This window comes from Vicia villosa, linkage group LG4 (assembly GCF_029867415.1).
Source record: "Vicia villosa cultivar HV-30 ecotype Madison, WI linkage group LG4, Vvil1.0, whole genome shotgun sequence".
NCBI classification, from domain to species: domain Eukaryota; kingdom Viridiplantae; phylum Streptophyta; class Magnoliopsida; order Fabales; family Fabaceae; genus Vicia; species Vicia villosa.
This window is the reverse complement of record NC_081183.1, coordinates 155,767,665-155,911,843: the sequence shown is the minus strand read 5'-3', so window position 1 is coordinate 155,911,843 and position 144,179 is coordinate 155,767,665. Positions and strand designations below refer to the sequence as shown.

The following is a 144,179-nucleotide window of genomic DNA, read 5'->3' as shown; positions in this document are numbered from 1 at the left end:
TTAATGTAATCAATTCTAAGAGTTTACAAATGCTTCTTAAAAGCGATAATCACAACTGTGATATTTCTCTTAATCGTTTAAGCTTAATCTCACTAATATATTACAGCAACAATGTAGTGAGCTTTGATGAAGATGAAGATTCTGAGTTTTGATTGAACAGCGTTTCAGCAAGTTAATTTGAATTGTATTTGTTCAGGATCGTTAACCTTGCTTCTCATCAGAACTTCATATTTATAGGCGTTGGAGAAGATGACCGTTGGATGCATTTAATGCTTTGCGTGTTCCGTACAGCATCGCATTTAATGTTATACGCTTTTGTCAACTACCTCGAGCCTTGTTCACGCTGTGTCTACTGACGTAGCCTTTAGTAGCTTTTAACGTTCCTTTTGTCAGTCAGCGTAGCTTGCCACTTGTACTTTCTTCTGATCTGATGTTTGTGATTACAACGTTTGAATATCATCAGAGTCAAACAGCTTGGTGCATAGCATCTTCTGATCTTCTGACCTTGAAGTGCTTCTGAGCGTGATACCATCTTCTGAGCTTCAGTGCTTCTGATCTCATGTTCTTCTGATGCTTCCATAGACTCATGTTCTGATTCTGCTTCGACCATCTTCTGATGTCTTGCCAGACCATGTTCTGATGTTGCATGCTGAACTCTTTGAGACAAAGCTTCTGAGCGCTGAATTATGCGTACTCTTTATATATTTCCTGAAAAGGAAATTGCATTGGATTAGAGTACCATATAATCTTAAGCAAAATTCATATTATTGTTATCATCAAAACTAAGATAATTGATCAGAACAAATCTTGTTCTAACAATCTCCCCCTTTTTGATGATGACAAAAACATATATAAATGATATGAATTTGCGATCAGAAAGAGTAGTAGGCAAAAGACAAATTACACAGCTATAGCATAAGCATATGAATATGTCTCCCCCTGAGATTAACAATCTCCCCCTGAGATAAATAATCTCCCCCTGAAATAAATACTCGAAGAACTTTAATAAAAGACTTCCCTGATTATTTCGGTAGAGACGATCATATAAGCTTTTGTCTTCAGAGAATTCATAGCTTCTGACTTCTGCTTCCATAGGACAGCTTCAGAACTAGAATTTCTACCAACATCACTTCATGCTAGATTTGTATCAGAACATTGTTGAATGTACCAGAGCATCATCTGAGCATCTCTACATCCTGAAATGTTACAGAACAAAAACTAAACGACAAAAGTCAGCATGAACGAGTTAGAACATAAAATGTATGTTTGAACACATTATATGAATCAGAGCCATATAGGCTGAAATAATGTATCAGAGCAAATAATGTATCAGAGCCATAACATTATATGTATCAGAGCAAATAGAATTTTGTCAGAGCAAATAGACAAATATAGATCAAATTCTATTATCAGTGCTTCTGATTCATTCTTCTTTCTTGCTTCGGATCTCTGAAGCTTGACAGCACTCAGCTTGCTTCAGTTTCCATGGTTTTGCTTCTTGTGTTTGCTTTGAAGATTTTCTTCACTTCTTTATACCTGCAAAACACTTAAACCATATAGAACTTGCAGTTCTTGTTAGTGAATGTGTGGGAGCTTTACCCAGCAACTGATAGATTTAATCAAATCATTTATCATTTATCTTCTCCCCCTTTTTGTCATAACATCAAAAAGAATATTTCAAAAGATTCATATGCATACGACAAATAGAAATACTGGAATGTAAAACAAAGAAAGTTCTCATTGATAATCAAAAAGGATTACAAGAAAGGAATGCAGGAAAACAGATGCAACAAGGAAAGAAAACTACAAAGACCAAAAGACTAAGATCCTAGTCTACGCAAAATCCGCGCCAGAACATCATGAATCCCGTCAGTGCTTGTAGCTTGCCTTGTCATGAAGGAGCGAAACTCAGCATTGGCTGCTTCTTGCGCGTCCAAGCGAGAAGCCAGCAAAGCTTGATTCTGATGAAGAGTTTCCAAGGTCTCCATCAGAGCTGAGGTTTCACCAGAAGAAGAAGCACCAGTATTTTTGCCCAGAGGGACAGCAATCTCAGCAGGGTGATCTTCTGGAAGATCTTCAGCTTGTGCATCTTCCATTTCCTCATCTGAATCTGACTCAGAAGTAGCCTTAGCATATTCTGGTTCAGGCAGCTCAGAAGTTCCATCTTCCAACGCTTGAAGAATAGCTGCTAGGTTTGTTGGAGGAGTAGGACCAGCAACTTCAGCACGATAAACCACTACTGGAAAGACCATGTGAGGTGCTTTTTCAGAAGGGTTCATTCTGAACCAGTTGAACAGCCACTGAAAATCTCCAGTCAGCACAGGAAACCATGGTCTCCACACCACGATGTCTCTGCAGAGATTTTCTTCTTCCAACTCATCTGCTGGTATCTTCCTTTCAAGAACATTTCTGTTCCTGATGAGATGGTGATGGCTGCTCTCACCAACTTCCAACCGGAGACCACGAACACCAGGAGCTTCAGACATAATCCTTCTCTGAGTGTCTATAGCCTTATCCAGAAAATCCTGACGAAAGGTATTCCAAAGGTTGTTTGTAGCATACTCATCCAGATGATTAAGGTGAGCAGCACCTAGAATCTCCAACCAGCCATTTACATCAGCATGTAAAAGCTCCAGATATGTTTGAGTGGTAGGGGTTGGAGGGTTGACAGTGAACCTTGAGTCGGGAAGAACAACACTATAGGGATTAGGTGTTCTGGTGGGAAAAGGGTATGAGAGAGATGAAGAAATATCTGATGGAAGGGTTGAAGGAGAGGAGATATCAGATGGTGAAGAAGGTGGTTCCGAGAGGATGAATGAGGAGGAAGAGGTTGTGGAGGTCTTTGAAGAGGGAGGTGATTGAGGGGAACCGTCAAGGGGTTGATACACTTTGAGAGGGTCATAGGAGATCCTAACTCTTTTAGGTTTGGTTTCTGGTTCAGCAGATGCCTTTCTCTTTTGTTTCCTATCATTGTCTTGATCCCCAGAGCTTGACGACGGATTCATGATGAATTTTCAGATATTGGAAACTGCTAGGGTTTATGATATGAAAAGAGAGAGAGACGAAAAAGAAACCGAATGCAGAAAGAGAGAAATATGAGAGGGAAAAGAAACGTTTGAAGAGTATAAAAAGAAAACTGAAAGAGAGTAAATGATGAAAAGCATTTAATGTTACGTGACATGAGGAGAGATAATAATGACAAAAGACGTGATTTGCACAGTTACCTAAGTAGACGTCCCCTCAACTGCACGCACGCTTGTCCAGGAATAGTGAACACGTGTTTACCATCTGGATAGCCAGTTACAGCTGTTTTGCTTTTATAGAGATTCTGAATCAACTTAGACACTGAAACGTTAGTAATAACTGAATCACAATTTCTAGTTGATTTCTATCAGAACTTCTTAAAAAAATATTTCATATCAAAGGTTACTTATACGTAAGAATTTCTCATCTTCTCATTCTGAGCTTGTTTCTGAAGACCCATTTTGTACCGATTATATTGAATCCATCTGGTCTAGGAACAAGATCCCAAACATCATTCCTTGTAAACTGATTTAGTTCTTCTTGCATAGCAATTATCCAGTCTGGATCTTCTAGAGCATGATCAACAGAAGTTGGCTCGATCAAAGATACAAGACCTAATTGACAGTCTGCATTGTTCTTAAGGAATGCTCTTGTTCTGATTGGATCATCCTTCTTTCCAAGAATGACATCTTTTGAGTGACCAGAGATGAGTCTGGATGATCTTCTGACAGATGGTTCTTCAGAAATGCTTAGATCCTCCAGAGAAGCTGATACTTGATCTTCAGATTCTTTGCTTCTGAGAAGCTCTGCTTCTGATGCGTTGCTTCTTGGCTCAACAACTTCTGATATGTCAATATCACAATCTGCAAAATTATCAAACTGCTTTGGTTTTTCAGAACCAAGCTTATCATCAAACCTGATATTGATTGATTCTTCTACAACCAATGTTTCAGTATTGTATACTCTGTAGCCTTTTGAGCGTTCAGAATAACCAATAAGGAAACACTTTTGAGCTTTGGAATCAAACTTGCCAAGATGATCTTTAGTGTTCAGAATAAAGCATACACATCCAAAAGGATGGAAATATGAAATGTTGGGCTTTCTATTCTTCCACAATTCATAAGGAGTCTTATTTAGAATAGGTCTGATAGAGATTCTATTCTGAATATAGCATGCAGTGTTTATTGCTTATGCCCAGAAATGCTTAGCCATATTGGTTTCATTGATCATGGTTCTGGCCATTTCTTGCAGAGTCCTATTCTTTCGTTCTACAACCCCATTTTGCTGTGGAGTTCTAGGACAAGAGAAATCATGGGCAATACCATTTTCTTTGAAGAATTCTTCAAAGGATCTGTTCTCAAATTCACCACCATGATCACTTCTAACCTTTATGATTTTACACTCTTTTTCAGATTGAATCTGAATGCAGAAATCAAAGAACACTGAATGAGTCTCATCCTTGTGTTTTAAGAATTTTACCCATGTCCAGCGGCTATAATCATCTACGATGACTAATCCATATTTCTTCCCTCTGACAGATGCTGTTTTGACTGGGCCAAATAGATCAATGTGCAAGAGTTCTAATGGCCTTGAGGTAGAAACAACATTCTTGGACTTGAATGCAGGTTTGGAGAACTTGCCCTTTTGACATGCTTCACAAAGAGCATCTGATTTGAATTTCAGATTAGGGAGTCCTCTGACCAGATTCAGTTTGTTAATCTGAGAAATCTTTCTCAAACTAGCATGACCTAATCTTCTGTGCCAGACCCACTGCTCTTCAGAAACAGACATAAGACAAGTCACCTTCTGACTCATAAGATCTTGCAGATCTGTCTTATAAATGTTGTTCTTCCTCTTGCCTGTAAATAGGATTGAGCCATCCTTCTGATTTACAGCCTTGCAAGACTCTTGATTAAAGATTATATCATAACCATTGTCACTCAATTGACTGATAGATAAGAGGTTATGTGTTAATCCTTCTACAAGAAGTACATTAGAGATGGAAGGAGAGTTACCAGACTTTATAGTTCCAGAGCCAATTATCTTGCCCTTCTGATCTCCTCCGAACTTGACTTCTCCTCCAGACTTAAGCACCAGGTCTTGGAACATAGACCTTCTTCCTGTCATGTGTCGCGAGCATCCAGAGTCCAGGTACCATGACATGTTGTGCCTTGTCCTTTTTGCAGTCAAGGATATCTGCAATAGGAATAATCTTATCCTTAGGTACCCACATCTTTTTGGGTCCTTTCTTGTTAGATTTTCTCAAGTTCTGATTGAACTTGGGTTTAACATTATAAGCAATAGGAGGAACAGCATGATAATTTTTAATGTGAGTTTCATGATATTTCCTAGGTTGTGTCACATGCTTTTTGGTGTGTGTTATGTGAAAACTTTGAGCATGTGAAGTGTGCCTAATATCATGGGAGTGGCCATACTTGAACTGATCATACAATGGCTTGTATGTAATTTTCATTTCATCAACAGGTTCAAGTTTGTATGGGGTTTCACCCTCAAAACCAATGCCAACTCTTTTGTTTCCAGACACAGCATATATCATAGAAGCTAGCTGACTTCTGCCAATACTTCTAGATAGGAACTTCCTGAAACTTAAATCATATTCTTTCAGAATATGGTTTAGACTAGGAGTGGATTTTTCTGAATCAGAAGGAGATCCAACATTATTGGATAATTTTAAAAGTTTTTCTTTTAATTCAGAATTCTCCAACTCAAGCTTCTTTGTTTCAAATTCAAATTGCTTTTTCAGCTTTTTGTATTTGTGACTAATCTGAGACTTGAGTTCCAGAAGTTCAGTTAGACCGGAAACTAACTCATCTCTAGTAAGTTCAGAAAATACCTCTTCAGAATCTGATTCTGATGCAGATTCTGATCCGTCATCTTCTGTCGCCATCAGCGCACAGTTGGCCTGCTCATCTTCTGAATCATCTTCTGACTCATCCCAGGTTGCCATAAGACCTTTCTTCTTATGAAACTTTTTCTTGGGACTTTCCTTTTGAAGATTTGGACATTCATTCTTGTAGTGTCCAGGCTCATTGCATTCATAGCACATGACCTTCTTCTTGTCAAATCTTCTTTCATCAGAAGATTCTCCACGTTCAAATTTCCTTGAACTTCTGAAACCTCTGAACTTCCTTTGCTTGGTCTTCCAGAGTTGATTTAGCCTTCTGGAGATCAGGGACAGTTCATCTTCTTCTTCAGATTCTGATTCTTCAGGATCTTCTTCTCTAGCCTGAAAAGCGTTAGTGCATTTCTTGATATTAGATTTTAATGCAATAGACTTACCTTTCTTTTGAGGCTCATTTGCGTCCAGCTCTATTTCATGACTTCTCAAGGCGTTGATAAGCTCTTCCAGAGAAACTTCATTCAGATTCTTTGCAATCTTGAATGCAGTCACCATAGGACCCCATCTTCTGGGTAAGCTTCTGATGATCTTCTTTACGTGATCAGCCTTGGTGTATCCCTTGTCAAGAACTCTCAATCCAGCAGTAAGAGTTTGAAATCTTGAAAACATCTTTTCAATGTCTTCATCATCCTCCATCTTGAAGGCTTCATACTTCTGGATTAAAGCTAGAGCTTTAGTCTCCTTGACTTGAGCATTTCCTTCATGAGTCATTTTCAAGGACTCATATATGTCATAGGCCGTTTCCCTGTTAGATATCTTCTCATACTCAGCATGAGAGATAGCATTCAGCAAAACAGTTCTGCATTTATGATGATTCCTGAAAAGCTTCTTTTGATCATCATTCATTTCTTGCCTTGACAGCTTTGCGCCACTGGCATTTACTGGATGTTTGTAACCATCCATCAGAAGATCCCATAGGTCACCATCTAGACCCAGAAAGTAACTTTCCAGTTTATCTTTCCAGTATTCAAAGTTTTCACCATCAAATACCGGCGGTCTAGTATAACCATTGTTACCGTTGTATTGCTCAGCAGAGCCAGATGTAGATGCAGGTGTAGGTGTAGACTTTTCACTTTCATCAACCATCTTTTAATGAAGCGTTTTTCTCTTCCTGAATCTTTTCTAAACACGGTTAAGTGCTTGCACCTTAGAACCGGCGCTCTGATACCAATTGAAGGATAGAAAAACACTTAGAAAGGGGGGGTTTGAATAAGTGTAGCTTTAAAAACTTGACAGATAAAAATAAATGCACAGTTATTTTTATCCTGGTTCGTTGTTAACTAAACTACTCCAGTCCACCCCCGCAGAGATGATTTACCTCAACTGAGGATTTAATCCACTAATCGCACAGATTACAATGGTTTTCCACTTAGTCCGCAACTAAGTCTTCCAGAGTCTTCTGATCACACACTGATCACTCCAGGAACAACTGCTTAGATACCCTCTAAGACTTTTCTAGAGTCTACTGATCAACACGATCACTCTAGGCTTAGTTCACTCCTAAGACTTCCCTAGAGTATTCTGATCAACACGATCACTCTAGTTCCTTACAACTTAATGTAATCAATTCTAAGAGTTTACAAATGCTTCTTAAAAGCGATAATCACAACTGTGATATTTCTCTTAATCGTTTAAGCTTAATCTCACTAATATATTACAGCAGCAATGTAGTGAGCTTTGATGAAGATGAAGATTCTGAGTTTTGATTGAACAGCGTTTCAGCAAGTTAATTTGAATTGTATTTGTTCAGGATCGTTAACCTTGCTTCTCATCAGAACTTCATATTTATAGGCGTTGGAGAAGATGACCGTTGGATGCATTTAATGCTTTGCGTGTTCCGTACAGCATCGCATTTAATGTTATACGCTTTTGTCAACTACCTCGAGCCTTGTTCACGCTGTGTCTACTGACGTAGCCTTTAGTAGCTTTTAACGTTCCTTTTGTCAGTCAGCGTAGCTTGCCACTTGTACTTTCTTCTGATCTGATGTTTGTGATTACAACGTTTGAATATCATCAGAGTCAAACAGCTTGGTGCATAGCATCTTCTGATCTTCTGACCTTGAAGTGCTTCTGAGCGTGATACCATCTTCTGAGCTTCAGTGCTTCTGATCTCATGTTCTTCTGATGCTTCCATAGACTCATGTTCTGATTCTGCTTCGACCATCTTCTGATGTCTTGCCAGACCATGTTCTGATGTTGCATGTTGAACTCTTTGAGACAAAGCTTCTGAGCACTGAATTATGCGTACTCTTTATATATTTCCTGAAAAGAAAATTGCATTGGATTAGAGTACCATATAATCTTAAGCAAAATTCATATTATTGTTATCATCAAAACTAAGATAATTGATCAGAACAAATCTTGTTCTAACACTCATCCCCACCAATCAGAACCCGCACCATGGGACCGCTTGAAGTCATACGCCACTTTAAGAGAAAGGTCTCCCGAAGTAGAAAAATTCCAAACACGCTTATCCGGTCAAAGGTCGAACGGGATATGATAATTGGAAACTCTATTCTAAATGTTAAGAGGGATGTTAAAGTTCTGAAAATTCTAACAACCATTATGAATAACAGAACTCACCATTAAATCTTCAGGAAGCACGCTATTGCCCATATCTAAAAACAACGGCGAACCACACCAAGAATCGAACCAAAACCGAATGGAGTCGCCGTTACCAATCAACCAAGAAGAATTATCACAAATAACGGGAATCTCCGCTTTAAGACTAGTCCAAATCGAGGAAAAAATATGATGAGAAATGCTCTTGCCATTCCTCATAGCACGGCTTCTAGCAAGAACAGCCTAGGGTTCTTCAGAATTCAAAAACTCCCATGCCAGCTTCAGATTAGTAGCCGCATTCAGCTCAATTAACGATCAAAGCCCTAAGCCACCTTCGCAAAATGGCTTGCATATTTTTTTCCAAGCCACGGTAATAGTTTTGCCTTTAGAAACATTGCCACTCCAAATGAAGTTACGAGCAGCTTTTTCGATATACCGTAACAGCGACACCGGCCAATCATAAACCGACATAGAATGCACTATCATACTTTGAATCGAGGATTTAACCAATTCCACCCTACCTGCGAAAGAGAGGAGCGATCCTTTCCAAGACGCTAGCTTGAGAACAATTTTATTCGCGATTGGAAGAAGATACGAAGCACGAGGTTTACCTTTAAAAATGGGGACACCAAGATAAACAAAAGAGGAAAGCCCCACCTTGAAACCAGAACGAGAAGCTAAAAGATTCAGCCGAGAAGGAGACATGGCTCCACCATAGATATAAGACTTGCCACAATTCACAATTTTCCCGGAGACATCCGCATAAGCATGAAAGATCGAGACCAGCATGTTAAGATTTGCAATGCTACCTTTACAGAAGATGAGCACATCATCCGCATATAATATATGGGAAGGAACCAGAATATTTTTCGGCCCCTTGATTAGAGAAAGAGAACCAGAATCCACCGCATTCAGAATTTTCCTACTAAGAACCTCCTCCGCAAGACAGAAAAGAAGAGGCGAGAGGGGATCTCCTTGACGCACTCCCCTCGAACAGTTGAAGAATCCATGAATCGCTCCATTAATCGACACCGACATCTAGGCTGAAGTCAGAATATTATTAATCCACTGACAGAAATGATCATTAAAACCAAACTGCTTCAAAACATTGAGAAGAAATTGCCAATTAATAGTGTCAAAAGCCTTCGTTATATCTACTTTGAGTGCCACATTACCGCACCAAGATTTGGAATCCATGAGATTATACGCTTCCGAAGCCAAAGCAATACAATCTTTAATTTTCCTTCCTTGAATGAAACCACGTTGCTCATTCGATACAATATGAGGCATAACCGAAGCAAGTCTTGTGGCAATAATTTTTGTTATAATCTTTGAGCGCCATACTATTTTTACTTTTGAAAATGTTCAATTGTAAATAAAAAACATATTTTTTATTAAAATTTAAAATAAAATAAATTTGAATTTTATTAGAAATTAAATATATAATTTTCAAAACACTGTATATTAAATTAAACAAAATAGGATTATTAGTGTGAGGTAGTGCAAATATACACCATGTAATGTGTAAAAATATAAGAATTTTCTCATAGTATCGAACCATAGAAATATCGCCCCATAAAAAATTACAATACCACTTCGCCAACTTGTATCTTAATACTTCTACAAGGATTATTTACAACTTATTTAAAAAAAAGGCCTATTTTTTTTAGCATGTGAGGCCTAAATAAAAGCCCAAAATTATGAGGCCTAAGGCGATTGCCTTACTCGCCTAGGCCTTGGGCCGAGCCTGCTCGAAGGTGATTAACATAAGACAACAATGAGAAAAATTTACGTCCTACCCCTACAATTGTCCTTCTACCCCTACAATCAAATTTTTTTGACGAAATTACCCTCGTATAAATAGGTAAATTTTTTTTCATTTTCAACTTTTTACTGATTTTGAACAAACACTCTCTCTTCTCTCCACGAAATACACTCCGGAACCCTTCTGAAGACTCTTTCGGTTCACAAAATCACCAAACCGGAACACATCTGGTAAGTGATTCGGTTTGCAAAATTCTTCCCGGAACGCTTTTGGAATCTGTTCCGGTGCATTCGATTTCAAACCGGAACCCATTTTGAGACTCTTCTGGTTTGTTGCCTTCCATACCGGAATGCTTTTGAAAGCTGTTCCGGTTCGTTTTCATCCACACCGGAAGCCTTTTGAGAACTGTTCCGGTTTAGCTCAGTTACAAACCGGAACCCTTTTTGGAACTGTTCCGGTTTGTTTTTTTTTTTGTTTTTTTTTTAATATTTTTTTCAGGAAAATGCGTACATTAGGACCTGACGGGAGGCCACGTACCCGCCGCCGCCGCGACGAAGCTGGTCCCTCAAACCCACCTCAAGAGCCAGCACAGCCACCACCGGAGCCACCGCAGCCAGTTGGATATCCTGGTGGACCATCAGATCTATCTTTACTTGTTCGTTACCAAGACCATGTTGCTCGCCGTTTATGGTACGTACAGGTAAGTAAAATTAATTAATTAAGTAAAATTAATTAATTAAGTAAAATTAATTAATTTATTTTAAAAATAATTTTTTATTATATAATCTAATGTGATTTCTTTATTAATTTTCAGGAAAGAGGTCCTAAAAAGGAGCTTAAAGTCGCAGGACATGGGACGAAGCTCCAGGAAAGAGTGCCTATGAACCTCCCACCAGAGATGTAGGCTATTGTGAGTGAGTCGGGTCTGGCTTCTCTTCAGAGAACTAGCCTGACCAAGATAGATGTTAACCTCGTCTCAGCATTTGTGGAGAGGTGGCATGTTGAGACATCGTCATTTCACATGCCATTTGGTGAGATGACGATTACTTTGGATGATGTTTCCTGCCTGCTGTATTTGCCTATTGGGGGTATGTTCTGGTATCCTAATGAGCACGTCACAGAGGAGGTGGCGGTTGATCTTGGCTGCGAGTTATTGGGAGTGGGTAGACGTGCCATGGCTGAGCATGTGCGTTCATGCAGGGGAGCTTATTACTCACTGCAGTGGTTGTACGACAGATTTGTGGAGTACCGTGCTGCTGGTAGTTGGGCCTTCGCGACCAGGGCATATTTGATGATGTTGGTAGGTTCTACCATTTTTGCAAATAAGACATTTACTTTGGTTGAGGCCCGGTATTTGCCACTATTTAGAGACCTACGTGGGCTCAGTCACTACAGTTGGGCATCTGCTGCCCTGGTCACTCTTTATCGCCACCTTGGTGATGCATCTATGTTTAGTTGCAAGCAGCTCGGTGGATATCCTACTCTGATTCAGGTATTTAAGTTATTTTTAATTAATTATTTGTTAATTCATATATTATTATTTATATTATTTAATATATATATATATATATATATATTATTTATATTATTTATATTGTTAACAGTGTTGGATACATGAGTACTTTCCTACACTGGGAAGGAAAGGAGAAAATTGGCGGCCATCTGAGAACCTTGGGCTTCCGCGGGCAATGAGATGGTCCTACAGGCAAGGAGCCATCAAGGTGGATGCGTATAGACCGATATTGGACGAGCTGACACCTATAGATGTCATATGGCGCCCATTTGAGGATCATAGACCTCATCGAGCTTTTAATGAGCTATCTCTGTACAGAGGTTTTCTCGTTTGGGGTGAGTTACATGTGCTATACTTACCTGACAGGTGTCTTCGGCAGTTTGGTTATTGTCAGTATATTCCGCCTGCACCTCCTGCTGATACGCTCAACAATGATGAGATTGCTGTGGAGTGGATTGCTTATGTCCAGAGCGTGACAGATGTGATTAGAGATACACAGCCAGTGGGATACCCTCATGAGACGGTTGATGGATATTTAGAGTGGTATTACCGCGTTTTGCATCCTCAGGTGGTGCCTCCCCCACCTAGTGCGCGTAGAGAGGTTGCAAATCCTGTCTTTGAGGCAGGACCAGCTGATCCGGATTGGGCTCGTGCCTCCACATTGGTGCACCGTTATCTCCGGCAGGTAGAGGCAGAGGAGGATGATGTCACATATGCTGATTTATTTGAGGTGTTACGCATCGCCCGTGAGCATTGACTCTATTATGATTGTACTCTTTTTTATATTCTATTTTATATTTTATGATTGTATGGTATATTCTATGGTATATTCTACTTTATATTTTATGGTATATTTATTTTTATATTATTTGGATAAGATTTTATTTGGATAAGATTGCAGAGAGTTAGTGGATTGTGTTGTGTGGATAAGATTGCATTGATGGCCTATAAATAGGTTCTCCTGGTGTTGAGAAAAAATATCATATTTTTCAGAATGTCTCTTTATAATTTTATGGTTGACACAATTGTTTACTATACGGGAACTAAGGATCCCATGAAGCTTCCAATACCTGAGGATTGCGAGAGACTTGAGGCACTGAAAAGTTGGGTGAATGAAGCATTGCCAGAAACTGATAACCGACTTGTGAGTAAAATCTCGTACCGTGAAAACTGGAGCATGGACATTGATGGAAGGATAAGTTATAATGTTGTGGAGTTGAAGTGCGATAACGATATGAAAGACATGTGGAAATCACACCGCCGTAAGATAACTAAGGGACCGATCGAGTTTGAGGTGAACCTAACAAGGTCTACTGAGGATGTTCTGAAGATGCTGGTTCGTCCAGAATCGTCTGCAAGAGTCTAATGCTTTATGTTCTATGTTGTATTATCTAATGTTATTGTTGTCATGTTTTAATGTTCTATGTTCTATGTTATCATGTTTTAATGTTAATGTTCTATATAAATAAAAGATGTTCTATATTCTAATGTTAATGTTCTATATAAATAAAATATTACATATAAATAAAAGTCACTTAATCTAAATTAACACTTGATGGTAACATAGGCGTAAGATGGTGCCAATGTTGAAGACGTCCAGCAAAACCTAACATCCAAGATGTCGCCACTTAAAGACGAAACTTCACCCAATCTAACGTGACGGGTGGCAGTGGGAAGCCTTCTTTCATATTAACCTGATTTCATAACAAAAAAATAATTAAATAAATAATTAAATAAGTAATTAAATAATTAAATAATTTAACAAACAAATAAATATATATAAAGGTTACCCGAACAAAATGATTCTTGTTGACAAGGTCAATGCAATATGTAGGAGCACTTGGAGAAAATGTTGTTGTCATGGGAAAAAAAGTCAAGCAAGGGTTACCAAGCATCACAAGAATGACGTTATACCGATTCGCTATCAAATAGCCCATCTCTGGTAGTGTCAACCATTTCTCCGGTGGTTGAAAACTTATCTATCAATAAACCACTTCTCACTTCGGATAAATTTGGACCGAACAATCTCTCATATAAGTCCTTCTTTTCTCTTAATTCCATGTCCAAGTCACGACGAACCATTGCCCAACCATCCTCACTATACCCATGCCACGATGCAACGGCTCTAAATCCACAATTACCATCTGCTACAACATTAACTATCTCGGTAAGATATGGCCTAATATGACAAGGAAACTGAAGAGTGAAATCCTGGTTCTTTGATTGTGATTGCTTCTTTGACTGTGATTGCTTCCTAGAAGTTTGTGATGCTTGCGATTGTTTTTGTGAAGATTGAGACGCCTGATCAGCATACTCAAAACCTGAAGGATCCCTATAAACATCATACCCAACTGGTTTCTTCCCTTTCCTCTTCACTCCGCCTTTAGTTTTTATTTTCTCAGGTGGTGGACACAATGAAGTTGTTGTGGGATATGCAATTTCACAAACCCTACTTTTCAATGCTCTTTTTCCAACAACATCTAGTGATTTAAACCTTCTCCACAATTCATCAATTGCATTACTCATATCAACCTCCGAACCGGCTTCCTCGTCTAAAGGCAAGTCACCTTCCATAGATAGTATCCTCCATTGAAGATGAACACTTTTTATTTGTAATGGGGTTCCAACAACAATCAATCTTCCCATCTCACAAGCACAAGTAGACCATAACTTGTTCTCATAGTACAACCACATTTTTCCCTACTATTTAACATATAATCAAGCCTCGATAACTCTTCTGCAATGCGTCTCAAAGCAGCTCTCGATACTGAACCACGCAAATTATCATAAAATGGACTAATGTGTGCGTGCTCAACCTCATAAAAACTTTTTTGTAACGAAGCTCGAATGTTACCTATTTGGATTTTTAGGTTAGAATTCATAGCTTCCCAAACTTTGACCATGTCACCAAGGCTGTTTCCTATCATCTGCTTTAGCTTCCAATGTGCAGATTCAACCCTAAAATAAACAAAGAAAGTATAAAAAATTAATAATTTAAAAATTAATACATAATAAAAATTTTAAGAATTATGACATACCGATTTGTCGTGGTGTTACCAAAATGAAGCACTCGATTAATCCATGCGCCTACAAATCTTTGCCTATGTGGGATCAACCAAGTGTTCTTCACGTAATCGAGGAAGTCATTACAAGCAAAGCATGCTTGTTCAAGATATTGCAACCGTACACCATACTCAACCTCATTACTAGCCCATACAACATCTTTCCACAATGTGCCTATTGTCTCTTGCATGTCTTTCATCACATATTCCTTGCATTTCATCCCAACATTTTTGTTAATATGAAAACGACATAGCAAGTTATGTGTCGTAGGAAAAACAACTTCAACTACTTTCATCAAAGCAAGATCTCTATCCGTCAAAATCACTTGTGGAACCACATCTTTCTTCACAAACAATTGCTTTAGCTATTCCAAGACCCAAATAAAACTCTCTGTCTGCTCACACTCCATATAAGCAAATGCAACCGCAAATGTCAACTCGGTCGATGTCATACCAACTATTTCAAACAGAGGTTGTCTATATTTGTTGGTCTTATAAGTGGCGTCCATAATCAAGACAGTAGGAAAAAGATTCAGCAACTTTACCGAATCTGGATGAGCCCAAAACATATCTCTCACAACTTCACAATCATCCCGTTTCCTACTCCAATAAACATAGTTCGCCTCCTCTATAAGCTTAAGCAAATGTTGTATCTCACTTCTTGGACCTCTTATCTCCGCTTCAATCACACTTTTATGCTTGTATATTTGCGTGATCCGAGTGACGTTCTCAGGATCTCGCTTTTGCAAGGAAATTAATATGTGTCTAGGCGGAACATGTCTCTTTGTCAAATCAGCAACATGCTGCTTCTCATCGGTTGTCAACCTACCAACAAATGAATGACCTTCTAATCTATCTGGTAAACCATGATTATGAACTCCACACTTTACATCAACCTTCCATCCAGACCCATCTTTTGCCGGAGTCGATCTGATTTTGAATGGACATGCACATCTCTTAGTAGCACTTTGAGTCTCACTTTTATCCTTATATTTTCCACCTTTATCGCACCCAAGTATCACTTTGTTACTTTTCCTCTTTTGCCTGTTTCGGTGTCTGAACGCGTGATAATAACGGTCACTTTATTGTTAATTCCAGTCTCTTTAACCCAACGGATAACTTCTTCCCGTGTGACAAATCTCTCTGAAGTTGTGAAAGCATCAGTGGTATCTATAGCTGTATCGTTTTTTCGACAAATTTGGAGCGGAACTTCCATACCTGAAAAAAATTACAAAATATCAACAAAAAAAACATTCCGGAACACATTTCCAAACTGTTCCGGTTTGTAACCATGTGTACCGGAACACTTTCCCCAACTGTTCCGGTTTGGCATTAGAAGTACCAGAACAGTTTTGAAATGTCTTCCAGGAGGAAAAAAAATGAACCGGAACAGATTTCAAAAGTCTTCCGGTTTGTAACTTTGTGAACCGGATCTCTTACCTCAAGTGTTCCGTTTTTGATGCGCGTAGGGGTGCAGATTTCAATTTTTTTTGACTTTTTGAAAAAATGGTAAAAAGTAAAATGGTAAAATGGTTATTAGTGTTTGAGGGTAAAATTGCCATTTTTAAAAAATTGTAGGGGTAGGAAGGCAAGTATAGGGGTAGGAAGTAAAATTTTTCAACAATGAATATGAAATTTGTTATGCTATAATATTATGACTAACTAATAATTCCTTTTAAAAAAGACAAACAAAATGGGGACCAAAATGATGATGAAACGGTGCTCATAAGACAAACTTGAATCCATGCACAATTTTGTCATCAAGGAAAGATTGATAGGCGCAGACAAATTACACCGAACACTCTTTAAAAAGAGAATAAAATTGGTGTAAGAATTTAACGAGGGGTGATATTTGGCGCTATAAATACGCAATAAGATATCTCTCCTTTTGCAGTATCAGAATTGAATTCAGAAAAAGATGGCAACCATTAATTTCCAAAAGTCATTCTCTCTTGTCATACTATTTTCTTTAAGTTTCTTCCTTTTGTTAGTGAATAATGTTAACTCAACCGAATCCACTTCCTTTTCCTTCACCAATTTCAACCAAAACCAAGAAAACCTCATCCTACAAGAGGATGCACTTGTTAACTCAAAAGGGATATTAGAACTCACAAAAATAGAACATGGAAACCCAGTTTCAGACTCTCTTGGTCGTGTCCTATATGCTTCACCTATTCACATTCACGACAACACCACACTTGCAAGTTTTACCACTTCCTTTTCGTTTGTCATCAAAGCACCAAACACCTTCAAAGTTGCAGATGGTCTCGCATTTTTCCTTGCCCCACCGGATACTCAGCCACAAAAACCTGGTGGATACCTAGGACTTTTCAATGACCGAGGAGCCGATAAATCTAACCAAATTGTTGCTGTTGAATTCGACACCTTTCGCAATGAATGGGATCCGGAAGATACACATATTGGTATTGATGTAAACTCTATCGAATCAGTTAAAACTACCCCTTTTGATTTGGTTTATGGAGAAAAAGCCAATGCTGTTATAACCTATCAGGCTTCCACAAAAGCTTTGACTGCTTCTTTGGTTTTCCCTTTGAGTCAAACAAGTTATATTGTTTCCGCTCGTGTTGATTTGAGGGACATTCTTCCTGAATATGTCAGGGTTGGTTTCTCAGCTACCACCGGTCTTTCTGAAGGCGTTGTTGAGACTCATGATATTATTTCTTGGTCGTTTCAGTCCATTTTGGACAACAACGACAACGACAATGTGCTTCGTGGTTCTTTGTAAAAAAAATAAGACCTGCAACAATGGTTAAAATGGTTCATGGTTCCGTGTAATCTCGAAAATAATAAGACCTGCAACAATGGTTAAAATGGTTTTTTTACTGTTAAAATTATCACTGTATAATCCATCTTGTAATAAGAGTGATGTTGATCGAATGCTGTGTTTGAATTCTATATTGATATTTATTTGTTTCACTTCACTTTACTTTTTAAGGATGTTGTTGATTTTAATCGGGTAAATAATCTATAAAGTTTATCAGTTAAAACATGTTTTAGTCGATTAATCTTCCTCAAAAATGACAACCTTGATCCCGAAAGGAAACTTTAAAACTCCTATATACTTTAATCGATAAATAGTTTTTCTAATCGATTTTAAAGCATTTCTCTTTGTCTTAATCGATTTGACCAAGGTCTTAATTGATTAGGCACGTATTTAACTTTCCAAATTGATTAGAAACATTTATGAATCAATTTCATACTTACATGGATTCGATTTAAGAGGATTTATAAAAATGAAAGAGGTTTGAAAGACTTTAGGTGTGTGTGAGATTGCCTAAGTACCTCAAAACTTACTCTTGTCCTTTTTACAATAAAATCACTCTAGAGTGTTAAGCGTCGGGTCAAACGATGATTTATATTGGCGACCGAGAAAATTAAAGCTTGATGCCAATTAGGGTGTTGGAACCTAGTCATCCCTTTTTTTAGAGTCCAAAGATCATCTTTGCTTAGATTTTTATTCCTCTCTTGTCTCTTGAGATTTTTGATATAAAACGGAGTATTCTCTGCGCGCAACTGTAGTGACTAATCCTTTTAGCTGTGTAGGACCATATAGGTGACCAAACTTTCCCTCAAGAGATTTATCACTGCTGCGTGCTCAACACAGAGATCGAACTTAGGACATCTAATTAAATTGAAAGAGACTCTGCCATCCCAAAATTTGATGATGTTATTATGCAATATATTCTTTAATTGAATTAATTGTAATTAAAATGTTTTAATGTCAAGTTGTTGAAGTTGTGAGTAAATCACTTGTTTTAAAACCATTTTACAAATTCTGGCATTTTAAATCGTCGTTTTGAATCTACTTTTAAAAGTAAAAACTATTCTCTAATATTAAATTTAAAAGATGATTGTAAATGTTTTAATACAAATCATTAAAAAGGTACACTCTCGTTGCAAAAACAAGGTAATCGCACTACTTCTTATGTTCCTGTATATATATGCAATTAACACATTGGTATGAGTCAAAACAAAAACACATTGGAATGCAATGCAAACATCTTAGCTGAAAAACATATCCGAGGTTTTTATTATTATTATTGTTTACCAAAAATCAATAACTGTTCTGAACAAGAAACTAGAAGATACCAACATATTCTCAATATAATATAATATTTTGTGTTTTGATTTACAGCAATAATTTAACAATAAATAAACATAACTATTATTAAAACATCAAAAACAAATGTGGTATGAGGGTTGTCTCTCCCAGATACAACTTCATACATAACCCAATTAAAAACTATTGTTCATACATAATCAAATTTTGTTTTTTAAATTTATTGAATAATTGATATATCTATTCTATATATAAATCAGATACATCAATTATTTAATAAATCTAAAAATTAAAATTTATTTATAATTTATTATGGAAGGAGCTTCCGTCATGAGATTTTGAGGTCGATGTAATCTCAGATTGTGCACAAAACTGTTCGCAAGCTGGACCGCATATTTTGATCGTAGCGCCGTGCTCTTTCAAGCACACAGGCATACATTGTTTGGCACAATCAGAGAGAGTTTCTGCTTCTTTAACATAGGCCATTGTTATCACCAAGCAAATCAGCAGGGTGGATATTGTTTTCTTTGATGCCACCATTGTTGAAGTTTTTCTTTCTAGCATGTATGAGATCAATACTTGATTCGTTCAATTTATATACTGAAAATCTTGCATGCAGCTTTTTCGGGAGGAAAATATATTCTTGTTGTATGCATGTGGTGAGGAGAAAAGCACGGTGATAATATGCTAAATTTCTGTATTAGCCTTTACTCATGTGGTGTAATTTTAGGTGGCTAACAAATTTAGTAGGGTACATTATTCTGGGATTTAATAATGTTCTATAAGATTTTCCTTTAAATAGAGATAGCCTAATTATAGTAGTGAATCAAATCCCATTAAATCGCTTTGTTATTTTGGGAAGAAGAGAATACCTTATTTGTTACAATTGTGCAAGAATAACTAAGTCTTAGCAATTTACCTTTTAAAGGAAGAGAAAATGTGATCTTATGAAATAGATCCTCCATGGTGGTTGACATATCTAAAAAGACCAAATCGTTCAAAGATTTCAAAATATAAAAAAGGACCAAATTGTTCGAAGATTTCAAAATAGTCCACGTCAAATAGTGGCAAATTTAAGTTAGACCTAATCCCCAATGATAGGAATAAAAATTAACGTTTTACAAAAGTCATTAAAACGGTTAATTTTGATCCTTCTCTTTAACATATTAAATGAATTTCAATTAATATTAAATTTTATAGACATGATCTATATGATAATAACTATCAATTTAACGGTGAATTTTACTATATAAATATGTTGTAAAGAGTTATCGGAGGTGTCGTAATATTAAATTACACACACACACACACACACACATATATATATATATATATATATATATATATATATATATATATATATATATATATATATATATATATATTATGGACCGACCAAAATCCCGATTGACCAAGACTCAATCCCGACTCATGTCCACTCTATTCGATACAAATATAAAAAAGTTCACATATGATGATTTGTGATCTCCAATTTTACTTACCTCTTCTTGAACTTTAAACTAACTTAGGCGTTAGGTGCTAAATATATAGGTCCACCCCCACGCCGCCATAAAGGAGATCGGAGCCAATGTTCAAGATCAACAGTTATCCATCTTTCATCATTCCAGGTTCTATCATGGAACTTGAAGATCCATTTCTAGTTCCTTCAGTAGAAATTGACTTCTTATTCCTATAATTTCTACGTTTTTAGATCCAAATTATGATTCAACAATTCGTAGACTTCTTAGGTTACCGAATCTGAAACGCATTATACTTTGATTCCAACAATCTTCACGATCCATGTTGTTTTTCAATTTCATCGCTCACAACTTCCTCAAATCTAAAATTGAGAGCACTCAAAAGTGAACACATAGATCCATAGTAGCCGATTCGCTTTGTCGCTATTTACTCCTCAATCTCCCTGTCAAGATCTCTGATCTCTTCAAGAAATCCACAGAATAATAGAAAAAAGGATTTCAAGATCTAAGGTTACATCGGAGTCTGTAGGCAATATTTGTGAAAGCTGCGTCGAAGCCTCGCAATGTACTATAAGACCTAGTTGCGCCCACGGTCCCCATCACTACAAGGGTACCTTCCAGGGAGATGTTGAAAGATACCACAAGTTTGAAGTTAATGGCGCTCGGGAGTTGCACGTTTGTAGTTAACGTTGAGAATCGATCTAGTACCAGAGTGTGACTTAGGGATACCACGGAATGTTCTCTCGAGGGTTCAAGGTAAGATGACTGACAAGATATGTTCCCCACAGAAGCACCTCAGATCTCCTTGGGGTAGATACTCACTCTATAACTGGAAGGAAGTCAGGTTCCTTTAGCTTGGTAATTGTCAAGCTCCTCACTGAAGCATCAGACAGAACAATTTGAAGAGCCTAAGAATCAACGGTCGGCCTCGAACCACACTCCCCAGAGCATCTCACCTTCTAAACACGCATCAGTAGACAAATGCTAGATCAAGATACCTCCGACATCGTCTGATCAAAGAAGGCGCTTTAACGCGCAAAGTTCGTCCAGCCTAGAGTTTCAATAAAGACAACAAACGCATACCTCAAACACCATCCAACCAAAGGGACACTTCGGAGCTCATAGAATACTCAACCCGACCATCCAGGAGAAAGGAAATCATCAAAGATCCCAAACTTTATTCGCACAATTCTAAGTCACCGAAGAAGGTTATCTACCTCACTGATTCTTTATTTATTTGTAGCGAATTCAATTCATTATTAAGATGAAAATGTATATATTATGTATCTCTTTATTTCTCTATTGTATGCTTCTTTGTCCCTTTTTCTGCTAGAAAGCCGAAACAGGAGAACAAATATAAAGCACGTGAATACGTTTCTGATACGGGCTTAATGCACTTTTGCAATTTTGACATGACTTACGAGTATTCTGAGCTCATTGTGCACCCTATGCGAACTTAGCGCATTTCTGCGATTCCGATATACCTAAAAGCATACTTTGAGCTTGATTGTATACTCGATACAGACTTAGCACATTTATGAAATTCCGATATGGCTTAAACACAATTCGAATCCAATTGCGTATTTGATACAGACTTAACTTATTGGTGTGATTCTGATACGAATCGAATACACACCTCACATTCGAGGTTAACTAATCATAATTATGCATAGCTGGCGCACCTTTCCCCTCAAATCTAGAAAATCCTAAGGCGTGGGTCGTGGACCATGGAGACGCCCACCTCGATCTGAACCAAGCCTCCAGGGAAAGGACGATGATCCTAGCCTTGGTAGGGGAACATTTCTCTGTGACACGAGTCACAATGAAAAATACAATTATACAACATCAATCTCGCCGATCACGGGCATCGCTCGGGAAGCACAAACAAATTGTCAAATGCAATATATGTATATTTAAAGTAATACACTACTTGTACAACAAACACTAAAAACAACGATCTAATATAGCAAACAAAAATGATAGTTAACATCAGTCGGTATCATGAGTTGAAAAAGTACAAGAAAATTCCAGAGGAATACCTGCCATCTTATTGCAATCAAATACCTCGCTTTTTTCGCCACCAAAAAATATTCCACCATCACCAATGAACACCGATGGTTCATCCTCATGGATAAGTACAAAGGTAGCAAGCTTAAGCTAATGATGATGTTTACCGTCCTGAAGTGCAGCAACCTCAGGGGAACAATCCTTAGAAACAGACTCATGACCAGATGTCACGATGGGAGCAATTTGCTTTAGGCATGACCACCTGGGCACATGAGGCTTCACCAAATTCATATATCAACCCTCCCAAATTCGGAGAAGAGTGCCTGAGTTTCTATGATGCTAACAGATAGTATGATCCGGTCCCAAACCTGAGGGACATGTTGCCCACTATAGAAGCTATGGAAACCTACTTTATGGAACATGATCAGGCCTTGGAAAATCGGTGAGCAAAGATAAGGACTCTTGAGCTTGGAACGATCAGCAATACCAAGAATACATGGCATAACTGCGCGATTTCTACCACCCAAATGATAGTCTCTAGTTCAACAGCACAAGTTTCATTTTGTTTATTTTTTTGTTGATTTCTTTTATGTACGAGTGTATAACTAATACTGAGGGGAGCTCCAGAAATTGCTTCACCCTAAGTTTTGTAATGGTTTGTCTTCCATGATTAATGAATTTTTTGTGCTTGCTTCTTTTTCAGTTTTGAATTACTACATTGCCATTGAATAGAAAAGAAGTCGCAAGAAAAATAAGAAAGAGGAGAAAATTAAGTGATCAAGATTGAAGTTCTTAGAAGAGTGATGATTGATGAAGAAAAGGGATACCATTGCTTGTACTAAATCTCTAGATACTTAAACAATGATGGTTGATCCCAAATATGTCCATGGTTTACTTATTTCTTTTTATGACATTATCCATGCATTTGTAATATCTAAATTTTACATTTTTTTCAGTTCAATTATTTGATCTGATAAACACACATTGAGGCGGTTATTTCTAAAAACTATGCGGCCTTTTAAACCTCCCGTGTATGCTAATGAATGTCCATTTTTAATCACTTTGAGTCTTAACATGTTATTTTCAACAACAAAAATATGGTAAAAATATAGGACCAGAGAGAAGTAAAATTCTCTCCACCCAATGAGAGAAAGGGTGATATGAAAGGAGGAAGATAAAAGAAGGATAAATAGGCATCTGACTTCTAAGGCTTAAGCCTACTTTTCCAAAATTATCATACCCTGACATAAGCCACGATACAACTTGTAAAGTCCTCAGATATGTGTGTATAGATATGTTCTGATTGATTTTATAGATAACTTACAAATTCATTGATTTTTACATATGTATGTTGATTGACTGAAATCTCTTGCAATTGAGTGCATAATAGTGAGCAAAGAGAAAAATGATGAGTATATGTGTTGAATGAATTGATCTTGATTGAATGAAACAAAGTAGGAGTGAAAGTCTCGATCAGCAAAAGCAAGTAACATTCAATTAGTAAAGTTTGTAGTTTAATTTTGACAAAGTTTCAATGTGCAGACAGGTTATTTAAGGACAAGCAACAGTTCAAGTTTGGGGTTGTGATGGCGGGCTAACAGTGCACATCATTTAGCAAGAAAAATCGTCGAATTATGACAAAATATGATAAAGTTAGAAGCATTTAAGTGAAAAAAAATCACTTTTGGATGAAGAAAAGCACTTAGTGAAGAAAAGGTGAAAAAAAAGAAAAAACATGTTGAAAGTCATTAGATTTAACACGTTTGCGCCACCAGCTAACACGCTCACATCATATCACAATGCGGCCGTGTAGGAGTAATGATTTGGCAACGCGCCCGCGTTGCTGAGTAGCGCGCCCATGTTGCAGCTTTTTGCTAACACATGCTTTGACTGCTAGTCAAAAAGAAAAGAGAGGAATTTTTAGAGGTTCGATCTCCAATGCGAGAAAGTGACGATAAAGTGTGATAGCTTAAAATAGTTACGTATTAAATATCTTTTAAGTCAATTTACATTTATACGGCAGTTGAACCGTTAATTTTACCAAAACAGTTCAACTAAGTTATCGAGTATCAGTCTCAATCATTAACTATAAAATATTATACACCAGTCATAAATTATAAGTTATCAACTAACTTATCAACCAACCGTTATTGAAAACTCACTTTAATTTAAAATCTAATTAATTATTTGGGTTAAATATACAAACCCCCCTTGTAATGTTAGCGAGTTTTGATTTTAGCCCCTGGTAAAGTTTTTTTTGTAAAACTTCCCTCGTAATATCTAGATTCTCTCGTTATAGCCCCTGAATGTACAATTTCAGCTCAGATTCCAATTTTCAATGACATGGCAGTCTAGCTGGATATTTATTTTATTTTTTATTAATTTTTTTATAGCCACGTGGAATTCTTAATTTTGTCAATTTTTTTATTTATTCCTTTTTACTTTTTTTTTTAAAAACGATTTTTATTAATATTTATCAAAAATTATTTTTTTAAATTATTATTATTAAGACATTAAGACATATATTAATTTTGTCCTAACTCCAACCCACTTAGTGTCCAAATATATTCAGCTTAAAACACTAAATAGGAATTTGCTTTATAAACACTAGCTTCATTGTTCTCACAAACGATGTGGGACTTCTTTCTGTCCCATTTCTTCACCACCAGCTTGATAAACACAAGTTCATCATAAGAATCATTAAGCCATTGGGTAAGTATGGAGTCTTGACAGCTGTTACCATTCTTAGGCTCCTCAATTCTTCCATTGTGGCCCTGCAGATTCATAAAATACATATAAAACTTAATACATCAAGAACAGGTGTTGAGATTGAAAACATTATTCAAACACATATCTAGACAAAGCACATACTAAATATACAAAATCTACAAAATCTACAAGAACATGTTCATTAATCCAACCCACTTTTTTCTCACCCCTGTGGTGCTCATTGTGTTGTCAAAAACAGGTAGCGCAGTTGCTAATTGAGACTTTCGGTATGAGGTGCTGCATCACTAAAAATCAAACACATATCTCGCTAACATTACTTTCCATAACATGTATACATAATAGTATCAATGAAACAATTCATATGCATAGACCAAAATCTAATAAATAAACTCATCGATAACAAAATAAATAATTTATTAATATGATATATTAAAGACCTGAAGTTACTGGTAGTAAGGTGTGAATGTGATTGCAAGAATAAATAGTATTAAGTAAATTAAACACAAACATTAGAAGCAATGTTTGGTTTTGAATGTGGTTCAGGGAATGTAGTACATGCTTGGGATGTTAACTGGTTGAAGAATAAAGAAACAAACTGAATGAGAAACAATGATGAATGGTAGTACATGCTTGGGATGTTAACTGGTTGAAGAATATGAAGTAATATTAAATGAAGTTTGGTTGGTTATGTTATGGGAACAACATGGACTATTGCATGAAGTAATATTAAAGTCCCACATCGTTTCCTAAATAGTAAACATTAGTGTTTATAAAGCCAACAGCATGGACTATTAAATTAAAAACAACTTGACACTAGATGGGCCACAAGCCCAATTTGTTTTATATTAAATTTTGATTCAAATAATTTAAAATTTAAAAAAAGAATTAATTCGTTAATGAAAAAATGAAATAAATTAAAAATTAATAAAATAAAAAACTTGAATTTATTTATTTAAAAAAATATTACAAAAAAAAAGTTTAAGAAAAATAAATAAAAAAAATATTCCATGTGGATTTAAAATTAATAAAAAAATAAAAAAAATGCCATGTAGACTGCCACGTTAGAAAGAATAAGGAATCTTGAGTGAAATAGTGAGTTTGGGGGCCTAAGAGATGGAATCTAGATATTACGAGGGGGACTTAAAAAAAAATTTTTTTACAGGGGGCTAAAACGAATATCGCTAACATTACAGGGGGTTTGTATATTTAACCCTAATTATTTTGGTTTATATTCGTTACCAAATTATTTTATAAATCGAATACCATAATTGATATGAAAGATAATGTTGAAAAAAACCTGCAATTTGAATATTCAGTACACATTCTTTTTATTTAAACATCTTACCAACAATAAAATAATCTCGCAATATGTTCTACTTGATGTGCATAAACAACATGTTATCACCATGGAGTCTAACACTATTCCAAAAAATAACTTTATCTTGATCCAAATGAAAAAATTTCTAATTGCTATCACGAAAGGCTACAAAAGTAATAAAAAATTATCAGTTTCAAAAGATTAAAAGATAAATCTTCCCTTTACTATCATGAAAGGTTAAAAAATTCCCATTTACTATTTTCTGACCTTTTTCTAGGTGTGTTAAAGAGACTAAAAATACCAAAACTATATACTTCAGATATATTTAATAATAATATTAATTTATGATGAGTTTTTACCACTTCATAAAAGTTAAACACAATTTAATTATTTATAGAAGAGCATGGACTTTATACACTATAAAGAGACCAAATCTTATTCTAATTCTTACACTCAAAGAGAAAATAATATGGCAGAAATTATAAAGATTGTCTATGCTATTCTATTTATTTCCATAGTTCTTGCTGCAGCAACAATGGATGATGGTGTGCCACACTTTTCATTTTTTTCAAAATTCTTTCTTCCCTTTCCAATTTTAATTTATCATGTTTTACTAACTTATTATTTTATTTATTTTTACAATACAGATTACTATGAACCACCTTGTAAAACTGAGACTGATTGTCAACCATCTTGGAACATTTATTTTGTTGTTAAGTGTGTTGATAATTTATGCAAATGGATTAAACTCAAGGGTATGCCTGTACAGCCTTTTATTTAATAAGTTATTTGACCAGACTTTGGAGACTACAAAGACACTCTACAAAAGAGAGAATAAGTTATTGTCCTAGCAAAATAAATGGTCAATATACATTGTGATCAAATGTTCCATGAAATGTTATTTAATCATTGTATTGGCACCAATAAATTTATTTTTAATTTCATAAACCTTGCCTTTATGATTTTGTGCTCTATGATGATGGTAGACTTTATTATACAGACTTTTATTTAAATTGTCTATTTCTCTCCTAATTTTATAAATTTAGAGTTTTAAAATTTTAAAATGCAATTTAGACATTTCAACTATATTAGCACCCAACAATTATTCTTCATATATACTTCTAAGTTCAAACTCATTCATAATAAAAATAAATTAAATGCAAAATTGGAGAGAGGGGAGAGGAATAAACATTATCTACATGAAAAAGAAAAATAAATAAAATAACGAAATAAAAGAAATAAAAATAATAAAATAAAAATAAAGGAAAGATTAAAAAGTGTAAATACTCATGAATAAATGTTATAAAAAGTTGTTGTATTTTTTTATTTTCTGTTTTTATGATTTTTGAATATACAAGGAGTAAAAAGAGAATCCAATGATACCCGGGCATAAAGTAGTCAAAACATGTGTAATGATGCTAATATTTTTTTGAACAATCTTATTAAGTGTTATATATTCTCATCAACTATTAAATAATAAATAGTCTTATAAAGTTAAAAATCTATCTTTTGCCAACTAAGAGAAAAAGAGAGGCGCCAATTGGCGATTGCACTATAAAAATAAAGGGAGGCGCTAATTGAATTGGCGATTCCATATAGTTTAGTCAAACATGCAGTCGTCAATTCCATTGACGACACCACTATATTTTTAAAAGGCAACGCCAATTCATATGACGCCTGCACTTCGTTCTAATTTTTTTTGAAAGTGGGGTAGATTGAGAATATTTTTAAAACATGAGTTATTTTGGGAATAAAAGTGAAAAATTGGGTTATTTGAGTAAAAAAATTCACAATGATCAAGCTCGTGCCAGTTATATCCTCTACAGTTAGTTATTCTCACTAACTAACTCTCAACAAACTCGCAACTAACTAATGTAGGTTAATTATGATTAACAAATATAAAGATTATATCAATGGTGAAGTTAGCTTGCTATGCTAGTAACTGTACCAACTATGTCTAGTCTGCATGCTTAGTACCCCCTCAAGTTAGAGAAGTTGTTAATCTTTTCTAGATTGCCTTGAAGATTGCTAAATGACCCTACATGGAATGACTTAGTCAAAATGTCAGCCACTTGATCTTTTGATGCAATAGAAGCAAATGAAGAACTTCTGCTTGTACCTTATCTCTTACCACATGACAATTGGTTTCTATATGCTTGGTTCTCTAATGGAAAATTGGGTTTTTTGCTATATGAATTGATAACTTGTTGTCACAGTAAATCACAAAATGAGAAAGGTGATTGATGTGAAAATCTTGATGAGATTGAAGAAGGTCAAGGGACTAATTTGAGGTTGGTTGATCAATTCGATTTAATCAATCAGGGTCAAGGCGGTGATTTCAGAATCCACAGAAATGGTGTCATGAGATTCTGTGATCGAGTGTGTGTTCAAGATGTTCCAGAACTTAAGAAGAATATTCTTGAGGAAAGACACCGAAGTGGTCTGAGTATTCATCCGAATGTTATGAAGATGTATCAAAACTTGAGGAAGATATTTTGGTGGCCTGGAATGAAGAAGGAAGTTGTTGAATTCGTGTATGTGTGTTTGACTTGCCAGAAGTCTAAAGTTGAGCATCAGAAGCCGTTATGTTTGATGCAACAGTTGTCTATTCCTGAGTGGAAATGGGTAAGCATTTGGATGGATTTTGTGTCTGGGTTACCGAGAACAATGAAGAGTTAGGATACTATTTGGGTTATTGTGGATATGTTTACTAAATTGGTTCATTTTATTCTAATTCAACTTAACTATCCATTGGAGAAGTTAGCATAATTGTATATTGAGAAAATTGTTTATTTACATGGAATTCTATCCAGTATTGTATCTGACCGAGATCTGAGGTTTACGTCGGGGTTCTGGGAGAGTTTGTAGAAAGCTTTGGGTACGAATTTGCGTTTGAGTTTTGCTTATCATCTGCACACAAATGGACAGACAGAGAGGACTATCTATTCCTTATAAGACTTGTTAAGAACTTGTATGCTAGAACAGAGGTGCTTGGGATAGCTTTTTTTCATTGATTGAGTTTACCTACAACAACATTTTCTATTCGAGTATTGGAATGACACCGTTTGAGGCGTTGTATGGTAGATGTAACACCCCAAATCTATCCAACGTTATATTTAAATCAGAATGCGGAAATTTCAAACATTAAACATGAGGCATTACATTCTCAACTTATTCCAACAAACAACCAACCTATATTTGCTTTATTATGATACATAGCATTCGGCGTTCACAACTTATAAATCATATACAACTTTACCCAACTAAAATCAAAACTTCAATTTATAATTATTCAAGAATTATTGTAATAACAACAATTAGAAACAATTTCAACAACAAATAATAACAACTATTCATCATCTTATAATAACAACAACATGACCGACATAAACAATCATAATCCCATCCCGAGTGCTACGTATCAGAGCAAGACACCAATCGACTAACAGCAACTAAAGACTTCATAAAGTTACTTCGCTTCCACAACTATTCTTGAGTACCTGCTCAATTACCCATAATAGGTAACATCATTACAGAAGGGGTGAGATATCATACAATATAAACAGGTGTATGATAAACAGTATATTAGATTAGGATTATACAAATTCTACCACTTTACATAGCAATTATACAACAACGAGTAAGCGACTTAAATCAGTACAACTTACTAGCAACAACAACTTAGTAACAACAACTTAATAACAACAACTTAATAATAATAACTTAGTAACAACAACTTAATAACAACAACATAATAACAACAACTTAGTAACAACAACTTAGTAACAACAACTTAATAACAACAACTTAATAACAACAACATAAACAACTTAGTAACAACGACTTGATCACAACAACAACTTAACAGTAATGACAACCTAACAACAATAACAACTTAATGGCAATCATAACTTATAACCAACAATAACTTAATCACAAAAGCAACTTATAACCACATCAACTTATATCAAACGACAATTTATCAGATAGCAACAACAACAACAACACGATAACAACTTAAACATCGACAACAACAACAACGGTAACAACTTAAACATCAATAATAACAACAACGGTAACAACTTAAACATCAACAACAGCTCAGACATACAAATCGAATGTGACTCAACTATGCAAATGCATGTGGTACCATTTGGAGTAAAACTCCCAACTTAAACATATGCCAGGTTATCGAGGCATTTCAACTTAAACAGGTGCCGTCAAGGCCAACTTAAACAGGTGCCGTCAAGGCCAACTTAAACATTTTGCCAATCCAGGCCAACGTAATATGCAAATGTATGCATGCAACAATAACAACAACTACAACGTCACAACACAACAATGCAACAACCGCAACCAACTTAATCAACCTTGGTCATAAGACCTGCAACTTAATCAACGCATCATCAATAACTTAAACAACATTGGTCATAAGACCTGCAACTTAATCAACGTATCAACAACAACCAGAACAACAACAACGAAAACAACAACTTAAACATGCATCAATTGCATCAACTTAATCATTACAAAACAGCCCCTAAACATCTAGGTACTAATTCTTCAATTTATTAATTAATCTACTACCAACAATTCTTATCATTATAATTCCAATTCTACTATTCGTTAATTCTATTATCAATTCCAATTATGCTACTAATTCAGCCTGCTACATATATCATCGTTATTACTACTGCTATTTCTCCTTCACACCAATTCCATCTTCATACAACTTAATCCATTAACTACATATCTCATCACTAAGAATCATCACTATAATTTCCACTAATTAAATTAATCAATTCCAAATATTCTAATTAATTTAAACCAATTTCTTCACTAATAATAATTATAATTCTTCTCAAGTTAATCCTAATAAGGCTTGATTCCAACAACCAACATAAAACATCAACAGCCAGAAATCAAAACATATTTCTAAAACTCGTATAGCACGCGCCGCGAACACCACAAAAACCTTCAGTTTGCGCCACGTCCAAACCTTGGCGCTTACCTGCGCTGACAGCATCTTCCAACAAAATTAAAACTCAATTTTCTTCCTTCGATTCCAGTACAATTCAATTTTGACCATCACAGGAACATAGCAATATTATAGTTATACTCCACCAACATCTAGCAATTTTCTACAACTAATTCCTCAATAATAATAATTATACACCCTAGGTTAATTTCCCACAACCATTAATTGAACTTTTATAACCTTATTCACCGACGTCAATCAATTTCAACATTCAACAATACAATCACAACACACAAAACAAAGGCAATCATACAACCATAACCCTCACATATCATTCATCATAATCCCGTTTATAGAGCTAGAACCCCACCCTTACCTTTGGATTGGAGATTCCTCTACTTTCCCGGTTGCCATAGCTTATGCCGCCGCTTCCAACTTTTCTCCGAAAATCTTTTCTAACAACGTGCAGAGACGCACCAAAAACCTGTTCGGAACTCGTTTTGTCAGACGGACTTAAAATCATCAAAACGAAAATCGCTCCGGTCAGAAGTTACCTCGACGAGTCTGGAACGCTGTGTCCAAGAACCGCGACGATCCAACGGTTGGATCGGGAGAAACATTTGTTTTGCTAAGGTGTCTCACCACAGAAACTTGCTGCGAAAATTGGACTTCCCCTGGCTTTTATCTTCCGCCATGTCTCTCTTCTTCACCTCTCCTCCAAACCCTTATTTTCTTCGTACAGTACAACAAAAACCTATTTCTTTTCTTTTTCTTTATTTTCCAAATAATCCAAATAACTCCTATAACTCTTATTGGGCCAATCATTCACACTTCCTCATTGCTATTTACCACACACTAATCCAACCCAATTCACTTAAATCAATTAGTCCAATAAATAAATCATATTATTCTTACTATTATCCTCCAATTAAACCGACTAAATAAATCCGACTTAAACTTAATATCTTCGATCAGCATAACAATCCAATTTCAGCTAAATCCAATAAATAATTCCTTCCATAATTTAAATAACTAATTAATTAAATTCGGGGCGTTACAACTCTCCCCCACTTAGAATATTTTCGTCCTCGAAAATCTATCCGACATAATCATCCTGACACCTCACGCTTCAGCTGCGCAACTCTGATCATCCAACCTTAGTTCACTGTCCTCATTAAAGTTCCTGCCAACTTATATGATTCACAAGCTTCAACCAAGTTTCATTCACATCCATCACTTTACACACCATTAAGATAGTAAGATAAGTACATAACATCCAATACAATTCCGTCTACTATTAACAAGAGATTAAGGGTGATCAGTTCCTCAATTTGTCAATAGTTAGCCGACAATCATGATGAAGTATAACCCATCATTACTAAACTATAATAGCGCACTTTATCACTTGGCTCAAGTCACCTGAGCATAACGTCCAAGAATTCACTCCATAGTTTCCTCGACGCACGCAGCACAACACAATTCTTAAATATCTTCTAATACAGAAACGTCACTATACCAAGTATAATCCAAATCACTTTGCTCCACGAAAATTTATTCAAGTAGAGAACTTAAACAATGTCAATAAATCCTTAGTCTTATAACTTCACTGATCTCCACAATCTCGCATTTTATCGTATTCTAATCACGATCTCAACATCGTCATCTCATCATTCGGCTAGCGACAAAACTTCCAAAATTTTCTTCTAGTTGACTCTGCAATCCACTTATATGATCCAACAACAAAACCTGTAACAACTCATCTTTAATTCATCATCCAAACGTCGACGTCACGAGCAATAAAATTCCACTGACAACTTCGCAATTCACCAGCACCGCTGAAACATCGCAGCCTTTTAAAATTCTAACAAAAAGCACTCAACTGCCAACACAAATATCTCCCTCGATACAGACCTTCCTAATACAAAATGATATACTAAACTGAAGGGAATTTCATGTAGATTCCAGAAATTCAAGAATCGCTTAAATCCGAGTTACGAGTAAAAAGTTATCACTTGTATAACATGGCTGGTCAAGGAATCCCGTATACCAGTCTGTACTAAATTCAGCATCAGACCCAAAACTTCAAACGCATCTTTCTCCCTCGTCGAAAACATGTAGCAGACAAAGTTTATATGAAAACTGTAGGGAATTTCGCAAGCTTTCCGAAAAGTCCAGAATCGTCTCCATCGGAGTTACGAGCGAAAAGTTATCACCTGATTAGTGAAGGCTGTTCCATAAATACGAAAATACAGATTGGAAGTGATAAACATGGGTTCTACCTTTCTCCCTTGCTTCCAAAAATTCCCAACCATCCTCACCGGCATAAAAATCCGCATCGACTCATCCAAACAATTCCTAACTTCGCTTGGTTTGACTTCGAACGGTTAACTCCCAAGAGTATCTTCTAATTAATCCAACCTCTCGTGCAACGACAAGTCACAGTTATTCCATCTCAAGGATACATCAACTCTACCGCGACATTAAAATCTTAAATCCGTGCTTCCTTCAAAATTGGAAAAATCATGCCATCTCGCCAATACTCGCACTTATGCAATTCCTATTACACCGAAACATCTAAGAGAAGCGCTAGCTTCTCCCCCACTTGGCTTCAAGCCCACTCCTACAAACAAACGACTAGAAAACAAACAAGTACCGACAGTGTTGTACACACTTGTCGCGTACCAAGGGATAAATAACATTATACACACTGGCCGGACAGACCGACCTGCTCTGATACCACTAATGTAACACCCCAAATCTATCCAACGTTATATTTAAATCAGAATGCGGAAATTTCAAACATTAAACATGAGGCATTACATTCTCAACTTATTCCAACAAACAACCAACCTATATTTGCTTTATTATGATACATAGCATTCGGCGTTCACAACTTATAAATCATATACAACTTTACCCAACTAAAATCAAAACTTCAATTTATAATTATTCAAGAATTATTGTAATAACAACAATTAGAAACAATTTCAACAACAAATAATAACAACTATTCATCATCTTATAATAACAACAACATGACCGACATAAACAATCATAATCCCATCCCGAGTGCTACGTATCAGAGCAAGACACCAATCGACTAACAGCAACTAAAGACTTCATAAAGTTACTTCGCTTCCACAACTATTCTTGAGTACCTGCTCAATTACCCATAATAGGTAACATCATTACAGAAGGGGTGAGATATCATACAATATAAACAGGTGTATGATAAACAGTATATTAGATTAGGATTATACAAATTCTACCACTTTACATAGCAATTATACAACAACGAGTAAGCGACTTAAATCAGTACAACTTACTAGCAACAACAACTTAGTAACAACAACTTAATAACAACAACTTAATAATAATAACTTAGTAACAACAACTTAATAACAACAACATAATAACAACAACTTAGTAACAACAACTTAGTAACAACAACTTAATAACAACAACTTAATAACAACAACATAAACAACTTAGTAACAACGACTTGATCACAACAACAACTTAACAGTAATGACAACCTAACAACAATAACAACTTAATGGCAATCATAACTTATAACCAACAATAACTTAATCACAAAAGCAACTTATAACCACATCAACTTATATCAAACGACAATTTATCAGATAGCAACAACAACAACAACACGATAACAACTTAAACATCGACAACAACAACAACGGTAACAACTTAAACATCAATAATAACAACAACGGTAACAACTTAAACATCAACAACAGCTCAGACATACAAATCGAATGTGACTCAACTATGCAAATGCATGTGGTACCATTTGGAGTAAAACTCCCAACTTAAACATATGCCAGGTTATCGAGGCATTTCAACTTAAACAGGTGCCGTCAAGGCCAACTTAAACAGGTGCCGTCAAGGCCAACTTAAACATTTTGCCAATCCAGGCCAACGTAATATGCAAATGTATGCATGCAACAATAACAACAACTACAACGTCACAACACAACAATGCAACAACCGCAACCAACTTAATCAACCTTGGTCATAAGACCTGCAACTTAATCAACGCATCATCAATAACTTAAACAACATTGGTCATAAGACCTGCAACTTAATCAACGTATCAACAACAACCAGAACAACAACAACGAAAACAACAACTTAAACATGCATCAATTGCATCAACTTAATCATTACAAAACAGCCCCTAAACATCTAGGTACTAATTCTTCAATTTATTAATTAATCTACTACCAACAATTCTTATCATTATAATTCCAATTCTACTATTCGTTAATTCTATTATCAATTCCAATTATGCTACTAATTCAGCCTGCTACATATATCATCGTTATTACTACTGCTATTTCTCCTTCACACCAATTCCATCTTCATACAACTTAATCCATTAACTACATATCTCATCACTAGGAATCATCACTATAATTTCCACTAATTAAATTAATCAATTCCAAATATTCTAATTAATTTAAACCAATTTCTTCACTAATAATAATTATAATTCTTCTCAAGTTAATCCTAATAAGGCTTGATCCCAACAACCAACATAAAACATCAACAGCCAGAAATCAAAACATATTTCTAAAACTCGTATAGCACGCGCCGCGAACACCACAAAAACCTTCAGTTTGCGCCACGTCCAAACCTTGGCGCTTACCTGCGCTGACAGCATCTTCCAACAAAATTAAAACTCAATTTTCTTCCTTCGATTCCAGTACAATTCAATTTTGACCATCACAGGAACATAGCAATATTATAGTTATACACCACCAACATCTAGCAATTTTCTACAACTAATTCCTCAATAATAATAATTATACACCCTAGGTTAATTTCCCACAACCATTAATTGAACTTTTATAACCTTATTCACCGACGTCAATCAATTTCAACATTCAACAATACAATCACAACACACAAAACAAAGGCAATCATACAACCATAACCCTCACATATCATTCATCATAATCCCGTTTATAGAGCTAGAACCCCACCCTTACCTTTGGATTGGAGATTCCTCTACTTTCCCGGTTGCCATAGCTTATGCCGCCGCTTCCAACTTTTCTCCGAAAATCTTTTCTAACAACGTGCAGAGACGCACCAAAAACCTGTTCGGAACTCGTTTTGTCAGACGGACTTAAAATCATCAAAACGAAAATCGCTCCGGTCAGAAGTTACCTCGACGAGTCTGGAACGCTGTGTCCAAGAACCGCGACGATCCAACGGTTGGATCGGGAGAAACATTTGTTTTGCTAAGGTGTCTCACCACAGAAACTTGCTGCGAAAATTGGACTTCCCCTGGCTTTTATCTTCCGCCATGTCTCTCTTCTTCACCTCTCCTCCAAACCCTTATTTTCTTCGTACAGTACAACAAAAACCTATTTCTTTTCTTTTTCTTTATTTTCCAAATAATCCAAATAACTCCTATAACTCTTATTGGGCCAATCATTCACACTTCCTCATTGCTATTTACCACACACTAATCCAACCCAATTCACTTAAATCAATTAGTCCAATAAATAAATCATATTATTCTTACTATTATCCTCCAATTAAACCGACTAAATAAATCCGACTTAAACTTAATATCTTCGATCAGCATAACAATCCAATTTCAGCTAAATCCAATAAATAATTCCTTCCATAATTTAAATAACTAATTAATTAAATTCGGGGCGTTACAGTAGAAGGTGTATGACGCCTTTATGTTGGTATTAGTCGGGAAAGGGTTCTGTAATTGGGCTTGAGATTGTCCAACATACGACAGAGAAGATCAACGTGATTCAAGAGAAGATGAAAGCTTCTCAAAGTTGTAAGAAAAAGAAGAAGACACTCCATTTTCACCCAACTTGTTTCTTCACTGGTGTTGTATTTGTGGAACCTTTTTTTGCAGGTAACATACCTTTAACCAAGGCATCATATTTTCATGATGGAAAATCTAAAGGCATCTATAAGGTTAATCATAAGGTCAACCATAAAGACAACTAATGATAAGTCAAGCATAGTGCTTAAGCGGTTAAAGATACAAACCCAAGTAATATGGTTTGATGAACTTAAATATTCAAATAAGGCAAACAAAGTACATTATCTAAAGCCTTAAGTGATCTATAGCAGTGTCAACAAAGAAGATAATATCTAGAAAAAGGCTTGTAGAAGGAGTCATCTCCTAAGGTAGTAAGTGAGTGATCTTATGTAAAAGCAAATGGGATTTTCCGTAAAAGTAAATGGCTATAAACAAACACTCACTCAAACCTTTTTTAAATATATTTTATCAAGAGAAAACTTTTTCAAATATGTCTTGGAGTTATGCCAGATGACTTAGGAGTAGGGATGAGAATAGGCCAGGCCGACTAACAGGGGCCTACGGCCCAGCCTACATAGGCCTAGGCCAGGCCAGACTTTTTTATAAGCATATTTAGCTAAAAGGCTAGGCCACAGGCCATATAAAAAACCTTTTAAACCTATGAGGTCGGTCTATTTAAATAAATATGAATAATTTTATTATTATTATATTATATTTTTTACTTTGAATTAAAATATAAAAATAAATATTAGTTATTTTAAAGAAATTATGAAAATAAGATGAAAAAAATCTTATGAACAATGTCATAAGTTGCTTCCATAATTTCTTTCAAACAAATAGTATCACAAAATTTATGTTACTAGGTAAACTCAAATAAGTCAATGTAAGCAAATATTTAATCTCACTGATCTTTTAATTTGTTAGTCTATATAAAAGTTGAGTTAAATTACTTATTTATAAATGTTCAAATGAAATATGCTTTTAAGTAGGCTAATAGGTCAATCAGGCCTTCAAAAAGGGCAGGCTCAAGCCAAAAAAAAAAAAATCAATGATAGGCTACAGGCCAGTCTTAGGCTTTGAATTTTTTAACAGGGCAGACTCATGTTTGGCGAAGCCTAACTCGGTCCAGCCTATTACCACCCCTACTTAGGAGTTGTGGTGGATAAAGAGACATTTTTTAGTAATATAATCGATTGGGACTTTGGTTTAATCTATTAGATCAATTCAAACTTAAGCCCCAAGTCATTTAGACAGTGCCTTAATGATGTGCAACGATAACATATCCTAAACTTTCATTTTGGTAACATATAATCAATTTTTTTTTGAAATCTAATCGATTAGCATTTTTTGTCTAATCGATTAGACAACAGTAAAATTCATTAAATGAGAATTTCTTTTTGGGCAAACTTCTTGCCTATAAATAGAAGCCTCATTTCTCATTTCAAATCATCCGGAAACGTATTTTGACACTACCTCCTCTCACACATTCTCTAAGTTTTATTTTCAATTTCTCTCACTAGATGTTATAGCCAAATGCTTTTGTGAGGACATTCTCTTTTTGAGGAGGTTATTTGTGTAATTTTGGAAGGGTAGAATTGTAATTCACTAAGGAAATTTTTTATATACCTTGGTTGAATATTGTCCAATTAGGGATTATTTATGGTTAGAAGTTAAACCCGATAAAAGCTTTGGTTGAGGATTATGTGATCAGTTCCTATTTAAGTTGAAGATTAGCCAACTTTAAAATATTCCTTGTTGCAACTCATTTCACTATTATGCAATGCAAGATATTTCTTCATTTCAATGGTGTTCATGGTTTAAGTTTCACATCTTTGGAGACACTGATTGATTCATTTTATTTGAGGCAAAAAATGTCAAATATTTTAGGTCTATTAGTATTATCTTTTTCATCTATCAATATTGTCTTGAGTTAATTGACATTTGCCACTCATTTTTATAGTATTTTGAGATTCCTGATTGATTAATTTGAATTGAGTGAAAACACACTCAACAGTTTATTAAGCCTATTGATATCTCTTTAATAAATAAAAGAGTGAGGCATATTAGTGTTATCTTTTTCAATGATCAAATTTGATTGCAAATTTAATTAATACTGGTAAAATATTACTTCACCCTTATACACATGTAGATTCTGTTGAGAAGGAAATGCATTAGATCAAGTCAATCCATCAAACAAGTTACATTAGTTTTTCCATACCTACAATAATCTTACAGAATCAACACCACAAGAAGATAATGGTTAGCCAATGAACAAAATTTACAACGTTTCCTGTCATTTCTCTACTGAATTTTGATGTGATCAAGGCTCTCAGACACAGTTCTCATTTTCGGTCGCAATTCCGGATCAAGTTCTGTGCAGTTCAGCGCAACATGAAATGCTGCAACAACCTGTTTTTTCGCATTAACCTCGGGCAGAAGTGCTGGATCGATAATCTCTGACAAGGGCTGTTCCTCCCTAAATGCTATCCTCACAAAACTCTCAAGCTCCTTCTGATCATTTTCGGGTCCCAAATCCGGCAACCGGCCTGTCAAAAGTTCTAACAACACTATACCAAAAGAATACACATCACATTTCTGGGTGAACTTTGCTCCAGTCACACGCAACTCGGGTGCCATGTAGTTCTTAGAGGAAGCAGCAACTTTTGAACTCATTGCTGAGGTTACAATAGACTGGTTTGAATTTTGCCGCCTATGTGTGAAAGTGGTGGTAGACTTTGACATACCTAAACCAAGACGGGTAAGTCCGAAACCGGATATATAAGGATGAAGATCATCATCCAACAGTATTTTTGTCGATTTTATGTTGCCGTGGACATACTTCCTACCACTAAACTCGTGTATGTACATCAATCCCCTTGCAGTTCCTTGAGCAATTTTTAATCTTGCTGGCCATGATAATGGTGGCAATGAATCGGATGGCCCGCCTGCAACCAAATACAACACCGGAAAAAAGCTTAAATTTTAAATCTTTTAGGTGTTCATATAACATCGCATAAATAAATTGTAAAGGCAAACACCAGTCTATGTAGGAACCATGTTCATACTGGCCCATTGTCTAACGAGAAAGATTCGACCACGGTTGCATCGATTTTCAGTCACTCAAATGGGGTCAATGAAATCCAGTTAAAATTTTGAATTTACAACTAAAAAATCTTCACAAAGCTGAACCACAAAAGTTATTTAGGATGAACGTGCATTAGAATTACTATAAACAAAAACAAAGATAATACCAAAAACTGTACCTGCTGCATAAAGCTATTTTGTATGATCACGGACAATAGCAATTATAAAAGGGATTTCAGTTCTCATGTGCAGAAAACACAGTTCACTAAAGGACATGAAAACCAGTGGTCCCCAAAAATATATAGTGCAAATGCCAAATAGACGCACACTTATCAGCTCCTGTAGATGTACATTATCACCATGGCCACAATCACATGGCAACATCATTAGCTTTCAAAAGCAAAAAAACAAGAATTTGAACTCAACCACAACTTTACAATATGCACTCACAATGAATAGTTCTTTGTCACCTACTCATAAGACACTGTACAAAGTCTGTGATATACAATTGATTTGGTTGCAGTTGAGTTTAAAGTATTGTTTTTTTGGATTTGAGTTAAAGTGACTCATGTTTTGATGATTTCTACTCTAAATAAAAAGTTATAATGCAGTAAATTAGTGAATTTTTTCAATTCAAACCAAAAGTTATTCATTATCACATCCCATCTAATTAAACTAAGGTTTGTGGATGGCATCAACTTTGTATAAGGATGACCAAACACATAGGTTTTCACTATAATCAGGTTTAATGAGAAAAGACAATTAATTCTCAATCTCATACTATGGAACCAAACACTCCCTAAGAAGAAAACTCAATCAAGCAAATACAAGCAACTAGATTCATTTCTAAATATATGACAGAATTTTAAAAAGAGATTCATGACTTTGCAATGAATAATCAAACATTGACACACAGAATTAAGCATTTAAGGTCTATACAACCAACCGTACGGTTGTGGTTGCAGTCGTTGTATCTTAGCGGCTACAACCACAACCATATTAAGAACTTAAACATTAGGCACATTGAATTCAAAATGCAGATTAATTAAACTAAGAACCAAAAAGTGTTGAGAAGTGATACCATGCAAAACAGTGTGCAAGCTTCCATTGCGAATGAAATCAGTGATGAGAAGTTTCTCATCACTTGCATAGTAATAAGCTCTCAAAGGCACAACATTAGGGTGTCTCACCCTCCCAATACCTTCCACCTCATACTCAAATTCCTTAAACCTTAAACCTCCATCATCTCCCTCACTCAGCCGCCGAACAGCCACCGCTGTCCCCGCTGGAACCAACCCTTTCCCAACACCAACAACCTTATACACAATCCCACTCCTACTCTTCCCCACCACATATGCAGAAGCCCTCAACAAATCCTCCAATTCCAACCCAAACCCTTCATCCAACACCACAAATCTCCCCTTCTGCTCCTCCCCAGAACCCAAAACCTCACTCTCCACCTTCCTCTTTTCAAACCCACCTTCCTCTTCCCCTTCATTCAACCTCTTCCGCCGCCGGAGTACCAACACCGACATCAAAACCACCACAGCCCCAAGAGAAACCAAAACCACAACCACAACAACCAACAGCCCACTTCTCTGCTTCTGATCCTGAGCCGAACCCGTTTGAATAGCAATCGGGTTCGGATTCGGATCTTCCGGTAAACGGTCCGGAACCCTTTCTCCATCCGGACAAAGGTCCCGTAACGGAAACCCGCAAAGTCCGGGATTCCCAGAAAAAGCAGTGGGACCTTGATTTAACAAGGACCCCACCTGAGGTATTTCCCCAGTGAGATTATTATCACGGAGATCCAAACTAACTTCCACCGGAAGATTACCTAAAGAAGCCGGTATCCCGCCGGAGAAGCTATTAAAAGAGAGATTCAAAGTACCGGTTAAAGCGGTGAGTTCGGTTAACGAGTCTGGAATAGAGCCATTGAGAAAGTTGGAAGATAAATCACAATGGATGAGAGATTTGAGTGAAGTGAATGACAACGGAAGAGGACCAGAGAGAGAGTTGTGAGAAAGATCTAAGACGATGAGTTTGTTGGTGGCGTTGAAGAGTGATGAAGGAATGGTTTTGGAGAAGTTGTTGTTGTGGAGAATGAGGGAGGTGAGTTCAGTGAGTTGGCCTAACTCGGAGGGGAGGTAGCCAGAGAGGGATTTTGAAGGGAGGGTGAGTTGAGTGACTCGGTCGTTGTTGGTGGTGCATGATACTCCTTCCCAGTTGCAGGGTGTGGGAACTGAGTCGGACCATGAGGTGAGGATTCCGGTGGGGTCGAGGTCGATTGCGGCTTTTAGGGCGAGTAATGAGAGGCCGTCTGAGTTGAGAGATGAAGTGAGGGGAATAATGGAGAGACAGAGATAGAGATAGAGGAAGAGGAGAGTGATGATGTTGGAAATGGAAATGGAAGTGTGAATGTTGTTGTTGTTTTTATGAGGGAGCATGTTTGGGTTTTTTGTGTTAGCAACGAGGTGTTACATGTGTGGTGTTTGAGTTAAGTGAAGAGGAATGGAAGAATTGATAGAAGAAGAAGAAGTGTGTGAAGGCAGGGACAGCAGTAGATTCAAATTCTCAGATCACAATGTTGTAGAAGGTGGTTGTGGTTGTGGGTGTATTTTGAATTTATGTTGGGGTGTGTTCTCGAGGTTTGTCGCTTGCTCGACCAATTTGAATTTTTGTCTTAGAATTTAAGAGCCTGGGTACTTGGCTCTTCTCTTCTCTTAATTAGGGGGGAAATGTGCATAAATTAGCAACATAAACTATTATCTCTATTATCTCTTTTAAACAGTAAAGTCACCATGACTTTACCCTATTATCTCTTTTATTTTATTTTTCTTTTATTTTTATATTATCAATTAATCATTTTTTATGAAAAAAACAACAAAACTTAGGCTAAAGTTACCGTGACTTTCCCGCCGGAAAGTCACTGAATCCATTTCCCTTCTCCTTTAAGATGTGTTTGATTTGAAAAAATAGTTGTAAAAAGAAAAATAGATAAAAGAGATTGTAAAAAGGAAAAAAAGTGAAAAAAAAAAACGTAAAAGTGACAATTTTGCAGAATGTGATGATTGAACATTAGATCTTTATAGAGAAATGAACATTTCAAAATGATTCTTTTTTTTCTTGGAGCAACATTTCAAAATGATTATTATTTTAAAATGAAAGTTATGTTTTAATTTTTTAATGAAAAATTGACTGTAATATTTTCAATTCTCTTTTAATTATTTTATACACTATTTCTAACATGTCTATAAGATTAATTAAATTAAATAAAAGTGATTTCTCAAGAAAATATTATTACATTTTTTAATTGGTGTGCAAAAACTTTAAATGACACTTATTTTAAAATGAATTTTTCTTTACCCACCTCCCTATGGGGGTCACCCCCAGTGAAAATCCAAAACTGCCCCTGCTTTGGAGATGCATCTCCGAAGTTTTTTTTTTTTTTGAATTTTTTTTTACTTCGGAAATGCATCTCCGAAAACACCAAAAAAAGTGGTGTTTTCGGAGATACATTTCCGAAGTCAAAAAAATTCAAAAACCGTGAATATTTTCGGAAGTTCATTTCCGAAAATATTGCTGCATATACAAATTTCCCTCCTTCACTATTTCATCATTTTCCTCCAAAACTTCCCCAAACCCTCTCCAAAACCCAATCAATCTCCATCCATTTTTCGTCCTAAAATCAAGTTTCAAACCGTTGATCACGTTAAAGGGAGCATAGAAAGCTACAATTTCAGGTAAACATCTCTCATTTCATCCCCTATTTCACTACATTGATTCAACAAATTTATGCTGAAACTGATATGGTTCGGAAGTTCATTTCCGAAATATATTACCTAACAAATTTCGGAAATGAACTTCCGAAATATGCCCTGGCAGTTAAAAAAACTGTTTTGGCCAACTTTTGCTAATTTTTTCATTTGTTAGGTATGGTGCATCCGGACAACATTGTGCAAGATGTTGTCAGCGTTAATAACGATCCAGTTATCGACGTTAATCATATGATCAATGCGATTGATGTTCGGCAAGAATTTACAAATGATCGGAGCTTCGGTAGTCGCGAACAATTGATTGAGTGGGTTAGGAACGAAGCTAGTAAACTTGAATTTGGAATTGTTATTTTAAGGTCGGACAACGGAAATAGTAGGCGGAAACCTTTCGTTGTTTTGAATTGCGAACGGGGTGGGAGTTATGTACAATCAAACCGGGTGCTAAAACACGACGACACGGGAACGAGAAAGTGCGGGTGCCCTTTTAAGTTGCGTGCTACTCGGAGGGTTGATGATTTGTGGCGGTTAACCGTAATTTGTGGAATTCATAATCATGCCTTGGATGTCAAGTTACACGGACATCCAATGGCGTGTCGTTTGTCCCGCGAAGAGAGGAATGTGATATCGGACTTAACGATAGTTAAAGTGGCGCCTCGCAACATACTTGCCGATTTGAAGCGTAAGAAACCGGATAGCGTTTCAAATATCAAACAAGTTTACAATGAACGACACAATCTCAAAGTTTTGAATATGGGCCCTCGGTCGGAAATGCAACAACTTTTGAAACTACTAGGCGATAACAATTATGTTTCAAGCTTCCGAACCTCCGAGGACAAAGTTACGGTGCGTGATATTTTTTGGACTCATCCCGAAAGTATCAAATTATTCAACACATTTCCAACCGTTCTAGTCATGGATTCGACGTACAAGACAAACAAGTATAGGCTTCCTCTTTTAGAGATAGTCGGTGTGACCTCGACGGAGAGGACTTATTCGGTCGGGTTTGCTTTTTTGGAGTGTGAAAAAGAAGACAACTTTACATGGGCCTTGGGAATTTGTAAGTCTTTGTTGGTTGATCAAGAGGTTATGCCAAACGTCATTGTCACCGACCGGGACAATGCTTTGATGAATACGATTGATATCGTATTCCCGACATCGACCGCGTTACTTTGTCGGTATCACATAACTTGCAACGTGAGAAGTAAGTTGAAACCCGCGGTTGGGACAAAAGATAGGCCGGATGAAAACGGTAAAGTTATCAAAGCCGGTGTTGTGGTTGAGAGGATAATGGCGGCATGGAGGGAAATTTTAGATGCACACTCCGAAGAGGTGTATACCGAGAAATTGGTACACTTTAGGTCTTTGTGTGGTTCCATTAAGACATTTTGTCATTACGTCGAATCCACCATTCTTGACAAAGTTAGAGAAAAAGTCGTGTGCGCTTGGACAAATCGAGTTAGACATCTTGGTTGCACCACGACTAACCGAGTTGAATCCGCACATGCGGTCTTCAAGAGGTGGTTGGGTGATAGCAAGGGAGATTTGTGTCGGGCCGCGGCACTTTGTTCAAGTGTTTTTGAAACCGGGTTGTCCTATACCGGCTACTTCTTGTCAATGGACGGCACATCGTTCAAATGAGGCGGAGACTTGGCCGGATCGGTTCGTTTCGAGAATGGCGGAGTTTGAAGAAATGATGAGCAAAGAGCGCGAGCAAAATAGAGAGTGGTCGAAGAACGTACCTATTTTGGACTTAGGATCCACCGATTGTTTCGGTGAATTTTAGTTTGTTCCGGATCTATTTTGTTTGTAATGATCATTTTTGTATGTATTGTTGTTTATCATGTAAAATCGGATCGATTCAATACATATATAATATAAGTATGTTTTATGTCATCATTGTGTAATTTAAGTCTATTTTGAATTCCATTTGTCCAATTTACACAACACACTAAGCAATCAACAAAATGCAAAATTTATGTCTGTTTCTGCATAATTCGGAAATGAACTTTCGAAATATGCTTGTCTGTCTCCTATTTTCGGAAGTTCATTTCCGAAAAGTCCCCTGAGGCAGGACAAGGTTTGTTGGGCCATCATTGCTCCAATAAGTCTATAAATACAACACACTCTTCTTCATCCTCTTCACACCATAAAACACAAATGACACAAACTTACCCCCACCTAGCATTCGTCTACTTTGAAACCGGCTACCCGATGTCGTTCCAATTTCGCTTCTCGCGCGACACGCCGTTTGCGGAGTTGATAACGTCGCTCAACACGCTTTTGCACTACCCCGAGAATCGAAAGGTTGTCAAGCTCGAGTACCGCTCGCCATCGCTTAACGACGAGGGACACATTAAGTTCACACCTTTTGAGATCAAGAACGACGAAGATTTAGCGGTTTTGTGGACAAAGTTCGACCGATTTTCTTCGAAGGGCCCGATCGAGTTGGACGCGAAACTTCAAAGATCGGCGGACGACGTTATCAAAATGTTGACTCATCCCCACCTACCAGTGTTTAACAATATGTAACTTTAATCTTATGTAATGTGATCGATGTAATCTTCACCCGATTAAATAAAGCGAATCGTTCTTGTTTTTCATCTTTCTTCTGTCCAGACAATATTTCGGAAGTACATTTCCGAATTCCTCCAAGGGGGTGAATTCGGAGATGAACTTCCGAAAACACCACATTTTCTGAAAAATAACTTTATTTCGGAGATGCATCTCCGAAATCAATATTTTATATTAAAAAAAACACTTTTTCGGAGATACATTTCCGAAAACAACTTTTTTTTCAAAAAAAGTACGTTTTCGAAAATGAACTTCCGAAAATAGGGGTATTGTGGTAAATTCACCAGAGGTGGCCAAGAAGGTTAGGAGGTGTGTGAAGAAATTTTCTTTTAAAATAGAGAGATTATGTTACATCCTCACAAATGAATTATTGTCTCTTGAATGACAATGAATTATGTTGGATCCTCATGGAGGATTTTTTTTCCACCCACGAGACTATTACATGCTACATCATCACCGAAGAATCTTTGTCGTCCGAGTGAGAATGAATTATGTTGGATCTTCATGGGGGATTTTTGCCGCCCACGAGACTATTACATGTTGGATCATCACATATGAATATTTGTCGCCTAAGTGGGAATGAATTATGTTGGATCCTTGATGCCCAAGTGACAATAAATTACGATGGATCCTCATGGAAGAATCATTTTTGCCTATAAGGCTATTACATGCTCGATCCTCATGAAAGAATCTTTGTCACCCGCGTGCCCTTTTTAAATAGGCACATACGCGTTAGAGACTTCTCTCAAACGATACACTTAAAAAAGGAGTGGTCAAACATAAAAGGAAGTAAAGCACCAAGGAGCGCAAAACATTACATTAAAAAAAAAACTCTCGAGGGCATTAATTACAAATGTCCAAAGAACATGACTGATTACAAAAACGTCTATATGACGTTAAGTACTTAAGCCATTTGGGCCATAATTACAAAATCCAAAAAGAAAGAACTATTGGTCGTCCTCCTGAGGTTGCTATTCTTCTAGCGTGATCTCCTTACCAACTATTTCCTTTGTAGGAATATCGTCCGCCAGAACATTGGCAACCTAGGATTCAACCTGAACGCCCCTTATAAGATGGATCAGATGTCTTGGGATGTGACCTTCCTTTTCGACTACGAGCTAGTCATCTTGGACCGCCTTAAATAAGTCCATTTAACTTAGTACAAGTCAAGATAGAGAAAATCTAATTGCTCATTTGCCCGCTCAAAGTATTAGTAAGAAGTATCAGGCTGATATATATTTTTCCAAGTTATTATTTGAAAGAAGAGCAACTTTAAGAGACGTCTTCAGGATGTGCACAAAAAGGGTAAGTGATTTAGTATTTGACTCTGCCTTTTTGAAGGCCTCTTTGAGCTTTGCCTTCAACCGCTTCAGCTCACCTCGCTCCCTAGTTAACTTTTTTACTTACTCCTACTCCTAAGTTGTCACTTCCTTCACGAAACTAAGAATACCTTTAAATCGCCCACCGACCCTTCTGACTGAGCATGGGCCTCAAAGAACATATTATTCCATCATCAGGATCCTCGGCAAGTGGTTCTCCGTAATGTTGAACAATTTTGGAGTTCACATTTGATTGGTGGCTTGGAAGTTGGCAAGAAAGTCTTCATGAAAGAGGAATCGGGCACTAGCGTATTTCCTTGCTTCAAACGTTGCATTGTTCCACAGCAAAGAAGGAAAATTAATTTTAATTTAAAAGAATCATCTCAAAATTATCTGAAATTATTTTTAACTTTTTCAAAAGTTAAATTAAACATACACGAATTAAATTTTAAAGATAAAATATAAAGTAAAAAAAAAACTTGTGAAATTGCAAATAAAAGTTTATAAGAGAGAAAATCAAAACTTATGCATATTAGGGGTGTGCATGGATCAATAACCAAACCAAATTGAACCATATATATGGTTTGGTTTGGATCTTAAAACTATTTTTTTAAAACCGGTTTATTTTTTTAAAACCGGTTTACATATGGTTTGGTTTGGTTCTAAACTGGTTTTTCACAAAAACCAATTTTAACAAAAAAAAACGGTTTTAAACCGGTTCTCTCAAAACCAGTTTTTATTTTCTTTTAAAAAACCAGTTTTATAAAAAAACCAGTTTTAAAACCAGTTTTATAAAAAAACCAGTTTAAAACCAGTTTTTAAAAATAACTACAAAATAGGGGAATATGCTCAATCCCCAATTCATATCAGTAAACAAAACATATTTGACAATTTTGTAACCATTGATGTGATAAATGTTGCCTTATGGAAGAAAAAAAATCCCTAGTTTACATTATACTAGCCGCCAATATGATAAATAAGAGTTTCTCCCCCCTAACAATCTCAGCATATGAATTCAAGAGTTTATATCTAATAAAACTGTTTTTTCTGGTTCTCTATATCTAGTGACACCCATATTGAAGAATTCAAAGAATTAGAATCATCATATGAATCTGCTTTCAATCACGAAGAAAAAAACAAAATAAAGAAAACAAAAATGGATTGTCAGGAGCAACTGAAACATAGGAAGATCATGCAACCACAACTGCCATCAAATAGTTACAGAAAATCTAGTGTCTAGCAATTGAAATTTGTGACAGTAGCAAAAGAGAAGAGAGAGTTGAGCGAAAGGGAAGAGAGTTGAGCGAAAGAGAAGAGAGTTGAGAGTCTCAAATTGGGTATCCAATAAGCTGATCCAAATTGATTATTGGTTTACGGTTTTTTTTTGGTTTTGATAAATGGGCCACCGGTTCTAAAATTTTACTTTGGGCCGGGTTTTTAAATATGGTTTAATTTGGATATAAATTTGGTTTATGGTTACCGGTTTTTTTGCACACCCCTAATGCATATGTTGGAGTAAAAAATACCTTAGGACTAATATTTATTATTTTGTATAAAATTAGTTTTCTATTTTTATATTTGGCTAGTAGCTAACACTGAAATAAACATTTACGAATAAAGAAAAATGTGATGATCTTATCTACTATCTACCCATTACTAAACAATTGACCATACTACTAATCTACTATGAGGGACGGGACTGACAACTGTTATACTCCAGAGTCAGCAATAGCATTCTTGCCAGCTGGGTAGTGCGCGGAAGCAAGTGATGGAACAGCACTGCATCTAATGATCAACAGAGAGGAATACAAGCCATATGATCGTTATCAACATGAACAGAACGTGCCACCGGGGAAACTCCCCGGCCTATATCGTGACAGATATATTCGGAGTTTAGGGTTTAGGGTTTAGGACACTAAAAGATGAGTAACCCTCATACTTTCCTTTAGTTTATTAAAAGTCTATTTTTTATGCTTCAGATTGGAAGTGTCCAACTAGAGCCAGAACAAACTTGGACATTTTTGCAACATCTTACCATTGCATAATCAGTGACCATGGTTCTACGTTTGCTAAGTTTGGACTTGCATTTTGAAATTCTCACTTCCTGGTTCTTCGTGAACACTAAACCTTATTTCTTTTATAAATGACCGTGATAAGGTTTAGTGTTTGGATATTTTCATGCTATGTTTATACCTTATGTGCTTAACATGTTTTTACCTTTTGGAGCAAAGTTACCACTACCTTAGAGTATTTTTGTTTTTGTTTACCCATCTTTCATTTTTTTCAAATTTTTGTTAGTTTGAACAATTTTTATGGTTGAATAACTCACATGTTTGGTATATAGATCTAGAAGTTGATTTTTTTATGAGAAAAATTATGGTGAGTTAATTATTTTCTTAACTATTCTGCATTTTTTTATCTGTAACTGAGCTGGTTGTAACCTGTCAATGACTTGTGATTTGGTTTTATTTGTTGTTATATCACAGTAAGCGAAGGAGGAGTAAATCAGTAACATGTTGTGGTTTTTCCAAGAGAAGATGAGGGAGTCATAGAGAGATATACATAATGGAATCAAATGGGTGTGTCTCAATTTAATGAACTTGCTTATGCTGATGCTTTCTAGGTACTAAATTCGAAATTATCGAGCTCAGTTTCTAATACTTCCCTTGAAGATGTTGTTATGTGTCTCATTTCCTGATTTTTATTATTGGTCAATTGAACCGTGTTTTTTTGTTCTTTGCGTATGCTGGCTGATGGATGTCTTGAGAGATTGTTACCATCCTGTAAATGTCTCAAAACGATGAAACAAACAACCTAGCTAATGTGTATCTGCAGCGACTGCGAGTGTGACAATTGAGAGTACCGACCATTGCGTGATTCATATTGATGTTGTGTTGCTATGATTTGTAAGTCGTTGTTGTGTTGTCGTCGACATCGACAATTCTTTAGTGCATAAATTAAAACGATAATTCTATTGGTGAGAAGATAATGAAGTGGAAGAGATTTTCAACAATGTAGTTAATGTACAGGAAAGTAAGGCAGATGATGATTCTCATTCTTTTTATGACAATGCAGTGAATGAACATTTTTGTTGCATATAATATATCATGGTTAACAACTTTAGTTTGAGCATTGCATATTCAAACTATTTCAACTATTTATTACTTTCAGACATAACTTAATGTTATTTGTGTTTTGTTTAATCTTGGCCGCTTCATGAAAGGAACTGTACATGTGATTTGATTGATCCTATAGTATCGAAATTCAACAAGGACGAAGTCCAACGCTTTGTGGAACTTGGTAGTACTTTAAGCATTTTCGATGGTAGTACTTTAAGCATTTTCGATAATGAACTAGCAATAAGACAGACAACTAAGTTGCATTGTATTCTTAGTGTGTTGGCTTTATTATTTGCTTATTATCCATCCATGGATCCCCTTTTGATGGGCAACACTTCAATTTTCTTATATTTAATTTGAAACAAATTGCAAATGTGAATTGTTGTTATTCAGTGCTGATATAAGGTGTAGTAACAGTGTGTTTTTGAAAAAAGGAACCATCAATGGCTCACTATGAAAATGTTATTGTTTCAAACACGACTAGATTTTTTAAGATGTGTGGTGTGTGGTCATGATGCTTTTGAATTAAGGTAAGGCTATGTTACTTTCACTACATAGCAGAGTTATTGTCACTACAATGGTTAAACACTGATAAATGGTCATTAATACAAAATAAACACTAATTAATAATCATTATTATAATTTATTATAATCATTATAATAGTCATTAATTTATGGTCATTATTATATAATAAAAATAATATTTACAAATAATGAGTTTTAAAGAAAAAGACATAGTTAAAAATATATATTTTTTTTTTACAAATTAAAAATGAGAAAAAGTTTATTAATATTTTTTAACATCTCAAAATAATATTACTTTAAAATAATATTACATTATAATATATATGATATATTTTTAAAATAACATGCAAAGACTTTATAATATTAGTTCCCATATGTCGTGTCATTGCAAACCAGGAAAAATTGAACAAAATGTTAACTTTCTTCTTCACGTAACAGTAGCAATGCAAATATTTTTTAATTTTTTAATTGTTTTTATTTCTCAAATATAATGTTTATTCATACATATCATGTTTATTAATATCTAAAATTTAACAAATAAGTTAATCATTTCAAATTTTATATTTATATTTAAAATTTTACGTTTGTATTTGTTAAATTTGATTTTTTTTTTTCAACTCACATGTTCTTTTTTCATATGGTTATTTAATATAGTTGAATTTTTATGATTATTATTCATTTATAATTAAATAATTCATTTTAAATTTACATAATTCTAAATATATTTTATATTATATTAAATAAATTTACATGTTATTAGGCTGTATTTTACGGGTCACTATCAACAAGTTACATATTTTATTTATTTTTTCAAATGTGAAAATTCTTTTTATTCTCTTTCCGTCTCATGGGTCATTTTTTTTCTTTGTATAATTATTTAATAATTAAATAATTCATTTCAAATTTATTTGTATTTAAATAACTTTATACCATATCAATTGCATGACAGTATAATGTATTTTTTAATTTAATAACATTAAAAATATTTTTATCTTACGGGTCACTAACAAGACAATATTTATTTTAGTTTAATCAATTATTATTTTAAATTAAGAGACAATTTTTTTTAAATATTAATTTTGTCTCTATCACAATTATATTTTTTCTTCTTTTGTGTTTGATTATTTAATATAATTAAATCTATATGATTACTGTTCATTTTAAAAAAAATAATCATTTAAAATTTTGTATTTATATATAAAATTTTACATTTGTATTTGATACTATATAAATGTTATGACAGTAAAACTCATTCATGTGTTATCACATTAATAAATATTTTGTTCTTATTTTTTTATTTCATGACTATTATTTGAAAGTTCTAAATTACTACATATTTTTTTAATTATTTACACAATATCATAATTCAATTACTCGTGTGGGAGCACGGGTCTCTTACTAGTTTCCAACATGAAATTCAACTTAAAATATCCTTATAATCAAATCAGTTAGCATAAAAAGTTAACATCTCATATTTTAGTTGACATAAAATTCTTTATTTTTTGAAGGGGAGTGAAATGAAAGAAAGCAAAATCTTATACTACCTTTTAACGACCAAGTCCACATTTGAACATGATAGTGGACTTAGTTTGGAACGAGCTTTTTATCTTTCCTTTTGTCAGAATATCATTTAACAAGGACATCACACGCTAGTACTAGTAGGTCTTCTTTCACTTTATGTTGCCACTCACAAAGGTTTTTAAAGATTCAAATTCGTAAATATTTGTTCTTTTGTTTACTCACAAATGCTTATTATCCCTTAAATACATTTCACTACCTTAATGGATTTTCTATTTTTTGTTTTATTTCCAACTACAAAATAATTACTGCACCACTATTCTAATGTCTTGAATTTGATTATTTTAAAAACAAAAAATCAAATCCTAACAAGCAAAGCACACAATAAGTCAAGGTTAATATAACAATATCCACTCTTATATAAATCTTACAACCCATATAACTGTATAACATCCTTAAACCAAGACTCATCATGTTGTGTCATATTTGCAACCTTCCTAGCACGACTGATACATTTTAACGTATCATAGTACTACAAAAAATAAATACATCGTCAGATAGTTCAAATATGATAACACATGTGTTTAAAAGAGTAATTAAAATCTTTATGTTGCCTCTCATTCTCACACGTACCTAACAACATGGTATAGATACAATGGAAGCAGTGAAAGGTTCAAGGAGATTCTTAGGAAACCCTTTAGGAGACATTTGGGGAAGGAGGGTTTGAAAATGATGTGATAAGCTTTGTAAACGCAAATGAGGACCTAGCTCTTTGTTTAACTATTTTTGTTTTTTTGCAGAAATGAAAATGAGAAAAGAGAGGAAAAAGCACAAGTTTACTTAAACAAAAGTGTCCAGATTCTAATCTCCGTAAGAAATCCGAACTTTGAAATATGTAATGGCTTTAAACTATGTGATCCTAAGGCAGGCCATGAGAGTGATATGTAAGGCGCATCTGAAGTTTATTATATGTATGTAACTATACAGATTCCAAAGTCCAGAGTTTTTAAAAAATCTAGCTTTGACATGTTCTAGAGAGGTAGCATAATAGTAAAAGTAGTACAACAGGAAACAACTGTCTATTTACGATGATTTTTTTGCACTTTTACTAATATTAATTTTGTACAACTTTTGCTATATTGTTACTAATATTCCAGTTGAACCATATACAGGCATGGATTCATAAATATTTTCCACGTCTCGCTAGATAGGCATATGTGGCAGACTACTCTGAGAATTTGCCATGTGTGTGCTCGATCATCCCCCTCATAGGGAATCAAGATACTCATTCGTTCAGAGTTGCTCTTAATCGCATTGTGTCGGATGATATTTTCTTTGTCGTACAATGGGCACCGTGAGACACAAACCTTGGAGGTGACAGCCCTGTAGTATGGATTGCTACCATGTGGGTGTCGACTTATGTATCCTCATCTACCTAAGAGAGTTCTGTAGTAGTTTGGATATATGCAATATATACTTAGAGATCTCACTGTTGTTGCTCCGGCCACTGTCCTCCACAGGGATGTTGATGAAATTTTTGCAGCGTACTTTGATCATCTGATCCTAGAGGACGTACATCTGATCCAACAATTTTATAAAGTGACACATCCATACGTGACACCAGATGCAGAGAGAGATCTTTCAAGGCCAACTCATCAAAAGATCTTAGAGGAATAACACACAAGGGTAGACTAAGTTGTTGATGTGTTACCTTTGTCTCACTCTATTGTGGCTTTTGGAAGAGAGGTCATAATAGTTAGGGACGAATTTGAGGAAAGCACTCCTCAGATAGCCATTTTATAAGTCATCTTAACATAGGTACGGCATGTGTTGCAGTACTGGAGGCACATATTGGCGGATTTAAGTGGGGGTGGAGGGAAGAGAGCTATGGCTCCCCTTAACTTCATGTGGCCGAGTGGTAAAATTAATATTATTTTGGTATAAGGTCATAAGTTCGACTCTTGATTCCACTATTTTTGTATTTATTTTTAAAAAAATATGGTGTCCCTAACCACCACATATTTAACAATACATGTGAATTTTTTTAAACAATTCTCTTAATATATAATTTATTTTTTGAAATGAACTAAGGCGTCAGCTATACACAATAGTAAAATTTTGTTTTATATATATTAACATTTTTGTATTATGGTATATAATAGAATTGATTATGATATTTTGATATTTTGACATTCATATGTATGTAGTAGTTCTTCTATTTTGATCTTATTATTGAATGACAAATGTGAATTGTTCATTTGAGATCTATAAAAAACTTATAGTGTAATAACTTATAATGTAAATTTATTTAAAAAATGTCAAATTTATTTTAACTTATTGTCAAAAGGTGTAAAATACTATTATGGAGTTAATTGGGAAATTGAAATCCAAATATTGGAATCTGGATCAATTTTTTACAAAAGTGGAATGCCTCAATTTTAAAATGACTTTGTTGTAGAATGGACGTGTCCGAATTTTGAAATTCAAAGTATAAGATTGGCATTTGGGGTTTCCATAGAGTGTATAATCACTCCATGGAGTATAGGTAACAACACTCATTATTCATTAGCTCTTGACCATAAGGTTGCATTTTGCGCAACTAGACTGATACGTGATGATTATAAATGTTACTCCCTCCGTCACAAAATAAATTGCAAAATAGATGATTCTATACAGATTAAAAAAAATGATAAATTTGCTAAAAAAATATATATATAATAAATGAAAGAGAGAATAGTATTATTACCAAACTAATACTATTGGTTTATTTGAATTAGCATAAATGAAAAGAGAATGAATAATAAATTGAGAGTGTTAATCAGATAATACAATTGAAAGATAAAAATTAGAATTGCGTTGAAAACTAAAAAAAATATTTATTTTGAAACAAATAATTTTATCATATATGCCACTTATTTTAGGACCGAAGGAGTGGTAAAATAAAATCACTAAATCCTTCTAAATTCTAATCTCTTCAACATTTGAAATGTGAAATTCTAGAGTCTTGACTTAGGACCCTTTCTTCTTGGAATATCTAATGCATCATAATGACCAAACCCATGGTAGAGAACTCTAATTGGATTTTCCTTGCCATATTCTTGGCCATACTCAGCTATTGATATCAACCCGCCAGCATCCTTATCATACATATATACAGTGATTGGCATCCTGCACAATAGCCATCCTTGGATCAAAATCCAAATGTCTACATAATAACTAGGACGGTTCATGGTTCAGTTCAGGAAAAACCAAACTGTTGAAAATGAGTGTAGTGCAGTTTGGGTTCAATATGATTATGTGGTTCAGTTCAGCTCATCGCGGGTTGGTTCAGTTTTGTGGTTTGGCTTGGTTTCTTTTTCTTTTTTTTTTTTTTGTCAAGAAACCAAGCCAAACCGCAAAACTGAACCAACACGCACTGAGCTGAACTGAACCACATAAAGCAAGGTAAATCTACTTGCCCGAGAAGAAGAGAAGTACTTACTGCAAAACATGTGAAGCAATGAATAATTCAGGTTCACCTCCCCACACATGAGGCTTCCTTATTTGTGAAATATATGAATCAAAATCACCTTCAATAAACCTGAAGATATCATGAAAAAACTATGGTCATTATCAAACAATATTTCACCTATTATTATGTGTTATGACTTATGAGTGGGGAACTCACCATTCTGTTTCTGCCTTTCTTTTAATAAACTCATCAGCAACCTGACAAAAAGTACATAGAAAAATCAAGAACATGGACCTAGGCAGAAAATGACTACAAATAGTTTGATTTACATGTTTTATTGAAAGAATAATAAGTAATGGGTAAGAAAGCAATCAACAGTGAATATAAACATCGAATTGTAGATAATATTGTGCCTTCAATTCTTCATTGAGCTTTTTTATTTAGTTTTGTTCATGTCTACTCCGGAAGAGGGTTTCTACACTTGAACGAGTGATAAATAAAGATGTTTAAAACATACCTTGGCCCGTAAATCATCGGCTAGCTCTTTCTGAAGGCGTTCATTAGGTGGGGGTTTTCCTGATCTCAAACAAGCCCCATGAGCAACTGACCGAAACATGCATCTTCCATCTCCAGGTATTCCTGCTCAGTACGGTAAATTTTAAAAACAATGCAAGCAGAAAATACATATAAATGCCTAGGTTCTTTTTTACGTCAATTTCTAAACGTTAATGCATAAGTAAACATGTACATAGACTATAAATGCAGAGCGTGTTTGTTCTTGTGGTGTTATGAACATAGCCGTGTGGTGAGTCAGAAGCTTGAATTTCTAGTTTCGTAAAATCGCAGTATAAACAACGTTGGACGCGATATTTACAAACTGGACGTAGAATCAAAAAAGTGTATATGTATCAAAAGACTATGAGCAGAATGTGCAGCTCACCAATTACAGAATAGTCGGTGTGAACTTTCTTCCCGTGTGCTAGTTTAACATTTGACTCTTCGCAGTCATCGTTCCTATTCTCACTTCCATGATCTGTCTCAGCATGTGCAGGCTCAGAACTTAAATTACAAACAAACAATCCGAAAATAAAGCCAACTGAAGCACAACCACGTGGCCAAGTTATTCGTCCGACGTTGCACTTAAGTTTGGAAAGCATTTTTTGTTTAGGAACCGACAGCCTCATACTCAAACTTTGACATGACAATGAAATATCGCTATGTCTCTTACCAGATACTACAGAGCTAAAGACTTGAGTGTTTCCCCTTTGCTTGGAGCAGCATGATCCAAGGTAACCTCCTTTGATAGTTTGGCCCATAATCATTGAACAAGACGGTTTTCTGCAAATAGAAAGAGTAACATAATTTGTCTCTGACTTGCCGGGGTAAAAACTGGAAGAAAATGAACAGGAAGTTCCTCTGGTCTGAAGACTGCAGATGTTACTGCTCATCAGCAGCCTAGTACGACCTTTCACGATAACGGCATTTATGGAAGATTGACTAACGGGAAAGCAGACACTCATGTTTACATAACCTGAATCAAATCCAAAGTATCATTGTTATAAAAATGTCCCAATAACATTCCTAAAAGATACATCATGACATTAATCTAGTGAACAATGTAGTTCTAAAAAAACCAAAAAAAAAAAAAATGCAACATTGTAGTAAGTAACCAATTCATCAAAGCTGAGAATACCAGATCAAAACAACAGATGCTATAATCCGAATAAAGACCAAACTTGATGTCTAGAAGGCTTAAACTTGAAATGTTCAAAATTTATAAGTCCACCACACGGAACCGCACCAAAGATCTGCATAACCATACCAAGAATCTATATCATCAACTTACCAACAATTCCGGTTCCTGAATGTAACAGTGACGATATGTGGGAACTCGAAGTTCGCACCTTGCCCCAAAGCCTTGACTAGGGGCAACTGTTTCGGTCTGACCAAAATAGTCTCAGATTGCTTGAGAATCGAGGTTAAGAGTAGTTTATATACCACACTCATTAATCTCAACACAACGAGAGACAAAATTGCGAGAGTTCTCACATCCAAAGCGGTCAATACCTCATAGCCGCATTTGCGCGGACTTGAGGTCGACTGGAGAGAGATAGGAAACACCTTCCTAATCCTAACTCCCTTCATATTTATCCAATCCATATCTTTCATTCATCATTTTTACTCACACTATTAACTTTCAAACCTTAATTAACATATATCAAATGAAAAACAAGACAAAATAGATGAACTAGAACCAACCCACATAAACTAGCATCATCAACAACAAAAAAAAAAAAAGGACATGTCGGAGATTACAACATTGTATAATTGTAAAAGATTAATTAACACATGAAACATGTAGCATGTTTCTTTCATGAATTAAATAATTAGAATTCGAATAAAAAATAATAATTGAAATTGTGAGTGATTCATCTAGCTGTAATAATTAAGTTATATATAGAAAAAAATAATAAATAAAAATGAGGGAGAGGAACCAAACCTGTGGAATTAAGTGAAGGGGGAAGGGTAGAGGGAATTGAAGACGGGGAGCAGAGTTGTAGGGAAAAGCAGTATTGTGGGGTCGAAGAAAAGAATAGTTTATTGCTTGGAAATGGAAGAAGATTAATAAGTTGAGCAGGAATGGGCGTGAACGAATTTTTCAAATAAATGTTTCAGAGAAGCTTCTACACCCCTCCTGCTTCTTCATTCCTATGAAATTTCTACCTACTTGGATTGGGTATGGGCCTACTCCATGGCCCAGATTTAACCAATAAGCCCAGATTCAACAGAGCAATGTTTCATCGCACTCTTGCTATTTTTCTTAGACTTTGTGTGAAATTTTTAAAATGTCACCTGTTTTAAAAAATTATCTCACGACACATCAAATTTCTATTTTAACCAATAATGGATATGCAGTCAATGTAAAATAGTTTTGCATTGTCATCCAATAAACAACCACTAATTTGTCATGTCATTAAATTTTTTCAAAAATAAAATAGTGTTTTAATTGAATACATAGTTGTGATTGGTTGACAGTGTAAAAATATTTTACAGTGCATCACCCATTTTCTCTTTAACCAAAGTTTAATTCGGAGATGTATATTCGAAGGGTTTTGTAGAGTGTATTCGAATATGCATCTCTGAATACATCTTTTTAAAATTCAAAATTCTATTTAGAAAATGCATCTCCAAACTATATGAACATATTTAAAGCTCGTCAGACCCGTTCCTTTTTTCCTTCTTCATTTTTCAGAAATAAAAATTTTCTCTCTACCCATTTTCAATTCCCACTCAAGATTAAAATTCGAAGCAACATTTATTTGTAACTATCCATTCTCAATTCTCTCTAACTAGTGCACTCAACATCTGAGTACTTTATACTTTCGTCAACACATTTTTGAATAAGTTTCTAATTTATCTTATTTTGATTTTTTTAATTAATGTAATCGGTTCAAAAAGGGTTAAATCTCTAACTTGATGTGACGAAGAAAAAGGGTTAAATCTCTAATCAGTTCAAAAAATAATTATCGTTATAATTATAAATTTCAACTAACTTGATGTGAGTGAGAAAAAACCAAGTATGTCTAATGTGATTGGACGATAAAACTCATACATTTGTCACATGATATCCTTGCAATATATTGTAGCTTTTTCATTTATAACTGATTTTTAATGTTGAACTTATTGTTTTACTTATTTTCATACAAATGTTCATTTAGTTTAAAATAAATCTTACATAATAAATTTGCTTACAATTAATTTTTATCATTGCATAATCAAAATCACACATTAACTTCTGCAAATTACTCAACATCACTATCCTTTTGAAAATTAAGAAAAAGTCTTTCCACACTCTCTTAGATAATCTTTCCAGTTTCCACCCAAATCTCAAATTTAAAATTTCTCATTGAGATATTGTAAAACAAGATGATTCATGCAGATATAGTCATGACGGGAAACTAAACTGAACTCGCCTTTATTACTCTGCATCATCACTATTCATCCTTCTCCAATCGAATTTTCATAAACCCTACTTTACTCTATAAATGGGTTGGAACCTCTTCTTCTGGCTTGTGATTTGTTTCCCCACAAATATTGCTCTTCTCGCTTCAAATTTCTACCAGGTTCACTTTCTGCTTTCCAATTTTTATGCCATAGAAAATGAAGATTCAACTTCTTACTTACTTTCATTATGTTTGTTTATTTTTTGGGGTTTTAGGTTTTGATTTTATCTGACTTGGAAGCTGATTATATCAACCCATTTGATGCTTCATCTCGGATTAACTACTTCATTCTTCCTGAGTTTATTGGGCAAGGAGTTTTGTGTGCACTCTGTCTCTTCACTGGCCACTGGCTCATGTTTTTTCTCAATCTTCCTCTTACTTGCTATCATGCCATGCTGTAAGTATAGCTTTTCTTGTTATTTTTTTGATGGCAAATGTAAAAGATGAACTGTGTATTCTTGAACTCTGTTGATAGATTGGGATTCATTAAAATAATTATAAACTGGATTTCATGTTCATGCTCTTGGTTCTGCCAAATCGGTATAAGTCTCGTGTTATACCGTTTCTACAAATTACAGCTTCCGTTGTGTTTATCGGAGTGCAGATCAATGCTAGTTATTTCACCATTGCTAAGCCGTGTATAAGTCATTCAAGACATGCAATGTATGTTTTGTGACATAATATCGCTGGACTTATCTCTGCCATGAATCAGTTTCCTGAGGTATATTATATTGAAGGTCAGGTTTAGGTTAGGGGATGGAGGAAAAGACACAAATTTATAAATTTTAGACTGTTGGAAGTTAATGTGTTGCCGGTAGCATACTATATCACCACTATAGTTGAATAGATAGCGGTTGTACGGTTCGGCGCCATGCTATTGGTCCGCAGGCCGCTCACCGCTATGGCAGTCGCTTTTGCGTCCACTATTAGAATTTTAGGGATAAATTCCTCAATTTTTTTAAAGGATATAAATTTTAATCCGAACCCTTTGAAGAGTAATGTTATGTTCTTGCCCACAAATAATCATTCTGCTCTTCCTACTTTTTAGTTCAATTCTGTTTTATTCTTCTCTCTGCTTAAGTTTTACTACTCTATACTTTAGTTTCCTTAACGATTACGTATGATGATCTCTAATTTTGTGTATTAGTCTGTTTTTGAGTATTTATGCTTACTTTGTGCACTGGATTTTAGTCTTTGCAATAGTAGTTATCCTGCTATCCGATATAACTTTTTGGGTGATCAGTGCTAAGCAACGCTATCCGAGATTAACAAAGTCATGAGTTTAGGTAACAGGAGAAGGATTTTAAATAAGAATGAAAGCTTTGCACTCAGTAACTTCTAGAATTCAGAATCCAAAGGGTAGGATAATATGAGTAAGCACTTCAAGGGGGGTGGGGGGTTTAGTTTGGTGAACATTCCCTTGGGATGAGAGGTATTGTTAAAGGATGTAATAGATTCAAAATCCTTCAAAGTCAAAACTCACCCATGGCCTCCCAGTTGTATTTGTGGGGATACTCTTTTTCCTACCTAACAAGAAAACAGATTTATTCACCCCCTGTTCGCAGAGCTTTTGACAATGCTGATGTGCAATTTTCAGAACTTCTTGTTTTGGCCATACATATCTTTTGGAGGAGATGAATATGAGGAAAAAAAGGTCTTGTAATTGGGATCCCTACTGCATCATTACCATCTAAATTCCAAACAGAAATGTAGATCACATGGGCACAAAATGTTGGGTGGTTAAGAATTGACACGGGAATAAAGTAAGTTTAGCAGAGATGAGGATGTTGCGCTAGATGTGTGGTAAGACTAGACATAATAAGATTAGAAATGACAATATTAGAGATAGTATTGAAGTAACACCTATAGTAGAAAAGATGGTGAAAAATAGGCTTAGGTGGTTTGGGCATGTAGAGAAGACATGTAGATTCTGTTGCAAAGAGAGTAGATTAGATGATGGAGAGGAGTTAAACAACTAGAGGTAGAGGAAGACTTAGAAAAACTATAAGAGAAAGCTATTAAGAAAGATGAATTGGATAGAACATTATAGCAAAATTTGATCCATGTAGTTGACTCCACATAGTAGGAAAGGCTTGATTGTTGTTGTTGTCTGACCTGAATCCAAGTTGTAGTTTGGAAGGCATTGAACAAAAATATAGATGGAAATTTTGGAAAACTGATCATTCATTAAGTTGCTTATGATTTAATTTGGTGAGATGAAAATTAAAAAGAAAATTACAATAATGAAAAATTGAGTTACTTAATCATTTCATATTATTTTGTACTTCCATATATGATTTATCTTTTGAACTTGTTGTATGTTCTTTGTCATGAATGATCTCATTTCGATGGTTCAGGTATGTGAAAAGAGAGCATCTTATTGATGTTACTGAAGTGTTTAGAGTACTCAATGCCGAGAAGAAATTACGGATAGCAAAGCTTGCTTTGTACTTAATAGTCCTCATTCTCACCATCTTCAGGTTTGTTACCCTTCAAAATGGCTCAACACTGTATCCATTTTGTTTTCTTACTGATGCCTCCTATTAGGATTCTTTACACCCCCTCTCATGTCTTGAACTCTGGACCTCCAACTCCTTTAACTGTCAACATCTTAGGAAAGCATAATCAAATTTAAACCATAAAGAAATTACAATTAAAATAACAAGGATTTTCTACTGGATTTCTAAATCTAGTTAATTGCTGGGTCAACATAAGCCTTTGGTTTCATTTATTTGAACTTGTCTATTGGTCGAAACACTTGTGAGATTGTTTAGAAGTATTTATGGAAACAACTTATAATTTATGTAAAAACATATAGATTTTATTTTATCTTTTGTTGTAGAAATAACTTATGCATAAACACGTATATGATAAGTGCTTATGCTATTAGCACTTGATAATTAAACTGTTTACCCGGGCAGGAGGAACCTAAAGATAATTTTTTCTACCATCTTCAATTTTGCAGGCTTACATTGATTGGTGTCTCCTATTTAGGCCTTGAACACGATGATGACTTGGCATATCTTTGGTAAATTGTGATTTGATCTGTACCATTATTAGGTTTAGAACTTAGAATTCAGCTGCTCTCAGAAAATAGAAATTCTTAGGCACTCATTTGAATGAGGTTGATTACCCATGTGTTAAGGGTATGTTTGTTGTTAAAATGTATTATGAAATATTGATGTTAAAAGTTGATTTTGTATTGGCTGTTAATGATAATACTTTATAAGTATGACTGTATTCTAGGGTTGCCTTTTTAAAGACTAAATATTTGATGTTTGCATATCATATACCTTTTAAGGAGGGAAACATGGAAGCATGCTTGCAGATTGTTGGCTAGATATGCTCATTCTTTTGGTTTTAGGATTTCGTATATTTTAACTTAGAATGTTTCGATGAGATAATTAGGGTTGTTTATGGTATGGTTTAATGAGAAAATCAAACCGAATTAAATCGAACCAAACCACAGTAAAAATTTATTCAAACTGAACCGAATCGTTAGGAGTGTTCGCGGGCTGATTTGGTTCGGTTTTGAGAGAATTCGATATCACAACCGATTGAAATTAAATGAATTAGTTTGGATTGGATTTGTAAATTTTTGCGATAAATTCCAAACCGAACTGAGAAACAATGGTTATTTGAAAAAATTAACTTATTTGCATAAATTAATTTTTTATAATATTATAAAAAATATATTATTAATAGTGTTTAATTGTAAATATTAGACTAGCAATTTTTCTCCAATAGATTAAAAAATATCTAACAAGAAAAATATCTCACATAAAAGTTTTTGAATCTATAACTAGTCATTTGAGTTACTATAATAATGAATGTGTTTCATAGCTCTATGTTAAGTTACCGCATTACACTTAACAATTTTCTAATAATAAATTTAAATAGCATAATTTTTCCAAATACGACATTTCACTTTTTTTCTTCTTGAAATTGAATGTTTGATAGTAATTTTCATGATAATTAACTATGGTTGGTTTGAGTTGGGTTTGCGAGTAGAAAATTGAAAATCCGATGTCCGAACCAATTGTCATTGGGTTTCATTGGTTAGATTCGGTTCTTACCAGAATAGAAAAAATGTCCAACCCAAACACTATGGTTTGGTTCGGATTCTGGTTTGGTTCAGATTTATCCGAACCAATGGACACCCCTACGAACCGTTTCAATTTACTCTGAACCGCTTCAATTTACTTCGAACTGAGCCATAATCATTGATTTGGTATACAATTTCAAAGTTCTAAACCGTACTAAACAGTTAGAAGTTAATTTTTCTTAAACCGAATAATTTATTGAAGAACCAAACCGTTAAACTTTTTTTTAATTATTTTTTTAATTAAACTTGTTTTTATTACTTTTCATTTTGAGTTTTGGTTCGGTTGCAATTTTGGTTTGTTCGGTTTTAGTTCCAGTTTGATTTTACTAATTAAATATAATAGTTCAATTATTTTAACTTCAGTTCAGTTGATAGCTTTTTTAACAACCTTAAAGATAATAGAGATATTTTTCAGTTTAATCCAAAGTTTTTTGGTTTGAATTCAACTTGTTAAATTTTTTGAAAAAGAGTTATTCATTGTAGTCTTTTTATGGAATAATTCAGGGCCTATAACTTGGCTTATCACAGGACTTATAACATGCCTTATTTAAGTTTGGTCTGACTTATTTAATAAAAAGACTAAATTTAAATTTATTTCAAAATTCTTTTAATTAATTAAGATAAGCTAACCTATGAATAGAATAGAAATAGGCCAGACCGATAACAGGGGCCTACATGCTAGCCTATATAGGTTCAAACTAAGCCACACATTATTTTTAAATAGAAAAGGTCTAGGCTTCTTTATAAGTCTACTTAGTTAAAAAGGCTTGGCCTCAAACCCTAAAAAAAACCTTTTAAACCTATCAGGCCGGCCTATTTAAATAAATATGAATAGTTTTTTTATGATCATTATGTTATGTTTTGCACTTTGAATTAAAATACATAAATAAAACTTGGTTATCTTGAAGACTTGTGAAAATAAGATGAAAACACCAAATAACATTGTTTTCATAAGTTTTCTTAAACAAATAGTCTCATAAAACTTATGCCAATAGGTAAGTTAAAATAAGTTAGTCTATTTAAATATTATTTTAATTGCTTATTTACATATGTCTAAAATAAATAGGCTTTTGCTAACCAGACTTTCGAAAAGGCCAGACTCAGACCTAAAAAATAAGCCTACGACAGACTATAGACCAGACTTAAGCTTCGATTTTTTTGACAGGTCAAACTTAGGCTTGGCAAAACCTATCTCGATTCAGCCTATTTCCACCCCCTACCTATGGAATTTAAGTTTAGTCTATCGATACATATCTATTTTAAAATATCCTAAATACTATAAAAAAAAAGTCTTGTTATCTATGTAAAAAAAAAAGTAAAATAATTTTATTTGAAAATTTTAATATTAAAAAAGTTTTTGAATAAGTTTTCAGACCTCTTTCAAAAAATAGTTTTCTAAGTCAAATTAAATTTTTAAAAAGATCAATTCCGACCAGTAAAAAAACAATAATAGGTTTTAGATAAGACAAAGGTCTTAAAAATATATAGTAGGTCTCAATTTCAAAAAAAAAAACTATTAAAATTATAATAGATTATAGGTCAATCTATAGTCTTAAAAATGTATAATAGGTCTTAATTTAGACAAAAAAAAACTATAATAAGTTATAGGTTAGACTAAAGTCTTAAAATTATATAGTAAATTAGCCTAAAGACTTGAGCCTGGCCTATTCCACCATTAGTTGAAGGGATTAAACTTTACAATTGCAATTGCATTAAACAATACCTCATTCAGATTAAAACAGACAAATAAGTATAAAAGTGAATTATGTAAGAGTTATGTTTATGTTTAAGAGCTATGTTTAGATTGATCAAATATAATGACGCATATTAGAATGAAAACACATAAAAATACAAATATTTTAAGTATAAAAGTGAAGAATCTAAGGCTATCTTTAGACTGATGAAATATAACTTAGTGGAGCGGAATGAAATAGAGCGGAACATAATGTAATATAGATCTCACTTGTTTGACTATTTTATTAAAAATATTTCATTGAGTTGCATACACCCTACTTGAACAAAAAATAAAGGATTGAATAGTATGAGATGAAATTGATTTCATCATGTTTCTTTCTATTCCTTTCATTATTTACAAATTCAAATAATAAAATTTTATTATTCACTATTCCACTCCGTTTCATCTAATTTCATCCATCTAAAAGTTGAAAAAAAAATTCTTTCAAAATGGCCTTAAAGTTAGAGTTAATATTAAAATACTTTAGTTTGTACCAGAGTTTTGTATTTTTTTTTTAAGAATCTTTACTTTTAAACATGATGCAACTGAGAAATAAAAAGAAACATACTTTTGGTCTCAACTATTGAAGATGCGATGCAATAGTAAAAAAAAAAAAAAACCTGGGTGATTGTGTTATTATTTTTGTTCTGGACTGGGCCAAGGCTAGGCCCAACACCGCGTTCGGCCCAATAAGCCTCAGAGGCCCATGTATAGTTCATGGCCTTCCGACACGCCTTGCTCGGCACCAACACTGCGCTCGGCGTTAATTCTCCCCCGGACATCACCCTTGCCGAGGACCCTGCTCCGCGCAGGGCTCTTTCATATCCAATCCTCCGAGTAATTAGGATCCCACGTGGCTCCTAAAAGACCGCGTCTTCCCTTGGACTTCGGAGCGGTTAACCAGGACAGAGGGCGTACACGCACCTCCGATATTTCCGCTCAGGAAACCTGGCAGTCTCCTAGTTGGGCTTGGGAATCCAACCCAATAGCGAGATCATGGCCCAGCGCTGGGGGCTATATATACCCTCTTTGACTAGAGGGTCAGGTATTCAATTCTTACTCACTCTTAGCTAGTACTTGCGCTCCTTTGCTCGTCAACTTACTTTGGCATTGGAGTACCTTGCAGGTACACCCCCCCTCCTCCTCCTTCCTAGAAGATCCAGTCCGAGCAGCCTACGACGATTCTTCTGATCAGGTACGATCAGTGGCGCCGTCTGTGGGAATCTTGCTTCCCCATCTTTAAAGAACAAAGATCAAAGCTAATCATCCCCAATCGTCATGGCTGACAACAACAACATCCCAAGCGCTGACCCTTTCCTCCTTCACGAGCTGATCGAGGAATCCTCCCGCGAGCTAGCTAATCATCGTCGGGGGGATCGTCGGCGACAAAGGTCCGGGCATGAAACCCAGGACACCCAGCTGTTGCGGGTCCTACAACAGGTCCAGAATGTTGACCATGTTCCCCCGGAAGGGCACGTTCAGAACGGCGAGCAGATCAGAACGACCAACGTGCCAGAACATGCCCAGAATGTGAATGAGACCGACCCCCGAGACGGGCAACATGCTTCCTCGTTCACCCACACCTCCGAGAGGCGGAGAGCTCGTCATGGGGAAGAAGAGGAACCGCTCAACATTCCCGAGGATGCTGACCCCCTCACTGTCCGCTTACTCAAAGAAATACAATTGACGAACAGCCTCCTCAGAATTCAGGATGACCGAATTCACGAACTGGAAAGACAGCGGCGACGTCGCCCTTCTCCACGGAGGCGCTACAGGTCACGCTCCTATTCCTCCTCTCGCTCACCGCCGAGAAGATACCGTCGGCGTTCCCCGTCCTCTTCAAGGTCTCCCCCGAGAAGACATCGCCGCCGGAGGACTCGTTCCCGTTCTCCACACAGAAAGAACAGGAAGAACCAAAAACCTGAAACCGCTGAACAAAGAAGCCCCTCCCCCGAACAGGGCCGTCGGGGCCCTTCCAAAGCTGCGACGGGTAACAACCAAGAGGATCCCCGACGAAACAGGCACTACAATTCACCAGGACCGAGCGACGAGGAGGACTTCCGCAGCCCCTTGTCCGCCAGTATCCGGAGAGCCCGCCTCCCTCGGGGGATGGAAAAGCCGCCAGTGTTGGACCAATACGACGGAACCACTGACCCCGACGACCATATCCGGAGCATCGAAGCGGTCATGGACTATCACGTCGTCAGAGGCTCGATCAAGTGCCGCATTTTCCCGACCACCCTCAGGAAGGGAGCGATGAATTGGTACAGGAACCTCCCTTCGAATTCCATCCATTCTTGGACCGAGCTCAAAGAACTCTTCTTGAGCCACTTCACAGCCTCCCGACGGCAACCGAAATCGGAAGCCAATCTCGAGGCCGTAGTACAAGGACCCAACGAACCTCTTCGAGATTACCTTGAAAGATTCAACAAGGAGGCCGTCCAAGTACAGACAGAAGACTACATGAAGAGGTACATCTTGGAGCGAGGACTTCTCCCCGGCAGTGACTTCAAAAAAGCTATTAAGATTGAGAAGGTGCACTCAATGAATGACCTCCTCAACAAAGCAAAGGCATTCATCGATTTTGAGGAAGGCGAGGCAGCCGCAATCAGAGCCCCGAGGGGCAGTGGTGCCTCTCGCAACTCAAACCTCGAAGACCCGGGGTCGCGCCGAGGACAAGACAAAAGAAGGGACGACCGATCCCGAGATGTCAAAGAACGCCGAGGACCAGCAGGGCGTTTCAACGATTACACTCCTTTGAACACCTCCCGTGAGAAAATCCTGGCCGACTGCCAGAACGCCGAGTTCAAGAAATCCAACATCAGGCCCCCGAAGTCAAATCCTACAAGACCGGGGACAGACAAGTCCAAGTACTGCAAGTACCACAAAAGCCACGGGCATATGACTGACGAATGCATAAATCTCAAAGATGCCATAGAGACCCTGATCAAAGAGGGCCACCTGGCGAGATACACCAAGAAGGGAGAACACCCCAGAAGAGGCACCCCTCGAAACTCTGACGAGGGGAACTCACCAGACAGCAGACCACTTCAAGTCGCACTGTCCGTAACCCGACCGGAAGACTTCATCCCTTCGCTCGGCGTGACGACCGCCCTCAGCACCTGGGAACATTTCCCCACCGCTATGGTCATCTCCAACGGCGGGGACCCCGGCTCTCTCACCGTCAGTTCAGTCAAGAGAAAGTTCGACGAGCTACTCAGCGCCAATGCCGACCTCGGCCCTACTCTTCGGAAATTCCGAGGGAAGTCAGAGCCAATCACTTTCTACCTCGAGGAACTGCCCGGCGGGGCTCCAAACGCCACCATTCCCCTCCTCGTCCGAGCCAGAATGGCAAACTTCGATGTTCGACGGGTCCTGGTAGATGAAGGCAGTTCAGTCGACATTATGTACTCCCACCTCTTCCAAACACTTCAGCTAGACGACTCGCACCTTACCCCCTATGTCGGTTCCGACCTCCAAGGTTTTAACGGAGCCACCACCAAACCATGGGGATACGTCGAGCTGATTGTCACCTTCGGGGAAGGGGAGGCGTCCAGGCAAGTCAAAACCAGGTTTTTGGTAATCGACTGCAAGACATTGTACAACTGCATCATCGGGCGTCCCACACTGGCCGAGCTAACCGCCGTACCCTCCACGGTCCATCTGAAGATGAAGTTCTACACGAGGACAGGGAAAGTAGCCACCATCAACACCGACATTGAAGCTGCGAGAAGGATCTTCGATGCGTCCGTCAAAGGACTAGAGCTGATCGCTCCTCCGACCAGCTCCAACAAAAAACCAAGAGCCGAAGACAAACATCCTCGGGAAGATCAGGTTCCAACGCCCAACGTCAGCTCAGTCGACCTCGATGCGAGGTTTACGCAGGAAGAACTGAAGACCGGGGAAGAGACACAATCGAAGGCCCCTCATCCCGTCCGGCCTGTCCCCGACGGAGACTTCGAGCTGATCCCCCTGGGGGACAACCCCAACAGAGCAGTAAAGATCGGCAAAGGCATCCCTGACCTGCCGAGGAAGCAACTCATAGCCTGCCTTCGAGCCAATGCCGACCTGTTCGCCTGGAGCGCCGCAGAGATGCCCGGACTCGACCCTGAGGTCGCCTGTCACCACCTCTCCATCAATCCAACCGCCAAAGCCGTAGTACAACGTAGGCGTCGGCAGTCTCCCGAGAAAGCGGAGGCTGCCGAGAAAGCTGTAAAAGACCTCCTAGAGGCAAATTTTATTTCCGAGGCCAAGTATTCAACTTGGCTCTCAAATGTTGTACTTGTTAAAAAATCTAATGGAAAATGGAGAATGTGTGTTGATTATACTGATGTTAACCGGGCATGTCCAAAGGACGCCTACCCTTTACCTAATATTGATAGACTGGTCGACAACTCGGCCGGCTATAAACTGTTGTCCTTCATGGACGCTTATTCTGGTTACAACCAGATTCCCATGGCGAAATGCGACAAGCAATGCACGGCTTTCATGACCGAATCGGGCAATTATTACTACAACGTAATGCCCTTCGGACTCAAAAACGCCGGGGCAACCTACCAGCGGATGATGAACAAGGTCTTCCGAGGAGAAATCGGCGACACACTCGAAGTGTATATGGACGACATGATCGTCAAATCTCGGGAAGACTCCGACCACACACTACATCTCGAGCGGGTCTTCAAGCAGGCCAGGTCCTGCAGGATGCGCTTCAATCCGGAGAAGTGTACCTTCGGAGTACGAGCAGGCAAATTCCTCGGTTTCTACTTAACAGAACGAGGAATAGAAGCCAACCCCGATAAGTGCCGAGCATTCTCAGACCTCCCTACCCCCACCAATAAAAAATCCATCCAAGTACTAAACGGAATGCTCACGGCATTGTCCCGCTTCGTCGCGAAATCCGCCCAGCATGCACTTCCATTCTTTAAGCTTCTTCGGAAAGAAGCAGCTTTCGAGTGGTCCGAGGAATGCGAACGAGCGTTATCCCACCTCAAACAAGTGCTCTCCAAACCCCCAGTGCTATCCCGACCAGACAGCAACGAGGTTCTCTATCTCTACTTGGCCGTTTCAAGCGAGGCAGCCAGCGCAGCCCTGATCCGAGAAACGGAAGACGGGCAGAAGCCAGTGTATTTCACTAGCAAAGCCCTACAAGGGCCCGAGGTCCGATATCAACAGATAGAAAAAATCGCACTGGCTCTAATAACGGCCGCCAGAAGACTGAGGTACTACTTCCTCGCCCACACTATCATCGTTCGGACAGACCAACCGATCAAGCAACTCCTCAGCCGGCCAGACATGGCCGGGAGAATGCTGAAATGGTCTCTCGAACTGTCCGAATTTGACATACAATACGAGGGCAGGAAAGCGTTAAAAGCCCAAGCGCTCGCCGACTTCGTGGCCGAAATGACGACGATCTCCGACTCCCCAACACCCACCGAGAAGAAGTGGACCATCTACGTTGATGGCGCCTCAAGCCACGCGGGCAGCGGGGCCGGTATCATCTTGGAAAACGACGATGGACTAGTCATCGAAGTATCCTTAGTCCTATCCTTCACCACGTCGAACAACCAGGCCGAGTACGAAGCCCTCCTAGCGGGCCTACGCCTCGCCGAGGACGTGGGCGCTCGGGAAGTCATGATTTATACCGACTCTCAACTGGTCGCGTCCCAAGTTAGCGGCGATTACCAAGCCAAAAACGACACGCTAGCCGAATATCTATCGCTCGTCAAAGAAAAGATGAAAGGATTCACAAAGGCAGACGTCGCACACATCCCTCGGGAACACAACTCGAGGGCCGACCTCTTATCCAAGCTCGCAAGCACAAGAAAGAAGGGAGGGAACAAGTCGGTGATACAAGAAATCTTATCCGATCCAAGCGTAGGCAAAAACGCGCAGACCATACAAGTATTTGCCATCGGAGACGCCCATTGCTGGATGACTCCGGTATACAAATACCTCATGAACGACGAGCTCCCCGACGATCCGAAGGAAGCTTCAGCCATTAAGAGGAGATCCTGCTCGTACACAGTCATCGAAAATAAACTCTATCGGCGTGGCTTCTCCATTCCCCTTCTCAAATGCATCGACGGCTCGCAGGCAATGGAAGTACTGCAAGAGCTTCACGAAGGGATTAACGGCCAGCATCTCGACGGCCGATCTCTGGCGAGGAAAGCCCTCAGAGCCGGTTATTATTGGCCGACTATGCAGCAGGACGCCAAGGAGCATGTTCAGAAATGCGACAGATGTCAGCGGCATGCCGACATGCACCTAGCTCCCCCCAACGAGCTAAAATCCCTCTCCTCCCCTTGGCCTTTTTCCACCTGGGGAATGGACCTCCTCGGACCGTTCCCGGTCGGCTCGTACCAAAATAAATATCTCGTGGTCGCCGTCGATTACTTCACGAAATGGATAGAAGCCGAGGCGCTTGCCAAGATCACATCTCAAAACGTGCTCCGTTTCTACAAACGAAACATACTTGCCCGGTTCGGGGTCCCTCAGGCCATAATCACCGACAATGGCACCCAGTTCACTGACAAAAAATTCCAAGAGTTTGTGGCCAAGCTTGGCACGAAGCAACACTTCACCTCAGTCGAGCACCCTCAGACGAACGGGCAGGCCGAGGCAGCCAACCGAGTCATCCTCCGAGGATTAAAGAGAAGACTCGGCGAAGCCAAAAAAGCTTGGGTCGAAGAACTACATAGCGTACTCTGGGCGTATAGGACGACGCCCCATTCGAGCACGGGCGAGACTCCGTTCCGACTAACCTACGGCACCGAAGCCGTAATTCCCGTAGAAATCCGAGAGCCCTCTCGGCGCACCGAATTCCCCCTCGAGGAAGAACTTAACGACGAGGCCATGAGGGAAGAACTCGATATGGTAGAAGAGATCCGAGCAGGGTCAGCCCTCCGAGAAGCTAAACTAAAACAGCAAATAGCTCTTCGCCATAACGCCAAAGTTATAAAGCGCGAATTTGAAATCGGCGCCCTAGTACTTCGCAGAAACATGAAAGACTCGCGCGAGGGCAAGCTAGCCCCAAACTGGGAAGGCCCGTACCGAGTTTATGACAAAACCGAGAACGGCGCCTACTACCTCGAGAATCTTCTCGGTGAAAAACTTGCTCGACCCTGGAATGCTGAAAAACTCAGACGTTATTACAGTTAAACATAAGCTAAAACGCCCGGCCTCTGGCCCAAACTCAGGTGGCGGACGGGCACGGACCCACGTCGTCGGTACGGACGTGAGTATTCCACGACAGCAACGGTCGATTCCTCTCGTCGGATAGATGGACCGACCCCTCGGCGGATTCTACACCTAGACCCCCCGTGGAAGTACCTGCATGGCAGAACCCCAGCTCGCGATGGGATCGTTCACGCCGCGAGCGCTTGGCCGCAACCGCGGTCTCGCGCTCGCTAAAAGCGCATACCTGCTCTGCGCACCCGGCCCGTACTCAACACGCCCGGGCAATCAATCTAGGCCGAGCATAGTCCACAAAACCAATAATATCACAAGTGTACAGGTGACTCTCCGGCATGTCCGAGCATAAGTCATCAGTTACCTAGAACAATCGCAAAATACTCTAAGTATAGAGGAAATACCTCATCATACGAGCACATCGGGAAAGTTATCAAAAAGAACAAGCACACAATGATAACGCCGAAAGTGAAAACAAACAGATATAAGCAAGCAGAATTGTAAAACATTAAAATTGCCGACCAACTTGGCCGGCGATGTCAAAAGTTACAATCATTGCCGGGCACGCAGGCCCCAAAAATTATCCGGGCATAGCCCAACAAAAAGAATGGCACGCAGGCCGAGAAAGACGGACACGCAGGCCCGGAACTACACCTTCTACTCTTCGCTCCCCGGGGACTCAGGCACCAACACGCCATCCACGATCCTCGAAGAGAGCCCGACATTATCCTCCTTCAAACCAGGGTTCAGAAGCCTCAGCTGGTTAAGAGCACGCTCGAAACCGACGTCGGCCATGTCGGCCAGGCTTATCTTCAGGCTTTCTATCTTCTCCGCAAACTCAGCCCTAGACTTTAGAGCTGCCACGTCCGGCGACTCATCAGCCGAGGGAGCCCATTCAAGTCGAAGGTCAGCCAGCTTCTTCTTCTCAGCCGCAACCTCCGCGTCTTTCTGCTTCAGGGCCGCGTCGACCTTCTTCCTCAACTCCTTGCGCTCGGCCTCCATGGCTTTCACCTTGTCCTCGGCCACCTTCTTGGCCGCCTCGGCCTCCTTCAGGGCCTCGGTCGAGCCCGAACCTCCACTGGCCAACACTTGGGCCATCTCCAAGACCCTCACCACGGCGGCACTGTCGCACGCCAACTGTTTCTGAAGGGACGGGGGGTCCATATCAGTGATCCGACGAGCTTCATCCGGTGAGGTAGCCAAGGGGAACTTCTCGAAATAGCCTCCATCCTTGTAGCAAGAAGGCAACACGAAGGCGCGCCCGGGACCTAGGTTCGACTGATCTGGACGTCCCCCCTCGGAAGGACGAGATCTCTTGGGTTGCCTCTCGTCGACATGAATCTTGTGAGGAGAGCCTGCCGAGCCTGAGTTCTCTCCAGCTCCGGTACCCTGGTTCTTCTTCTTCTGATTCTTCCTCGCATCCAATGCCTGTTTCAGGATATTATCCTCCTTCTCCGGCATAGCCTCTGCAAAGAAAAAATAAACGAGTTAGCAAAATACCGGACAGAGATCACAAAGCAAGGGGAATGGACACAACCTAACAACGCCCAGGTCTCCTCGGGAGTCCGACAAGCTAGCAAAGCCTTGGTATTAATAGGCCGCTGCTCCGTGATCGGCACCCCGTCCTCGTTCAGTATGGGATCTCCATTCCTCGTAACCCAACGAGACAGGGTAAAGCTATCTACGTATTTGCAGAGGACCGAGTATGACTCCCGGTCTTGATCATCCAAATCATCGTCCTCCCAAGCGTAGTATTTCGGAGGAGACGCAAAATGACCCTTCCACCAGAAAAACGGAAACGTCGTGCAGAACTCCCTTACTTCCTGCCCATGTTCATCCCTCACTATCTCCCCCTCGGCATCCCGCTCGACCACCATATCCGACACCGAAGAGTAGGCCGTTGGACTTAGGGGGCGGATAACGAAGTATCGATCCTTAAAACCCTTCACGGAATCAGTATACATTCCGAAGAGTTTGCGCTCGGCGTTCCTGAACGAAACCCAGCTGTACCGCCCGTTTGACGCCTGCCGTTGAACACGAAAACATCTTCCGAACAACGCGGACGTTGCACCTATACCCAAATAATCACAAACAATCTCGAATGCCCGCATAAAAGCAAAAGCATTCGGATGAATTTGGGACGGCGCCAGGGATAGAAACGCCATAACTGAAACCTGAAAATCAGAAAAAGGTAACCGGAAGCCGAGCTCCCTAAACACGTAATCGTACATCGCAAATCCGTCCCCGGCAAACCGAGAGCATATGCGTTCGTCCGGAGACGGGCAACCTATTTGATAATTGGGCGGATCTCCTTCCCCCAGAACCTCAATTTCTGTAAACGCCCCATCCAGAGACGCGGTGTACCGGGAAACAACGGATAGAGCCTCCTCGGCTATCCAATCAGGCGCAACGATGTGTTCATAACTGAATAACGGCATAGGGGGAACCCCTCCCTCGGCATCCGAACCAGGGGATCCCGTATGAGCACCTTCGGCCGAGGGAGTGCCATCTCCCTCAATAATTTCGACGTCGGAACTAGTTGCCGTCGAGCTGTCGGAGTCACTGGTCGTCGAGTCGGTGTCCGAGCCGGATCTCGAAGTGGCACTCGAATCTGATTCACCTGCACGCAGAAGGGAGAAGTGAATTCGATAGTCCATCAAATCCACCCTTCCACCGCAAGGCAAGCGAAAGGGTAGAGCAGGAGCAGCAGAGCCCCCGGCCAAACCCCCATCGAGGAACAACGCTCGTCAGCCGAGGACTCACAGATGACACGACAACGGTAAAGCTTATCTTAAGCAGTTTTACGCCGACGTACTCCGGCCTGCCAACCCACGCTGACCCCCGGGCATCGCTTAGATAACCCGGGGAGGATGACGATGGCGAAGACCTCGAAAGCGAAACACAAATCCTATGAAAAATAGTAAAGCAACGACAGGCTAAACGAACTTACTTGCAGACATGATGTAGATGGCCGGGGAGAATCCTTCGCTAAGCAACGATCTTGATATGACGAACGAGCTGGGAAATTATTCTCCGAGGAACCCTTGATCGAAGCCGAGCAGATAAATAGAGAAGGGAAAACTCCCTTATGAGAGAATTCGCCCCCTTTTATAGGAAAAAGGCTCGGAAGGCGAAGCGTCACCTCTCCTGACAGGCGCCGCCTCCTAGACCCTAGGCCATCAATGCCTATGCCACGTCAGCGTGTGGTTCCCACGCGCGACGTTTCACCCACCGCTGGATTTTCCTCCGAGCGCGTATACGCAACGAGGACCGATCCACCGAGCAACCACGAGAAATGGGGGTCCGAGCGTAGAAGCAAAGTCACAGTTTCTTAACCAGGAAACTCCGACTTGGGGGGCTCCTGTTCTGGACTGGGCCAAGGCTAGGCCCAACACCGCGTTCGGCCCAATAAGCCTCAGAGGCCCATGTATAGTTCATGGCCTTCCGACACGCCTTGCTCGGCACCAACACTGCGCTCGGCGTTAATTCTCCCCCGGACATCACCCTTGCCGAGGACCCTGCTCCGCGCAGGGCTCTTTCATATCCAATCCTCCGAGTAATTAGGATCCCACGTGGCTCCTAAAAGACCGCGTCTTCCCTTGGACTTCGGAGCGGTTAACCAGGACAGAGGGCGTACACGCACCTCCGATATTTCCGCTCAGGAAACCTGGCAGTCTCCTAGTTGGGCTTGGGAATCCAACCCAATAGCGAGATCATGGCCCAGCGCTGGGGGCTATATATACCCTCTTTGACTAGAGGGTCAGGTATTCAATTCTTACTCACTCTTAGCTAGTACTTGCGCTCCTTTGCTCGTCAACTTACTTTGGCATTGGAGTACCTTGCAGGTACACCCCCCCTCCTCCTCCTTCCTAGAAGATCCAGTCCGAGCAGCCTACGACGATTCTTCTGATCAGGTACGATCAATTTTATTGCAATAGATTCATGTCAATGACACCAAATTTTACCAAATTTTTCCTCGGATTTTTTTTTTGAGGCATTTGAGCCTTAAGCTGGTACTAAAAAGTTAGGATCCACCTTATTCCTTATATTATTAAGTTGGCTGATAGATAGTTTGCAAGATAACGTTATATTGAATATGAAAATTTGTCCGATTTATGCTTCCATTACAATTTCATTGGTTATCATGGGAGTGTTTGCAAGAGAATCACTCCTACCTAGGATGAGAATGAAGCATCCAAATTAAAGATATATATTAGGGAAATTCTTAATCCATCTCCCATTTTTTTAGAGATTTCAAATTGTCAATTGTCTTTTATTAAAAGGATTCACTTGGATACAATTTTTTTAGAAAGATCCTTTCAAATGGTTCTTGATGATGATATTTGGACAAAAAAGAAATATAACCAAAGTCTCATCAAATTAAAGAAGCAAGCATAAGTTCAAATGTTAAAGTTTTACATGAAAGAGTGAGTCAAAGTTTGAATGAGTGCTAAGACAAAGATTAAATAAAGTGTTAAGACAAATCTTAATCAAGTAAAGAGAATGAGTGCTAAGACAAAGATTAAATAAAGTGTTAGACAAATCTTAATCAAGTAAAAAGACTTTGAAGATATGAAGTTAAGATTTTGAAGGTGTGAATTTGAAAATGTGAAAGTTCGTATGGTCTTGCACTTACCATTATATCTAGTTTTGATTACTGTATTGTAAAAGAAATAAATAAGAGTAAGTTTTGATGTGTTAAGACAATGCACATACGCACGCGCGCACACATATAAAAAAAAATATTTCAAACCTGACATTTTTTTATAAAACTTTTCAAAACTAATTCTGACAATGGCTTAAATGATTAGATAGCTTGCTTGATCAATTAGAAAAGTTAAGCACACTGGTTAATTGATTAAGAGTAACTTCTATTCAATTAAATCAACATGTAACACCTCCAAGTCGATTAAGAATATTAATAATCGACTTAGTATGGTTTATGAAGGAAAACATTTGAATAGAGAGCAACTTGTACAGACTTGGGACAGGTTTCCCCAAGTTTCTTCAAATTCTTTGAGAGATTTGTGGAATCTCAACGTAACTGCCCCAGATCAACTAAACTTGGCATATTCTTTGTTCCACATAGTCTTCGAGGAAAGATACCCCTTGCTGATACTCAAGTGTAAACTTCCTTGATGTCAAGCGATTATGCTACAAGTAGAAAATGTTTATTCTAAGAACGAAAATTCTAATGCAATAGTGATGAAGTCTTGAAGATTTTATTTAAAAAAATGTCGTAAAACTTTGTGAACGAATCACTAGTTTGGGTGCAACATTGATTGATTTTTTTGTATAAAATATAACAAAAGCATATGCTACCAACACAAAAATTAAGCAAAACTCATGGGAGTCAGGAACGTTAATTTGTCGAAGTATGCTTTCGAAATATACCCCACTTCAATTAGTATTTTAAGGCTCAAAGTTTATATTTGTCCACCCATTATTCATGATGTTCTCTAGTCCTATGTTTAGTTAATTCAACATGCGTGTTTGTAACAACAATGAATATATCTATCAAACAGATGTGAAATCCGCATATTTGAACAGTCCGCTTGAAGAAGACGTGTATGTAGAAGAACCCCCTGGTTTTGTGGTGAAAAACCAAGAGGGAAGATTCTACAAGTTGAGAAAAGTGCTATATGATTTGAAGCAAGCTCCCAGAGCTTGGAACAAAAGGATATATGGTTTCCTATTTGAGGCCAACTTTAAGAAATGTGTGTCTGAACATGATGTTTATATGAAGACAGATACAAGTGTAGGGGTGATTATTCTTTGTCTATACGTAGACGATTTGTTGATCACGGGTAGCAACGAGAAAAGCATTTCTAAGTTCAAAAGTGAGCTTATGAAAGAATTTGAGATGGGTGACCTTGCTATCATGACATACTTCCTTAGTATAGAGTTCCACAAGTCAAAAAGGGGATTGTTTATACACCAAATGAGATATGCTCTTGAGACATTAAAGAAGTGTGATATGGAGCAGTGTAATGCACACCAGCTGAACCAAGGTTGTAGATGTCAAAGAATAAAGAGGAGCAAAACGTAGATCCAACCCAATATAAAAGGTTGATTGGATCATTACGTTACTTATGCAATACACGACCAGATTTGACATTTAGTGTCAACTAGTGTGATACCCGTGCGTTCGCACGGGTACCCGTTCTGGTACGTTTGTTTTGTTTAATATTGTATTTTTTTATAGAAAAAAGATATTTTGACACGTTGATCAATAACTTCATGTTTCCGTTAATATTTAACATTTTGATCAATAATTTTAGGTTACCGTTAATATTCAATATTTTGATCACTAACTTCATGTTCCCGGTAATATTCAATATTTTGATCAATAAACATCATTTTCCCATTAATATTCAATATTTGAATCAGTAACTTCATGTTCCCGTTAATATTCAATATTTTGATCAGTAATTCATGTTCTCGTTAATATTCAATATTTTATTCAGTAACTTCATGTTCCCATTAATATTCAATATTTTGATCAGTAACTTCATGTTCTCGCTAATATTCATTGTTTTGATCTGTAACTTCGTATTCCCGTTAATATTCAATATTTTGATCAGTAACTTCATGTTCCCGTTAATATTCATTATTTTGATCAGTAACTTCGTATTCCCGTTAATATTCAATATTTTGATCAGTAACTTCATGTTCCCGTTAATATTCATTATTTTGATCAGTAACTTCGTGTTCTCGTTAATATTCATTATTTTGAACAATAACTTCATGTTCCCGTTAATATTCCAAATTTGTTCCTATTAATATTCAAAAAAATTATAAGTAACTTAATGTTTCTGTTAATATTCAAAAAAATTATCAGTAACTTCGCGTTCTCGTTAATATTCAATATTTTATCCATAACTCCGTGTTCGCGTTAATATTTATTATTTTGATCAGTAACTTCGTGTTCACGTTAATAATCAAATTTTGTTCCCGTTAATATTTAAAATTTGGATCAATAACTTAATGTTTCCGATAATATTCAAAAATTTTGATCAGTAATTTCGTGCTCCCGTTAATATTCAATATTTTAATCAGAACCCCCTGGTTTTGTGGTGAAAAACCAAGAGGGAAGATTCTACAAGTTGAGAAAAGTGCTATATGATTTGAAGCAAGCTCCCAGAGCTTGGAACAAAAGGATAGATGGTTTCCTATTTGAGGCCAACTTTAAGAAATGTGTGTCTGAACATGATGTTTATATGAAGACAGATACAAGTGTAGGGGTGATTATTGTAACATCCCAGTTGTATTAATATTTATTTTATCGTACTATTTTATTATTTATTTAATTAATTGGTGTGTTATTTATTTATTTAATTAATTAGTGATTTAATTATTTATTTAATTATTTAGCGTGTTAATTATTTATTTAATTATTTGGTAATATAATGATTAATTGAATTAATTGACTATGTGTATATTTGTGTTGGTTTAGTTTATTGAACTAATAGAGATATTAAGAGATTATATCTAATTGGGCCTATTTATTAGAGTTAGAAGTAAATAGGGGGTGTTATCTTTTAAGCCCATTTTATAAACCATAAGATAGCAAGGATTTAATGAGAGTAGAGATATCATTTCATTTGGCATTTTCAAGAGAAGAGAAAGGGGAGAAAGGAGACTAAGAGAGGAGAAGAGCAAAAGCTAGGGTTTGAAGAAATTGAAGAGGTAAGGGGGAGAATCCTTATTATTATGGGTTAGTATGACGGGGATAATTGGTAGATTAACATGTTTATGTTTGTTCTTAGTTGAAATTTATAAAAATGTGATTTGATTCTATTTTAGTATGCTGAGTTCTGTTAAGAGAAATAGAATTTGAAACTGGGATTAATTTGTTGAAACCATAGTATGTTCTGTGTGAAATTATAATGGAAACTAATTGAAAATGAAGGAAGTGCCTGAGACGCACGACACAACCCTTTCATTTTGCTTTGAAGACGACACTGCTTGAATGATATTGCATTATTTCGTTTTTATATGAATTGGAATGTGCCCTGTTTTTCCTGTGTTCATTTTTTTTGGATGTTGCACTATAAGCTGTCAATATATTTTCTTAACCAATTTAATAATGATACTCTTTTATACCATACTTAAGATATGTATATAGGTATATAAACATAATGGAAGTGAGAATAATTTGAAATAAAGTTCTATCTTAAAAACAGTAGGACATTAATGGAGAGTAATGTATGTATATGCCCATGCTATTGTTATAATATTGAATTCTGTGAGAGTAGCTATATGGCATGATTTCTAGTGGCATTGTTGGTTTAATGTGAAAGTGTGTGATCATATAAAGTTGGAAAAATGTAATTCAAAACAGTCCCGTTTGACCGAATAGCCGAATTAAGCGGTATAATTAGTTATCCGGAATTTGATGAAAATTTACGTGGTAGCTAAGTTTAATTAGTAGATTAACATGGTGGTGTTAATTTGATGAAAACGTGATATTTACGGACCGACCGAAATTGGGTAAATTTGAATATTTCTTATATCAAATATTAATTTTGTAATAGAAAATAATAGATAAATTGGAACTAAGCTAAAATAATTATTAATTAGTTGACTTAATTAATAGTTGAATTAATTTCAATGAGTTCAATTGATTGGAATAAATTTGGAATTAGATCAATTATTCGATTGGTCGATAAATTACGGTATTTTGAGGATTTGTCCGTAATTGTGTTTTGTCTTGAATATGTATGTTGAGAAATATATATTTCCATGCCAATGATGTTGTGCTAATATTGATTCTCTGTGAGTAGTTGGTTAATATTAATTCTAATGATTAATTGCTTGATGTTGAAAGTGTGTGTTCATGTATAATTGGCAAAATGAGAATTAAAATGAGATAGTGTGGTTACTAGCGTTAATTGGATTGTGTGAATCGTAATCGATTAATTGGCCTCTTGTATGTGAATGATGTGTGTGTTGTGAATGTTGTGTACAATTGGTGGATAATTCATAGGGTTGAATTATTGTGATATGCGGAAAGTTAAGATGGTAGAGATGATCTTAATTGCATATATTTGTGACATTGTACATACATTCATATCATAGTGTGCCTTGAAACACAAGTGGATTTGCTTTGAAACACAAGCGGACTTGGATTCTAGAGTGAATCGGAAGCCGTAAACTATATGTTTACAATTGGTGGACTTTGGTCTTGTCCGGATCGGAAGTGTGGCTTAGATTCTCGAGCTATGAATCGGAGGCCGGTGAAACTCAGAATTTCACATTGGTACCACATGCATAGTGTCACATGTTTCATTGAGTCACATTAGAGTTATGTGATAGTTGATTATGTGCATTATGTTGTTATGATGTGTGCATGAATGTGATAATTAATTATGTGCATTATGTTGTTGTGATAAGTGTACGAGTGAATAATTGATTATGTGCATTGATGTTGTGATGCTATGTGTATGAGTTTGGTAATTGATTATGCACACTTGGTGTTGTAGTGATAATTGTATTAGTTGATAATTGAGAAGGGGTGATGTTTGAATACGTAATTGGTTAAATGCGAGAATATGTGATAATTATGGCTATGTGTATAATTGAGAATATAGTATTGAGATATTATACTCTTATACTTGGTGTATGCTTAATATATGTGAATTATGATTAGTATTAATTTCATGATTAGGCAGGTGTAATGCATTCCTATAATTGTTGATTTAACCATTGTATCTCATTATACTTTCTTCATAATGGTTCGTATTCTCACCCTTCTGTTTTAATGTTGCCCTCGTTTGGCGACATGCAGGTTTGACGATTAGTAGCTGGCGTGTGATCTAGTCGGAGTTTCTTCCGAGTTGCTTGGTAATTAAGTAGCGAGTCAATGCTCTGGTCATGTAACACTGGGTAGCTTAGACGTTGAACTCATGTTCTATTTGTTTATGCATTTTGTTATAACTTGCGAACATGTTTAATTAGTTACTTGTTGTTGAGAGGCCTTAAGCCAAGTATTATGATTATGGTTATCTTATGAGTTGTTTATGGAGATATGATCATGGTATGGGACATGTATCATTTATATGAAACACATGAGTATTACTTTCCGCTGTTAATAAATATTCTGGATGAATTCTGATTATATGTAAGATGTTATTTGAAATGACCAGGTGTATTGTATTTTGTGGATAAATGCTGTCGGTTTTAAAAGCTTATTAGTTTTTGAAAACGTCGATGTGACTCCGTTTGAGTTATATGCATGCTTATTCTCTGATTATATGCTTATTATTTTATGGGGTAAAAAGGGGTGTTACAATTATTCTTTGTCTATACGTAGACGATTTGTTGATCACGGGTAGCAACGAGAAGAGCATTTCTAAGTTCAAAAGTGAGCTTATGAAAGAATTTGAGATGGGTGACCTTGCTATCATGACATACTTCCTTAGTATAGAGTTCCACAAGTCAAAAAGGGGACTGTTTATACACCAAATGAGATATGCTCTTGAGACATTAAAGAAGTGTGATATGGAGCAGTGTAATGCACACCAGCTGAACCAAGGTTGTAGATGTCAAAGAATAAAGAGGAGCAAAACGTAGATCCAACCCAATATAAAAGGTTGATTGGATCACTACGTTACTTATGCAATACACGACCAGATTTGACATTTAGTGTCAATATTGCGAGTTGATTCATGGAGAGAACGAATGTGTCTCACTTGGAAGCAGTAAAAAGAATCCTAAGACACGTCAAAGGGTCCATTGGTTGCAGATACAAGTAGAAAATATAATTTTCTTGATTTTACTGATTACAATTGGTGTAGAGATAAAGATGATTAAAGTCTACAGTTGGATACATCTTTATGTTCGGTAGAACACCTATCTCATGGTGTTCAAAGAAGGAAACAGTAGATGCACTCTCGTCTTATGAGGCCGAGTATATTACTGCTTCTTTATGTGCGTGCCAAGTCATGTGGCTAATGAATCTATTGAAGGAGTTGGGCAATAGTGAGGGTGAGGTTGTTACACTCTTGGTTGACAACTTTTTCGTTATTAATCTTGCTAAGAACCCAATTACATGGGAGAAGCAAGCAAATTGAGATGAGGTTTCACTACTTGATGAAACTTGTTAGTGAAGACAAGTTAAGATTGAGATATTATAGAAGTGAAGACTAAGTTGTTGATTTGTTAACTAAGAAAGTCACAAATGATGTATTCAAAAGGTTGAAAATGAGCATGAACATGGACGACTTGGAGCACTTGAATTAAGGTGATGTATTGAGTGAAAACATGGTAATTCAAGTGTCGTAACTAGTTAACACGAAGGTGTAACCTATTACAGCTTGGAGAAAAGTACTTTTGGAAGGAGAAAAAAGAAGCTTTGAGTTGGTGTTAACCGGTTACACCAGATTATTATTTTTGAGTTTGTATCAACTGTAACCGGTTAACAATTTATGTTAAGTGGTTACAACCCCGAGTTTTTGTTTTTTCTGGTTTTTCAGTTATGTATTTTAGGTCCTAATTATTTTATAACACTTGTATAAATGTCTTGAAGACATACTCATCAAATAATAATGAAAGTTATTATTTTCACCCTAAATTATCTCTTTTTAATCCTCTTCTCTCTCACTATCTCTTTCTCCATATATTTCATATGTACTCATTGTAGAAATCAAATAAAAATTTGATACTAGTATAAATGTCTTGAAGAAATACTCATCAATAATAATGAAAGTTATTGTTTTCACCCTAAATCATCTCCCTCTAATCCTCTTCTCTCTCACTATCTCTTTCTCCACATATTTCATATGTACTCATCGTAGAAATCAAATAAAAATTGTTCGGGTTTGGAGATTACTCTCGTGAAGGCGTTGACACGTTTTTGGAAGACTAAGGTTCCAAGCAAGGTTTTGATTTTTGGATGGAGGCTTTTGTTGAAGAGAATTCCTACCAAGATGGCTTTGTCGAAGCAGAATATTTTGTCGGGTCCGCTTAATTTAGTTTGTCCGTTATGCGGGTTAGATGAGGAAGATTAATATCATCTTTTTGCTTTTTGCCCGGTTTCTTTGATTTGGTGGACAAAATTTTGTGATTGGCTTTGCATTGATATCTCTTCCGTTACGGGTAATATTTTTATTCGCCTTTTAATTTTTTATTCGGTTTGTAAGTTCATGTTTACGGTGAACACTAGGTGGCTTTTTGGGATGACTTGTTGTTGGAGTATTTGAAATTGTAGAAATGAGATTCTCTTAAACAGAGAGGCATCTTGAGTAATTTTAATATGGTTGAGATGATTAAATTTGTTGTTTGGGAATGATTTCTCTCATTTTATAATGTGCAGAATTATATTCTTTAGATGGATTGACGTGTTAATCCGGCCATTTGTATAAAAAATTAGTGTTGAATTCTTTGTTGGTTGTGAGTTTTTTTTAATCGTGGGTTAGCACCCGCTTGTGCTTCTTTAATATATCTGTTTCGCTTAAAAAAAATTTTTTTTCCAGGTTTACTCAATCCATCCCTTGTAGCATTTTATTTTTTTCTTTTCGATAAACTAGAGACGTTGATGCCTGAACCGCATCAAACCATAAGATCCTTTTACTACAAACATCATATTCAACACTTTCCGTTACAACAGTACGGAAATTCCCGTTTATTTGCAATACCCAAACGAAACAAACCCGTAGCGTAACAACGTTGCTTTCTTGCTACTTGAAATGGCAGAAAAGAAGCAACCTTCTCATAAACAATATCAGAAACACATTTAAATCACACTCACTACACTACTCTTTACTTTCTCCCCATTTTCCATTCTCTTTCTTTCTCTCCTTTTTCCCTCCATCACTTCCTCCCAAACCATTTCATATTTCCCAAACCCGGTTCGGTTCGGTTCAACTGCATCATGGAGCAAACCGCGTTTGAATCCATTCAATTCAACGAAGAAATTCAGGGAATCATGGCGCCGGCGTCGGAAACCGCCAGCTCTTTCACCGCACTTCTCGAACTCCCACCGACGCAGGTCGTCGAGCTTCTCCACTCTCCGGAACTCACCGGAAAACCGCCTCGCCACGTCATTAGCCCGAAACCCTATCCCCTAACTTGTAACACGGATGATTTGATTTTCCCTTCCAACACCGCGTTGGTCGAACGCGCCGCGAGATTCTCCGTGTTCGCCGGTGAGAATTTAGCTAACTCGCCTTTGCCGGAAGTGAAAAGCGAGCTACCGGAAATCGAGGAAGGTGGATGCATCTCCGATCGCACAGTCGAGAACAAGAATTCCAAACACGCTAAGAGGAAGGAGCGAGAGAAGAAGGTTCATCATCATCATTATCATCATCTTTGAACTCAATTGCGAACATTCTCGAGAATAATTAGGGTTTTCTACTTTTCAGTAATTTTTCAGTAATTTGTGCGAATTCTCTTGTTCTGTAAAACGCAGGTGAAAGTATCTTCCAAGAAAAGCAAAACCGTCGCCGCCGACGAGAATTCCGGCAACGGCGAGGAACTTCCGTATGTTCATGTACGAGTTCGTCGAGGTCAGGCCACTGATAGCCATAGTTTAGCAGAAAGGGTAAAAACTATTAATCCTTAATTAACTTCTAATTCACTTCTTTAATTACACTTATTTATTAATTTATTATCATAAAGTTTGTTAATTTTTTATATTATTAATTTGATTATTTTGTAGGCTAGGAGAGAGAAGATAAATGCTCGAATGAAACTGTTACAGGAACTGGTCCCTGGTTGCAACTAGACATGGCAATAAAACCCAGACCCACGGGTACCCACCCGAACCCGCCCCGAAGTTGACGGGGAAAACCCGCTTTGACTGGGTTCGGGTTCGGGTTTGGGTTTTCCCCGATTAGAAAACATGGGGATGGGTCGGGTAATGGGGACACTAGTACCCACCCCGAACCCGTCCCCGAACCCGCCCCGTTTATTTCAATATGTACATTATTATTTATATTTCATAATTTATATTATTAAATATGTGGCTAATATTTTAATAATTTGATTTGTATTTATTATTTTAAATATTTGAAATATATGTATGAAATTTTTTGAGATTGTTTTATTTTGTTATTTATAATGTAATTTGATTTTTGAAAAAGTAAATATTTTTATTAAAAAAATTGATTTTACGAAATACATGGTGGCGGGGCGGGGATACCCGAACCCAACCCGAACCCGTTAAGGACGGATTTGGGTTTTAATTCCCCATCCCCGTTTGGGTTTGGGGCGGGTAACGGGGATTGATTGGGGATTCGGGTTTGGGTTTGGGGGAGGTAAAAACCGTCCCCGACCCGCCCCGTTGCCATGCCTAGTTGCAACAAGGTTGGTCCCTTTTCTTTCTTTTAAGATGTTAATAATACTCATTTACTATAACTAATGATTTTGTACTTTATTTAATCATCATGATTATGCCATAATTCCATCTAAATTGTCTCCCAAAAGTTCTTTTGTGTCTCTAGATTATGGGCTATTTTAGTGATTATGCCATGTCATTATCACCTTTTCACCAAAATTAAAAGGGCATGCTTTTCCACGCAGAAAAGTGCTCTATAGCATATAGTGTCAACATGGCATTTCTTGTAGTTTTATCTCTCACATTACAACACCTCTTTTGGAATTGTGTGCTTTACTAAAATATTACCCTACTTTAGGAAAATATTACCCTACATGTGCCCTTAAACCTTTCTTAAGGAATAAAAAAATAGAAGTGGTGTTAAAATAATAGTTTTTTAACCTTTAAAGAATTGAATACAGAACTTCTAATGCAATGTCGTCTCAAGTTTTCAGAGGTTTTGTGCAGATTAGTCGCGGTTTAACCATGACAAAATAAATAGAGGCTCTATTCAACCACAGGTTAATTGCAAAACAATTTATGAGACCCTATTTAACCAAGGTTTACTCGTGATAAATTGTGATTCCACTGCGGTAATCTGTCTTGCACGCCCTCAAAGACGGTGATGTTAATGTATAGTGTAATAGTAATCCTACGCTCCTCCTAAACAGATTAGGTTCCAGTAACATTTGTATCTAACTGTGGAAAATGCTCAAGACCTGTACAAAAGTTTTATATGAAGAATAGAATGTTACATAAAAGTAATGTATTGATTCTTTTTTACTATGGCAATAAATTAATCCTTTGTTTTTTGAAAAGGACCAACATACATATACGTCATGGTTTGTACAGGACAATTAAGGTAATCACCCTATGTTCTTTTCTTTAACTTTCTAACTTATTGGAGAGACAGAGAGGTGGGTATGGGCGTGTGGGGTGTGAAAGGGAGTTACTCTAGCTGGACTCTGGCTTTTAACACTTGGAACTTTGGAAGTGTGTTGAAACTTGTATTCATGGGCCCCCTAAACAATTGAAATACTAATCCATCTTTGGGAATGTGATGGTTACCATCAACACTTAGTTTGGTATCAATCAATCATATATGGGATAAGGAAAATAAGGTGGGAAAATAAAGATTACTTTTTGGAGGGCAATATCTGCCAAACAGAAAACCTAACTGGCTTTGAAGATTTTACATAATTCAATTGATTTCACCTAAATTTTAGTTAAATACACACCTCAAGATTTATTTCCTAAATTAAAAGTTTATGCTACATTGTTTTTTTCTTCTTTGGTGGTCTCAAGGTTGTTACAATAATGGTATTTTCGAGTAAACCTTGGAGCCTTTGGATTGTAAACGCGATTTTTACGCTGCAATTTACTGTTCAACTCACTTTTGCCAAAATTTATCCAAACATAAATTACTTTTCCTTCAACTCACTTTTAATTAGAATCAGTTTTACTGAATCAATTCACTCAAACTCAATTTTTTTCACCGCCAAACCAAACACATGCATAAAGAAGGTCAAACTCTTACCACTAAGCTAACACAATATAGACCGTGTAAAATAATCTTGAGGCTGTGTCCAAAAATGAATTCTCTCTTTGATACTTAACTAATATTATTATGTTCAATCACATTTTATTCAAAGCTATTAGAAGCTTTTCTATTCTTAATTTCAAAGCCTCTGTACCCAGACAAACCCTCTTTGATTTTTGAGTGTATGCATGTTGATTTTATTCAAAACAGCTAATCTAGTAAGTCAATGATAGCTGACAGGACAAAGTTTGCTTTACAGATATCAGGAACGGCATTGGTTTTGGATAAAATCATCAACCATGTGCAATCTCTACAGCATGAAGTAGAGGTCAGATTTTATATGAATGACTTTCTAGGCAATTGTTTAGACAAATGAAGATTAGGATAAAGTTGTTAGCAGCAATCTGCTTTCATGCTTATATCATCAACCTGTGGATAGTGCTTAAAAACTTTGAACATTAGTGGCTCTGTTCCTTTCTTCCACGTGTTTATCTGATTCTTCAAAAATGATAGTAGTCATGTAAACTGTAATATTCAGGAACATTTTTACACTCATGGGAGCACTTAAAGCATTGCTTACTTATTTTGTACTATATGACATTACAAACTGCATACTTTTCTTCAAAAAGTAAGTCTGCTTCAATCCTCGCATGCCTGATTGTGATTGGGACTTGAGGCCTGAAATTGCATGCTCCTGGACTTCTGCAGTTTTTGGTTGTTTATATCCTTGAAAGTTATAAAATGATATAAATGATATTTTCATTGTGAAGATATCAAAAGAAGATTGAGAATTGTTTCATAGGATCTTTCTATTAGAACACAATGCAGGAACATTTGAGTTACTTCATAAATGTGATATTGTTCATTGATTTCTCTGGTTTCAGATTTTATCGATGAAACTTGCAGCAGTTAATCCAATAATTGATTTCAACCTTGACAGCATATTGGCCACAGAAGTAAGTATTCTCTTTTATCATAAAAAAATGGAATTTATTAATTTCTTTGGCTTGGGGAGTAATCTGAACTCCAGTAACTTGTCTGGATTGAAGAATAACATGTCATCACTTTCTGAAACATTTTAGTTAATTTATTGGAGCATATCTACGCTTGTGCAATATTAATCAGTCTTGATTTAGTTTTTTATACTACTTTCTGAAATTCTTCTAAGTTTCCACGTTGATTAAAGAGTTATTCATCAAGTTTGTTTTTACTAGCCCTTCTATATATATCATGCTTGAATACGGGGATATAAAGATGGCTTAAAAAGAATCAACAATATGGAAAAGCATAGATGCTTGCAGTTGTTCGTTTTAATTTCCTTCTGCTAACAAAACTTCCTTTTGGCTTGTAGGGAGTGTCTCTCATGGACAGTAACTTCCCTACCGCAGTTGCACCCATTGTGTGGCCAGAAATCCCACACAATGGAAACAGACAGCAATTTCAGCAACCATGGCAGTCTGAAGCATTCCACCAACCACTTTGGGGGAGAGAAGAAAACACCCCTAATTTCATGACCCCAGAAAACTCACTATTGAGTTATGACTCATCGGCAAATTCAGGTATATAATAGTTATTCTTCTATTACTCGTCTCCTCAAAAAACGTTCCGCTTCTTCCACTGTCATCCGGCTTCATAAGACTAAGATTGGAGCTAACCTGTAACCTGTTAATATGTCCTTAAATTTGTAAGGAGCTGATGAATTTGAATTTAACAACTTCAATAATTTGCATACAGTATCTCTGCACTCAAATCAGATGAAGATGGAGCTATGAAGAGGTACAGAAGCAGTGGGACTAGTAGCAATTAGACTAGTAGTGTATATAACAAATATAGTTTTAGAAATTAGCCTTGATTTGAGGATGCCCAACATTCAGCAGGATTTCATATTGTCCTCTGTTTGTCAGAGTCGGTTGGAAAACCTGGATTTTATTCAGCCAGCAGGCTAGCAAGGAAGAAGAATTCTAATGCTATTATCATATAATATATTAATTAATATCAGTGTGTATACTAACTATAGTGGTCATTCAATCTTAGGTGAGTGATTGGTTCAGATTGTATAATCATTGAACAGACTGTTAATTACTGAACTGTATTTGAAGTTTGTTGCTTTGTTCGCCGAATTTTGTTGCTTTGAAGTTTGTTGCTTTGGTCCTCATTGAACAATCTTATTTTATTTTGCATTATAGCATTCTCCATTTTATTACTTTTAACGCTCTCTATTCATAAATATGTATTTTTTTTTCCTTTCCTACCTTTTGTTTTTTTTAAAACTCGGTAGCAGGCCTTAAAACTAATATGATAAGGTCAATCTTACCATCTATATCAGGCCTTAAAACCGGCTAATCTGAGAAGGTCAACCTTACCGTATGTTTGCGGGAGTCTTATTTAAAATCAAAGCAAAGTTTTATTGGATTGATCAAACAAAAGAAATGGTAGAATTTGGTGGAATTAAATTTACGTATGTGTCTAAATATCTAAATAATGTTTCAAATTTCAATACAAAACTTGCTCATATGTGGTGCATGATTGAATCTTCCAATGACAAAACTACTAAATTAGTCTAGGTTAATAAAATTATTGGCCAGTTTATATTATAATGAGTTAAATATATTTTTGATTCCTCTAAATAATATCAGTTTCATTTTTAGTCCCTCAAAATATTTCCTTTAAAGAATGATCCTTCTACATTTTCCCGTTCAAACTTTTGATTTTTCCTGCTGCCAATGTGCGTTAACAGAAGTTGATGTGGCACGACATATGGCAGTGCCAGCTGTCAAGGATCCTGACGTGGTATGTAACATGGCTAAGGTCAAGAACATACTTGAACCAATAAAAAATCGCAGCTAATCTGTAGCAAATTCAAGAACAACAAAATTTATCATATTATCCATGACTCATGATTCTTTTTCGTAGCTAAGGTCAGATTTTACATCATGCATGTATGGTTAGAGTGAGAAAATCTTTAGTTTTTGGTATGAAACTATTTATATGATTATACCAATTGTATCGTGATATTCGGTGTAAGGATTTATGTGATGTATCTGACACTAAATTTTTCTAGTAGTGAGGGAAATTCAAGGATTTGATTCTTGTTAGGAGAACAAGTTAGACGAAAGGGGCATCCAATGGAAGAGTTACTGTTATTCAAACCATTTCCAAGTTTTATTAGCTGCAGCAACAGTAGCCATGCTAATATTGTTTCTAGTAACATGTTGAAGATAATCACTTTTCAAACTTGTATAATTTCTTATATAGCATAGCAAGTCCTTTGTGAGGAAAAGTTTGCATTATTGATTCAAATAAATGGAAAAGTATATGCTACAAGAAAATATAGATAGATTAAGAAAAATTCAAAGTTCAATATTATTGTGTAGAGTCCAATCATTTTCACATGACCAACATATATTTGACAAAATGGAAGGTTGCATGTGACAAGTAGAAAGGTTTATGGTGTACACATGTTATGGTGCATGCTTTGCAAAGAATACTTGGTGCTTTGCATGGAGGGCAAAAGACAAGTGTCTTAATGCATGTAAGGTACCTTTGGCTTGCTTCTCCTATAAATAAGACCATACACAAAACATTCAAATCACAACACACAAGAGAAGAGAAACAAGAAGCAAAGGAGAAAGAGAGTCTTGCTAAAGAGAGAAAAGTGATCCTCATAGAGAGTTTCTTTGTGAGAGAAAAAGTGAGTCAATTTGTGACAGTATTTCATGTAAATTTAGAGATACATTGTAGTGAATTCCACTTAAGGGTGAAGTTATTGTATTCCCATTATCATTATAGTGAAAGTTTAAGAGGTCTAAGGATCCCGTGGTTTTTCCTCTCTCATATTGAGAAGGTTTTTCACGCTAAAAATTCCTTGTGTCTTTAAGTTTATATTTCACGTTTCCACTAATGCCTATTTTTGAATTCACGGAGAGGAAAATTATGGAGGTTATTTCCCAACAGTGATATCAGAGCACTGTGTGAGCTCTCAGATACTACGGTGTTGTACTTATAATAAAGTTTTTAGTATGCTCTGTGGTTGCAATATTGCTTGATCTTCCACATCAGAAAATAAGTATTATTGTTGGAATTAAATCTTAGTATTACGAAAGTGTGTTTTAGTAAGTTTTGGCTAAGGAAAAACTTGGTATTTAAGCGTGTTAATATTGACCAACCTCTCTTTCTTGGGAATTTCCTAGTTGCATTATTCACAAACTACTGTGACTTTTCCAGTGTATGACACTATTTACAAAACTCCTAGTTGAAAGAATTATTTTTTCGTGTTCTCAAGATGGAGGGTTCTATCAGTCATGATGGAGATATGTTCAAGCTGACTGCTGATAATTATACCTATTGGAAGCCGATGATGAAATACCACTTATATTACAAAGATTTGCATGAGCCAGTTTCCGAAAAGGACAAGCCAACGGAGAAGAAAGAAAAAGAGTGGGAGCTCCAAAATCGGAAGGCAATTGCCATGATCAGAAAATACAAAGATAAAAGTTTGTTCGAGCATGTATCAACTTATAACAACGCATATGAGTTATGGACCAAACTTGAATCCTTGATTCAAAAGAGGATGTCGAGAAACAAAGCTCACATTGTCAGACGATTGGTGAAATTGGAGTACTCAGATGGCCAAAACATGCTTGAGCATTTGAATACCTTCAAAGGTATTATGAATCAACTGATGAAAGCTGACATGAAGATAAATGATGAGTTACAAACTCTTCTACTCCTAAGTACTTTACCTGAGAGTTGGGACACTGTAGTCGTTACTCTTAGTAACTCTGCTCCAAATGGAAAACTTGTCATGAATTTCGTTATAGATTCCTTGCTAAATGAGGAGTCAAGACAAATGGAAAGAGGCTTCAACAACCAGTTCGAAGCCAATGTTGTTGATAATAGAGGAAGGAGTAAGAATCGTGAAATAGGAGGTCGTGGGAGATCACAAGCTAGATCCAAGACTCGCACAAGACTAAGTTGTTATTATAGTGGTAAACTTGGCCATAGAAGACCTGAGTGCGGATTCTTGAAGAGAGATCAACAGGCTGGAACAATTCATCCCGATTTGATAAACCCAAAGAAGAATAAGGAAGATGGAACCACAACTGCAGTAGTCTTGAATGATGAGAATCTTTTCCTTATTGGAAATGACAATTATCTAAATGTTGCATTCGATGATTGCACTTGGATAGTTGACACAAGAGCATCTTTCCACGTTACAACTCATAAAGAATTATTCTCATCATACCAAAGAGGAGATTTTGGTATGGTGAAGATGGGAAACCATGTCACAAGCAAGATTGTTGGTATTGGTGAAGTGACTATGATCACAGAGAATGTCAATAAGCTCGTGTTGAAGGAAGTAAGACATGTATCAGAAATGCGTCTAAATCTTATCTCAGTTGGAAAATTGGATGATCTGAGGATGATAAACCAGTTTGGTGGTGGTAGATGGAAACTTAGCAAATGGAGAATGACAATTGCTCGCGGCAAAAAAGAAGGCTCCTTGTACATCATGCAGGGAAAGATAAACAAGTGAGACTAATGTTTCTCAAGACTTAACCAAAGAATTGTGGCACAAACAACTTGGCCACATCAGTGAGAAATGTTTAGAGATTCTCGCTAAAGATCACCTTTCAAATATCAAGGGACAACCACTTGAATCATGTGAAGACTGTCTAGCTGGCTAACAATATAGAGTATATTTTTAAAGTTTTGATGATGCAAGAAGACGAAAAAAAATCCTAGATCTTGTTCACTCAGATGTTTGCTCCACATCGGAAAGGTCTCTTGGTGGCGCACAATACTTTGTTACTTTCATTAACGGTCACTCCAAAAAAGTGTAGGAATATCCATTAAAAAAGAAAGATCATGTTCTACAAACTTTTAAGGAGTTTCAGGCTTACGTAGAACGAGCATTCAAAAGAAAGTTAAAATGTACAAGCCTTGTTTTCAAAGAGTTTCAAAGAATGAATTGAGATATTCTCAAATTATAAAGGCCAAGCCATGTAAAAAAAAAATTTATTTTCCTTTCAAATAGGGTCATCTAAAGAACTTTTCCTTTCATCCTTGTCTCTATGTAAAAAAGATCCCCGAGCCCCTACGAGAATCCTTGTTAACAAATACAAATAGAGGTCCACACCTAGAAGCTTGATAAGTAGCAACAACAAAAGATTCCATGAAGCTGTGAGTGTGACAATTCAACACAAAGAACTACCGGGCATTAGCGACTAAGTTTTCTTACCATTCCATCATAGTCAAGTAAATCATTCAAAATTCCCTTCTTTTCTCATCATCACCATGTCCTCAAACCCCTTCACCTTCTTTCCCCACTTCGTCTTCTTCACACCCATCACATAAAACCTCTATCTCCCAATATCCATGCATTGAAGGATAATAACGAACATAATAACAATACAATGATGTGGAACTTGATCATAAAGTCCCATGTTGATATGGGACTATTTCATTCAGCTTTCTCATTCTACAAACAAATGAGACTAATGGGTGTTCCACATGATACTTTCACTTTTCCCATTATTAACCGGGCTTTATCGTCTTTAAAGACTGATTCTGTGTATGGAAAGATGATCCATTGTGTAGCAATTCAAATGGGTTTGGATTTGGATTTGTATTTTTGCAATACCATGATTGATGTTTATGTCAAATGTGGCTGCTTTGATTATGGGCGCCACTTGTTTGATTTAATGTCTCAGAGAGATGTGGTTTCGTGGACTTTGATGATTGATGGGTATGTTTCTGTGAGACGTGTTAGTGTTGCGTTTGATTTGTTCAATAAGATGAAAATGGAAATGGAAATGGAACCAAATTCAGTTACTCTTATTGTAATGTTGCAGGCGTGTTGTGTGTCTGCGACGTTGAATGAGGGAACTCAGATTCATGGGTATCTAGTGAAAAGTGGGTTACTAATAGATTGGTCTGTGAAAAATTCAGTTTTGAAAATGTATTCTGGTAAAGGAAGTGCTGAAGAAGTGGAACTTTTGTTTAGTGAGATAAACCGAAGGGACGTGGCTTCATGGAATATTTTGATTTCGTTTTATTCGTCAAAAGGGGACACGATGAGAGTTGGTTGTTTGTTCAACGAAATGCGGAGGCTAGAATTGTGCTTGTGGAACATCGAGACTTTAACGTTAGTTGTATCAGCATTTGCAAAGTCTGGTAGTCTTTTTGAGGGTGAAGGTGTGCATTGCTTAGTGATAAAAACAGGTTTTTTCGACGATGTTTTGCAGACTTCTCTGCTTGATTTCTATTCTAAGTGTGGGAAATTGGAAATATCAGTTCAACTGTTAAAGGAAATTCATTTTAAAAGTAACATCACTTGGGGTGCTATGATGTCAGGTTTCATTCAAAATGGTTATTTTATAGATGCCATTTTTCTATTCCAACAAATGCAGACTGATGATCTTGTTATTATTGCTCCTGAAATTTGGAGAAATCTACTTGATGCATATGCAAACCTAGGAGCTTTGAAATTGGGAAAAGTGGTCCATGGTTACCTTATAAAACAACTTTTTGATGAATCTTTTCAAAGTAATGCACACTTGGATACCTCTATCTTAAACATGTACTTACGAGGCGGTAGCATCTCTTCAGCTAGAGTAGTTTTTGATAGGATTCTTGTCAAAGATGTTGTAGCATGGACAACAATGATTGATGGACTTGGTTCTCATGGTTTCGGTTATGAAGCCTTGAATTATTTTAATTCAATGATTGAACAAAGAGTGCAGCCGAATTCCATCACCTTCTTGAGCTTACTGTCTGCTTGCAGTCACTCTGGTCTTGTTAGTGAAGGCTGCAGAATTTATCATACTATGAAATGGGGTTACGGTATTGAACCGGGTTTGGATCACCATACATGTATCGTTGATCTTTTTGGTCGCTGCGGGATGCTTAAAGAGGCGTTAGTCGTAATATTGAAAATGAAAATTCTACCTGATAGTAGGATTTGGGGTGCTCTTTTAGCAGCTTCTAGAGTTTATGGAAATAAAATGATTGGTGAATATGCAGCGCAAAGAATTTTGGAGTTAGAATCTGATAATGCTGGATATTATACTCTACTGAGTAATGTTAAAGCAAGTGTTGGAAGATGGAATGAAGTTGAAGAATTAAGGAGAGTTATGAGTGAAAAGAAGCTTAAGAAGAAACCGGGATGGAGTTGTATTGAAGTAAAAGGGGTTATTCAAGGATTTGTTTCTGGAGATATTTCACACTCTGAAGCAGATGAAATTTGTAAGATGTTGTGTAGATTGAGTAGAGCAACATAGTTGTTCAGGGGAAAATTTTACTCATTTGAGATTATTCATTTGGTTCATTTGATGTGTAGTTTTGTATACTCGTTGTCTTGTTCTAAACAAATTTGTCATTCATTGTTGCAATAGATTGGAAAGGATTAATTTTACAGTATATAATGAATAATTAATTACTAGAATATAAAAATTGGTGATGGATTTCAATAGTAGTTTTCGCTAGTCACCTGTTTTTATTACTTTTATCCATCTTTTCTGAGTTTAGGATTAACAATTTTGCTGAAGGATATAACCAAGCAATTGAGCTTGAGTAGTAAACGAGCTCCTATTAAGTATGAAGTTCGTCGAATACCGATTACGATTCTTAAGTAAAATACTTTTACACTGTCATCCAATAGAAAACCACAAATCTGCCATGTCATTAAAAGTTTTTTAAAATAAAAGAATAATTTAATTAGATACTTGGTTGTAATTGATTAACAGTGTAAAACTATTTTCTCAAAAACAAATAACATTTATATTAAAATGTATAGAAGTTTAATGTATCCGCGCCTATATCATTTTGCCGGTTTGTCATCCCTTGAGAAGCTAAAACAAACACCCCATACTCATTTTGAGAAATTATTCTCTGGCAAATGATTTTGCTGTTGTTGCCTCTTCTTCCCTTAAACATAATTAACTCATTCATTATCATATACCAGTGTTTCCATTGCAAATATCATGCGTCTCCCAAGACATGTCTTACCTTCAAACTCACGCACTCTTACCACTCACACCACTCACATTCACCTCCAACAACCACTTCTACAAATGGCCCTTTCCGCCTTTGACACCAACTTCCAAACCTACAATGCAATCTTGAACGAATGCGTGAACAAAAGGGCATTCAGAGAAGGACAGAGAGTCCATGCCCACATGATCAAAACCCGCTATCTTCCTTCTGTGTTTCTCAGGACAAGGTTGATTGTGTTGTACACCAAGTGTGACTCTCTGGGAGATGCTCGCCACGTGTTTGATGAAATGCCTGAACGGAATGTTGTGTCGTGGACTGCTATGATTTCGGCTTATTCTCAAAGAGGGTATGCCTCTCAAGCTTTAAATCTTTTTCTGCAGATGTTAAGATCAGGTATATAATACACATTTGGGTCCTGTTTGCATAAACAACATAATTATAAAAATGTTGTAATGTTTGTTTCCTTTTTTCAAAGATTTGTTTGCAAAACAAAAGCCGTTCTTCAAATTTCGTATACAAATATTGGAAAACTTAAAATAAAGTGAAAATGAAATTGTTAAGTAGCACTGCTGTAATTCTTAGTAAAATGAAAACTGGAAATAAAAACTAAAATGGTTTTTCAAACCAAACAAGCCTCGTCAATGAGGTGATTGCGGGACTGATCTAGATTGGGTGATTGATTTTACTTTATCAAGTATTGCTTTGTATGTTAGAGTAGATGTTTTTGTTACCTGTTACACCGAAATTGATTATATGGAATCCTATGTCAATGGTCTTTTCCAAAAAGGAGTTAATCACCAATTCTTGTGTTGACTTGCATTGCACCTAGATTGAATACAAAAGACATATTGATCTTGTCATACTGATAAGCATGTTGAATTTGAATTTTCTTCTGTGAGTTTGGTCTTATATTTTGGGTCATTGTTTTCTGAGTGGTTTCAGGTGCTGACATGACTGTGCCTTTTCACAGGAACAAAACCTAATGAGTTCACTTTTGCTACAGTGTTTACTTCATGTACAAGTTCTACAGGTTTCAGTTTAGGGAGGCAAATCCACTCTCTTATCATAAAATCTAATTATGAAGATCATGTTTTTGTTGGCAGCTCACTCCTTGACATGTATGCCAAAGATGGTAAAATTCATGAAGCTCGAACAGTGTTTGAATGCTTGCCAGAAAGAGACGTAGTTTCTTGTACTGCTATAATCTCTGGATATGCACAGCTTGGTTTGGATGAAGAGGCGTTGGAGCTATTTCGCCGTTTGCAAGGGGAAGGAATGCAATCAAATTATGTTACTTATACTGGTGTTATAACTGCACTTTCTGGGCTTGCTGCTCTAGATCTCGGCAAGCAAGTCCACAACCATGTTCTTCGCTCTGAAATTCCCTCATTCGTGGTTCTCCAAAACTCATTGATAGACATGTACTCAAAATGTGGAAACCTCACTTACTCAAGAAGGATATTTGATACCATGTTTGAGAGAACTGTTATCTCTTGGAATGCAATGCTTGTTGGGTATAGCAAACACGGAGAGGGAAGAGAAGTGCTTAAGCTTTTTACTTTAATGGGAGAAGAAAAAGAAGTCAAACCTGACAGTGTCACAATGTTAGCCGTTTTATCTGGCTGCAGTCATGGAGGACTAGAAGATACAGGGCTTAATATTTTTCATGATATGACCAGTGGAAAAATTGGATTTGAGCCAAAAATGGAGCACTACGGGTGCGTTGTTGATTTGCTTGGACGTTCTGGTCGACTAGAAGAAGCTTTTGAGTTCATTAAAAGTATGCCTTTTGAACCAACAGCTGCTATATGGGGTTCCCTTTTAGGTGCTAGCAGAGTTCATTCAAATGTGGACATTGGTGAACTTGTGGGTCATCGACTTCTAGAAATTGAGCCCGGAAATGCTGGAAATTATGTTATTCTGTCTAATTTATATGCTTCGGCTGGAAGATGGGAAGATGTAAGATCATTAAGGGACCTCATGTTGAAGAAGACAGTAGTGAAAGAGCCTGGAAGAAGCTGGATTGAGCTTGATCAAGTACTTCATACTTTCCATGCTAGTGATCACTCCCATCCAAGAAGAGAAGAGATATGTGTAAAAGTGAAGGAATTATCAGTTAGTTTTAAAGAGGTTGGCTATGTTCCTGATTTAAGCTGTGCTTTACATGATGTGGATGAGGAGCAGAAGGAGAAGATACTTCTAGGCCACAGTGAAAAGTTGGCCTTGTCTTTTGGTCTAATTGCTACTGCTGAAAATGTTCCAATACGTGTCATAAAAAATCTGCGTATTTGTGTTGATTGTCATAATTTTGCTAAATACATCTCAAAAGTTTATGGCAGAGAAGTGTCTTTGCGGGACAAAAATCGGTTTCATCGAATTGTGGGAGGAAAATGTTCGTGTGGAGATTACTGGTGAGAAGACCGTGATAGAGAGCACTCGATGACTAGATTCTTGATGTTGTGCAATTTTTGAGGGGGAAGTAGAGGAAGATAGATGAGAAAGGAAACATCGACCTGCCAAAAGTGGGATGTAACTTATGAGAAGATTCAAAATGGTATGGGTCATAAAGGATCAAAATGCTGCATTTTTATTGGTTCTTTATTTACCCAAAACCAAGGAATTGAAAAATTACATCTACAGGGAAGGAATTTTCAGGATTCCTTGCACTTCTCTCCCCTTCTATTTCTCCATCACTTTGTATTGCAAAACCAAGATATTCAAACCACGTGACTTGATGAATGATATGGTCTCAAAGTTTCACCTCTAGGTTAGAAACGCTTCTTCTTTTATCGAACTTACATTCCATATATTCCGTCTTACTTCTTAGGCGAAAACTATGTTTTTCTAAAGCTCGTCTCCAAGTCTCCAACTTCTCATTTAAATCCTCCTTTGACTCTCCAAGTAGGACTACATCATCTACAAAAAGTATGCATCTCGGTGCTAGCTCTTAGATGTGTTCCGTGAGGTAGTTTACACATAATGTTCCAAGTAAACTATAATCTTTTGAGCTTGTCTTAGTCTCTAGCAAACAATGTGTTGTAGATAGGTCTTATAGAAGTTGCCATTAAGATTAGTCATCTCCTTATTTGTTTTCCTGGTTCTAGCATTGAACTCTTCATATTAGTTATCTCCATATCCTCCAGCATTGAATTCTTCAGATTAGCTATCTCCATATCCTCTTTTTTTTCCCTTTGTTCCATTTTTATGATTCTTCATTTCAAATTTGATAAGTGCTTCACTTGTGTCACGATGAGATGTCTGATCTGTTTTTTCGGCTGAAATTTGATGCATTACACTTATAGAGGCTACATTTATGCTGTAAATGGATTCAATGATAATGGGTCATCACTGAACATTCTCTGACAGCGTTAAATTTGCACCAATTGCAGTAGTTACATCAAGAATTTGAGTGGAATTTCTTATCCAACAAGTTCTTTACTTTCCTTGAAGGCCTTCTCTGTGCAAAAAGCTTATATACTTCTCCGAGTGAGCCTGAGAAGCCAACAGCATGATATTTTGATAGTGATGTTTTTGACATGCTAAATTTTGATAAATTGAAAGATGAAGACATCTTATGCAGAATACCGTCGCAGTTGCTGCTTTTCCGTTTAACTTGCATGTACCTGAATCACATGGCATCTTTTAACAAGTAGAACCCGCTCTTTATAGCTTTGATCTCCAAAAATGTTATTGAGCAAAAAGATTTCTTCATCATTCATCAGTTTCGAATTTTATTTAAGACAAGAAATGGGTGATCCCTCAAGGTTTATCCCTGAAGGTTGCTTTCCGTCATGAAGATATCATGCAGTTGAATCCCTTTGTTTCAGGATGATAATCAATTAGTTTTGGATCCTTCTAATTCAAGCACCTTGTCCTTTAAATAAGCTTTTCACTTCTTGCATCCTTTGCAGACCCCTGTATCTTGGTATAAGTTAATGTGGTCTCATATCATTCGTCCAACAAGCTCGTTCTTAGACCGGAGGGCCCTTTCGCTCAAGCAGTTTGCAATTGACTGAGCTTTTCTGTTAATTATTAACATTGATTTATCTGATTTTGCACCTATATTCTCTATTTGTAACAGGACTTGGAGCTCTGGCTGCAATCATTGTCACCTTTTGGTTTGTTTGGTATTGTTGCAGTAAGAGCAAATTTGGAAGTCAGCCATTAACATGACTGTGGCATCTACTTCTATTGTTGGGAAGTGCTCCAAGGGTCATATGTCCTCCTATGTCTAATATTTATTCATTTTAAAGCTCTTCGTGTACCGGGACATATTAGCAAAGCTCCTTATATAATTCAAGTTGACCTGATCCCTCCTCTCTGTAGTCGGATAAAATGTAATATAGATAGAGTTGCTAGTTGCTCTCCTTGTCATGCAGGAGGAGGTAACATTTTCAGGTTTAAAAGTGAATCAAGTCTTGGCTGTTTTGCCTGTTATTACACATCTCAAGTTCTTACGAGGACATGAAGAGGCATAACAAAGAAAGGCAGTATAAAAGACTTGAAGGGCTTAGAACTCCAATGACAAGGGCAAGATTTTAGAAGGCTAAAGAGGCTCTGATTAATTTTGTAAACACTATTTGAAGTAAGTCCTAGTCTTGAAGAAATATAGTAAATTGTTTAATCTAAATAGAAGAAGTAAAGGCATGAAGGTTGCTTTGCTTCTAAGTATAATTCAAAAATTATTATTAGTTTTACTAAGTATCATGAAAAATTAGTTTTATTGAGTTATCATTTTTCTTGAATCTTTTTTCCATTACTACCTCTCAAAATGTATGCTTGTATACTAGCATGAAAACCATAACAAAAAATTTAGAAGAAATACTCTAAATATTGATATGTTTCTTAATTTTATTAACTTGGTATCTGATATTGTCTTATTTTTAATTTAAACTTTTAAAAATGAAATATGTTGAGTTAGAGTGTGATTTATAAAATAACATTTTTTGGAATCATTTTTTTTAAATATTATTATTAAGAATAATATTACTCTCTATTTGTTTGGCCAAAAATTAAAATTTTTAAAAATATCTACAAAATTTTGTTTAATTTAGAAACAATAAAAAAATAAATGTGAATAGTAGAAAAATTATAATTAATTGATTTTAATTTCTATGAAAATGTTGAATTCCTACCTTTTAAACATGAAAATAACCATGAAATAAATAATATGTAAACAATCAGAAAATAAAAAATATTTAAAAGTAACTTTTAAAAATTTGAAATAAGCGTACAATTGTTTTATGTCCCACATTTTCAAAAATTGTAATTTCAGTTCTTAAAATAAAAAATATTATAATTAAGATAATTTTCCGTCAAAAGTATTAGGTCGATATCTATGTGTCAATTTATCATTTTTACAAAAAAAGATACCTTTTATTTTTCTAAGGAGAAAAGAAAAAAATTACAAAAATAAAAATTAAAAAATTATATACTTTTAGATAATAAATATATTTAAACCATATTATTTCATTTTAGAAAAATTTATTATTTTCTTATCAATCTTTTGATTCATTAATGTAAATAAAACAATGATTTCGTAAATCCACTCACTTGTTATTATATAAATTTTTTTTTAATAATTTGAAAATGGAATAAAATGAAAGTAAAAATTAAGAGAATTGTTGAATACATCACATGAGTTACTCACACATTCATATGAAATTTTAAAAATAATATTCAAATTCAAACACATTTAATAGACAATAAGCCCTTTCTATAACATGTCAAAGTTAAAGTTAAAAGAAATCTAGACTTTGAAATTAGTATTATTAAGTTAGAGAGATTGAACTTCGAATGCGTCTAACATATTATATCTATGCTCAATCTCAAAATCACACAATTTCAAAATACTCCAAATACCAATGTTTTTTTCTTCATATAGAGATTAGACTACAAACACTTTTGTTTAAGTATTCACGCATTTTTCCCTTCATTCCCATTTTCATTTATGTAAACATAGCAAAACTAGAGTCTTTTCTCATTTGCCTTTTTGGAGCTTGTTCCATCATTCTCATGCATTCTCATAACTTTTACTCCATTGCATTTAAGCTTAACATGTCTCTACTCCATTGCATTGGTAAGTTACTTACTCCCTTTTCTTTTCTTTGTAGACTTCACATGCATATGTTACCTAAAAGGTTTATAGACATTAGGCTTAAATATAATAAATATGTCATTTTTGTTTGTCTTGAACTGTCTTGTCTTGAAATTTTGAACATTAGATCTTAAGGTCCGTGCATGTTTCTGCTTCGTGTCTTCTGGTTCAGTGCACTGCGGATTTTTAAATTTGAATCCTTAGTCCGAAAAAATATCTAGAGTTATCTCTTATTTGTTTTTTTGATGGGTTTGTTTCTATGTTGGTTTTGCTTCGTTATCTTTTATTGTTGTACTATGTTATGACATGATTTTTTTTATTGTAGGAAAAATATCTGACAACGAAGAAAGACTGAGACATGGTACAGTGACCCAACATGCTTCCGTTCACAAGGAAAAAGCTAGACGCTCACGACCTCTGGTTGGAGATACTTTGTTTTTTGGGGAGATATCATCTTCTTGGGTTTATGTGTCTCCGACTCCACCTTTCTGGATTCTTGTGTCCCCTGTTGCCCTAGATGCTGTTGTACCTGATGGTTTTCTGGGAGGCCTTTCAAACATAACAATACTTCCTATGTATCTAGACTATGCTTCTAGACACATGTGGGAGGGATAGGTAGCATGAACCTTTAATTACTCTTTTAAACATTTATGTTATAATATTTGAAATGTTTGAACATTGATTTATTTATTTTTTGCAGTATCGTAATTTGCAGGGCTGGCCCAATGAATTTGGAGGCCCTGTTCGAATTTAAAAAGGAAAATGCTTAATGACACGAATTTTTTTCACGATAAATACACGAATGTGGCTATAACTGAAAATATTAGATTCACTACATCATTTTACTTCCTTTTTATTGACTTTTCTCAAACATGAAAAAAAAACTGAAATTCTACATGGAAAAGAAAATCATAGCCTTGGAAGATCAATTATTTACTATGCTCTTTTTGTTCATGTGAGTGACTTCATATTTCTGTCCGATAATTTCTTGACTTTGTGGGAACAGACGAACAGTGCATGAAGACAAGCCTCCTGGAGTGGACATGTGTTAGGTTTAGTGGACAAGACAAGCGGTTGTAGAAGAAGTTCATAGTCATCTAATTTTTATTTTATTTTATTTCATATATAATATAATCTAATATATTCTATAGACATTAATTATGACAAAACATTGCATTCGTGATGAATTCGTGAGATTTTGTTTCGTGATATATAGCATCGCTGATTTAAAAAATAGGCGATTTAATTTGGTTTGGTTTTTAATAATTAGTTAAAAATCAAGTCCTATCAAATTTATATAATTTTTCAACTGGAATTAATTTTTGACTTTTATTTGAATTGATTTAGATTTAAACACATTTAATTGTACTCTATATTACACATAATATTATATAACATAACAGTTAATTTGTTTTGGATTTGATTTTTTTTTTTGCCTACAAAGTTACTTTTTAAATTATATATATTTATCTAGTTTATTTATAAATATTAGTTTTAACATTAATATTTTTGCAATTAAAAAAAACATGTACAATTAATATAAGAAGTTTTTTTAAGTATTAAAATTATTAACTTGGTGCTTTATCAGGACTACTAGTATCCTAACTGCATTTACTAATTTATAGCCTACGTTTTCTTGTTGCAAGAGATTGAGGGGCCTGTTCCATTACTCCACGTTAAAACATAATAAGCTTTCATAATCATTTAATTTAATTAATTGAATGCATTAATTGATTTTAGAGGCCCTTCAAATAATGAGGCCCTGTGCGGTAGCACTGTTTGCACCTGCACAGGGCCGGCACTGGTAATTTGTTAAAATGTATCAGCCATAATAAGAAAGTTGAAAGAATGACGCATCTTGATGAAACATGGTTTCATGATGTTTTGTAGCTATTTGGGCTGCAAGATTTATGCAAGACTATAAATGGTTATATTAACCATGAGTTATTGTGTACTTTTGTAGAGAGATGGCACGCAGATACATCATCATTTCATCTTCCAATTGATGAGTTTTCCATCACACTTGATGATGTATCATGACTTCTATATTTTTCTATCACACAAAATTATTAAACTACAACATAACCAGTATAGCTAAGGCATTGGACATGGCAATGACTTATTTGGGAGCTGACCCGAGAAAAGCTCAATAGGAGATAAAGAACATTAGAGGATGTTATGCTAGGTTTTCATTCCTGGTGGATCTGTATGAACACCGCCTAACTTCCGTTGTGGATGGTGATGATGCATGGGTTGCATACCATATAACTTGTGTATTGAGGTCATACCTCTTGGCTTTGGTCGACACATCCATATTTATAAACAAAAGTGCGACCTATGTCGATGTTATCTATCTTAGATTTTTCATTGACTCAGAGAGGATTATGAGTACAATATGAGGGTTTCTTGTTTGGTGTACCTTTATTCCGTGTTACGGTAATTTTTTTCACCCTTACTCGATATTAATTCATAATACTTGTACCACACTATTACTAATATTTCGTCTGAACCATTTTTCAGGCATGGATACACTAGCATGTTCAACGACTTGTTGGCTGGGCATATGTGGAAGACTCCTTTAATGCTTTGCCACGTGCATGCTCGATCATCCCATTTAAAGGAAATCAGGCGACCGAGTCATTTCAAGTTTCTGTTGACCACATCACACTAGATAATATTTGCTTTATGTGGTATGCTGATCACTGTGAGACATGACCCTTGGAGGTGATGCCCTTGTATAATGGATGTCTAACATGTGGTTCTCGACTCATGTATCCACATTTACCTGACTGAGTCATGTGACTGTTCATGTATATACATGGTATATCCATAGATCCCACTGTTGCTACTTGTGCCACTACCCTCCTCCAGGATGTTGATGAGAGTTTTGTAAATTACTACAATCATTTTGTCCTAGAGGATATGTGTCGTGTGTCATCTCCTCCTCCTTGGAGTATGATATACAAATACATTTGATAGTTTTATAAAGTGTCACATTTGAACATGACACCAGATGCAGAAGGAATTCTTTCGAGGCTTACTCATTAGGAGATCTTAGAAGAAAAGCATGTCAGGGTAGACCACCGTCGTTGATGTATTACCGATAATTCACTGTATTGTGGCTATGAGAGATAGGGCATATGTAATGGTAAGTTTCAAGAAGACACTCATCATATAGTCACTCTACAAACCATCTTAGTAGAAGCACGATGTATGTTGTAGTACAGGAGACAAAGGAGGAACAGATGCGTCAAATATACACAATAGTTGTCTTTTGCTTGGTATATTTTGACATTTTATATTATGACTTGCTGTGGGATTGATTATGAAGTTTTGTATTTGACATTTTGGAGTTCAGATATGCACAATAGTTCTTCTATGTTGATCTTACTATACAATAAGAAATGTGTATAGTTTATTGTGGGATTGATTTATAAATGATTTATAATATAAGATTTATTAAAAAAAGGTCAAAGTTCTTCTAACTTACTGTTTAAGGGTGTAAAATATTTTCATGGAGTTAATCGGAAGATTGGAATATATAATTGGTATTTTTCCTATTGTATAATTGGTTTTTTTAATCCAAAAATTGGAATCCGAACCTTTTTTTTGGGCAAAAATGGGGTGCCAATCTGATAAAGTCAATTGGTGTATAAAAGACACGTTCGAATTTCAAAGTTTGGATGATATGTATCGTATTTTGGGATTTCCATATATTTTGGGATTTCCATAAAATGTGCGATCACTACATAGAGTGTAGTGAACAACACCACAAATTGAGGGAATTTCTTAATGCACCCTAAGCATTATTGACACACCATGTGAAAATTCAAAAATACCCCTATATTTTGGAGTTGCATCTCTGGACGCACCTAAAAACATACAACCAAAGCTGATTTTGAAACACGCCCCTTGTTTGTGTTTATTTTGCATTCAGAAATGCATTTCCGTAAATTATACAGAGTTGCATTTTCGTATTATACTGAAGCAGAAAAGCAGAAAAACCAGAAATGTGTAAGTTGAAAAAAATAAAAATACCATAGATAGCATAAAATAATCATTACATATGTGATGTTAGCATAAATCAAACATTATATTTAAATATCTAGTTAGGCATTGCAACATCTTCATAATATCTTCGACCAACCTCGAAATTGTCACATCCACCTCGATCAGAAATTTTGTTTCTAAACGGAAAAAGTATTTCACAAAGCCCTTAAATTTGCTCATGTCTTCAGCTCAAAGTTGCTGAACTCAATCTTCCCTTCGTTGTTAATGAACGATGAATGATACTCGATCTTCACAATTTTTCGATTAACGACGTATGGTAGGAGATTCTACTATATGTATTTCATATTTTCAATAAGGATGTACTCATTGATAAATTCAATTGAGAGTTTCACACCATTAAACTAGAAATTTGTGACATGCCAAATGATGTTCATTCTGGTGTAATGTGTTTTGGTATGAAAAATGAGACAAGTTCCCCATATTTAAAGTAGTTATAGACAACTATAGACCTCAAAAATTCTATCTTGTACCAGGGGATGTTTCGGAAATGCATCTCTGGTACCACCTTGTTATCTTTATTCTGAAATGTATTTCTGAAATCTCTCTTAACAGAATGAACTTATGTTCAAGAAAGAAACATAACATGAAACAAATGCATACTTTTTTTGCAAACTTCAAAGTGTATATACTAGACATCATTAACATTCATACAAGATTATATACAATAAATTGATAAAGAAAAACTAAAATGAACCAAAAGATTTGTTTCCAGCTAAATCTATAACTATGGGTGGTATCCCTTTTGACTTTTATTTATTTGATTCTCTTTCAACCTCGCTCAATTTGGTGAACTCTTGCATCCTTTCAACAAAATGATCCGATTAAGTCTCGACTTTAGTTGTTGAATGAGTTTTCCAATCTAGTGATTTAAGTGGTATAGAGCATTTGGATTTTAAATAAACTTGAACAAAATGCGGCAGATTTAAAATTCACCATACACATATAATACAATCATTTGGATTTTAAGGTGGGGCAGTGCACAATGGAAAAAGGTTTATGAGAAACTGTATATTGTAAGACCAATACACAATATATCATACGCACTTTCTATAAGATGTCCCGGTAACAATTACTTTCAACATGTCTTCTTGGTATTTTAGCATTGCCCGATACACCTCTAAAGTCCAAGTAACATTCTCCTATTTTTCGCTCTCTAGAAATGCAAACCCGACAAAATAAGTCTTCTTAGAAGAGGTAATACCAACAATTTCCTATAATGGAAGCTTGTACTTATTGGTGTTATACATTGAATCAATAATGAGCACAATAGAAAACATGTTGAACAACTTTATGGAATCAGGACGAGTCCAAAATATATCTTTAACAGTTACTCCATCTTTGCACGTTCGGTACCTAGATACATAACTGTTATCTTCTAAAAGTTTCAAGAGGTGTTGCATTTTAGTTATATCCCCCCTTAGCGTCTTTTTAGTTTGGTACCAAATATTGTACACTTGCCTGATATTTGCTATATTTCCAGGTCTTTTATGTTTCAAAGTTGCAAGTATGTTTTTCGGTTGCACCAAATTCAACGTCATGTATGAAATGCATTCCTTTTCTTTCGGCATGAGACGACATGCAAATGGATGATCGACTAACTTTTCTCACAAATTATGGTTTATGTAAACCACATATCACATTAAATCTCTATTTTTTATTTCTTTACAGATAACCACGTAACTTAAAGGAACACTCACATTTTCGTGAACCAATGTCATCTTGTTTGAAACTTCGGAGAGGAGATCTATATTTCCCACTTATTTTACATGTCAATGTCACAAATGCACCTCGTCTATCTAAACCATTATCGGACCTTCCGATTACAACACCAAACCCCAATTTTGATGCCTCCGTACGAATCCATTGAAGCATGTGATCACGGAATTCAAACTCTTGTTCATTTTTAAATTAATTGCCAACATATACCTCCTTTAGAGCAACACATTTGGCATCCAAATAGACAATAGGTTTTTGAAAAACATCGGGGTACACCATATCTAATGAAAACAATAACATATAATACTAAAAAACAACTAATATTGAAAACAAACTGCTAAAAAATGAAGACTTACAAGACCTGGAAAATGTATTTCTGAAGACATTCATATTGAATCTGAATAAGTATTTCCGTATTAAACGTTAGTTTTTCAGCTTCAAAACAAGATTAACGTGGACAATGATGCTCAAAATAAATGAAGTTTACTTTGAATTATAGTTTATTATGCTCCTTTTGATGTGACGAAACACAAGAATGAAGTTTTGGAGTGAAAATCTTGATTGAAAATGGAAGGATTTTCGGAAAGAGTTTTTAGAAACAAATGGATATGAGGTTTAATCATGCCGAGGACATTTTTTAGCAAATTCATGTTTGATATTTCCGAGGATGCATCTCCGAAAAAACCTAACATGCAAAGGTGACAAATTTTTAAATTTCCACTTAAAAACTTCGAAAATACATTTTCGAAATCTCCACTGAAATGCTCAACCAATAATATATTAAATTAATTGGCCTGAAGATAAATCTCTATAACTAATTTTTGTTTTACAATGCGGTGACACTGAATTTTTGCATTATTGAATTATGCAAAGAATACGTCCAAAAATACATCTCCAGAAATTAAAAGACATTTTAAAATTTCTATAGCTTTCTTTTCCACCTCATGGGTGGAATAAGAAATTCCTTAAATTAAAAGACAATTTCTTTGTACATCTCATGGGGTGAAAACTCCTGCTGTAAACCCCAAAATACTCCTAAATTTCGGAGATGCATCTCCGAAGACTCCAATTTCCACATTTTCAATAATTTTGGAGATGCATCTCCGAAATCACCATTTTTTTGGGTGTTTTCGAATATGCATTTTTGAAATCACCTATGGACCAGTTTCGGAGATGCATCTCCGAAATATGCTCTAATTTTTTCCGTTTCTCTTCAAAACAATGATTAATCCCATATTTTACATTAATCGACAAAATATAACACGTAAATTAGAATAAAATACCAATATTATAAATACGAAAATAGTTGTACGGGTAAGTGCTCAGTGTCAAAATATTACAACACGAATACAAAAAAGTCGTGAATAAAACATAAATAGGCAACTGCTACTGAGTATGCCTAACGCGAACACCCTGCAACCTCATCTGCCTACTATACGTCGCCGCACCAGCTGCCTCTCTAACAACCCTCTCCATGACTAAATTCGGAAGTGCATTTCCAAAACTGGTTAGAGGTGATTTCAGAAATGCACTCCCGAAAACGCTTGCGATTCTCCATTTTTGTAGTCCCCATAAAACCATTAAAAATCCAATTTTTACCAACCAAACACTACTACACGTTGCTAATAACTTCAACTAACTACATTTTGTTAATTTCTAACAGCCCTAACAAGATTATCAATGATAGAGTTTAAAGTTTAGAAACTTACGATTTGTTTGAAGCTTTTAGTGTGCCTTTGAGTGAGCCTTTGAGTCCTTTGATGTTGTAGAGCAACTTTAGATTATGTAGAAAGTTTGGAGAAATGGGTGTGGAGGTGAAATTTTGATGTTTTAGGTAGAATAAAATGAGGGGGTGACTGTTTTGAAATAACAAAAAAACGCAGTATATTTCGGAGATGCTTCTCTGAAGACGTAAAAAAAAGTTATTTCAAAGATGCATCTCCGAAAATACATTTTTTTTTAAAAAAAAATTAATTTCGTAAATGCATGTCCGAAATAATCTTTTTTTACGTCTTCGGAGATGCATCTCCGAATTATAAGGTCATTTATGGAATTTCGCTAGGGGTTGACAAGAAGGCATGGAGTCTATAAAGAAATTGTCAAATTAAAATGGCATATTTTTGAGTTATGCAGGGGTCCATATATCGGTAGCATACAAAGGCCCATAAGCCCAAACACTCTCATTCATCCAATTCTATTGTTTCTGTTTAGCCAGGTCTCACTTTCTCTTTCTCACTCCCTTCCCCTAACACAAAGAGGGATCCAACAAACACCACAATCGCCTCCACCATGCTCCGTCAGCGTATCATCTCCTCTCTCCGTCTCCGCGGCGGCTCCGGCACCGGTGCAAGCCGCTGGACAAGCCCCGGCCACGAAGAAAGACCCAAGGGCTACCTCTTCAACCGAACACCTCTTGCTCCAGGTGAGTCTCGCAAATGGGAAGATTGGGAACTTCCTTGCTACATCACCAGCTTCCTCACCATCGTGATCCTTGGTGTTGGCCTTAACGCTAAGCCTGATTTGACCATTGAAACGTGGGCCCATGAAAAAGCCCTAGAACGTCTCAAGATCGAAGATGCCCTAGCTGAGAACGAATCGTCTGAATAGAGATGGATTCGGATCGGAAGTGGTTAGGTTAAAGACGAAAAATTGAGGTTTGGTGTTATAATAAGGGTATAACTGGAAAATTTGAATTCTTTTTTATGCTTGTTAATTACTGTTTAGTTTTTATCTAATTTCTGCACATCACATGCTTGTTAAAAAGTGACTGTTGACTCGCTTGTTATTATTATTTTGTTGATGATCTTTTTTGTTTGAATGTTAATAAGGCATTTCCAGTGTTAATTTCTGGATTCAGTTTATTGTTTTTATTCTGTCACTTTTGTTCTTAAATGTGTGAGATGTTGTAAAAATAGTCTCGGTACGGGTCGAAAATTATGCAGTTATACATAAATGTGTTTTTCCTTTGTTGGTTTTGTTGTAGAATGTCCTTTGTAAGCTTATTTGATCCTTAAAATTACTTTAAAAAGACACACTTAAAGATGATTTTGTAATTTCAAAACATATTAGAGCTATGGTGTCTTTTGTCCGTATGTATGGTACTCGAATATATCTTTCCATAGTTAGTTTGATTCTGAAATGTGTTGGTATAAAAAGCATATTAGAAGATGGTTTGATAATTACGGAACATTTTACAACTATAGTCGCTGATAGTGCCTCACATATTTAGCAACCAAAATAACCGTTTATTCTTTATATTGCTTTAGATGAGTTATGCGTGATTGGAGGAATACTTGAAACTAATAGAGCTCGAATTTATTGCAGTGTTTTTAATGTGGATTTTTAAGATATTTAGATTTTTTTTTTTGTGGATTTAGAGTGGTTCGTGGTGTTAAAGTTAATCTAGGGTTGGACAGTTTTCGACATTCTAATCTTTAGGAGCTTGTGTGAACCAAAATCTGCTGATTGTGCTGTGTTTTTTTCTCTCTTTGATTATGGACTATGGAGCATGGAAAGGATTTTGATGACTTTCATCTTTAGGTTGAGAGATGAAATTCATGATAGGGGTTTCATACTGAGAGAACCTTCAACCTATGTTATCTTGTTTCATTTACAATCATATTGTTGAAATTATGCTAGCATCTTTAGGTTGAGAGTTCAAGATCATTGTAGGGCTTCGTACTGAGAGAACCTTCAACCTACATTATCCTGTTACATTTACAAATCATATTGTTGAAATTTTGCAAGCTGCTAATCATTCATATGGAATATGGGTTGATCTATCTGAGTTAATTCAATACACACTTTTAAGGTTGGCCCATGTTAAACGTTAATGTCAGTAGTAGTTGTATATGTTAATGGAGTACAAGTCTTGCATTCCTCTTTATTTGGTTTCTGACCTGTAGTTTTTGCTCTACTACTTTGCTGTGTTTTATAGTAGATTCAAAATTCTGGTGCTGGATTTTCTGTTAGGATCAAATTGAATTCAGTACCAGAGTAATTTGTAGATGGCATGAGAAGTGCTTATGTGTGAGGGTAGTATTGAAATTCGTTCAGATGGCAACCATGGTCCTTTGAGTATTTATGTTGTTGTTCTTCAGAACACCGAGTCATTGAGATATACAATAGTTAGAGTGATGTGTGCTTTACATGTGAGGGTAGTATTGAAACTCATTCAGATGGCAATCATGGTCTTCAGGGTATTTATATTGTTGCACTCTGTTATCAAACATCTGCAATTGCAGTGCTATGGCGGATATACATGGTGGCTTTTGGACTCGCTGCAATGGTAAATATTGGCTGATATTGCAGGTTTTTCCGCCATAGTCCGTTATAACGGCCCCACAAAGTGTTTGGTATGGCGGGTTTTTTGCTCTCCGCCATGGACAACACTGGTTGTACTTCAAAACACCGACTCACTGAGAGCTCAATAGTTAGAATGTTGTGTGCTTTGCTTCACATTATTTTAGGATGATTAATTGGGGAGACTAGAGAGTAGAATAATCCATAAAGCCTTTATAGTAATATATGAATTGCGAAGTGAACAAACAAGTCCAGTTAATCTATATTTAAATTTTCAAATATAAGGTAAGTTTGGTACTGGTAATTTGACATTGAATTTGAACCTATTCAACAAGTAGGGCATTGGGAATAGTGTTGTGTTTCAATATGTTTTTGTTGCATTTTAAAGCACTCCCCTTTGGAACTGCTTCTAAATTGCTGTGAAAATAGTTAATCTGGGAAGTATGAGTCCAGCTTTCGTCTGAATATATCATGTTATTTTACTTGTTCAACTTGTCTGATTTGAGCTGGGTCCAGCTTTTTACCATGTTGCTGTATAAGTTTGGTTTGATTTGAACACTTAAGTGTAAAAGAGAGGATATTGTCAAGTAGAGAACCCCTCGAGTTTAGTCTGAGATAGTTTTGTCAAGTAGAGAACTCCATTCCACGGGGATATATTTTCAATCTTCTGGATCTTTTGATAAGATGTGTTTCATTTAGAATGCATTGAGCAATTGTTAATCTTAGCTTTCTTGAGTTTTGTTGGGGCTGGTTTTCATTAAGGTTAGTTTATGTTCCTATAAAGGTGGAGCAACAATGTTAGATATTAATAGAAGTTCACACATAGTATTTTAGCTATTATGATAAACTGTGTTATTGGTTACCTTGTGAGTATACAAGGAGATTTATTCATCTGTAGGTTTTCACTTCTTTGCTGATATTACATGTGTTCCTTATTGGCTTAATGTTAAATATGTCTGGTTTAGTATTCTAGAATTGCTGTAGAAAATAAAATATTGGTCCTTAGTTCAGTTTCTTTGACCGTTTTATCATGTCTTGTCTAGAGGCGTTCGAATTCAAACTGATCTAATTAAAACTGGAAACCTATTCAAAAAAATTGAAAACGCCACAAAATTGAATGTTATCGGGTACGTTGTCTGTTTGTGAAAATAAAAATCTACTCCTTTAGAACCTGCTTTTTAAATTTACATATAACTTTCTTGTTTTATATGCAAAACCCTGAAGTGAATGCAAAACCCCGAAGATGTTACCAAAATACACGAAAATATATTTACCAAAACGTTATTTTAAAATACAGTTCGTCGTTAATATCATGAAAGCATTTGGTGCATTTCATTAATATTACGAAAGTATATGGTGCATTAGCTGGTACAAAAGACATAACCAACCAGTCGAATATATCATAATTTTTAAAATGCAGTTTTCCATTCACCCTCCTCCCGTATCTTAGTTCGATAATAGCTACCTTGCAAATCAGTTTTAGAAAATAAACATGCACCAAAGAGTTTGTTAAGAAAATCATCTAGCATAAAAATGATAGGCTTATATTTGATGGTAATTTGTTAATAACCATACAATCAATGCACATTATTCAACTACTATCTTTTTATGTCTCGATTTCTTATCAAAATTTTAAGGCATTCCTAACAATACATGACTAGCCTCTGTCAGAACCACATCAAAAACCATTACATCCTCATATCTATTAGATATAAAACACACTTCTTGTTCATTCACAAAACTCTTAATACTACATTACTCAATTGAAGTTTGTTCATTCACAAAACTCTCAATACTACATTACTCCATTGAAGTTTGTAAGGTTTAGGACGGAGTTTAGTTTCCAATTGAAGTTTAAAAACTAAATATATATGCTAGCCATTAATACAACTTCCTCTGTCGTTAATTAGAGAACATATATTTCGTTGTACTAAATATTTTGTATGAAAGATATTCTCTCCTTGAGTTTTATCCACTTCAGTTTTCCAACAGCTTCCTCATAATGACTAGTTCACTACTAAACATTTATTCTTAATACTCTTCATACCCTCTTCATTATCTCCATATAAAAGAATAGTTCTCTCTGCTGAATATTGAGGAGCAATATGTCCTTTGACTTGGCACTTAAAACATTTAACTACCGAGTTATTTGAAACAACTTGAGAAGGTTTAGTTGAAGCAATGTTAACTTTGTTTCAACCATGTCTTCTTTAGCTAATGATGAAACACCCTCCTTTTTAGCAACATCCTTAAACTTTGAGAGTTGAAAATAGAAGTGTATTTTCTTAGTTGACCCTTCTTTTAAGTTGTTGGTCTACCTTGATAGGAAGGTGTATCAAATCCTCGAACTCCACATTGTGATACAATTTGGCTGTCACTTATGTCACAATTTAAACCATTAACTATCCATGATTGTTTCATTATCTTCCTTAAAGTATTCATTGACACTCTTGATTCCTTGATTGAGACTTTGGAATTTCTTGTCATGGTAACATGATTAGATAAACCTTGTTTTCACGAGTCTATTCATCTCTTTTCAAATTTTAATGAATGGTTAATTGTTGAACGAATGATCTTGAACCGGCTGTGTTGATCTCCGTTACGACTGCGTGAGGTGGACCAGCATGGTTAACACTCCAACATCCAAGTCAGTTTAAGATTCAAGACGAGTGTAGTAAAAACTGGAGATCAGAGAGTGTACATTGCTTTCAGCGTGAACTAACCCATATACCTTGGGTCAGGTGGAATGAATTTGAAATGAATTGGACCTTAGTCATTTGGTCCTTTGGTCGTCCCATAACAGTTGCCTCCATGGCTTTGTCAAGCACTGATAGAGCTGAGGAAGTCTTAAGTGATGTTGGCCTACCTCCAAGACGTTGTAAGATGGGAGCTGGAATTGAAATATTTGGAATCAGTTGAGAAATGAGTGGAGAACAAACACATTAAATTCACTTCCATCATTGAAATGTTTCATCATCTTTTTCTAACACGTGTACTGATGCGGAAATTTAAGGCATGATGTGGCTTATAGTGCACTCGAGTGTACTTGAGTTTGCATGTATTTTCAAAGAGAAATCCAACAGTTGATCTCGTAACTCTTCTTCTTTACTGATCTGCGTAGTCCACCTGTCTTTGCATATAAATGGGAAGAGTTGATAATTTTGGAAAACTTTTTCGTAATCATTGGCATTCAAGTTCGTTCGTGTTCACTTTATTAGCAACACCTCTGTCTTCTTCATTTTGGAATGCATTTACCAGAGAACTATTTTTCCTTGATCAGAGTTTCTGCATTCATAATTTGCTCTTGCTTTATCAACTTCGTACCTGAGTACTCTCCTCAACTCAAACTTTTCTTTCATTATTTTTTATTTTTGAGTCAAGATAAGTGATAATATTGTTAATTTAGTAAGCGATTTAGAGAGCGAAACTTCTTCTATTGCAAAAATGGGGGTATCCCCGATTCTCATATCCCTCATCTTTCTTATGATCGCATTGACCCATTAGTGATATCTTTATCTCATGACTCTGCTTCAAAAATGGCATGTGAGACCCCCTTCGATGAAAGTGCTTCTTCATTTGACTCCTTTTGAATTCCTTTTATCGAATGAAGGTGAAAGGGAGTATCCTATCGAGGTCCCCATGTCCCCCTCCTACTTTGAGTGAGGAGGAAATACAAAATATTCAGCGGATGAGAGAATACGTTATCAATTTTGTTCAACTTTTTGTAAGGACCAATAATCGTGAACCTAGCGATGCGAAGATGAAGGCCTACTAGGATCTTTGGGGTAGGTCAGATGTTGTGCCTAGAGTCACACCAGACGACCATTCTAAGGCTCATCGCCTGACCTAGCGAGGCATGATGCTAGTGCAGTCGAATGATGCGATTAAGTATGGTTGGGTGGATGTCGGGGTGGTGGGCACTCTGTCCATTTTGAGCAATGAGGTGGCAATAGAGGTTGCTAGCATTGTGGTTTGCGACCCTCTAGATTGATTGTTTCTTCCAGTGGGGCCAGAGAAGAGGATATGCAGTTTCTTTGACGTCTGAGCCTATGGTCCTCACTGCAATTACAAAAAACGTTGAAATATGAATTACCAGATTTTTTTAAAATTCGGAAAACATCACGGTTTTCCCATATTTTTGAAATATCCGATTAAACTAAGAAAGATTTTCCACTATCAGTTTTTTCAAAATAATCGGTATAACTGCATGCATTTTTATTAGTTTTTTCAAAATATACAGTGGAATATATGCATTCTTTTCCTGTTTTTTTCTAAATATCTAGTAGAAAATAGGCATTTTTACCGAGAATTTGAAAATATCCAGTAAAAAAGCATGAGAAAGTTGAGTTTTTATCAGACATTTCTAAAAAACCAGTAAAATGCATGTTTGTTTTCTAAAAAAAACAGTATAAACCTAACAAATATGGTAAAATTGTATACTCACTTGTCATAAATTTGGTTCTTGGGTAAAAAATTCGGTATGATTGAGAGCTTTTCAAAAAATCCAAAATGTGACAAATAAATAGTGAAATAGTATTTGGGAGAGGGGTGTCAGGTTTAATTTGGTAAAATATGGGAAAATCATAATATTTTGGAGAAGGGTGTCAGGTTTAATTTGGAGGGTGGCAGAAATAATTCTCCTAAATCTCGTTAGAACTGAAATTATTTTATTATGTGGACTTATGAAGTCATCCTCAGTGACACGTTTAATGAAATTTCTACCCAAGAAAAAGTCAAACTTCCATACTCTCTCTCTCTCTCCATACAAACCTGAATTTTCAAATTCAAAATTCACGTTTCTCTCTAGCTTGATCTTCCTTTTTAGGGGTGGACAACCGGTCGGATTCAGTTCGAAAAATGAGATCCAACAAAAACCACAGTTGATATATGATCATACATTTCCGATCATTAAGATAAGTGGACTAGTCGGATGACGGGTTGAATGGGTTACAGGTTAGATGGGTGGGTATGTTTGATTGAAGCTGACAAGCGGTGGAAGTTTTTTGTCTTTGGCGTTTCACCCTATAAAAGAAACTATTTATAATAAACACACTCATCAGTGAAAAGTCCACAACAACCAACCCATTGTACCATCAAAGAACATCACACAACGATGTCCATCTTGCATTAAAAAAAGGAGATCATTGAAGGGAAATATAACAGTATCAAAGAGTCCCAATGTGTGAAAAATTTGAATAAAAATGGTTAGTATAATGGTTTGGTAACAAAGGTGCATGAAAGAATTTATTTTCTAAAAAAATAACAAAGGTTCTTTGGTAACAAGGTGAACAGAATTAAAATATTAAAGATTAATATAAAAAATAGAGGTACTTTGTTGATGTGTTATTAAGTGATAGTTTCAAAATTCCATATCATTAATCTTTGTTATACTAGTTTTAAAGGCAAAGTGATGACAGTGACTTAGCAAGTGCATAAAGTTGACTAATATAATATAGTTTATCATTACCTATTTAGATCTATAGTCTAGTTACTAATAGATATCACTGATTTAAATTTTTCCAACCGAGCCTGATTTATTATATCCACTTGAAACAAATATTTTAACTTTGCTTAACCGTTCACCAGAATAAACCGACCTGTTTTACTAAAACAGCATTCGGTTAAGACGGATTTGGACGGGTCTCGAATTTTTGTCCACCCCTATTCCTTTTCCAATCCTGCCACTAGTTGTGTACCAGGTTGTATATATGTAGAGACACATTTGTCTAGATGATGTTGATAGATCCCAACATCCAATAGAATGTTAGAGGGTTTTTGACCTTTCTCTTGGATAGAAAGCATAACAGAAATTCTTTTTATCGGATGACTCACATCATTCTCATTTTGTGAAACCTCCTAGGACCATCCTACAACAAATAGGAAAGTTCCACATATGAAGAGATCATCTCCCTTCTCATCATTCATGCCATCATCATCTTCAACTTCTAAATGTTAAGTTTTTTCATCGTGAAAACTCAATTCCGAGTCCGATGCATAAGTTTTTTCCTTGGTCATTGCTCCTCTCGCCGAACTACTACCACCATAACTAAATATGGATTTAGAATTAGAATATGAATCAAGATACGTTTCCCCAACTAAACTTCACAGAGCTGGTTGTTGATAAAACAAAAAACTCCATAAAATCCATAGTAACTTTAGTGACTTGTGCAACAAGTAATGTCATAAACCTCATTTATTTCATGTGTAATGCATATGCTTGGCTTTAGAAGAATTTGACCACTTATAATTTTTTATTTAACAACCTTCCACAATCCTGACAATGATAAATGTCTATTATTCCAAACTTGGATACAAATGTTTTGAAATTTGGTGGAGCTAAGGCTTTGGACAAAAAATTAGCAAGTTCTTCTTATGTAGATATTGGTATCACTTTAAGAATATTCCTTTTGACCTTTTCTGTCACAAAATGTCAATATATCTCTAAGTGTTTTGTCCTCTCATGGAAAACCGGATTTGATGAATTATGGATTGCACTTTGTGAATCATAATACAAGACAAGTTGTTTACTATATGTGGCAATTAAATCTTTCAAAAGATACTAAAACCATTGCAACTCACATGTTGCACTTAACAAAGTTTGATACTCTACCTTTGTGGATGACCTAGAGATGATTTCTTGTTTCTTTGCTCTCTATGATAAAAGTCAATTGCCTAAGAAGAAGAGAAAGTCAGTGAGTGATCTTCTTAAATCATATCATCCACATATCATAGAATTTGTGTCTCAGATCTTCTAGGAACAAGGCCTTTACCAAGTTTTGTTTTAAGTATCGGATTACTCTACGAGCTGCCTTGGAATGAGTGATGGTTGGTGAATTTAGGAGATAACTCAGTTGTTATATGGCTAGGGTAATATTAGGTCTAGTGATGTTGAGGTATAACAACTTTTCGACGAACATTCTATAAGCTGAAACATCTTTAAATGGCTGGCTACTATCTTAATGAAGTTTTGGGTAAGGATCAAAGGGAGTGCTAGTTCGTTTTAATCCAAGAAGCCCAAATGATTCAAGAAGATCCAAGCAGTATTTCCTTTGAAAAATACATATGCCTTCTTGAGAGTGTGTTACTTCTAAGCCTAGAAAGTACTTGAGGGTGCCAAGGTCCTTGATCTTGAAATTGTTGTCTAAGATGCCTTGGTTTCTTGTGAATTCCTCAAGATAAGTTCCTGCTACAATGATACCATTAACATATACTAAGAGAGAACTGGAATTATCTCTTTGTTTGATAGTTAACAAGGAGTAGTCAAATGTGGATTGATGATATCCCTCTTGGATCAAAAGCTGAGTCAATCTTTCATACCATTTCCTGCTTACTTACATTAAATCATACAAGCTCTTTTGCAACTTACAAACCTGGTTGGATTTGGATGAGACTCCATAAGTTATGAACATGTACATAACTTGTTATAGATCTCCATGCAAAAAGGCACTGTTGACATCCATTTGATGGATGCGCCAGTTCTTCATAAATGCAAGAGCAGTGAGAATTTCGACTTCAGTCAATTTTTTCACAGGTGAGAAAATATAAAAAAAATCTAGACCTTCTATTTGGTTGTAACCCTTGGTCACAAATCTAGCATTGTGTATCTCAATTGAATCATCAGCTCTATGTTTCACCTTATATTCCCACGTGCTACCAATAGGTTTCACATCTGATGGTTTTTCAACCAACTGCTAAGTATTATTTGCAACTAATGCATCTAACTCAATTTTTATTGCCCTCAACCAATAATCATGTAGACATGCTTCCTTATAGGTCATAGGCTCAGTAAAATTAGTGACAAGCATGGAAAAAGCCTTTTGAGAAAGAGACAAATGATCAAAAGTGAAAAAATGCAATAGGATAAACGTAACATGAAGTTGATGATTCTTTGTGACTTGAAAAAGAATTGCATGCTTAGTCATTATAATAGGATGAAACATGTATTTTATTAACAATTTTGAGGTATGTCTCTTGTGTATTGTTAAAGGCATTTGAAATTTCAACAAATGAGGTATCCTTTGGCGTGTTATCAAAATTGTTTGAAATTTCAACAAATGAGGTATCCTTTGGCGTGTTATCAAAATTGTTTGAAATTTCAACAAGTGAGACATCATGTTTAGTATTTTGGGATTGGCTTGGGTTTTAATTTTGGTCTGCCTAGTTATTTGTGGTTAGTTGGTCAATGTTAGGTGAGTGGTTATTTGTGGTTAACTAGTCAATGTTAGGTGAGGCATCATTTTTAAATATTTTGAGGTTGGTTATGAATTTGAATTTGGTTTGTGAGGCCAAGGTTGGTATGATAAGTTCAGGTTGAAGGTGAGAATGAATATTGGTAAGGTAGTATATGTTCATGATGTATTAGATTTATTGAAACAAATATTTCTTTGTTATTGATGTCTAAGAGGATTGTACTCTTCATACCAGTTTTGTAACCAAATAATATGCACTTTCTTACTATAGGGGCAAGCTTGGTTCTATGTGCTTGTAAGGGGGATGCAAAAGCTAAAGAAAAAAATTGAGATCATTAACGTTAGGATATTTTTGGTACATAATGAAATATGGTGATTTTTGTTAATGATAAGGCTAGGTATTTTGTTCATTATAAATGAAGCATGTAAGATAACATACCACCAATAGGATTTTGGTAAGTTTGATGGGAAAACGAGAGCTCTGGAAATGTTTAGAATTTATTGATGTTTACCTTCAACATGCCCATTTTTTAGGGGGGATTCTACACAATTGGTTTGATGTACAATGCCTTATGAGGCATGCATAAAAAGAAGGGATTTTGAACTCTGCTTCATTATCAGTTTTGACAGTCTTGATTTTATGAAAGTTAGAAAATATGCATGACCATGTATATATGAGACATCAATTGGCCCCCAAATATTAAAGTACATAAGATTAAAATAGTGTATACATTTATTTGAACCACTGGAAAATGTATTTTTATTTGTTTTGCTAAATGACAAACATCACAAACAACTTTATTATCAACATTGATGAAAGGATATTGGGAATGTAAAGTGTTCATTCTATCTACAGATATGTACGGGGTCTAGTCTAAAATGACAAATGGCATTGTCAAATAAAGTGACAAATTAAAAACAAATGTGAAACCAAGTGTTTGGCAAAACTTTGGCATATCTATTAAATTCAAAGAAAAGGAAAGTACATAAATCAAATTGGTCAAAATAAAATCAGAAGAGAATTTAATGGCTCTAGCATGTCTAGCTATTGCATATTGGTCATTAAGCATCTTAACATGAATATGAGTGATTTTATTATATGAACGAAACCACTGAATCTATCCACACATGTGATCACTTGCTCCCAAATAGATAATACAAGAGCCTATAAAAAGCTTTTATAGGAAATTGAATGAGAGAAACTTGTACCTTGCTTACCATTTGATGAATGACCAACAGCCATGGAAGAGTGGGCCAGACTGGAAAAAGTAAATGGAAGTTGGGTGATGGTATACTGCTGAAGTAGATGCATGAGTTCATAATATTGCTCATGAGCGGTTGAGGGTGAATTTGGCTTCAAATCATTAACTTGTGAGGATACTTTTATATCTCGATGATTGACACTTGTGCAAGTATGATTAGTAAATTTCCTCGGCATATGAGGGGGAAATCCATGTTTGGCATGACAATTTTCAACTGTGTGATTGGTCTTGCCACAATGAGTACACACACGATTACCACCTTTGACCTTTGCCAAAAGAACTAGATCTATAGGGTTTCCCTTTAAATCTTTGTGATTCAGTTTCATTAACAAGAACTTTAAAGTCTTCAAAAGTGGCAAAAATCTCTTGTCAATCATGTTGTAACACCATAGAAAAGATTTTGTTTATAGGAAGAAGAAGATCCATGTGCAAAATTTGAGATTTCACAACAGGAAATTTTTTATTCAAGCCATCCGAAAATCAAATTGTATACAAGATAATGTGATGCTCTCTAAAATTACTCATAGCTTCACATGCACACTTGATTCGACAAATACATGTAGGAGTTGGACTTTATATCTCAAGTTCTTCCCATAAAATCTTTAAATCCATATAAGATCCAGTCATTAACCTAGAATCTTGTTGCATTCCATCGATTTCTTGCATTAATTCAGAATCTTGAGAGAAGTGCTACTTGAGATCGGTCCAAACATCAACTGCATTTTCCAAGAACATGATGAATTGACTGATCGATTCAAATACATAGTTGAGAGTCCATGAATGCACAAGCATATTGCAACAGTTCCATGCACAATATAGAGGATCAAAAATATCAATGACTGAAGCAATGTTCCATTGAAAAATTCAAGTTTCAGGTTACCTCCATGTGCTTGACGTAATGAAGGATCCCGAGAGTGATAATTCAAGCCAATAGGCGTAACAGAAACACTAACTAAGGATGGTCCATAACTTGGATGAACAAAAAATGAGCTCAGTTGATCCAACTGATAATTTTTAGTTTCAGAAGAACCAGCAATGGTTAGATTACACGAAGCCATGAAATGTTGAAACAAAGCACTCTCAGATCTAAAGAATCATGATACCTTGTTGATAAAACAAAAACTCCATGAAATGAGCTCGAAACTTGGAGAAGGAAAAGAGAAGCAATGTATTATTTGTGCAACTCAATCATTGCAATCTGATTACAGGTATATATATATATATATATATATATATATATATATATATATATGTATATATATCTTTATCATGATGCTATACTATATCTAACATACACATGCATATAGAGGATTAATCATAACAAAATTTTAAAATTCAATGACTTATGCAGCAAGTAATGTCATGAACCTGAGCTATTTCATGTGCAATGCATAAGCTTAGCTTTATAAAAATTCAACGACTTATTATATGTCATTTAACAGTGATCTTGGAGTTTCTTAATATTTCTCACTTCATAAAACTTTACAATCCCGAATCTTCACCCAAGCTTATTCCTTTTTATAGAAATGAACACGTCATGCACGAATCCAAGCTTAGCAAAATGGAAGCGAAGCATGGAAAGAAAAATGTGACAGGGAATATTGGTAAATTAAAAAAGAGACCAACTCTCTATCCAAAGCCACGGAAACAAAACCATATCGGACAAATCAGAAAATTAAGAAGAAGCATATGCGGTAATGTTAGAATACTAAAGAAAACAATGGTTAATGATTCAAGCTAATACTCTCGAATAGAAAGGAAAGCAGAGATGATGGTTGCAGAATATGTTAATACACTCAATATACCACCTAAGGCAAACAACTTGGTAAACCAACCTATTTAACAATTATTTATACCAGTATGAAAAACATGAGTATGGTAGTAGAATATGCTATTTTTAACTATTTCAGATATTAAAAACAGTTCTCCAAATAAAACAAGGGATGCATGTTGGTGTTTAAATGATATGATGACTGATTTGTATATGCATGTTTCTGAACATGAGTGATAGATGTCACTATGAAAAATTAATGGTATGCATGTGAAATAAAAAGCATGCCTTTTAGAGAGAAGTTATAATAAATGTTCAAATTCAAATAATAAAAAAATAAATAGGCGCCACATCGTATGGAAATAAATCCACAAATAAACGAACATTTAACGATTCATATCAAATTAAAAATAAATATAGCTATAGCTATAAATACTCTTCCTATATTAGAAGAACGACCTTTATTGTTTTGGTCCATTATCATCATTTTCTTGGAAACCATACATGCCGGTAGAAAATAAAATGTCATCCTCATATCAAAATAATCACTTATGTCAAAATCACTTATTTGAATTCCACACATATCACAGGCATTGTAATATTTTGGATCTTCAAAGTATCTATTCATTATCACTCGCATCTTGGAGTGAATTAACATTACCATTATCTTCTGCTCCTTGGTTTGAAGAGTCTCCCGAATTGATTATTCCATCTTTTCCAACTACATAAAACGAATTATAAATGAAATTATATAGCACAATCGGAGCTGATGGGTCGATGTCATCATGTTGATGCAGCAGTGCTTTATGATTTTGGTATTCGTCATTGTGTTGATAAGCATCATTATCATCCATAACTATGGCTTGTTCCTTCGACATTGAAGAACTTGAAACAAAAGCTTGTTGATTTGAAACTGTATTTTTACTCTCCTTGTTTTCTAAATTATCTTCATTACCATTATCATGACAAAAATTAGTATATGCATCATCTTCAATCAATCTTTTTGCTGCTGCATCATATGCTCTAGCAGCTTTTTCCTCAGTGTCTGATTGATTAATAATATGTTATAATAGACAAATAAAATATAAACCATATGCAAACAAAAAAACATGGTAAACGTTACATCTTGATGTAAGATAGAACTTCACCTAAATTTAGGTTTAAACACATATTAAATCATTAAGTATATGAATCATCTCATATGTTGCTTAACATTCAATTTTTTTATCCAATGTTAAAAATCTACTCATACTTAACACACCAACAATAAACACATTCAAGAGAGATAAAAGAGATAAATAAAATGATCTTTGAAGTAGAATGAATTAACTTACCAAATATTCCCAAGTAATGGCCTGGCCTCCCGTTTCCCATTTCCAATCTTGCTTCCCATTTATCACCATTGACTCTATTTTAAATAATAATAATAATGATAATGCATTACAATAGCAAAAGCAAAATAGTTAGAGGATCTAAAGAGCATAAATAACATTAATTAACATTAGTTATATCCACATATTGAATGAACTGAGTAGCACCTCAAAGAAAGCTAATACCAGATCTTCTTATATTGATTGAATTATTTCAATACTAAGTATGAGGAAGATTATAGTTTATATATACAAACCATATGGTTAGTTACTCTACCTAACTTTTCAAAAATAATGTAGTTATATTACTTTTGGTTATCTCTAATATTTATCCATAAATTCATGGTTGATGAAGTGAAACAACTTTGAGTTTGGTCATAAACTCTTGGAATAGGCTAGTTGGCAAGGGCTTTGTGAGAGCATATGCTATTTGTGTTGGTCTAAGAACATGTTAAATTTGGACTTTGGTTTTTATAAGAGACTCAAGCCGTAATAATTTAGAGGTTGTATGAGTCAAAATTATATACTCTACTTCAGTGTTCGATCATGTCACAAGAGTTTGCTTCTTTGACTTTCAACAAACCAAGTTGGGATCAAAGTAAAAATAAGAACATGATTATGATCTTGTATCATCAAGATCACTGATCCAATCTGAATCAATTTAGGCCCTTAAGGAAATTTTTTGAAAAGGATTAGCTGGTGAAAGCATTAAGCCATGGGTGGATTGATAATGCACATCAATTCCAAGAAAATATTTTGGTATGCCGAGCTTTTTCATTGCAAACTTATCTTAGAGCTTGGTGATTAGACCAGTACTTGGTTTAGAGGATTTTCTAGTGAGCAACATGGGATCAACATAAACTAATGCAGACAATGTTATGTCTTGATACTTATAAACAAAAAGTGAATGATCACATTTGTTGAGGAGAAGCCAACATGAAGTAAGTCTTTATGGAGATTTTCATATCATGCCCTTATAGCATGCTTTAAACCATGGATTTCCTTTTCCAACTAGCACACAAGAGTTGAGTTAGTGTTGACAAATCTAGGTGGCAGCTGTATATAGACCTCTTTTTGGAGTTCTCCATTGAGAAATACATTGTTGATAATGATTTGTTAAACACACGTCTAATATATATATATATATATATATATATATATATATATATATATATATATATATATATATATATATATATATATATTTTGAAATGTATTCATTTTTCATCAAATTTATGTGAAACGTATAATTATAGTGGATTTCATTGAAATTTGTGATAATTAAAGAGAAGATGGTGGAAAAAGACATCAACCAACCTAGAGACACCCATGTAAGACATGACCTTCTTTGAGGTGCTGAAATAAAAAAAAAATTAATGCAGTCATCAAATGTCCAATTTTTAAAATCACTCTTAATAATAAAAAATTATGAAGATATTTTAACTATTATTTGATTCATCCTTTTCATGTCATTTTTTATTAAAATAAAATTATATTAATGAGAGAGAAAAATTAAGAATTCATTGTATTTTACAATGATGGATACTATGAAACAAGTAAATATTGAACTAAAACATATATAATATATATAATATGAGACAAAGAGAATAATTGATATCAACCTTATCATTTTCTTGCTTTTCATTTCTGAAATTTGTTTTGAATAACCACTCACCTGCAATTATTAAATAGTATATATAATTATAACATTTAATTCTTTTAATGACAAAATAATATATTAAAAAATAAGATAGCCACCAAAGTACAAATATAAGGTGTCACATAGCATAATAAGTTTCAACTGAACCACCAAGGATATACATAAAAATACACAAAAAAATCAACAACCAACAAAACAACAAAGCATGCTAGAGGAACCTACAAATAAAAGCCCAAACAACTAAAACCTCAACCTCAAAGGATTCAGGTTAGAGCTCAAATCGTCAAAACCACCAACAACAAATCAAAATCCACAAGAGAGCAATAACACCTCAGACCAACGCCTACCTAAGAATCAAGGCAAACACTCGATTCACTATTGATTTAGAAAAGGATAGGATTCTGAAAGAAGTGACAGAAAGTACATAAGTTCACCTCTAACCTTCATAAAAACCATTTCTAGGCCAAAAAATATACTTTTCTCCTCCACCTCTTTCACAATTTTCGAAACACTGTTAAAGATGACATTATTATGGGTTCTCCTAATAAACCAACCTACAATATTCTAGATCATAGAAAAATCATCCTAGACTTAGCCCTACCACTTAAAGGGAGAAATTTTTTTAAAAAAAAATAAGCATATATGATCACTAGGAAGAGCCACATGTCAACTCAACCATTAGAGACCATATACCACACAATAGAGTTAACTCATAAGTGACAAAAAGATCGGAGACCGACTCAACTGAATCCCCACATAAGTGACAAGAAATCACTAATATCCCAAAAGAATCAACAATCACCTTTCCCCTTGTTTATGAGGAGCCCAGTTAACCTTGGTAATGCGAAGGGTCGAATTCTCAGTCGTAAGAGACAACAAATAAGAGATGGATATATCCAGCTGGACATGATAAGTAGAGAACACAGAGAAAATAACCCTTTTTTGAATGAATCCAATTTCACTTATCCCTATCATGAGAAAGAGTAACGCCTTGGAGTAGAGAGAGAATATTATCAAACACATGTTACTAGCAAAGAAATAAGGGTCTCCTCTATCCTGAGATCCCAAACCAGATCCCCTTTTTCCTCCTGACTAATCTCTCACAAACCCATCAGATTGAATAGAATTAGAAAACCGACCATGGAACTTATTCTTTAAGGAAATGGATTCTTACCAAGGATTCTTCCAAATATGAAATTTGGAGGTTCGACCCAACTTTCTAAAGGATAACATCAACGTACCAATTAGAGGTTCATCCATTTTGAACTCAAGAACGGACACACATTTCCACCAAGTATAATTAGATTGGAAACCTGATGTCCTCCCCCGAACAGGAGAAATAACTAAAGCACGATACTTACCTACAAGAATATGAATCTAAAGACCTGACACACATGTAATCAACCTTCATCTCATTTTATCGAAAAGGACTAGATTAACCAATCAGAGATCCCTAACTCCTAATTAACTCCCCCCTTACTCTTAAGATTACAAACATTATCCCACTTAATTTAGGAAATCTTAGATTCTCCCTTCACCCCCTCTCCATAGAAAATCTTCTTTTTAACCTAACAAAAAAAATTGAATCTTTACAAGAATCTTCATAATAGAAAAGAAGAAGATGAAAATAACATGAATAATTGAGTTAAAAAGAACTACTTGATCATTCAAACTAACATATTTATGCTTTTAAGAATGGAGTCTCCCGGTCAACAAATTGAATAACAGATCCCAAATAATTTCAAACCTAGGATTTGTCCCCATCAGCAAAACAAAGTACTTAAAAGAGAAAATTTAAATCTCACAATAAAAAAAATCACTTACAAAGGTCATAAGATAACTCTTATAAAACTGCTCTATAATATAATATTCTATCTATAATACTTTGCATCATTATCATAAAAAAGGTGTTCATTGCATGTTGATAAATAAATTAAAATCATGAAAATATAAATACATACTGGAAAATTTGTAATAGTAGATTCTCCCCATTTCTCAATAGCAAATAAATCATGAGCTTTGGCAGCTTCAATTTCAGTTTCAAATTCCCCTATCATGCAACATTCCCACAAATTCTCAAACAATCCATAAAAGATTATATTAGAGATAGTTAATTAACATTAATATTTAAAACTAAATAATGTACACAACTAGAAAATGTCAAAATGATATGTACTTACCAATATAAACTGAGATAGTTGAAAATATTCAAATGAAAAAGAGAAGACAAAACAATTAGTATAAGAGTGAAGACCCATTTTGGTCCCTCACAAAAATCACACAACCCAAATTAGTCCCTCACAAAAAAAATGACTCGATTTAATCCCTTACAAAATTTAATCGGACCATATTAGTCATTCTGTTAATATTTTTATCAAATCGGTTTTTTTATATTTTTAAACCGTGACTGGACTGCCACGTTGACTTTCATTTTTTATTTTCATTTTTTAAATATTAAATTAATTTTTAATTATAATTTAATTTTTAAACAATTCTGATTTAATAATATTAAAAAGACAAAATTGTTTTTATAAGGATTCGAACTCAATACTATTAAACAATAGTCTTTACCACTAGGACAATATGCATTCATAAAAAATAATTTTCAAGATTTTTAATAATATTAAATAATTATGAATTTAAAATAAAAATTATAAAATTTATATCAATGGGGTTTCGAACCTCTTTAATTTACTAATTTCAAATAATACACCAATTTAAAAATAAAATTTATTAAATGTAAAACCTCAATATGTTTAATCAATTAGAAATAAAGTAAATTATATGTAATTGAAATTAAATAACACACAAATAAATATTTATTTATTTCAAATTAATTCAAATTAAATAATAATTAATTAGTTTAATAGTAATTCAACTAATTATTAAAATATTTAATAAATTTAAATTAAATAATCAATTAATTTTTAAAATTATTTAGTTAATGCAAACTAAATAGTAATCAATTAATTTAATAGTAATTCAATTAAATATTAATTTATTTATTTTTATTTGATTAATTTTATTTAAGATTTATATTTTATTAGTTTTATTTTTAAATTTTTGTATTATTTAAAATTAGTAAATATTTATTTTTTTGTTTTTGAAATAAGTAAATATTTGTTCTGAATTATTAAGTTAAGTATTCATTATTAATAATATTAACAATATAAATTGACTTGTATAGTTGTAAAGTGACTATTATTTAACTTGAACGGATTTGAATTTGAGACCCAGTTGGTACAAATTTTAACTTTTTTGTTTTGTTTTAAATTCTACATTATTTAATACTTCTAAAAATTATAAGAATTATTTGTCATGAATATACATTGGATTAGTGGTAAGGACTTAAGATATTGATTAAAGGTCATAGGTTCAATTTCATATAATTTTTTTTTTGGCTTTTTTGATATTATTAATTCAGAATTGTTTAAAAATGAAATTATAATTAAAAATTAATTTAGTATTTTAAAAAATGAAAAATAAAAAATAAAAGCCCACGTGGCAGTCCAGTCACGGTTTAAAAGTATGAAGAAACCGATTTGGTAAAAATATTAACATAAAGACTAATATGGTCCGGTTAAATTTTGAAAGGGATTAAATCGAGTCCTTTTTTTTTATGAGGGACTAATTTGGGTTGTGTGATTTTTGTGAGGGACCAAAATGGGTCTTCACTCTTAGTATAAAATGTTAAAGAAAATCAAACAAATAGGAATTAATAATAAATAATAAAAAAAAATTAAACCTGTCTTTCCCCACCCTCCTTTTCTCGTGTTATTTTCCCAAACAAATGCTTCATACCGATTATTATTGGATCTGTATGTCAAAATAAATCATACAATATAAGAAAATTTTAAATTAATTATATATTAACAAAATTTAAATATTGATATCAATAAAATCATAGAATTTTACTTGATAACACCCCTATATTTTGAGCTCTTTAGATCAATATCATTCTTAGGGATCTTATCAACTCTTTTTGCTTTTTTTACTTCATTTCCTTCATTCTCCTTTCTTACTGAACCATTATTCCTGTGATGATAGAATAAAATAAACTAAAGTTTTTAATATTTTATGAATAAAATTAGATAAATTTAATTAGATTTTCCATGATAAAGTAGCTAAGAGCCTCAGCCTATGACATGACAAACCTTGGCTCATTGGGATCAGTTTCATTCCCAAAACTTTCAATAGGACTCTCAAGTAAATGATCCATTTTTCTAAGTAAATATAACTCTGCAAAAAGTTCAACTTTTTATATGAATTTGTTAAAGAAACGAAACTGCCTAAAAGAAAAATATTGATCTAACAATTACAAACCTTTATATGAACAATGGAAAATGTTAATCACAAGATGATATTAGTACACCATTCACCCCAGCTCCACACCAAAAGAAAAACACATTCGAAAATACTACTTTTTTTTTCTTCTCCTTTGTCCTATATATATATATATATATATATATATATATATATATATATATATATATATATATATATATATATATATATATATATCAAATTTCATAGGTCCTTACAATATTTTTTACTAGTATACATAATATAATAAATATACAATTTTGACTAATATTTTTTAAATATAGAATTTTATTAAATGTTATCTATATCTCTTATAAACAGTTACTTAATTCCTTTTATATTGACTAGAATTTTTTTATTAATAATAAATTATATTAATAATAACTTTTTATAGAGATTAATTGGTATGCATGTTTTTACACATGCATCTAATAAAATTACATCATAGTGCTACTCTTATAGGTTTGTTTCTAAAATATAGCCTCAAAAGTTTATATATCATTATTATTATATATTATTATTTGATTGGATGTATGTTTAAAATAATTTTACATTGTTGATGCATGAATATTATTATTTTTTATATTGAATAACTTAGTGAATAAGTTTACAAAATTATTTAAAATAATTATCTAAACTTGAAATGATAGAAATTGTTGAAAATGTATATAAAAGTATAATGACAAATAAAAATATTATTTAGTTGAGAAAGAATTGCAGAGAAAAGTATTATTGTATTGAAAAGATAAAATAGCATTTAGAAACATTTATTGGTTTGAAAAAATTGATTAACTTTTTAAAAGGATAAAGTACTTGTTTGTAAGAAATGTCCTCAATTGTCCGTCTATTCCTCAACAAAGATTATCTTTTTAGTAAAATCAAATTATAAAAATAAATAAATTTATATATTAAATGATAATATAAATTCATATTTATAATTTTATTTATATATTAAAGAAAAATTATTGAATAAAAATAAAAAAGAAAAGATGGAAACATGAAACCCAACTCATTAAAGAGATAGCAAAGTGATAGTTTAATTTGTCCAATTTATCTCTTGAAAAAATTTCAAAAGCATAAATAATAACTAAATCACATCACAGTCATAATTGATAAAATATTAAATATTGAGTAATCTATTTGTACATACATTTCACTTTTTAAATATGTAAGATATTTTGAATCTAAAGAAACATATAGTACGTAAAATATTTGTGGTAATGTTTTTATGGGGGCGACAAGGATTCTTGCATGAGAATTCAGAATTGTGTGATCGTCTTGAGTGGCGGCAAAGATTCCTTCGTGAGGATCCAATATGTATAATTGCCTCGAAAGGGCGAAAAGGATTCCTTCGCGATGATCTAGCACATACGGTTTTCTTATATGGAAGTTTTGATAAGATATCTTTCATTATGCAATTTCCTACAAATAAAGTAACAATGTTCCCAAATCATGTAATAACATGAGGGTCCTCATTGAAAATCCTTCGCCTTACTAGCAACACAGGGGAAAAGAGTGTTCGCCATAAAATAATGGATGTGACAAATTGAACTTTACAAGTGGCAGAGATTATAACTCGCCTAAATAAACCCAAATAGTAAATAAAACTAAGTCAAATATGATTGGATGCATAAACAATTAATAGATTTTAAGAAATATCTTCTCATACTACCTTTCTGATTTTCTAGAATTGAGTTGTGAGGTCTTTATTCTTGGGTGTTCCCTCTCGTGGCTTGGCCCCTAATTTTACACCTATAAAACTCACATCAACGGTCCTAGTCTTCCTCGGCTTTAGGCTCTCTCCATAGCACTTCCTGGGGAGCTTTATATCTCCCTGGATAAACCCAACGCGCCCATCTGGGAGTAGGTACTATAATGTAGAGATAGGATGGCTCCCAACTGGTTGAGAGTGGATTACCCTATAATCATGTTATACGAGGAAGGTGCACCTATAACAAGGTACCTTACCTTAATCTTCTTGGCATTTTCCTCTAATCCAAATGTGGTCTTTAGTGATATATAAGCCTTCACTTGCACTTGTTCGTCTGAAAATTTCACAAATGATCCTTGAAAAGCTTTGAGGTCATTCAAGTACAGGCAAAGCCTCTCAAAAGCATCCCAATAGAGGATGTCTATAAAGCTTACCATCTTAACCTCCGAATTGTCACACCTTATGATCATGACCATGGGATCATCTTTATGTGAGTGAATGCTTGTAGTGTCCTTCTCGAAAAAGGATATCTCATATTCTAAGGGCTTTCCGCTCACCCAAATCATAGTTTGTGGACGAGCCTTCGATGGTTAGGATTTGGCGAGTGTATCTTCTGCGGACATAATTGGTATCTCCACCCCCGATGAATCTACCTACGATGGTATTAAGGGTGTGACGTATGGCGCTGTTGTCGCCCTTCTCATTGACTTTTATCCCTTTTTGGATCCAAGGCTCCCACAAGCATCTCGCCCTTGAGAGTTAGATTCGTCTGGCCTTTGCGTGGAGTCTCCCTTAACATATTTCTTCATGTGACCTTCTTGGAACATTCGCTCTCTCCTTCTAGAATTAATAGCATTATTATGTATGGTACCTCTTTACTTTGTCAAACTTTTCCCATCTGCTAGGTTAGGGCCCATGAAGAGTGTTCAGGTGCGTGAAGCTCTCTACGTGTTTCTGCTTCGCTTGAACGTCGTATTATCTCTAATGGGCGAGATGTAGTGATTCTTCCACGACTATTGTGATCTTTTAGTATTAGAGGTATGTTCTTTTGCATCTCCGACATTCTTTTCAGTATTATTTTCCTCGCCCTTTATATTATATTATGCATGTGTTACCATCTCATTCAAGGAATTCGCGAGCCTCTAAGTGAGGGATTCATTAAAATATCTAGCCCCGAGCCCATTTTGAAATGCCCCTACCAACATTTCCTGATTGGGGTGGACGACCTAGATTTTTACCTCATTAAAACAGATGAAATACTCTCTTAGAGATTCATAGGGGCCTTGATGGATGTTGAAAAGGCTGGTGGCAGCCATCTTTTTGCGCATGTTTGCTGCAAACTAATGGACTAGTTTCTTTACCAAGTCTTGATAATTGGTTATGGAGAGGCGAGGCAACCCCATGTACCACTTTAAGGCTGCATCTCTGAAGGTTCCAAAAAGGAGCTTGAACTTCAAGGAATAAGGAGCCCTAATAATTTCCATCCACGTGTTAATGGAGGTGTCATGCTCATACAAGTTGATGTGCCCATCAAACTTCCAACGAGGGCGACTTAAAATTCTATGGCACTGAAGCTTCCCATATTTTATCATAGAGAGGTTGGGGTCCAGTATTTCAATCTCTTTTGTAGGGTCAACATTCTGCTGGCGATCTTTCAAAGTATAATTCTGGCAGCGCAAGTCATCCATGGCAGTACGCATCCATGCCATGGCGCTCTACTCACCTTCACATTCATCATAGGCTAGAGTTCCTGCCTTTTTTCTATCATGACAGATGAAGGGGTTAATCGTGACGATAACAATCTAGCTAAATCTTGTAATGGTGGCCCAAGTCAATTTTATCGGAGCCTCATAGTGGACGCCGATAGTATTTGCTGAAAGTACAAAATGTGATACTCCTAGTGATTAAAGGTTGCTAGAGGCTTTTAGGGCGTGTTGCAAGGTTTAGATTTGGCTGACGCAAGGAGGTGAGAATCTCTAAATATGTGGTATTTGCATGATGAGATTAGATCCTCACTCAACCTCAGAGTTGAGGTATTTGTAGAAGTCTTTAGGCCTGGATCGCAGATTCTCGGGAATTGGAAAACACTCCCAAGAGCGTGAGAATAGGGTAGTTAGTCCCTTATTATTCAGAACAACATGATATATTCCCATTTGACTCCTTTTGTGCATCATTTTGGACTGAGACACGTCACTTCCGCGTTTCTAATGGAAGGCGACCGATTTAAGAAATGGGTGTCACGTCTAAATGATGGGCGCTCAATCTAATAAAGGCGATCAGGAAGATAGCACCAACATGCATGCTTTTTGCAAATGATATAGTACTACTTAAAGAGTTGAAGAAGGATTTAAATGAGAACTTGAATACTTGAATACAAGCTTTAAAAACACATGGTTTTCTCCTAATTAGAAGTAATACAGAGTATATGGAATCTAAGTTCAACAAAAGAAGAAGTGGTTATAACCTAGAGATGAAAGTTGGAGATCATATCTTCTCTCAAGTCACCCAGTTTAAATATATTGGGTCCCTAATATTAAATGATGAAGAAATAAAAGAGGATGTAAACCATGGAATTCAGGCTGAGTGACTCAAATGGAAGAGGGAGGAGGTTTTATGTGACTCAAAAGTACCACTTAAGCTGAAGGGAAAATTTTATCAGATTGTGGTAATATCTTCGATCTTTACAGGACATAATATTGAACAGTTAAGAATAGGGATGTCAATGGGCAGGGTCTAGGTAGGGTATTGTAGTACCCGTCCCCATATATGCAATTTTAAAAAAATCTTTGTACCCGAGCCCATACCCGCGTGGGCATTAACACTTGTACCCGTATCCTATGGGCATCTAAGTACCCATGCCCGTACTTGTTTACCCGCATTTCTAATAAAATATTTTTGATCAATTATAATTTATCAAGTCATTTTAAGTTTTTAATAACATTTAAAAAACTTCAAAAAAAAGTCATTGTTGAGTTTAGAAATAAACAAAAAAAAATTATTAAATTGCATAAAAGTTTAATAGAGATGTAGTTAATAAAATTAATAAGCATACATGTATATATAATAATAATAATATATAAATATATATTATGCGGGTATGGGGCGGGTGAATACTAAGGTACCCGTACCCGCGCCCGTAACCGCTTATTTTTTTGGTAATTGCCCATGCGCGTATTTCTTTTGTGGATTTTTACCCTGCCCGTTATGGGTGAATTATTAGGGTACCCGTTGGGGATGAGTACAATTTGTTGGGAAAATAACAAACATAGTGGAAAAAAGAGAAATACAACCACAACACAAGAACATAACGTGGAAACTCCAAAACTAGAGAAAAAACTACGATTGTTGTCAATAGACAACTAGGGTGCATTTTGTAACGAAGAATTTGAACCTTATATATAGCCTTGAATTCTATCTTCCATCACTAAACTATGCGATGTGCGACTTAAAAAAACTTTAATCCTATATATAGTATTGGACTCCCTCTTCCTTCATAAAACTAAGCGATGTAGGACTTCTTCAACATGTATATTTTCAATCAACCCCAATACAATTGTCATCCCTAGTTAAGAATCAACATGAGAATAAAATAAGTGTAGCAGAGATGACGATGTTGCGTTGGATGTATGATAAGACTATATAAGATATGATTAGAAATAAAAAATATTAGAGAGAATGTTGGGGTAACAACTATAATAAAAAAGACTGTGAAAAATAGACTTATGTGGTTAAGGTAGATAGAGAGAAGATATGTAGGTTTTATGGTAAGAAAAATATATCAGATAAAGAGAAGTCAATTGATTCGAGAAAGATGGAGATTTAGAAAATCTATAAGAGAAATTATTTAAAAAGATTTCGAGATTAATAATTTGAATAGAAGCACGACTTTAGATAAAACATTATGACGAAAATTTATCCATGTCACCGACTCCGATTAATACCATAAGGATGGGTTGTTGCTGTTGTATGTAGAAAATATTTACATAACATTCAAATTATAATAAGACAATCGAAAGGATGAAGGTACACTTCCCTTGAATTGTACAGAAAAAATATGGAAAATTGTAGAATTAAACTTGGAGTATCAACATTTGATGGAACAAAAAGAGAGCAACATGTTGACTGAATGAAAATTATATATTTTTGAAGAGAAAAATTATATGTTTGCATTTGAACAAATTGCTCTAATTCTATGCTATGCTATTAAGTAGAAAGATATTTCAGAGTCTGTGATTGAGAGAACAATTTCACCTAGTAAAGAGTATTTCTTCAAGATCTATTTTCAGTATTAATCAAAAGTTCCAATCAACATTATCTATAACATAAATGATGTCAAAACACACAAGGGACATACAAACAAAGCAGTAAATATCATTAATAAAATGAGAGAAAAAATAAGCAGATTAACCAACAAACAATCCAAAGAATTCCAACCACAACAAAGCCCCTAATGTAGCTAACAAGTGACTCATCATCACCCATCAACAAGCAATGCAGGTTTTTTTTCTAACTACTAACAAGACACAGATCAGTCTGGTGCAACGCTAGAATTTGTCGAGCTTATCAGCCTTAATTACAGGGTTGGACTTAGCAATAGCATCCCGACCAACAGCTTGGTAGTCATACGGGCAATCATGTTTGTCAGAATATCGGTGCATTGCACAAAATAGGTTTCCACATTTGCAAGTGAAACCAGTTAACCCTACGCGCTTCCGGCAAGTTCCACATCTGCTTGGACCTGTCTTGACTTTGGTCTCGAGAGTCTCACTAGTTGATGAATCTCCTGAAATCTCAGCACTGACCGTCTTGGTCTTGACCTCGACATTTCCAACTTGTAAATCAATAGCACCATCGTTCACAACCTCTTTCGTAGAACCGCCACTCACAAGGCTTTCAACCGATGCTGCCACTAGTTTGTCTTGTTCCTTATTCAACAAGGTGTCTTTGTAACACTTGGAACACATATTCATGGTTTCAGCCCTTCCAAAGAAGCCACAATTGTTAACACACAGTATGGGGCGTCCTGATTCATCATGAGACTCCATTATTTTAGGATCACCTGCAAGCACAGAACACCTCAGCCTCACAAACAATACAAACACAGACGAAAAACATATTTTTTTTACAAAAAAACAGCTACAAGCACATTGAAAACCAACGTAGTCAATCAACTGCAGCACCAACACCTCTTACAAAGAAGTGTTCGGCCTCCAACAAGTGTATCCAGTGTCAATGCTTCATATTGAATAATAACAAATTGCACAAGCCTGTGCCGTGACAAATGTTTTAAAACTGAACCAGACTGTACAACAGGTTGAACCAATATTGTCTCTGGTTACTTGAGCAGTTCAACTGCAGTTTCATCCTTGATCAAGCAGTTCAACTGCAGTTTCATACTCGATCAACCAGATTATACTAGTTTAAACCATGACCTTAAGAATTCCCCAATTCAATGTTGTTTCTCAAAACAATAGTCATGACACCAATATCAGACACCGGACACAACACTAACACAGACACCAAAAACAAAATTGAAGTGATTGAATATAATCAAACATGTAATGCCACACAAACAGACACATATCAAAAAGAATTGAAGTGAATGAATATAATCAAACATGTCATTGCCACACAAACCAACACATATTAAACACTTTCAACCACGCCTTCAACACGAAGTGAGTATTACATAGCTAGCCTGTGCCAATAGATGCAAAATACATACAAGAATTACTACAAGAACAATTCTCAACACAAGGTCATTTAGAGTGTAAACATCAGATCAGATTGTTAATCACGATTGAAAAGGAATCAGCAATATTCATTCTTCTCCTGTGATCACTCTTCAAACATCTTACAACTGTTAGCAAACTAAAATTTTATTTTTCATAAAAAATTTCAAAACTTGAAACAAAGAAGAAACACCTAGAACCCTCTCTAATCAACACCAACATTGAAAACAAAAAATCCAAATTCCAACCAAAACATTAACTAACAATCATCAAATCCATACTCACAAATTCAAACATACATACTAAACCTAACAACCCAAACAAAAAACACATCAAACCCATAAACCACCTAAACAGAAAAGTGAAAAAAAATCAAACTTTTTTCAACCCCATAATCTGAATCGACAAACCCATAAAAGTAAACAAGAAATTAAAATTCAACAACAAAAAAAAAACTCCACTGATTTTTTTCAAGGATCAAAAACGATAACTCACTTAACAAATTTGTGACTTCTGTGGTTGATTTCAGTTTGACCGGTGCTGGTAGAGTGATCAGGTTAATCACAAAAAAAGAGGGATTTTGAGTTTTGAGAAATCTGGAAGATAATGAAACAAAAAAATAATAATTGTGACCTTTTTATAATGGAAGAAAGAACAATTTGCAATGCACAATGATTTGTACCTATATAATATAGGGAAAAAGTTGGATTTTATTATCTTCTAATTTTATTATTCTTTATTTTGTCGTTACCAAATTAAATTAAATATTTGATTTTTTTTATATTGTTAGGTAACAAAACTTTGTGTATAATATAACCGTATTTTTTTATTTAAATTTTAAACTTTAAGAAGATATTGTTATGATATTGTTCTTATATACCTAATTAAAGAAGAAGAAAAAAGGAAAGTAATATTAGTGGCGGAAAAAAAGGAGAGCATTAAGGTAAAAGATCATATATGATTTGATTTGTTGAGTCAGCAAAAGAGAATAAATTAATTTTCTTACTTTATTTTATTATCTAGTATAAATATTATATGAGATTAATTGAAATATATGTCAGTATAAATAGTAATTTTGACAAAATAAATATGGAATTAAAAATAAAATAAATAAATTATAATTAAATTATTTTAATAAATACTTTTTCTACAATTCTCTCATATTTATGTGTCAAAATCATTCATTTTAATTGGATGACGGTATAAAATTATTTTATATTTCAATTAATCTCCTATTATATTAGGGTAAGGATGGATTAAAAATCAATAGAAATAGGAAATTTGTTTATGTTTTTAATTTTCCAAAAAAGAAAAATCTCTTTTTTAAAAACAAATTACCTCTTTTTACATTATCTCTTGCGGCAACAATTATTTTAAAAGAAAAAAAGAAACAAAATAAATTAATATAAGATATTAAATAATTAAAATTCAATTTAATATATTATATAGTTATATAATGTTAAGAGAAAGGGATGATGCACTGAAACTGTCAATCAATCACCACCATGTATTCAATTAAATAATTTTTTATTTAAAAAATAATTTAATAACATGGTAAATTGATGGGTTTCGATTGGATGACAATATTTTATACACTATCTTTTAACTCTAATGTTAATGAAAATGCACTAATAATATAAAGTAAAATAATTTTATATTATTTTTTAATAAAAACCATCATTTTGACATGTCATATAATAATTTAGATATTTTTAAATTTTGGAAAATATATGGTATTTATTAACTAGTGTAATTTTATTTTACCTTATTGGTTCATATCTTATTCTTTTCATATAATAATTTATTTACTCTTTTTTTAAATAAAATTATTTATTTTGTAGTGTGAATAAATATTTTAAAATTATTATCACTTATTTAACATTTTTATTTTTAAAATTTTTAAAAAAATATATATTACTTAACTAGAAAGATAATAAAATAATATTATTTTATTTGAAATCATGTGCACATTAAATACATGATATATGATAATTATTTATTAATAATTTATCATATCTCTTCTTTATCAAATTTTATAAGTTTCATACTACATCTTTATGAAATCATTGCCATCAAAATAAAGATCTAAAAATTGAAAGGACAAATTTTTTTAGATAAAGATGAGATAACATATGATGTAAACAATTATATTTTATAAGGATAAATATTATAAATAATGAAATAACTCATTTGTTTTGTTTAATTATTTTTTAAATTTTGTTCCAATGATTTGCTCTAATAATTTATTCTTATAAGGTTAGTTCATCTTAGGCTTTACATTGCTAAAACCGAAGATTTAATGAGGTGATGTCACCTATAATGTTGTGATGTTGTTGCGGTCGATAAAAATTAGAAATTCATAATCACATTTTTTTCGTTTCTAAAGAATAGGGAAAATAGTCATAAAGTTTAAAGGAGGAATCATAATCTACGTAGTTCGTATATGTTAAGTTAGTTGTTTTTATGGAATGATGCAAGGTCACCTATGAGCGATAAACATATGCTTGCTCACACAATGGAGACTTACAGTTAGTTTCTAGTTCGCATTTAAGGGACTAGATCAATTCCTTTTTAAAAAGAGTTAAAAGGTAGTGCACTGACGGTGTAAAATAATTTTACACTGTCATCCAATAGAAAATCATAAATGTGCCATGTCATTAAATTTTTCTTTAATAAAAAAATATTTTAATTGGATACATGGGTGGTGATTGGTTGACAGTGTAAAAATATTTTACACTGTCAGTGCATCACCCTTTTTCTCTTTTAAAAATAAGTCTTGATTTTTTTGTTAAGTTAGTGACAAAACTCAATTTGATTGGTTAAATGTCTTATAAACAATGAAGTGATTTTTTTTTATCTTTTTAATTATCTGTTAATTGAAAAAAAATCTAATATTTTTAATTTTTACAAGACCAATTTTTGCAATTTTAAGATTATTAATTTGATAAACTTAAAAAGCACATTACTTTGATGATTTTATAACCTAAACACGGGGTTAAAACCTAATTATTTTGATTACTCTAAATTAAACTAAAGTCAGAGCTTAAATAGCAACAACCTATAGAAATTAAATAACATCATAAGACTAATAATTAACTAAATAAACAAAATAATAAAAATAAAAATAAAAATAACAGAGATATATTAGCATAAACAAAGGGGAGGATAAATTGATAATGGATGTTCAAATATGAAACAAAAGAGGCCAAGAGGCTCAAATGATCCTAAACCAAAAAATCAGAAGAAAAAAACCCATGAAACCCTAATTTGAGATGTGAGGCCGTCACCCCCATTTGTCTTAGCAATTCAGCCCTATAAGGTCTTGACACGTGGCGGCCCTGTACCAAAAAATTAAAATTAAAAGAAAAACACGGACTTGCACGGATTGAGAGAGAGAGAGAGAGAGAGAGAGAAATAGCTTCATCATTATTGTTCTCCTTCACTCGAAATAAAACGACACAAGCAACCTTATA

General features: G+C 35.4%; 12 protein-coding genes and 1 long non-coding RNA gene across 17 annotated transcripts; 6 read left to right on the top strand and 7 right to left on the bottom strand.

Annotated features, from left to right (window-relative positions):
• The first annotated feature begins 11,307 nt into the window (after positions 1-11,307).
• On the top strand, positions 11,308-12,541 carry LOC131598147 (protein MAIN-LIKE 1-like). The gene is made up of 2 exons (XM_058870777.1): positions 11,308-11,763; positions 11,876-12,541. The coding sequence occupies exons 1-2, from the start codon at positions 11,308-11,310 to the stop codon at positions 12,539-12,541; spliced, it is 1,122 nt and encodes a 373-aa protein (XP_058726760.1).
• An 871-nt stretch (positions 12,542-13,412) lies between these two features.
• On the bottom strand, positions 13,413-14,358 carry LOC131598146 (uncharacterized). Its single transcript, XM_058870776.1, has 2 exons — positions 13,699-14,358; positions 13,413-13,478 (listed from the first exon to the last, which is right to left on the bottom strand). The coding sequence occupies exons 1-2, from the start codon at positions 14,356-14,358 to the stop codon at positions 13,413-13,415; spliced, it is 726 nt and encodes a 241-aa protein (XP_058726759.1).
• An 853-nt stretch (positions 14,359-15,211) lies between these two features.
• Positions 15,212-16,179, bottom strand: LOC131598145 (protein FAR1-RELATED SEQUENCE 5-like). Its single transcript, XM_058870775.1, has 3 exons — positions 16,146-16,179; positions 15,869-16,064; positions 15,212-15,776 (listed from the first exon to the last, which is right to left on the bottom strand). Exons 1-3 carry the CDS (start codon positions 16,177-16,179, stop codon positions 15,212-15,214), a joined length of 795 nt encoding a protein of 264 aa, XP_058726758.1.
• A 545-nt stretch (positions 16,180-16,724) lies between these two features.
• On the top strand, positions 16,725-17,744 carry LOC131600038 (lectin B4-like). The gene has a single exon (XM_058872271.1). The coding sequence runs from the start codon at positions 16,765-16,767 to the stop codon at positions 17,590-17,592; it is 828 nt and encodes a 275-aa protein (XP_058728254.1). The 5' UTR covers positions 16,725-16,764; the 3' UTR covers positions 17,593-17,744.
• Positions 17,745-24,532: 6,788 nt separating this feature from the next.
• LOC131600037 (uncharacterized) lies at positions 24,533-25,931 on the bottom strand. The gene is made up of 3 exons (XR_009282981.1): positions 25,580-25,931; positions 25,338-25,426; positions 24,533-25,186 (listed from the first exon to the last, which is right to left on the bottom strand). It is a non-coding gene; the product is annotated as an uncharacterized LOC131600037 (long non-coding RNA).
• Positions 25,932-39,403: 13,472 nt separating this feature from the next.
• Positions 39,404-43,088, bottom strand: LOC131595630 (receptor protein kinase-like protein ZAR1). The gene is made up of 2 exons (XM_058868033.1): positions 41,419-43,088; positions 39,404-40,198 (listed from the first exon to the last, which is right to left on the bottom strand). The coding sequence occupies exons 1-2, from the start codon at positions 42,782-42,784 to the stop codon at positions 39,555-39,557; spliced, it is 2,010 nt and encodes a 669-aa protein (XP_058724016.1). The 5' UTR covers positions 42,785-43,088; the 3' UTR covers positions 39,404-39,554.
• Positions 43,089-56,021: 12,933 nt separating this feature from the next.
• LOC131600036 (OVARIAN TUMOR DOMAIN-containing deubiquitinating enzyme 4-like) lies at positions 56,022-59,318 on the bottom strand. 5 transcript variants are annotated; one of them, XM_058872269.1, is made up of 8 exons: positions 59,117-59,317; positions 58,310-58,424; positions 58,082-58,147; positions 57,557-57,954; positions 57,134-57,255; positions 56,833-56,873; positions 56,647-56,745; positions 56,022-56,333 (listed from the first exon to the last, which is right to left on the bottom strand). In XM_058872269.1, exons 4-8 carry the CDS (start codon positions 57,936-57,938, stop codon positions 56,162-56,164), a joined length of 816 nt encoding a protein of 271 aa, XP_058728252.1. In that variant the 5' UTR covers positions 57,939-57,954; positions 58,082-58,147; positions 58,310-58,424; positions 59,117-59,317; the 3' UTR covers positions 56,022-56,161. The 5 variants fall into 5 exon arrangements, with proteins under 5 accessions (XP_058728252.1, XP_058728250.1, XP_058728251.1 ...); XM_058872267.1 differs by having other exon boundaries at positions 57,557-58,147; positions 59,117-59,318; XM_058872268.1 differs by lacking the exon at positions 58,310-58,424 and having other exon boundaries at positions 57,557-57,649; positions 57,845-58,147.
• Positions 59,319-60,402: 1,084 nt separating this feature from the next.
• Positions 60,403-64,188, top strand: LOC131600035 (protein cornichon homolog 1-like). Its single transcript, XM_058872264.1, has 4 exons — positions 60,403-60,740; positions 60,836-61,017; positions 62,978-63,100; positions 63,586-64,188. Exons 1-4 carry the CDS (start codon positions 60,663-60,665, stop codon positions 63,650-63,652), a joined length of 450 nt encoding a protein of 149 aa, XP_058728247.1. The 5' UTR covers positions 60,403-60,662; the 3' UTR covers positions 63,653-64,188.
• A 21,990-nt stretch (positions 64,189-86,178) lies between these two features.
• On the top strand, positions 86,179-91,688 carry LOC131595629 (transcription factor bHLH48-like). The gene is made up of 6 exons (XM_058868031.1): positions 86,179-86,933; positions 87,060-87,191; positions 89,765-89,833; positions 90,390-90,461; positions 90,857-91,064; positions 91,240-91,688. Exons 1-6 carry the CDS (start codon positions 86,523-86,525, stop codon positions 91,275-91,277), a joined length of 930 nt encoding a protein of 309 aa, XP_058724014.1. The 5' UTR covers positions 86,179-86,522; the 3' UTR covers positions 91,278-91,688.
• Positions 91,689-95,553: 3,865 nt separating this feature from the next.
• LOC131600034 (pentatricopeptide repeat-containing protein At4g35130, chloroplastic-like) lies at positions 95,554-97,904 on the top strand. Its single transcript, XM_058872263.1, has one exon. It carries the CDS (start codon positions 95,922-95,924, stop codon positions 97,785-97,787), a length of 1,866 nt encoding a protein of 621 aa, XP_058728246.1. The 5' UTR covers positions 95,554-95,921; the 3' UTR covers positions 97,788-97,904.
• Positions 97,905-98,332: 428 nt separating this feature from the next.
• LOC131595628 (putative pentatricopeptide repeat-containing protein At3g13770, mitochondrial) lies at positions 98,333-103,301 on the top strand. Its single transcript, XM_058868030.1, has 2 exons — positions 98,333-98,895; positions 99,473-103,301. Exons 1-2 carry the CDS (start codon positions 98,490-98,492, stop codon positions 100,915-100,917), a joined length of 1,851 nt encoding a protein of 616 aa, XP_058724013.1. The 5' UTR covers positions 98,333-98,489; the 3' UTR covers positions 100,918-103,301.
• A 23,229-nt stretch (positions 103,302-126,530) lies between these two features.
• LOC131598144 (AP2-like ethylene-responsive transcription factor BBM1) lies at positions 126,531-135,411 on the bottom strand. Its single transcript, XM_058870774.1, has 8 exons — positions 135,213-135,411; positions 133,095-133,179; positions 132,856-132,975; positions 132,686-132,756; positions 130,902-130,990; positions 129,743-129,840; positions 127,245-127,318; positions 126,531-126,955 (listed from the first exon to the last, which is right to left on the bottom strand). Exons 1-8 carry the CDS (start codon positions 135,409-135,411, stop codon positions 126,531-126,533), a joined length of 1,161 nt encoding a protein of 386 aa, XP_058726757.1.
• Positions 135,412-139,325: 3,914 nt separating this feature from the next.
• On the bottom strand, positions 139,326-141,368 carry LOC131600033 (zinc finger A20 and AN1 domain-containing stress-associated protein 8-like). Its single transcript, XM_058872262.1, has 2 exons — positions 141,202-141,368; positions 139,326-140,033 (listed from the first exon to the last, which is right to left on the bottom strand). The coding sequence occupies exon 2, from the start codon at positions 140,017-140,019 to the stop codon at positions 139,519-139,521; it is 501 nt and encodes a 166-aa protein (XP_058728245.1). The 5' UTR covers positions 140,020-140,033; positions 141,202-141,368; the 3' UTR covers positions 139,326-139,518.
• Positions 141,369-144,179: the final 2,811 nt, after the last annotated feature.

What these genes read in the sequence shown, in the direction of transcription:
- LOC131600035 (XM_058872264.1), top strand. Translation starts at nt 60,663, where the DNA reads ATGGGTTGGAACCTCTTCTTCTGGCTTGTGATTTGTTTCCCCACAAAT. An exon ending in ACTTGCTATCATGCCATGCT is followed by an intron (nt 61,018 to 62,977) that starts GTAAGTATAGCT and finishes TCGATGGTTCAG; the next exon opens with GTATGTGAAAAGAGAGCATC. An exon ending in CTCATTCTCACCATCTTCAG is followed by an intron (nt 63,101 to 63,585) that starts GTTTGTTACCCT and finishes TCAATTTTGCAG; the next exon opens with GCTTACATTGATTGGTGTCT.
- LOC131600038 (XM_058872271.1), top strand. Translation starts at nt 16,765, where the DNA reads ATGGCAACCATTAATTTCCAAAAGTCATTCTCTCTTGTCATACTATTT.
- LOC131600034 (XM_058872263.1), top strand. Translation starts at nt 95,922, where the DNA reads ATGATGTGGAACTTGATCATAAAGTCCCATGTTGATATGGGACTATTT.
- LOC131600033 (XM_058872262.1), bottom strand. Translation starts at nt 140,019, where the DNA reads ATGGAGTCTCATGATGAATCAGGACGCCCCATACTGTGTGTTAACAAT.
- LOC131595628 (XM_058868030.1), top strand. Translation starts at nt 98,490, where the DNA reads ATGCGTCTCCCAAGACATGTCTTACCTTCAAACTCACGCACTCTTACC. An exon ending in TCTGCAGATGTTAAGATCAG is followed by an intron (nt 98,896 to 99,472) that starts GTATATAATACA and finishes GCCTTTTCACAG; the next exon opens with GAACAAAACCTAATGAGTTC.
- LOC131595629 (XM_058868031.1), top strand. Translation starts at nt 86,523, where the DNA reads ATGGAGCAAACCGCGTTTGAATCCATTCAATTCAACGAAGAAATTCAG. An exon ending in GGAAGGAGCGAGAGAAGAAG is followed by an intron (nt 86,934 to 87,059) that starts GTTCATCATCAT and finishes TGTAAAACGCAG; the next exon opens with GTGAAAGTATCTTCCAAGAA. An exon ending in ACAGCATATTGGCCACAGAA is followed by an intron (nt 90,462 to 90,856) that starts GTAAGTATTCTC and finishes TTTGGCTTGTAG; the next exon opens with GGAGTGTCTCTCATGGACAG.
- LOC131595630 (XM_058868033.1), bottom strand. Translation starts at nt 42,784, where the DNA reads ATGCTCCCTCATAAAAACAACAACAACATTCACACTTCCATTTCCATT. An exon ending in CTTGCACACTGTTTTGCATG is followed by an intron (nt 40,199 to 41,418) that starts GTATCACTTCTC and finishes ATTTGGTTGCAG; the next exon opens with GCGGGCCATCCGATTCATTG.
- LOC131598144 (XM_058870774.1), bottom strand. Translation starts at nt 135,411, where the DNA reads ATGGTAAGCTTTATAGACATCCTCTATTGGGATGCTTTTGAGAGGCTT. An exon ending in GGTAAGGTACCTTGTTATAG is followed by an intron (nt 133,180 to 135,212) that starts GTGCACCTTCCT and finishes AACTTTTTGCAG; the next exon opens with AGTTATATTTACTTAGAAAA. An exon ending in CCTCATAAACAAGGGGAAAG is followed by an intron (nt 127,319 to 129,742) that starts GTGATTGTTGAT and finishes TATTTAAAATAG; the next exon opens with AGTCAATGGTGATAAATGGG.
- LOC131598145 (XM_058870775.1), bottom strand. Translation starts at nt 16,179, where the DNA reads ATGCCAAACCGGAACAGTTGGGGAAAGTGTTCCG. An exon ending in CAGTTGGGGAAAGTGTTCCG is followed by an intron (nt 16,065 to 16,145) that starts GTACACATGGTT and finishes AATTTTTTTCAG; the next exon opens with GTATGGAAGTTCCGCTCCAA. An exon ending in AAAAGAGGAAAAGTAACAAA is followed by an intron (nt 15,777 to 15,868) that starts GTGATACTTGGG and finishes ATTCAAAATCAG; the next exon opens with ATCGACTCCGGCAAAAGATG.
- LOC131598146 (XM_058870776.1), bottom strand. Translation starts at nt 14,358, where the DNA reads ATGGAAGGTGACTTGCCTTTAGACGAGGAAGCCGGTTCGGAGGTTGAT. An exon ending in GGCTATTTGATAGCGAATCG is followed by an intron (nt 13,479 to 13,698) that starts GTATAACGTCAT and finishes TTATGAAATCAG; the next exon opens with GTTAATATGAAAGAAGGCTT.
- LOC131598147 (XM_058870777.1), top strand. Translation starts at nt 11,308, where the DNA reads ATGACGATTACTTTGGATGATGTTTCCTGCCTGCTGTATTTGCCTATT. An exon ending in GATATCCTACTCTGATTCAG is followed by an intron (nt 11,764 to 11,875) that starts GTATTTAAGTTA and finishes TATTGTTAACAG; the next exon opens with TGTTGGATACATGAGTACTT.
- LOC131600036 (XM_058872267.1), bottom strand. Translation starts at nt 58,136, where the DNA reads ATGAGTGTCTGCTTTCCCGTTAGTCAATCTTCCATAAATGCCGTTATC. An exon ending in CCGATGATTTACGGGCCAAG is followed by an intron (nt 56,874 to 57,133) that starts GTATGTTTTAAA and finishes ACTTTTTGTCAG; the next exon opens with GTTGCTGATGAGTTTATTAA. An exon ending in AGAAAGGCAGAAACAGAATG is followed by an intron (nt 56,746 to 56,832) that starts GTGAGTTCCCCA and finishes TGATATCTTCAG; the next exon opens with GTTTATTGAAGGTGATTTTG.